The sequence below is a fragment of the Pan paniscus genome, chromosome 19, assembly GCF_029289425.2.
Source record: "Pan paniscus chromosome 19, NHGRI_mPanPan1-v2.0_pri, whole genome shotgun sequence".
NCBI classification, from domain to species: Eukaryota; Metazoa; Chordata; class Mammalia; order Primates; family Hominidae; genus Pan; species Pan paniscus.
This window is the reverse complement of record NC_073268.2, coordinates 92,894,513-93,036,422: the sequence shown is the minus strand read 5'-3', so window position 1 is coordinate 93,036,422 and position 141,910 is coordinate 92,894,513. Positions and strand designations below refer to the sequence as shown.

The window sequence follows — 141,910 nt, the reverse complement described above, 5'->3', positions numbered from 1 at the left end:
GGCAGTTAGGACTGACGGTACAAGGAGGGGCAGTTAGGTGAGCAGCTTTGTTGTTGGGAAAACAAAGTGCTGTCCCTGTTCCACCTCAGACATGCAAAAGCAGCCACTGGCAAAGGCCTCCACCCCCTGGGTGGGGTCATGTGAGGAAGGCGATGCCCCTTCCCCGGTAAGCTGGACAGCTCTTTTCATGGCAATGGGTTTGTCTGACTCCCCAAGGTTTTATGTCTGTCCCCAGGGAGCTGCTCATCTACCCACAAGTGTTCTCTGAGCAGAACCTCCCAGGATGCTTGGATGAGAACAGGTGGGGTTTAAACAAAGGAAACCCCCAAAAGCCAAGCCTGGGCACTCGTGGTGGGATTCTGGCTGTGAGAGTCCGGGTGGGTGGGTAGGGGGACTGCCACCTCCTCTCAGAGTCTGTGACTTTCCTGCATCTTGCCTCTGCACAAAACAAGCATGCTTCTGGGTCCCATGTCAGCCTGGAAATGGGCGGGTGGGGCTCTGTTTGTGGGTGCCTGTGACCTGCATTTGAAGACGGTTCTGCATTGCTTAAAATTGCAAACCCCTGTTTCTCTGATCACCAGTTTCCGGGGCTGCTGGTTTCTTTTTCCATAGCATCTTTCACACTACTTATCATGCATGCACTGTCTACTGTCCACTGTCTGCTTCCCCTGCCAGAATGTAGGCTCCTTGAAGGCAGGATCCTTCTCGGATGTGTCCACTTCTGCATCTCCAGAATAGCGCCTGGCAGAGGAGGAGCTGTTCGTGGATACTGATCCAAGGAGGGTGTGCACCTCGGCCTGGTGACCCCAGGGAGTCAGCCTAGGGCCTCTCCCTGCAGATGCAGGATCTCCCAGGACAGGGGACAGATGCTCAAATGACACCAAGCTGCCCTTCTCCATCCTCCCTCCCACCTTCGGCTGCCTCTCTGTCAAGCATGAGCCACAATTCCCCCAATTTGCTAGCAAATAGTGGATTATTCCCTCCAGTACCTCCCTACCGAGCCCAGGAGAGACTGTGAGGTCTAAAGCTGTTTCTATGGCAACGGGATCAGGGATCAGGGATTTGATGCTACAGGAGCTGGTTAGGAGGCGGCTGGCTGCCTCTTCGCTCCTGGCGAGGGTCTTGTCTGAACTGGGGTGTGGGTGGGGTAGTATTGTCATGGGACTGCGTCATGAGATGGAAAACATCCAGACACTGACAGACCTTTATCCCAAATTCATCACCTTCTTTACTTCTCTAAGCCTCAGTTTCCACATCCCTAAAATGGGGATTAAAAGGCTGTTTTAGGAGTCACTGAGAAAGCTGCTATAAGGTACCAAGCATGGCCTGGGCAGAGCAGGGCTCGTGGAGGTGAAACTGCCTGGCACCGAGAAGAACCTTGCCATGGCAGGGGCAGGGGTGGGCAACATGTGGGCAGGCTGTGGGCTGACGCCACTCAGGGCTGGGGGAGCCCAGGGCTGGTGGGAAAGCAGCCTTTGGTTGTAGGCAGTTTCCCCATTTCTCTTTCTGAATTCTCTCCCCAGTCTGCCAGCGGGCAAAAAAAAGCCCCTCTCCAGCTCCAGAATACTTTATTTTCCCAATCGCATCCCCGCAGCTAAATTTCAAGGCTACGCTTTACTCTCTTTCAAACGATAATCCCCCCTTCCCCCACCCCAGTCTCCCAAAGTGCTAGGATTACAGGCTTGAGCCACTGCACCTGGCCAGGGATCCACTCTTTTAGGGGCTGGCTCTCAGCTGGAGAAAATGTATGTGGGGCTAGTCAAGGCACCTCACTCCCTGCCAGTGTTTCCTAAATGGCATCTTGCCTTTCCCAGGAGACACGGCTTTAATCCATTCGAGGGGCACGAGTCCCCAGATGGCTCCAAAGAGTGACTCTTATGGCTGGGGTTCCAGGCTCCTGGACAGGCCCCAGCAGAGACCTCTACACAGCTGAAGTCTAGACCAGGGGCTCAGCTGGCCAGATTTACAAATGTGAATAAGATGAGCCTAATAGGGCTGTCTTCCCATCCCTCTCAAGTGCTGTGATTAGCCACAGAAAAGGTGAGTACTTGGCCAGGTGCAGTGGCTCATGCCTATAATCCCAGCACTTTGGGAGACCCAGGTGGGTAGATCACCTGAGGTCAGGAGTTAGAGAGCAGCCTGGCCAACATGGTGAAACCCCGTCTCTACTAAAAATACAAAAATTAGCCAGGCATGGTTGTGTGTGTGTAATCCCAGCTACTCGGGAGGCTGAGGCAGGAGAATTGCTTGAACCCAGGAGGCAGAGGTTGCAGTGCGCCAAGATGGTGCTACTGCACTCCAGCCTGGGCAATAGAGCAAAAACTCCATCTCAAAAAAAAAAAAGAAAGAAAGAAAGAAAGAAAGAAAAGGTGAGTGCTGGAAAGGCCTGGAGAAACCACTAAACTCTGGCTGCAGACACCCAGCTACAGGCCCATGTAGGTGATGGGAGTGGGTGGGGAGAACCATAGGGCATGGTGGAGCCTGTGGCAGACTGGAGAGCACGTGACCCTTCTCTAGGGGCAGCCACTACCCAGCTCCCGTGGGCTGTTACCACGTGGGCACGTGACCCTTGTGGATGGATGATCTGTAATCCCACCTACTGGCACCTGTAATCCCAGCTACTCGGGAGGCTGAGGCAGCAGAATTACTTGAACCCAGGAGGTGGAGGTTGCAGTGAGCCAAGATCATGCCACTGCACTCCAGCCTGGCAACAGAGCAAGACTCTGTCTCAAAAAAAAAACAGAAAAAAAGTTGAAGTCCAATTTTTTCACTTATGGTTTATGCTTTTTATACCTTATCTAAGAAATCTTTGCCTAACCTAAGGCCACTAAAATTTTCTCCTGTTTTCTTCTAGAAGTTTCATAGTTTTATGTTTTCCATGTAGGTCTATGATCCAGCTTCAGTTATTTTTGTATATGGCAGAAGATATGGCTCTAGGCTCATCCTTTGGCATATTAATGAGCAATTAATTGTCCAACCATTTGTTGATATAATTACTTTTTTTTTTTTTTAGAGACAGGGTCTTGCTCTGTTGCCCAGGCTGGAGTACAATGGTGCAATCATAGCTCACTCCATCCTTGACCTCTCAGGCTCAAGCACGCTGGCTCATGCCTGTAATCCCAGCACTTTGGGGGGCCGAGGTGGGTGGATCACCTGAGGTCAGGAGTTTGAGACCAGCTTGGCCAACGTGGTGAAACCCTGTCTCTACTAAAAATACAAAAAATTAGTGGGCTTGGTGGCAGGCACCTATAATCTCAGCTACTCAGGAGGCTGAGGCAGGAGGATCGCTTGAACCCAGGAGGCAGAGGTTGTGGCGAGCCAAGATCGCGCCACTGCACTCCAGCCTGGGTGACGGAGTGAGACTCCATCTCAAAAAAAAAAAAAATTGCAAAATAATCTCACAATGTGTCAGGTGTGGTGGCTCATGCCGGTAATCCTAGCACTTTGAGAGGCTGAGGAGGGAAGATCGCTTGATCCCTGGAGTTTGAGACCAGCCTGGGCACCATAGTGAGACCCTGTTTCTATTTTAAAATTTCATTTATTAAAAAGTATGTTTTAAAAAAAATCTCATGTTTTAAGAAAGTTTACAGATTTGTGTTGGGCTGTATTCAAACCATCCTGGGCCACATGTGTCCCATGGGCCACAGGTTGGACAAGCTTGTTCTATAGGTTTATTTTCACATTGCCCATCTTCCTTTGAGTGCAGGAGTCTGAGATGGAGATTAGCATGTAAGAGGCTTATAGGGAGCGCTCTTGGACCAATAGATTTGAGAGGGAAAGGAAAGAAGCAGAACTGAGCAAAAAGAGAAGTTGAGCTGGCACTGCAGTGTCAACAGAGGCCTCAGCCTACCCTATGGACATGCTGAAAAAATCAGACAACCCTTCTGAACTGCTTGGGTTGGGGTGAGAAGGCCAGGCCTCTGTACCCTGCATCAATCAGTCGGTCCAGTCTGAGCAGAGCCAATGACAGTGGCAAAGGACTAACAAAGTTCCAGGTTCTGCAGAGTGTGAGGGAGAAGCCCAGGAGAAGCCTCAGCCTTTTGCCAAGAGGATTCTCCTACTTGTGTTCAAGGTCACACAATCTATGGACTCCAGACAACTGGCAGGACGTATTTGCATCCTAGCAAAGCTGAAACCACAAATGTTTTCTCTCGTCTATGCTTACTTTCTGTCTCCTTCCTACAGGTGATATGGGTGGCAAGGCCTATGTGGGGATGCTGCTTTTCTTAGGATAAATTTTGGGGAGGGGTAACAGCTGTTTCAGGATGATGAGTTATCCTGAAAAACCTCCCTCTCAACCACACCTGAAACTGCAGGTAAAACATTTTAAACACTCTTTGGCATACAAAGGTGAACTCAGAAGAAAGTGAAGGAAGTCCTCAGAGGTCCCAAATGAAGCAGGAGCACAAATCCATGGGGCCATCTCAGGGACTCGTTAGAACTTCGGGGAAGTGTTACACTGGAGACATTTGAAATTGGTTTATCATGGAAACCAAATCTGATTCTAGTGAAAGGCAGCTTGGGCTCTAATGGCTAAAGAAGGAACACAGGTGTCTGGAACTTGTTGCTTTGGGAATTTAACTTCCATAAGGAGAGGATGATTTTGTTTGGCATTCTAATTCTTGGCGGAAACTTGGTCAGGGAAAGGTGTTTGTATCCACACTTTGGACACTGGATATCTGGGCTTTCTGATCTCATGCTATGCAGGGTAAATCCCTCCTTGATGACCTAGGTGTCTGTATTAGTCTGTTCTCATGCTGCTGATAAAGACATACCCAGACTGGGCAATTTACAAAAGAAAGAGGTTTGATGGACTTACAGTCCCACATGGCTGGGGAAGACTCACAATCATAGTGGAAGGCAAAGGAGGAGCAAAGGCACATCTTACATGGATGGCAGCAGGCAGAGAGCATTTGTGCAGGGAAACTCCCATTTTAAAAAACATCAGATCTCATGAGACTCATTTACTATCATGAGAACAGCATAGGAAAGACCCGCCCCCATGATTCAATCATCTCCCACTGGGTTGCTTCCACAACACATGGGAATTGTGGGAGCTACAAGATGAGGTTTGGGTGGGGACACAGAGCCAAACCATATCAGTTTCCAATGTAGCTCAACATAATTTGAGATGGAAATAACCTAGAGTACAGGAGTTACTCGATGCTTTGTCTATCACTGGATTGCAGGAGCTTCAAGAAGGCTTTTTATTTGTTTTTGTTTGTTTAAAATGAGAGTCTCACTATCTTGCCCAGGCTGGACTCAAACTCCTGGGCTCAAGTGATCCTCCCACTTCAGCCTCCCAAATAGCTGGGACTACAGGCATGAGCCACCACACCTAGTTCTAGAGGGCTTTGAAGGGTCCTAACAAGGACTGCAGGTGTGTCCTAACGCCTGCACTGGTCCTAACAAGACACGCAGGTGTGAGGACAATTACTGGGGAAACAGTCATATGGAAGTAAGTGCAGGGCTTTCTTAAGATTTGATTATTCTCTTCCCTGGAAGGAGTGGCTATAACTTGAAGCGGCCATAGGTTTTGCTGTTGATATGGTTTGGGTGTTTTGTTCCCTCCAAACCTCATGTCAAAATATGACCTCCAATATTGGAGGTGGGGCCTAGTGGGAGGTGTCTGGGTCATGGGGGCGATCCCTCATGAATGGCTTAGTGCCCTCCCCATGGTAATGAGTGGTAATGAGTTCACCAAGAGCTGGTTGTTTAAAGGAGCCTGACTTCTCCACCCCCTTCACTTCTGCTCTCTCCATGTGATGCATCTGATACCCCTTTGCCTTCCACCATGACTGGAAGCTTCCAGAGACCTCACCAGAAGCAGATGCTGGCACCATGCTTCCTGTATAGCTTGCATAACTGTGAGCCAACAAAACCTCTTTTCTTTATAAATCACTCGGTGTCAGGTATTCTTTTATAGCAACGAAAACAGACTAATACAGTTGTTAAACCCAATGGAATGAAAACAGACACTGGAGAGAAAATCTTCATCCCCTCCCCTCAACCTCTTAGTCAGCATTCAGGGCTGTTGTGGCCTCAACTGTGTTCCCCTAAAATTCATATGCTGAAGCCCGAACTCCCCTTCCCCTTCTATGTGACTATATCTGGAGATAGGGTCTTTAAGAGGCAGGTAAGTTTAAATGAGGTCGTAAAGGTGGGGCCCTCATGGAACTGGGGCTTTATAAGAAGAGGAGATTCTCTCTCTGTCTCTCTTTTTCTCTCTCTCTCCTTCTGCCATGGGAGGACACAGCAAGAAGGTGACCTTCTGTGAGCCAGGGAGGGAGCTCTCACCAGAACCCAAACATGCTGGCACCCTGACCCCTAATTTCTAGCCTCTAGAATAGCATGATAAAATGCATTTCTTTTGTGTAAGCCACCCCATCTATATTATTTGGTTATGACAGCCCAAGCAGACTAATACGAGGACATTGATGGAACACACTTACTACTCAGCATAAAGAACCTGGAGGAAAATGATACACTCTTCAAGCCTGTTTCTTCCCCCGTGACCTCCATGCCGTGGGATAGGAAGGTTGAACCAGGGCCTCCCAGGGCACCATCTTGCTTCTTCTTGTCCCTCAAAGCTTGCCTAAGTGCAGCCTTTATTACAGCCCAATTCTTTACAGGGAGCCAGCCAGAGGGTGGTAAATTCCCAAGATCTGTGTCTATTTTGATTTTGTTTGCTTTTATTTCAGCCTTTATGAACATAACATATGCCTGTTGAAAAAATCAAAAGGTACAGAGAGCTTATAATAAAAAACAACAGCCTCCTGTCTTATCCTTCCTTCCTTCCCTGGTTCATCCCCTGGAGGTATCCTGGAGGGTTAGACTGCAGTCTAACCACTTCTAATTGCTCTCTTTCTGGTGGTTATCTCTGAAAGTCTAGATAATGTACAAATATTACCATTTCTTGATTTTTCAACTTTAACCAAAAGCCATTGGATTCCCACTGTGAAACATGAAGATTCAGCTCACTTCCTTCTCTTCCCCCTCCGCCTCTCCTAGTTTGATGGTGGTGGTTGTTATTTGGGTTGCACTGTATACCTTTTAACTCTAGTAAATGAATCTCTATTTTATGTGGCATCAACTTTTGACAGTATCTCTTTGTAATTCATCTCTTTTCCCAGCAATTCTTTCCACTCCTGATGACCATTTTGATTTTTACATTGTCAAAGTTCTCCACACTTATCATCTGTCCCTGAACTTCAACCAGGTCTTCTCTGTGTTATCCATAGCTTGATTCTAAAAGTTGAAAAGAATAAGATGTTCGTATTTTTATGTCCACGCAAATATTTTTTGCTGTTGAATCAAGCAGTATACTAAAATATTCACTTTGGGTCCAATGTCCAACCTTGGATCACTCATAGATTATTTCTAACATCAAGGACCAATAGATTCTCTTTTCTCACACTGAATCAATAGCTTACAATCATGTCACATTTAATATTTTTTGAGTTGGGTCATCATTTTCTCATATAATTGTTTATTTTTCCTAGTGTTTCTAATTGCCTTTTTTGTATTATGTACTTTAATCATATCTCCATCATACTATAAATTCCATGGCATTCCTTTTTCCCTAGGCAACCTCCCTTTTAGAGTCTACTCTTCTTGCTACAATTTTCACTGGTTGGTCTCTAGGCCTAGGGTTACAGGATCCTTGGTGTGTCAACTTTTTTCCCAGAAAACTCTGTGGCCAGTGGCACCTTTGCCCGAGTTCTTGTCCTGTGTCCAGGAAGAATGAGGTACACAGACAAGTGAAGGGTGAGCAAGACGAAGAGGAGCTTTATTGAGTGTTACAACAGCTCAGTAAGACCCGCAATAGGTAGGTCATCTCTGTAGGCAGGTTGTCCCATCAAGTGTTCAGCAATCAGCAGAGAGGAGGCCTTGGAAAGTGTGGCTCCCCTCTGCAGGTAGGTCATTTGGATGTCTCTGCAGGGCTCTGAGGTTCTCAACAGAGAGGGTAGCTCCTCTCTGCAGCCGGCTGTCCTGTCATACATCTGCTCAGCTCTGGCTGATCCTGGGGCTTTTATGGGCCTCAGAGAGGAGGAAGTGTATGGGCAGCCATGGGTGGGCTCGGAAAAGGCACCAGTTCCCACTTCAGTCAGTGGGACTGGCAGCCTGGCCCCTAGCCTTCAGGACCTCCCTGGCCTGAAGGTGATGCTCACCAGGGACCTGCCCACTTCTGCTGGGAATCTGCCTCCTGCTGCTGTTCATGGCACCTGGGCTCAGCCTGACTTTTCTCCAAGATCAGAGCAGGCATTGACAGCAGAAAGAAGCCAGACAGTGGGGGCAGGCACTTCTGAGCCTGCAAGGGCAGGGGTGCCTTCCTTGGACCCTAGCAGTGCAGAGATGCCTGAGTCTGCTGCTGCAGTTTGGGTGGCTCCAGTGGCACCTGGGAGGGCAGGGCTCCTGCCTGCTCCTGGCCCCCCAAGAGCACAAGGAAGCTCAGATCTGCAGCCACAACTTGAGTGGCTGCCGCCCCACCAGGAGGGCAGGACTCCTGCCTGCTCTGTAGAGTGTACAGCCCCAGCCATGCCTCCCAGCATGATGGCAGCGCCAGGCCATCTGGAGCAGCTGCTGCCATCACTAGGGTCACCCATCACCTTGGTTTGCTCAGGACCGCAAGGTTCCCCAGGAGATGACTTTCAGTACTGAAACTAAAAAGTCCCAGCCAACTGGGATGAGTTGGTCACCCTGTCTAGGCCTGAGATCAAATCTCAGAACTTCCCTTGACTCTCTTCTAGGTTGGATTCAGTTTCCTGGATCTTCCTCTTTCTTCGTTTACTCCCTGATTTCTCTGGAGAACATTATCAGGCAACTTTTAAAGAAAGGCAGCCGGGTGCAGTGGCTCACACCTTCAATCCCAGCACTTTGGGAGGCTGAGGCGGGCGGATCACAAGTTCAGGAGATCGAGACCATCCTGGCTAACACGGTGAAACCCCATCTCTACTAAAAATACAAAAAATTAGCCAGGCGTGGTGGCGGGCGCCTGTAGTCCCAGCTACTCAGGAGGCTGAGGCAGGAGAATGGCATGAACCCGGGAGGTGGAGCTTGCAGTGAGCCGAGATGGCACCACTGCACTCCAGCCTGGGTGACAGAGTAAGACTCCGTCTCAAAAAATAAATAAATAAATAAAATAAAGAAAGGCTGTGTTTGTATATGTATATCAAATCATCACATTGTACACCTTAAATATATACAATTTCTATTTGTCAATGGTACTTCGATAAAGCTGGGGAAAAATGTTTAAGTGGGTGTGCTGAAGATAATCTGTGTCCTTACGTGTTTGAAATGTCTTTATTCTGCCATGAGGTTTCTGACAGATAATGTAGCTAGATATATAATTCCAGGTTGAAAATAATTTTCCCTTCTAACATGCAGCCATCCTGCACCCATTCCCTTCTAGCACCCAGTGTTACTGGTAGGCAATGGGGTCCTAGTCTGCCCTCCTTTCTTTCTGTACAGAGCCGGCTCCTCTTCTTTCTGGGTTCCCCAGCTCTGTTTCCTTTAGCTTTTGCATTTTGAGATTGTGTATGTTCCAGTCCTTCTATTGAACTTTTCATTTTAGCAAGCATATTTGTTCATCTCTGGAGCTCTTTGATGGTTCTCTGGGGTTTTCTTATTCCAAGAAAACTGAGCTCTCTTATAGATGGAATATATTCTGCAGTCTCCCTGAGTATATTCATTAGAGGGCTTAAATGCTATCTTCTGTTCCATGAATTATTTCTGCTTCCTCTGGGCCAGTGTTTTTATTGCTTTCCTGCTTTTTCTCCTTCGCATGGATGGTCTTCAAATGCCTGGGGATCCTTCATGGCTCATTCACGTGTAAGAGGGAAGGACACGTGTAAGAGGGTGGCAGGTTGGCATTTCCTCTGCTATGGAGTAAATTGGCCTCTCCATCCCCTCCTGTGTAGGCTGGGGTGGGGGCCTGTATGTGGGATGGGCAGGGATTTTCTCTGGAGCATCAACATCTTCACAGGTGCACACTCATAGTTGGCGGCCTTGCGATTCAGAGGCCTTAGCTTTCCCCAGCAGTTTTCTTCTTTAGGGAGGAGCCTTCCAGGATGTCGCTGAGTGAAATGCACAGAGGGCGGGAGAGGGTGAACCGCTACTTATGCAGTTATTTCATAAACAGACCGTCAGTGACTCCCCTATGCTCAGCAACCAAATGTTGCTCTACAGAATCTCTTGCCCCTGAGCCCCGAGTCTCGGAGGCTCTGTCTGGTCACTGCCCGGCTCTCTGCAATTCTATCCTGAGCTGCAGCACTCTCTACCTGTGTAGCAAGCAACGCCTCCCATCCACTGTCTCCCAGGGATTGGTGACCCCCCACCCCTGTCCTGGTGTTGTGGGTTTATTCCTTTTAGTCTATTACATTTGCATTTCAGGGCCAGGGGGCGGAGGGGAGCTTGGAAGATTCTCATATGCACAGCCTTCAAAACTGAAGCTTCGCCTCAAGATTGAATTGGGGCTTGCCATGAAATAGAGGCTCCCATGACACAAATAAAATTGGACATTTATGGACGCTTGTAACACGCGAGGCTCTGTATTTCACATGCTTTGTCTTTTTTAGTTCTCATTGTTTTTATCCCCATTTTACAATTTAAAACTGAGATGTATAAAAATTAAGGAATTTGCTCCAAATCACATGGCAGGTAAAAAGTGGAGGCAGAATTCTAACCCCCGCCCACTCAAAGTGAAATTAGCCAAGTACCTGCCAAGCAGCTGGGGAGATGTTTCTGTGGGGCTGCTTCCAAAATCCCCACCCACATTTGTGTTACAGGAAAACTGCACACACCAGGCTTCCTCCAGAAGCTTCCCCCAAGAGAGGCAGCCTTGGGAGCCATCTGACCCAGCCTGGGGCAGGTATGGGGCTGCATCCTGCCCCTTCCTCTCTTCCATGCCATTAATGGGCCTCAGCTAGAGCCTCCCCTGGGGCCACCTCCTGCTCTGACAGCTGTAGGGAGGAGGAGGGAGCTGAGGCTTCCTTCAAGCTGAGCCTAAGGCAGAGCTGTTCCACCGCATTCCCTCCCCCGGGCTGCAGGTAACACCACCCGAATGAGACAGGAATAAACACAGGGTGGGTTACAGGATAATTACAAAATTCCAGGCAGCAGTTTTGTCAGAAATGTTGGAACCAGAGCAACTCCATCTTGAATAGGGGCTGGGTAAAAACAGGCTGAGGCCTGCTGTGAGATAAGAGGTCAGCACAAGATACACGTCATAAAGACCTTGCTGATAAAACAGTTTGCAGTAAAGAAGCCCACCAAAGCCGAAACCAAACCAAGATGGCAACGAGAGTGACCTCTGGTCGTCCTCACTGCTACACTCCCACCAGCACCATGACAGTTTACAAACGCCACAGCAACATCAGGAAGTTACCCTGTATGGTCTAAAAAGGGGAGGCATGAATAATCCACCCCTTGTTTAACATACAATCAAGATATAACCATAAAAATGGGCAACCAGCAGCCTCGTCTGTAGAGTAGCCATTCTATTATTCCTTTGCTTTCGTAATAAACTTGCTTTCACTTTATTCTACAGACTTACCCTGAATTCTTTCTTGCACAAGATCCAAGAACCCTTTCTTGGGGTCTGGATTGGGACCCCTTTCCTATAACAGTTTCACACGACTAGAGGTTATGGGCCGGTAAAACCCTGAAAACCAGGGTGTGTGGACCAAGCTGGCTGAGACCAACGGGACCCAACAAGGTGCTGGATTTGAGCCGGGTTCCTCCTAGGACCTCGTTATATGCTCATTAACATCCTAAATCACACACCTGCCAGCGCCAGGACAGTTCCAAGACCACCCGTATTTGGTGTAAAAATGAGTGGCACCACAATGCTGAGAAACGTCCACCTTTTTTCCAGGAATTTTCATGAATATCCCATCCCTTGGCTAAAGAAACCCATAAGGATGAAACCCCAAACCCCACTGTGCGATCCTGTCTTGAGAACGCCGCACTCCCCTTTCTTGAGTGTGTACTTTTCGCTTTGCAATAAGTCTCCATACTTTCACTGTTTTCTGACTCATCCTTGAATTCCTTCTCGAAATGGTGTCAAGAGCTGGGGTTGAGGTCCCAATGGCATTCGGGGACCTCCCCAGGCCCATCGGTATCATGAAGAGTAAAGTGACAGCCACTGCGTACTGAAGGACTACCATGGTCAAATACATCAGCTCCAATTCTCCATAACCCTTAAAGATAGGGACTTGCATCCCCATTCTCCTGATAAGAAAACTGAGGCTCAGCAGTGAAGGAACTTGCCCAAACCACCCAGCTGGTCAGCGGCAGAGCCGGACTTGAACTGGGTCTGAAATGTGCTCATGCCAGCGTGCCCTATAGACAGCGACAGGACTTCTACCTCCTCCACAGCCTGGCATGGCCCTGTTTAAATTTCGGTGCTGCAGAAGGAATAGCACTCGAATATAAAATTTTCTTTTTTAATTCTTAGCAAGGCAAGTTACTTCTATAGAAGGGTGCGCCCTTACAGATGGAGCAATGGTGAGCGCACACTTGGACAAAGGAGGGGAAGGGGGCTCTTATCCCTGAGGCACGTGGCCCCTGCTGCTGTGTCATTCCCCTATTGGCTAGGGTTAGACCGCACAGGCCAAACTAATTCCGACTGGCTCATTTAAAGAGAATGATGGGGTGAGTGCTTTGGCAGGAGTCAGGGCAGAGCAGGTAGCAGGTAATCTGAATGAGTCAGGGTGGAGTAGGTGATCGGAATGAGTCAGGGTGGAGCAGGTGATCAGAATGAATCAGGGTGGAGTACATAATCAAAAAAGGTTGCTTTATGAGAAAGTTAAGTTTAAAAGTAGAAGGCAAAGAATTGAACATACTGACATATTAATTCTTTGAAAATAAATTTAGAACTCATATCTAATAGCCCTAAGGGGCAGCCAGGCCCCAAAGCCTGGGCTGAGGCTCAAGAGGCCCCTAGCCAAGGCGTTCCCAACGCCACTGGGTTTCGACCCTTGGGAGTTTTCAAAGGTGAACCTTGGGCACTGCCCCCTTCAGACCCATTGTCTGGGAAAAACAGCCACCCGATTGTTGGCCAAGATTCCGGATTAATCCTTCACCTGCCTGGCCCCAGCTGGCCACTTGACCCAGTGCTGTGCCCCAGCCAGGGATGTGTCCTTGCAGCCAGCAGGGCTTCCTTCAGCATTAATCACATTTACAGCTGGCTCACAGAGCTGCCAGCCTGGTAGATGCAGCTGCTGAGAATGTGGGTTGAGGGGTGGCGGTAAAAAAAAAAAAAAAAAAAAAACTCGCGGAGTCCAGGGAAGGGGGAGGGGGTGTGGATGGGAATGACAGGAAAGGAACAGGATGTAAGGTCTAACTTTTAAGGGTAATTGTCACAAAGACTGGAGATTGTAGAGAAAACATTTGCAAAAGCATCTAGCCCACTGCCTCCCCTCTCCCAGAGGAAGTCAGTGCCAGAGACCAAAGAGGTAGGGAGGGGGTCTTGGTGCAGAGGGGGCACCAGGAAGGGCTGGAACGGGGCACTAGGTTCTCCGGGCAGGAAGCGCTGGAGCCACTGGGCGGAGCGGCCGGAACTCCAGGGGAGCTCGCGCTGCCTGCCAGGCTCTTAGCAGGCTGAGCGCATGCAATTGCCCTGAAGACCCCGGATGGAGATCGCACAGTGCCCCCCTCACCGATGAGTCTCACTCCACTTTATGGCAGCCTTGCCTCAAGAAATTTCTATTTTCACCACCAAGGGTTGGTCTTGGGCTTCAGCCTTGGATCCTGCCCTCTGGGGACCCCTCTCCTCCTTCCCGACTTGGGAGGAGGAGAAGGCAGGGCTGGGGCGGGTGAGCAGCCGAGGGTCTCCAGGCAGAGCTCCTCATGCATAAAACAGGAGGGCTTTTCCTCCGCAGCTAATCAGAACCTCTGGGCCGAAAGATGCAAATGAAGGGCCTCGTCAAGTCATTTCCCTTGCAAATGAAGCTGCCTCTCCGGCGCTTTTTCCTCTTTAATACCTCATCAACACCGCAGGTGACCCGGAGCCCGCTGCTCCGGTCGGCCCCGCGCCGGGCAGCTATTTGGCACATTTCAATTAGCGTAACGGGTGCCTGGTAAACAGCCGAGGCCGGCTGCGGGCACCTGCAATCCCCGACCCCCGACGCCCTCCCCGAGACCCTGGAGACGCGGCTCCGCCCCCACCGGTAATTAGGAGATTTTCAAGGCCGATGTCCCCAAAGCCCAGCCCAGCTGGAAAGATCAGCCCTGCGGTCCTGCCGCGCACTCCACCGCCAGCCTCTCGGGAGTCAAGGGATCCGCCTTCGGGGTGTAAGTGGGGCTGGGGAGCCTCGGGAGAGGAAGGGTGGTGTTTGGGGAGTCCAGGCCAGTTCTTAAGGCAGACGGCTACGGGCCACGTCCGCTGGCAGAGCTCAGCTTCAGATAAACCCAGAGATGAAGAAAAACTCAAGCCGCTCACCCTCTGGGTGCCTCAAAGTCTTTCTATCTGTAACATAGGCTAATGAAATTACCTACCTTGTAGGGACTTAGGAAGGAGTAAATGAGATGATCTGGGTATAGCCTTTGCAACAGTATCTGGAACTTAGGAATTGCTCAATAGGGGCCAGGCGCGGTGGCTCACGCCTGTAATCCCAACACTTTGGGAGGCCAAGGCGGGCAGATCACCTGAGGTCAGGAGTTCGAGACCAGCCTGGCCAACATGGTGAACTCTTGTCTCTACTAAAAATACAAAAAAATTAGCCGGGCGTGGTGGCGCACGCCTGTAATCCCAGCTACTCAGGAGGCTGAGGCAGGAGAATCGCTTGAACCTGGGAGACGGAGATGGCAGTGAGCCGAGATGGCACCATTGCACTCTGGCCTGGGCGACGAGGGAAACTCCGTCTCAAAAAAAAGAGAAAGTGCTCAATAGATGCTAGCCACAATTTTTGTTAATATTCTATCAGCGCTTTCCCTGAGTGCAGATATCAAACCCACCACAGAGTGTACAGTGACCCTACTACAGAAATAGCCACTTACCGTGAGAGGGAGGATGAATTACTTAACTTCTGTGCTGCTGTTCTTGAGCATAAATAATGTACCTATTTTGCCTGGCGGGGTGGCTCATGCCTGTAGTCCCAGCACTTTGGGAGGCCGAGGCAGGAGGATCGCTTGAGGTCAGGAGTTCAAGGCCAGCCTGGGCACCATAGCAAGATCCCGACTCTACAAAAAGTAAAAAAATTAGTTGGGCCTAGTAGTGTGCACCTGTAGTCCCAGCTACTGAGGAGGCTGAAGTGGGAGGGCCACTTGAGCTCCTCAGCCTCCTGGTTGAAGCTGCAGTGAGCTGTGATTGGGCCACTGTACTCTAGCCAGGGCAACAGAGTGAGATCCTGTCTGTAAAAATAAAGTACCTATTTTGTGGGGTTACTTGGGGGACTGACAGATAACAGAGCTCAAGTGCTCTTTAAGGACTTTGAACCAGATTGCTGCATCCAAATCCTGGCCCCACCCCACCTAGCTGTGTAACCTTGGGCAAACTACTTAAAGTCGCTATGCCTCTGTTCCTCCTCGTAGCATGAGGGCATGTAGTAGTTCTCACTACTAGGATTATAAGGCATTGCTAGAGAATACTTTTTATAAAGGAATATCATGGCTTCATCAAATAGAACAAACACGTGTCCATGATTTTATTTAACTCATTAATTCACGAGGGATCCTGCAAGGTGCTACAACCAAGTTCAAAGGAGAATTCAAAGAGCATTCCTAAGTAGGCAGTCAGGAACGTGGAAATGAATTTACAAATAGATGCAAAACTGGCCACAAGGCAGGAATCAATTGCATTCCATCCAAAGCTTCCTTCTTGGCACTGAGCTTGGGTGTGAGGACCCCTTGCCAGGGCTTCTGAGGCCAGAGCTCCTGGGGTCATCATGGCCTGTCCAGCCATCCCTTTCCAGGACCTGTCACCTTGTAGGGAGCCTCCTAGGACTGGGACACATGTTCCCCCACCCTCCAAATCATCTGCCCTCAAAGCTCCAATCCTCTTCCTTTCTGGGGAACATTTAGTGACATTTAGTGAAACTGTCTCCCATTCTCCAAGCCTCAGAGCCGTCCCACCCTCAGAAGTTTATCTTCCACCCTCCTAGCCCTTAGGGGTGGATGAGAGAGGAGAGAGGGGAGAGAGGGGAGAGAGGGGAGAGAGGGGAGAGAGGCGAGAGAGGCGAGAGAGGCGAGAGAGGCGAGAGAGGCGAGAGAGGCGAGAGAGGCGAGAGAGGCGAGAGAGGGGAGAGAGGGGAGAGAGGGGAGAGAGAGAGGAGAGAGAGGGGAGAGAGGGGAGAGAGGGGAGAGAGGGGAGAGAGGGGAGAGAGGGGAGAGAGGAGAGAGAAGAGAGAGAGAGATCTGAATTCGGATTTTTTTAAAGTGAGGACAAATGACACATTACCATGCTGGGAAATTATCCTGCCCCAAATGGTCACCACTACTTTAAAATGTTGCCTTGCCTCTGTTCAGAGGGGGGCTTCTCAGTTCACCCAGGAGGGAGAGACCCTCAGAACTCTGCCAGTCATCTTCTCAGGGAAGCCTTTCCTGTCCTCACCTCCCACCTCGTCCCAGCAGCCCGGCTCTGCGTTGCCAGAACTCCAGGGCTTAGCTCAGGCCCTACAGGTGTGGTCTGTCTGCCTGCAATGACCCAGGAGCTCCCTGAGGGCAGGGCTGGGTCTTCATCTCTCCACTGTCTGGCATCATCCTAGCAGGGATGGAGCTCAACAGATAGCCCAGCCGAAGTCCCCCAAATGAATGAGCAAACCTGAGTCTTGGTTCGAGGCTTGGTTCATGCCACAGGCTCATGCCTTGGCCATGGGAAAGCTCCCAGATGAGTAGGGCTGGGCAGAGGTGCAGGGCCCTCAGCCTCTGGCTTACCCCACTCTCTTCCACTTTACTCCACTCCACTCTCACCTCCTCGATCCACCCCACCTCTGCTAGTTAGCAAAGCTCCTTGGAGATTCCTCTTGAATTTTCATTAATTTCTATTGAATAATTAAGACCAGGAAATTAATACTTTCATCCTAAACCTGAATTGCAGTGTGTGGTTTTTCATAATTATAATTCCACTGTAGCATTAAATGTTCAAGTGAGCCATCCCTCTCGAGGGGCAGAGGGGACAAAGAGCTATGTCCTGGGGGCTTAAACACAGTATTTGGCTCAGGATAGGCACGCAATAATTACTTTTTAATGGATGGATGGATGGATACATGGGTGGGTGGAAACAAAGACCTTTCCAGGACCCAGCAACTGATACCCCAAAACATGGCGCTTTGACATGAGGTGGCCTCAAGGTCTCTCTGACCGCCCCGCAGTCTTCTGTCTCTCTCAGAGCACAGGATGAAGCCGTTCTCTGAAGTTTCCTTATCTACCCGGAAACCAGACCTGCCAAAGAAGGATGCAATTGCCTTCCCTGAGGCTTTTCTTTTCTTTTCTTTTGAGTTTTTTTCTTTTTGTTTTTTTTGAGACAGAGTCTCACTCAGTTGCCCAGACTGGAGGGCAGTGACGTGATCTCAGCTCACTGCAACCTCCGCCCCCCAGGTTCAAGCAATTCTCCTGCCTCAGCCTCCCAAGTAGCTGGGACTACAGGCACACGCCACCACGCCTGGCTATTTTTGTATTTTTAGTAAAGACAGGGTTTCACCATGTTGGTCAGGCTGGTCTCAAACACCTGACCTCAAATGATCTGCCCGCCTTGGCCTCCCAAAGTGCTGGGATTATAGGGGTGAGCCACCACACCCAGCCACTTCCCTGAGTTTTCATTACTAACTCATATTGCAGGAAGAAAGACTGCTGTCTGTCAACACACCTAGGCAGACTTGACACACTGCTCTGTGGGCCCAACAGACTCTGTCCCAGGCCATTATATGTTCTCCAAGTCCACAGAATCCCCCTAAAAATCATTTACCCTCTTAAAACATCCTTCTTGAAATCATCCCCATTTTCCCACCTTCCCTTCCCCTATGACAAAAGGTACATAAGTATCTGTGCTGGACACGGTAGCTCACGCCTATAATCCCAGCACTTTGGGAGGCCAAGGTGGGTGGATCACCTGAGGTCAGGAGTTTGAGACCAGCCTGGCCAACATGGCAAAACCCTGTCTCTACTAAAAAGACAAAAAATTAGCTAGGCATGGTAGCAGGTGCCTGTAATCCCAGACACTTGGGAGGCTGAGGCAGGAGAATTGCTTGAACCCGGGAGGCAGAGGTTGCAGTGAGCCAAGATCACACCATTGCACTCCAGCCTGGGGGACAAGAGTGAACCTCTGTCTCAAAATTAAAAAAAAAAAAAAAAAAAAAAGGTATATAAGTATCTGTAAGCCACCAAGTTACTGGGTGATCATTCTACAATTCCCCTGTGCTATGCACATTACAATAAATTGTGAATGCCGTTTCTCCTATTAATCTGCCTTTAGTCAACTGATTTTCAGTGAAGCTTCACCCCTACATATCAACAGCCAAGAGAGCTGTTTGGAAGCTTCTGAAATTAGGGCTGACACCTCTACTTCCTGGGCTTTGTTTATTTCATCGAAATAAAATGGAAATTGCAGGATACCAAGAGGGAGGATACCTGGTCAAAGAGACTTTGCTTTTTCTGTCTTCCTTTTTTTTTTTTTTTTTTTGAGATGGAGTCTCACTCTGTCGCCCAGGCTGGAGTGCAGTGGTACAATCTTGGCTCACTATAACCTCTGCCTCCTGGGTTCAAGTGATTCTCCTGCCTCAGCCTCCCAAGCAGCTGGGATTACAGGCCTGTGCCACCACACCTGGCTAATGTTTATTTGCTTGTTTGTTTTTAGTAGAGATGGGATTTCACCATGTTGGCCAGGCTGGTTTCGAACTCCTGACCTCAGGTGATCCACCCGCCTTGGCCTCCCAAGTGTTGGGATTACAGGCGTGAGCCACCGTGCCTTTTCTTTGCTTTTCCTGTATTCCTACCCAGTGCCAGGCCACCTCACATCCAGGCGTTCCCTGCCCTGCATCCAGCCTTGCCCGAAAGGTGGGATTCCTCAAACATGGCATCTATTCCGGGCTCTGGAACAGGCTGACTGATGAGAGGGGGCAGAAAGGTTTGGTCGCAGCCCACAGCCTGGACCCTCAGGGACAGCCAGGAGATTGCTCTCACAGGTGTGGACACCCTTCTAATCCCGATTACTACCTCTCTCGCTCCTGGCAGGAATTGGGGTTCCACCATGTCACCCTCATGGAGCTTTCATTAGCCTTGTTTGGGATACAAAGGGGTAAGTGTCCCCTCATTTTAGAGAAAGATCAAGAGCCAGTGAACAGGATTTCCCAGCCAGGGACATGGAGCAGGGCACCTGCAGATGGTCCACGTGCTCTTGGCTGATGGCAGCCCACCTCCGGGAGGGGCCTGTGCACCTTTCTCCCAGGAGGAGGGAAGGACCCAATCATTATCCAGAGTCAACGGTGAGTCCCAGCCTCATGTTGTGGGTTGGGGGCAGCAGTGGTTTCTAAGGGGGTCTCAACAGGAAGAGGGTAAGGCTGACATAGCCAGGGAAGCAGGGAGAGAAGCCGGTGGGAGAGAGATGGGAAATGAATGGGATATAGCCTCTAAGGTGAAGCTGACTCCTAGGCCCACCTTGGGGGCTCCTGAGAGGTGGGAGATGCGGAGGGAGGGCTCTCCAGGTTCCACCTGCCCTTGTGTAAGTCAGGATGCCCAGGTTTTTTTTTGTTGTTTTTTTTTTGAGATGGAGTTTCACTCTTGTTGCCCAGGCTGGAGTGCAATGGCATGATTTCAGCACACCGCAACCTCCGCCTCCCGGGTCAAGTGATTCTCCTGCCTCAGCCTCTCAAGTAGCTGGGATTACAGGCATGTGCCACCAAACCGGCTAATTCTGTATTTTCAGTAGAGACAGGGTTTCTCCATGTTGGTCAGGCTGGTCTCGACCTCCTGACCTCAGGTGATCCACCCACCTCGGCCTCCCAAAGTGCTGGGATTATGGGTGTGAGTCACCACGCCTGGCCAAGCTTTTCAGGGCAGTGCTCCCACCTGGCCAATCAGAAGCCCCCAGGAGCCACATACCTCACCACCAGCCATCTAAGCGTCTCTCCATGGTGGGGCCCTCCCCATAGACACTGAGCTCTTTGAGAATGAGGATGGCTATGTTTACCACTGTATCTCAAGGTTCAAGTCCAGGGCCACCCACAGGACTGGAGTTCAGCAACTCTTAGAACGGGTCTGATCCTCACTCTCCCCTCCCTGCTCTGCTCCACCCATGCTAGCCTCTTTCCTCCATCTTGCACCTGCCTCAGGGCCTTTGCACAGGCTGTTCCTGCTGCCTGGATGCTCGTCCTTTTGGCTCACTCCCTCACTTCCTGCCCAAATGTCATCTCCATGAGATCGCCCTGGAAACCCAGGACTACCTTCCCACCTTCCACACTCCCTTGCCCTCTGGCTATACTTTTCTCTATGGCATGTATTAAATATTTGTTTATTGTCTGTCTTCTGCCAACTGCATTATAAGCTCCCCGAGAGCAGGCACCTTCTTTTGTACACAGCTGTATCTCCAGAGTGGTGCTTGCAGGCAGCAGGTTCTCAATAAACTCAATGAATGAATGAATGAATGACCATCCCTGGCCAGGGAAGGAGCACAGGGCATTGGGCCTAATAGGGGAAACCTGTTCCTTTAGACCCAGCTGGCATGCAGGGGCCAAGTGGCCTGAGTTTGGCACCAGGGATTCCATCCTCTCCCTCGGTAGCAAATGGTCACCTGCTTCCAGGCCATCCTGTTCCCTCTCTGCTGGTGGCCATGGCTGCAGCAGCCCTCTCAGACTGAAGGCCCACTCTGATCTTTGGGACCACACTCCTCCAGGTCCTCCCCATGCTTTCCGGCTGTACCCTCATCCTCGGGATGAACCTCCCCACCTCCTCCCATCATCTCAGGCTCCATCTGCAAAGCTGGGATCAGAGAGAGGCCCAGACTGTGCTGGGCAACCGAGCCAGTTTTCATTTCAAATCGAAGTTTAAAAGATGCCACTTTTAATTATGCTTGAGTGCAGTGTACCCTGAGGCCTTTTGTGGTAAATGGCTCTCAATAATCCCAGTTTATTCATTAATTATTATTATTTTCTTAAGTAGTGGCAAGGGGAGGCAGGGCCCCGCTCAGACCGCAAGTCGCACGTCAACTGTCAAATCCTCGATGAGCAGGCTCTGAAGAGTTGCCTGTGCCGGCTGCAATCTGGCTCGCCTGGGCCCGGGCTGGGGTGCCAGGAGCACTCTGGACTGAGGCGGGGCTTCCAGAGTGTGGGGCAGGGCTGGGGGAATGGAGGGCCTGGAGGAGCCACAGGCCACACTGGACAAAAAAACCTTCCACCAGGGTGGCACTTCACCTTCGGGAAGCTCCTTCACTGGATAATGAAGACTTTTGTCTTCAGCAAAGCGAGGAAGAAAAGAATTACCATTACCACCAGCCAAGGCACCTGACACATGTGGTCAGTGGTGAACTGGTAAACTCGCTCTCCAGAAACAAAACAATCATATAAATCATCTAACATTTCTTTCCTCTTTTTTTTTTTTTTTTTGATACAGGATCTTACTCTGTCACCCAGGCTGGAGTGCAGTGGCGCAATCTTGGCTCACTGCAGCCTCAACCTTCCAGGCTCAAGTGATCTTCCCACCTCAGCCTCTTAAGTACCTGGGACTACAGGCGTACACCACCATACCTGCCTCATTTTTGTATTTTTTGTAGAGATGGGGTTTCGCCATGTTGCCCAAGCTGGTCTCAAACTCCTGAGCTCAAGTGATCCTCCCACCTCGGTCTTGAGGCTTGAGCCACTGCACCTGGCCTACCATTTCATTATTTATGATTCTATAATATTCCACTGTAGGGGCATACAGGTCCCTTAACTTCTCGGTTCCTTACTACTGGGCCATTTCCCACTTTTCATTATTCTAAACAAATTTGATGAACAGGCTTTTGCAGAGATATCTATCCATACCCTCATTCACTTACCTAGGTGACATTTCTAAAGGTGAAATTAACTGATCAAAGGACGTGTGTTTTTAAGGCTTTGATGCACATTACTTAACTTTAACCTCGGGAAAAACAGTGATAAATTATACCCCAAGGCCAGCACTTGGGAAGCTGAGATGGGCGGATCACATGAGGTCAGGAGTTGGAGACCAGCCTGGCCAACATGGTAAAACCCCATCTCCACTAAAAATACAAAAATTAGTGGGTGTGGTGGCATGTGTCTGTAATCCCAGCTACTAGGGAGGCTGAGGCAAGGGAATCGCTTGAACCCAGAAGGCGGAGGCTGCAGTGAGCCAAGATCACAGCACTGCATTCCAGCCTGGGCAACAGAGTGAGACTCGCTCTCAAAAAAAAAAAAAAAAAAGAAAAAAAAAATATATATGTATATATATGTATATGTGTATATATGTATATGTATATGTGTATATATGTATGTGTATGTATATGTATGTGTGTGTGTATATATATATGTATATGTATATATATATACACACACACACACACACACCCTCCCAAGGACAGATATTTATAGGGGGTCACACTGATCTTTATATATGAGGTTTAGAACAAGGCAAAATGCAAATAAGAAAAAGTCCTGAATTCTAGTACTTGCCAGTTTCCATGGTGTAATACTTCCATCCTGGCCAGTCTGGAGATACTAACAATTTAACAACTGGCTTGCAAAATTCCTGAAAATCTAACAACCGTCTCTGGGAGCTCATGGGAGCTGATCCCGGCACCTTAGTGTGTGTGATGAGATTTCCTCCTTCTCTGAAAGGAGGTCATAGTGAGTAATTTCATCTGTCAACTTGACTGGGCCACGGGGTGCTAAGGTGCTGGTCAAACATTCTGGGTGTTTCTCTGAGAGTGTTTCTGGATGAGATTAACATTTGAAGGCTTGGTGCAGTGGCTCATGCCTGTAATCCCAGCACTTTGGGAGGCCAAGGCGGCCAGATCACTTGAGCTCAGGAGTTCGAGACCAGCCTGGGCAACACGACAAAACCCCATCTCTACTAAAAATACAACAATTAGCTGGGCGTGGAGGCGCACACCTGTAGTCCCAGCTACCTGGGAGGCTGAGGTGGGAGGATCACTTGAGCCTAGGAAGTTGAGGCTGCAGTAAGCCGTGCTCACACCAGTGCACTCCAGCCTGGGCAACAGAGTGAGACCCTGTCTCAAAAAAAAAAAAAAAAAGAAGTGAAAGAGGGAGGCAGGAGAGTCAGCATCAGAGGAATGACATACAGGAAGGAGTTGACTGGTCATTGCTGGCTCTAAAGATGCAGGAAGGGGTCGAGAACCAGGGAGTGTAGGCAGCCTCTAGAAAACAGAAGAGGAAGAAAATGGATTCTCCCACAGAGCCTCCAGGAGGGACGCAGGCAGCCCTGCCGACACATTGATTTTAGCCCAGTGAGGGCCGTTCCGGACTTCTGATGTTCAGGACTAAGATATATTGTGTTATTTTATGCCACTAAATTTGTGGCCATTTGTTTCCAAGACGGTGGTATTGTCCCCATTTAACCAGGTGATGGAACAAAATTTCAGAGACATAAACTCTGTGGGTCACAGCTAGTGATGGGGGCCCCAAACAGGGTTTGACCCCAGGGCTGTCTGACTCCATGGCCCACGTTCTTTGTTGTATCCCAGAAGAGAAGCCACTCTTTACATGAAAGCACCTCTGGGAAGGTTAACAACTTCGTCCTGTGTCAGGCACGGGAACTGCGTAGCCTTTCTTTATGAAACACCAGAAAATAAAAGAAACCGGCCGGACACGGTGGCTCTGTCACCCTAGGACTTTGGGAGGCCAAGGCGGGCAGATCAGTTGAGGTCAGGAGTGTGAGATCAGCCTGGACAATATGGCAAAACCCTGTCTCTACTAAAAATACAAAAAAAAAAAAATAGCCAGGAGTGGTGGTGGGCGCCTGTAACCCCAGCTACGCGACAGGCTGAGGGAGGAGAATTGCTTGAACCCAGGAGGTGGAGGTTGCAGTGATCCAGGATCGCACCACTGCCCTCCAGCCTGGGTGACAGAGCACAAGACTCAGTCAAGAGAAGAGAAGAAAAGCAGAGGGGAGGAGAGGGGGAGAAGAAGAGAAAGGAAAGGAAAGGAAAGAAGAGAAAGGAAGGAAAGGAAAGGAACCACCACAAGCATCCACATCCAGCTTAAGGCAGAGATGAGTTTGCAGGAAGGAGGGGAAGCCCAAGGGCCGAAGTGAACCAGGAGCTGAAAACCAGACGGTGGCCACGTGAGTGTGGCCAGCGCAGGCCGAGGCTTCCTGGTCCTGGGGTCCAGGGCTTGGACTCTGACTCCTCCATGGAGATGAGAGGTGTAGCCTGGGGGATGGACATGCAGAATCGAGACCCCTGCATAAAGCCAGGCCCCTTCAGGACTGCGGTCTCCGTGGAAGGACAGAGCAAAAACACCCATCCCCAGCACAGGGAGATTGGGAGAGGGGCCTGTCACTATGGGAGAAGGAAGATCAGAAATATTGGCAGGGTGGTCTCCAGAACTGATTAAAACCAGGCACCAGCAGATTCAGGAAGCCCACTTGAGTCCTCAGCAGGCCCCAGCCCTGGACACAGGGGCTCAGGACACAGCCACTAGACAGGAGACTGTACCCTCCGGGCCTAGTGCCTTACCAAGCACTGCTCCTGGGAGAATGTTTGCTCAACGGATGGTGATGGGGAGAGGGAAAAGAGAGGGGAAAGTGAGGGTGTCTAAGTCCAGCTTGAGACAAGGCCGGGGGATTCATAGTCTCCACCCACCCTCTGCCTTCAGAGGTCCAAGGATGGGGTGGGCACCAGCATGGGGCTGGGGGAGCCACGGGGGCCAGGGGTATCTGCTGTGGGCTCAAGGAGCCCTCCCAGGGCTCAGACCCCAGCCTGAAACTCTCCCAGCACTCCAAAAGCCAAATCCCACCCAGCTCTGGGCTGCTTCGTGGGGCCCCAGACTGGAGAAGACGCCCCACGAAGGGTCTCTAAGGAAGAGGCGGCTGGTGGTCAGGCCTGGGCAGCTGTGGGAGCTGAGAGTTTAATGGGGAGAACGTGCTGTGTTGGCTTCACGCTCCAACATCAGGGGGAACCAGCTGCACCGTTTCCCCAGAATCACGGTCTCTTGAGCCCAATGTTCAAATATATGCAGACGTCGGAGCCTGGACTATTTTTAGCTGAGACTCAGAGGGAGATGATCTCAGGCTGACTCGGAGAGTGGCCCAGTCCCAGAGGAGCGCAGAATCAACCTGAAAAGTCAGGCTTGGGGACCACCCCCTTCTCCTGCTGTAAGCGCCTGGATTCTGCACCCCAGGTGCCCTGAAGGTCTGTGTTGTGGGTGTTTATTTGGGGCAGAGGGACTGGTCTGCATCCCTGGGGAGCTGTGTTCTTTTTCCTTCGAGGCCTTTTTTCAGCAAACACTTTGCTTTTCTGCGAAAAGACAAAGCGGGCTGCATGCTGGAGCCAGCGGCCTGGCTAGGGGGCCGTTTACCTCCCAACTCGGGATGCGTGGCTCAGCCTCTTATTATCTTGAAAGGCAGCAGAAGTCTGACCCCTTCTGTGTGAGCTTCCCATGGCTGTTATAGTCACTTACCACCGGCTGTGGCTTAAAACCGCGGGAGCGTATTTCCTTACAGTTCTGGAGGCCAGAAGTCCAGCATCAGGGTGCCAGCAAGGCCGTGTTCCCTCTGAAGGCGCCAGAGAAGGGTCCATCTTTGCCCTCCCAGCTTCCGGCGGTCACCAGCAGGCCTTAGTGTTTGCTGGCGCAGCTGCATGGCTCTGATCTCTGCCTCTGTCTTCACAGGGATTTCTTCCCTGTGTGTACCTGGGCCCTCTTCTGATAAGGACACCAGTCATTGGACTTAAGGCCTACGCTAATCCAGTCTGGCCTCATCTCAAATTGACGAACATCTGCACACACCCTATTTCCAAGTAAGATCCTATTCACAGGCACCAGGGGTGCCTTCAATGCATCTTTTGGGGGGAACACAATTCAACCCACAGCATCTTCTGTGTTGTTCTGCCCAAGGACAGCCACCCCCCAGCAGCCGCGGTGAGAAGTTCCCCTAGGTTTGGGGTTTCCAATCTTGGGTGGTGGCAGGCTGGGAGCCAGGGACCGCTTGAGCCTTACTGTGCTCTCCTGCTAGGAGGGGCGGCAGCTCCTTGCCCCTGGAGACAGCGCGGCTCCCCAGAGCAGCTGAGTGTCTTGCAGTCATCAACAGCCACCTCATCTCAGAGGCAGCACCTGGAATCTTACCTGCCTTACCTCCTTTAGTCCTCAAAACACCTGTGTCCCAGGATTATGTCCCTTATTCTACAGAGGAGGAAGCTGAAGCGCAAACTAAGAGGAAGTTCCGAAGCAGCAGGTTGGGGTGCCGGGTGCCAGCCTGGCGAGGAGCTCGGGGCTCTCGCGAGGACCGTGACGGGGCTTTCACCCCATCTTCCCTTCTGAGTCGGGCTTGTCGGGATGGGGTGGTGGGGTCTGCACCTGCACAGCCAAGGAGGAGCAGGGCAGCCTCACCCTAGCACAGTCCTGAAGAGGGCCCCGCCGCCTTTAAGGGAATACGTCGATTCCCTTTTAGAGAGTGCTAGGCCGATACTTGGAGGAGCCAGTGTGGTCGGGCAGAAAGGGGTGGACAAACCTAAACCCTACGGGCCTCTTTTTTGAGACCCCAAACTGCCTGGGCTCTTGCCTCCCAGAAGTCAGATCTTCCCCAGGGGAGGGTGTGGGAAGGTGGGGTTAGGGAACATACGGGGTCTTTGGGAGCCTTCTAAGTCAGCCAAGGGAGTTGGGGCAGCTGCAGGGCCAGAGCACAGGGAAGGCAGGTCCACCAGGTCTAGCTGCTCGGCCTCCAGCCCCGCCAGGCCCAGCTAAGAGGGTGCTTTGGCTGCCAAGAGAAGAACCCGGGGTGGGGACTGCCTCCTGGGCCTCCACAGGCAGCTGGCCTCCTACAGTCCTGCTGGGACCTGGGGCCCCGTCCTCTCTGCTGCCCTCCAGCTTCCCCGGCTCTGAGGGACAGAACTTGTTACCAGCCTCCCACTCATGTTATTTCTCCTGCCCTTGAACTTCAGGACTGTCTTGGAGCCAGCCGAGGCCTGTTTGCATCCTTTGCCCACAGGTCCAAATGGATCCCCCACCTTTTCCTCCACTGGGTTCAGCCTAGTGGGCCCTGAGCTGCAAGAGAAGTTGCTTCAGCCCAGGGGCTGGGGCTGGAGGCCAAGGCTTCAAATGAGGCCTCCCCAAGTTGGTACTCAACCTCCTCTCCCTCCTTGGAGGGCAAAGCCACGAGGGCTGCAGAGAGGAGCTAGCCAGGTATGATGGGTAAGTGCAGTGGTTCACAGTAGAACCACACTAGACACATAGAGGAGTGCTTTATGAAATGCTGATGCCCAGCTGGGTGTGGTGGCTCACACCTGTAATCCCAGCACTTGGGGAGGCTGAGGTGGGAGGATCACTTGAGCCTAGGAGTTTGAGACAAGTCTGGGCAACATAGTGAGACCCCCCCTACCCCCATCTCTGTAAAAAAAAATTAGCCAGGTTTGGTGACGCATGCCTGTGGTCCCAGCTACTCAGGAGGCTGAGGTGGGAAGATTGCTTGAGCCCAGAAGTTTGAGGGCTCCAGCCTGTGTGACAGAGTGAGACCCTGACTCTAAAAATAGGATTTTTTTTTTTTTTTTGAGATGGAGTCTCAACCTCCACCTCCTGGGCTCAAGTGATTCTCCTGCCTCAGCCTGCCGAGTAGCTGGGATTACAGGCACGCACCACCATGCCCAGCTAATTTTTGTATTTTTAGTACAGACGGGGGTTTCACCATGTTGGCCAGGCTGGTCTCGAACTCCTGACTTCAAATGATCTGCCTACGTCGGCCTCCCAAAGTTCTGGGATTACAGACATGAGCCACCCTGCCTAGATATTTTGGTTTTTGGTTTAATTGGCTCCTCAGGTGAGTCCACGGGCTGAGGGGCTTCATCACACCTGTTTCCTCACCTGTGAGTGGGGAGGGGTGGTCACCTGGCAGGGTGGTGGTGAGGCCGGCCCGTGCCTGCCCTTCCCTCCACTGTTCAGAGTTGGGCCAGGGCTGAAGGAGGCGTGGCCAGCTTCAGAGGAAGGTGTGGGAGCCGCAGCTCTGCCTGGCACTGACATCTGGGCTGCAAATTCTTTCCAGTTCTCAACTTCTCCCCCACTACTGCCAGCCAGCCCCTCCAGCTTCATTTAAAAGTTCAGACAGGATTCAAACGTAGGCTGATATATAAAGACCTATTAAAACTCAACACTAAGAAAACAACTCAATTAAAAAATGGGCAAAAGACCTGAACAGACACCTCGCCAAAGACGATACACAGATGGCAAATATATATGTCACGTCATATGTCATCAGGGAAATGCAAATTAAAACAGCAATGAGATACCACTGCACATCTATCAGAATGGCCCAAATCCAAAACACTGACAACCCCAAATGCTGGTGAGGCTGTGGAGCAACAGGAATTCTCATTCAGGGCTGGTAATACAAAATGCTATAGCCACTTGGGAAGACAGCTTGGCAGTTTCTTACAAAGCTAAACATACTTTTACCATATGATCCAGCAATCGTGTACCTTGGCATTTACCCGAATTAGTTGGAAATTGTGTCCAGGAGCTTCTGGACAGCTGAACATGTGGAGGTTCCTGGGAGGTGACCGTCCAGGGAGGGCACGGAAGTTCCGTGTCCTCCGCCCCCTTCATACCTCACCCTACGCATCTCTTCATCTGTACCCTTTGTAAAATCCTTTACAATAAACCGGTAAACCTAAGTATGGCCATGTGACTAAGCTCTGGCCAATGGAGCACAATCAGAAGCAGCATGAGCTGACTCCCCCTCTCCTTTTTCTCTTTCATTGGATGGAATGAGGCCTTAGAAGGGAGCCATCTTGGACCGGATGAGGACAACAGTCCAGAAATGCTGGAAGACCAAGATGCATCCTTGGCAGATTATATTTTCCAAAGATAGAGGCAACACTATATCCCATTCCACGAGCACTTCTTCTGCTGTGACTTTGACACCCCTCCCATTGAGAGGTGGCATCTATGTCCCCTCCTCATGAGCTGCAGCAGGAGGAGCTTTGTGACTCTCTTGACCAATAGAGTATGCCAGCATTGACAGCGTGTGGCTTCCAAGGCTAGTTCGAAAAAATGCCTTTCACTTCCACCTTGTTCTCCTGGGATATTCACTCTTGGAACCCAGCCACCATGCTGCAAGGAAGCACAAGAGTCCTTGGAAAGGCCTACATGGATGGGAACCACGGCCCCCAGCCCAAATCCCCTGCTGAGCTCCCCAGCTGACAGCACCAACTTGCCAGCCACATGAGTGAGCTGTCCTGGAAGTGATTCTCCAGCCTTGGGGTGAGCCACCTCAGCTGATGCCATGTGAAGCAGAGACAAATTACCTCCACCAAGCCCTGCCCAAACTGCAGATCTGTGAGCAAAACAAATGACTGTGACTGTTATAAGCAGAAAAGAAAATAGAAAAGAAAATGGATTCCACTCAAAAACTTGGACGTGAACATTTCTAGCAGCTTTATTCAGAACTGCCAAAACTTGGAGGCAACCAAGATGTCCTTCAGTAGGTGAATTTGTAAACAAACTGTGATCCATCCAGACAATGGAATATTATTCAGTGCTAAATGGAAATGAGCACCGGGCCATGAGAAGATGCAGAGGAATGTTAGATGCATGTTACGAGGTACTAGGGGGAAAGGAGCCAATCTGAGAAGGCTACAACTACCTGATGATCTGGAAAAGATGAAACTACGGAGATGGTCGGAAGATCATGGTTTTCCAGGGTTAGGAGGAGGCAGAGATGTACAGGGGTAGCACACAGGATTTTTAGGGCAATGGAACCACTCTGTATGGTGCCATAATAGTGGATACATCTCATTAAAGATTTGTCAAAACACGTAGAATACACGGCACCAGGAGTGAGTCCTAATGTGAACTGTGTTTGGTTGACGATACGTCAGTGTAGGCTCATAGATTGGAACACATGGACCACTCTGGTAGGGGATGTGGATGGTGGGGGTGGCCTGTGTATGTGGGGGAGGTGGCATATGGGAAATCTACTTTCCACCCAACTTTGCTGTGAACATAAAACTGCTCAAAAAAATAGTCTTTTTTTTTTTTTTTTTTTTGGAGACAGGGCCTCACTCTCACTCAGGCTAGAGGGCGGTGGTGCGGCATGATCACAGCTCACTGTAGCCTGGACCTCCCGGGCTCAAGTGATCAAGCGATCCTCCCACCTCAGTCTCCCAAGTAGCTGAGACCACTGGCACTTGCCACCACATTAGCTAATTTTTAAATAATTTTTGTAGGCCGGGCGCCCTGGGTCATGCCTGTAATCCTAGCACTGGGAGGCCGAGGTGGGTGGATCACCCAAGGTCAGGAGTTTGAAACCAGTCTGGTTAACATGGCGAAACCCTGTCTCTACTAAAAATACAAAAATTAGCTGGGCGTGGTAGCAGGTGCCTGTAATCCCAGTAATCCCAGCTACTCGGGAGGCTGAGGCAGGAGAATTGCTTGAACCTGGGAGGCGGGGGTTGCAGTGAGCCAAGATCACACCACTGTACTCCAGCCTGGGTGACAGTGAGACTCCATCTCAAAAAAATAAAAATAATAACATTTTTTGTAGAGATGGGTTCTTGCCATGTTGCTTGAACTCCTGGGCTTAAGTGATGCTTCTACCTCAGATTCTTCCACCTTGGCCTCCAAAAACGCTGAGACAACAGGCGTGAACCACTGCACCTGGCCTTTTTTTTTTTCCCTAACTAGGCTCAGTTCCTAAAAGAAGGCCTTGGCCAGGTTTCTGAGCCCTACCCGCCCTCCTGCTGGACAAGATCATGGAAAATGCCTGGCTCAGCTATTCTTTTCTCAGCCTCTTTTAAGCAGCACAGCAGAGAGGGACAGAGGCAGAGACAGACAGGGACTGAGATCTGGGCTCTTCCTCCAGCTGTACGATATGGACCAGGCCCCTGTTCTCTTCGGGCCTCCATCTGTAAAATGAGGGGACAGAAGGAATTCTGATGGCCTGTGGCTTTGATCTCTGTGAGCAGATTTGGTTGTATGAGGTCTCTCCCCTGGCATTACATGCTAGAACAGAAGAAAATGGCCATAGTCACTGTTAATTAAAAACTGGTACCAAGTTATTGGTACTCTCACGTTTGAAATACCTACTAGTACCTGCTTGGTCTAGACCAGCTGTTCTCAAAGTATGGGCCCTGGCCCCCTGTAGTAGCAGCAGCACCCAGAGGTTTTTTCTGTTTTTGTTTTTGTTTAGAGAAATGAGGTCTGTGTTACCCAGGCTGGTCTCTAACTCAAGCATCGGCCTCCCAAGTGCTGGGATTACAGGTGTGAGCCACCATGCCTGGCCTTTTTCTTTCTTTCTTTCTTTCTTTTTTTTTTTTTTTTTTTTGAGACAAGGTCTTGCTCTGTTGCCCAAGCTACAGTGCAGTGGCACAATCATGGCTCACTGCAGCCTCAAACTCCTAGGCTCAAACCATCCTCCCACCTCAGCCTCCCGAGTAGCTGGGAACACAGGCGCATGCCACAAACCTTGGCCTTTTTTTTTTTTTTTTTGTAGAAACGAGGTCTCATTATGTTGCCCAAGCTGGTCTCAGACTCCTGGGCTCAAGCAATCCTCCCACCCACCTGGAGCTTATTAAAGACTCAAATCCCAGGGCCCAACCCCAGATCTGCTGAATCAGAAACTCCGCAGGTGGGGGCCAGCAACATGTGTTTCAGTAAGCTCAGGAATCAGGTGATTCTGATGCATGCCAAAATTTTAGAACCACTGGCCTGGAACAGGGTGTGTGAAGCTTGGCGCTGCTGATGCTCCAGGCCAGATCATCCTATGTGGTATGGCTGTCCTGTGCACTGGAGGATGCTGCCAGCATCCTTGGACTCTACCCCACTGGAGGCCAATAGCATGCCACCCCTGTCTCAAGTCACAACAATCCAAAACAGTGCCAGCTGTCCTCCAGGGAACAAAACTGCCCCAGTGGAGAACCCTTGGTGGGAAGGAAGGCCCTGATTGTGCAGTGACTCAAATACAGGATCACATAAAACCTGGAGCGAAGGCCTGGCACGGTGGCTCATGCCTGTAATCCCAGCACTTTTGGAGGCCGAGGCGAGTGGATCACCTGACGTCCGGAGTTTGAGACCAGCCTGGCTAACATGGTGAAACCCCGTCTCTACTAAAAATACAAAAATTAGCCGGGTGTGGTGGCACACGCCTGTAGTCCCAGCTACTCGGGAGCCTGAGGCAGGAGAATCGCTTGAACCCAGTAGGCAGAGGTTATAGTGAGCCGAGATTGTGCTACTGCACTCCAGCCTGGGTGACAAAGCGAGACTCCGTCTCAAAAAAAAAAAAAGCCTGGAGCGAAGACGTGCATGCAGAGTCACCATGCCAGGCTGTCACTCTATCCAGCCATTTGCTCCTCACCATGACTTGAAAATGATCCCCATTTTATAGCAAATCCCACCTCCCTGCTTACAAGCTGTGTGACCTTGGGCAAGTTACTTGAACTCTCTGTGCCTCTCGCTGTAAAATGGAAATATTAACATAATAGTACTTACCTGCTAGGGTAGCTGAGGGCTTGAAATGACAACTCAAGCATGGGACAAACTCTCAGCCCAGTGCCCGAGGCGGTAAACACCGGCTCATTTTCTCATTATGTGGCTCAGGCTCTTAGCAAAATGGATTTGTGTTCTCTGACCTCGTGCGGCCACTGTCACAGCCAGCTGGAGGTAGGCAGAGGCCAGCCTGAGGTGAACATGACTGAGTTCACCACTGCTTGTCAGGGTGCCTGCAGTCACGGCTCTGGGGCAGCCAGGAGATGACCCTCGGTCACTGCCACCAGCAGGGACTTCCTTTGGGTGGCTTGGAGCAGACAGCACCCAGCTCTGCAGACCTGAGCACCCCATGTGCCCCAAGTGACATGGAGCAGAAGCTGGGGACCCCGGCTATCTGCCCTCCACCCTGGGCGAGCTCCGGATGCCGCAGGAAAAGACGAGAATCCAGCACAGTTCCTCTTCCACATCTCACATCCCAATAAAATATTTATTATTTCAAGAAATAAATCTTTAAAAAAAGAGAGAAAAAGAGTGTCTCTATTGCTTTCCCCCACAGGTTAGTCCTTGGGAACCAATGAGATTTTTTGCCATCGTGGTTTCTGTGGCTGCAGGGGCCAGCCAGGTCTGGAGGGGACTCCCACGGGAAGCGTCCAGCCTGGCCCCTCCACCAACTCTCAGCATCCTGGGGCTGCCTCCCGGGAAGGGTGGAGGAGCAGGCCTAGGTTGGTGGGTGGGGTTGCCTGGAGAGGGAGCGGGATTATAAAACTGGGTGGGTGGCAGTGTTCTGAAGGCCTGACCCGCTGAGGCAGGCGGGGTTCTGGGCATGGGGGGAGGGAAAGGGGGCATCCTGGGGCAGGCGTGCCACTCGGAGAAAGACAGCTAGATCCAGAGGCGGTTTGAGGCTGGAGGAAGCTGGAGGTAGGGACAAGGACTTGGCACTGATGGGGTGGGGGGCTACCTAGGGTAAGTGGACAGGGCAACTGGAAACTGGGCAGGGCGTACCATGGGGCTGAGGGTCCATCCCAAGCCCTTGTCTGCAAAAATGCCAGGGAGTGGGGGAGTCAGCACCTGCGGAAGTGGCTGGTGCATGAAGGCCACCCCTGGGTGGGGGTCCCAGAGCCTGATCTCTGAGGCTGGAGTGGAAACCTGCCCCTTGGAGGGTGTAGGGATTGAGGCTTTGGAACAAATCCACCGTCTGGAGTCGCAGGTCATGCCAGGATGGGTTTTGGGAGAAGCCCAGAGTGAAAAGGGTTGGAACAAGCAGGAGAGAGAAACAATTCAACGAGGGTCTGGGTGGTCCCTACACCCCCAGCTGTGGTCCTCAAGTGTAGAGGGAGGGTGGGGGAATCGGGAAATCGGGAGGGAAGGGACTAAGGGGAGGCACAAGCAGGACCCCTCGGCTTAGCCTTCTCCCAGCCCCCTGCCCCTCTGTCCACATCCCAAACACCAATGGGCCCTGTGTGCCTGGCTCCCCTCACAGGAGAAGGGCGAGCCCCCAGTTTCCCTGCCTGGAGCAGGTACCACCCAGGCCCGCTCTCCAGGGCCATGGAGAGGGCCCTTCCTTGGACCCTTCAGGGACCGTGGGGCAGCCTGGTCCCTGCTCCTCTCAAGTCTAGAGGCCCCATCCTGGGCCCAAGAATGACTGGGCCCCTTTCGCCACCTGGCCCAGATCCGGCCTTGCACAAAGCCAGGGGCCTCCGACCTCCTGCTCCTGGGCCATGCGGACTCTGAGCAGTCCGACACCTGCTTGGCCATGATGCTGCCGTGAGTCCCCAGGAGAGAACCGGAGCCTGCCTGGGAGGTCCCAGGGGCTCGGCGTGCTGCCTCCTCCTATTCCCGGGCACGGCTCTCCTCTGCCAGCTTCCCGGCTAAGGAAGGAAGCTCCGGCCCGGAGGGGTTGCGAGGAGGACAAGCAGCCAGGGCTCAGAACCTGCTGGTGCTTTCTCCTGCGGCAGGAGAGAGCCAGCGTGGGTGCCAGGCAGGGCGGCAGAGGCGGACTCACAGACAGCCCTGGCACAAGGCCACCTGGCCCTTGCGGAAGTCGCGGCAGGGGCAGAGCCGGCGGTACTTGGTGTTGGAGCCGGCGCAGCTGAAGAGCAGAGGCTCCTTCTGCAGGTAGCACTCCTGGCCAGGCTGGGCGAAGGCCGGGTACAGGTGGTTCATCTCCGACTCGGTGCTGTCACAGGGCACCTGCAGCCTGGCAGGGACCGCACAGCACCGTCACTCAGCGTTGGTCACTTGGGCAGAAGGGCTGGGGCGGGGTAGGGGCTGCCCGCAGCCTAGTCCTGCCTGCTCCCCTTCTCTGGCCCATCCCATCCCAGCCTGGGTAAGGAGATGTGTTACGGCTCCTTTATCCCACCTGCTGTCCAAGGGACCCCTGGAGAAGAAAGGGGCCTGGCCTGGAGGGGCTGGGGACCCAGGCAGACCCAGTAGGAGGAGCACCTGGGACAGCTTTCATGGTCTGGGACAGGACGATGCCCACAGGCTGGGCAGGGGGCTGAGTGGGTGGAAGAAAGCAGGCAATGGAAGGAGCTTTCCCTGGTAGTTCAGGGCTTGGCCAAGAGTAGGGCAGCAATGACCTGGATAATGGCCTGGAGGATCCCTTCTGGATCCTTCCTGACTCATTGGAAAGCATTACATCCCCCCACACTGGCAGGGCTGAGGGCCGGTTCTGGGCATGAGAGCTCTCAGTGAACCCGGCTGGGCCAGCGATGATAGCGGCTGGGTGGGGAGGGTGGGGGAACACTCACTTGAGGAAGGCATCCTGGCTGTTCAGGAAGGGGAAGAAGGAGGGCTCACAGATCAGCCCGTGGTCCAGGCAGGTGTCGGTGCAGGCCCTCCCAGGCACGGCCAGCCAGGCCCGCAGGGCGTGCGCGGGGGGCCAGGCCCCAGGAGCCAAGCTGGTGTTCCGAGCCCACTCGAGGTGGGTGGCATTGGGGGCCAGGACAAAGGGGCTCTGCGGGGCGTGGGCCTCTGGTAGGGCAGGGCCTGGAGCTATGCAGAAGTCCTGCAAGGAGGAAAGCAGTGTTAGGGTGGGGAAGTGCGACCCAGGTGTGCCTGGGAGACACCTGAAGGTGTGGCCCTGCCGTGCCAGTACGAGCCACCACTACTGGGTGCTTACTGAATACCAGGTAGCTTTACCTGCATTATTTCATTTACTTCTCATGGACACTCGTATCTCCAGATCGCTTACAGGAATTATGGAGGCTCAGAGGTCACGGCATCCGCCCAGGGCCTTGGGGTTGGATGGCAGAACAGGACTTGGATTCAGGGCCCTCTGCATCCTGTGTGCCCTGGAGCTGCCTCGATGCTCAGGTCAGGCTGGGGTTCCTATCCTGGGGCCCACGAGCCCTGCCCTCCATGGGGACAGGGCCCCAGGCTGGCCGTGAGGCTCTCCCTGCAGGGTTCAACTCCAGGGGCCGGAGGGCCCCGCGAATGCTTTTCTGTGAGCTTCCAGTCTGGGTTCAGTCCTGGGTTCTGGCCACAGCCCTGACCCTCACCCCCTCACCTGAATATGCTCTCCCTTCTGGGGGTCTCAGTATTCCCATCTGTAAAGGGACAGGGGAGAACCAGACTCTCTCGGCCCCTAATATTGGTGGGGCCAACAAGATGGAAAGGGAGGTCACGTACTATCTGTGGAAATTTCTTACAGCCATACGGCCACCTGCCCCAGGGCCCTGAGCCCAAGGCCCACCCCAGGCATCACCCTGGACACCCAGAGCCTGCAGAGCCACGCTCCATCTGGGCCACCTGCAGCCCTCATGGTGGCTCAGATCCGCCAGGATGCAGTGGAGGGCCAGGACTCCCCAGGAATAGGGCACGCCCTCCTCCTCACCCACGACTTCCAGGCACTCTGAGCACCCATGGGAGGAGAAGGAGTGTACTCCTCGGACAGCTGCCTGCCAGGGCGCTCCCTCGGGGGCTGAGGTGGCCAAGCTTTTGAAACCGTGGGGCTGTCCCCTGGTTTCTCAGGGCAGAGATCCTAATCTCCCATTCCAGTCTCACTGCCATCCTTAGCAGGTGGGCGGAGAGTCTGGGGATCTTCACTTCCCATTCAGTTACCAAATCCCAATCAGTTAGCAGACTTTCGAACCACTGTTTTCTAAGAACGAAAGTCTTTGTGTTTCTGTTAGTGCCGTGGAGTTGGGCTCTAAGGCTGGGCCCAGACAGCAGGAGTGCCCGGAGTGTGCTGCTTTCCAGGCCCGCAGTCAGGCCTGCCTGTCTCCAGCCCTGAGGGAACTCTGGGAAAAGAGACTGGACAGGCTGGAGGAGGGAGCAGGGAGCTGGATGGTTTCACGGGTGCAGGGCCCTGGGCAGACAATGAAGCTGGCTCAGCCCCCTCCTCCGGTCTGACAGGATCTGGGGCAGGGACCAGAGGGCTCACCGACCTGGTGCTGGATGTAGGCGTGGATCCGCTCCAGCATCCCCTCGCAGGTGTACTCGTAGGGTAGGTAGGGGTCTACCTGTGGGAGGGATGGGCAGACACATGGGGCGGGAGAAGGCCCAGCCGTCGGGGGCCCTGCCATGCTTGGCATTGGGGGTGGAGGTCTGGTGGGCTCTCACATCCTGTGCCATGCCCAGGGAGCCGACCACCCCATCCACCTGGCCCTTCCACCCAGCTCAGAGTCCCCGTTCCCCGCACACCCTCCAGTAGCCCTCCGGGACTCAGGCTCAGGACCCAGGAGGCCCAGCCTCATCCCTCCCCACCCCCTCCCAGGTCCCTGTCCCAACTGCAATGAGGATAAAGCTCAGCGCTCTGTCCCCTCCTGGGCTTTGACACCTCCTCTTCCCACAGCCCACCCACCCTCTTAGGCATCACCTGCTCCAGGGAGCTTTCCCTGAGCCCCACCCCCACTCCTGTTACAGGAACACTTTCCTTGGTGACTCCCAGCACCCCAGACTTCCCCCAGCACAGAATGAGCCCCTGTGTTATTGTCTCCTGTGTATTCCTCATGTCTCTCATAAACTTATGGACCCCTTGAGGGTGGGGACTATGGCTTGTTCACACTGAATCTCCAGTGCCTGGCACAGTGCCTGGCATGCAGTGGGTGCTCAGGAAATAGTCATGGAATGAAAAGGCATCCCCAGCTCTGCCTGTATCCTGCCCAAGACATGGGACATTCATGCAGAGGAACACAGGGGCATCTCCCAGTCGGCGGGAATGAGATGAATGAGATGACGTTTGTGAAGTACCCTCTGCCCCCACAGGCACAAACCCCCAAACAGAGGCCACAGGTTGTCTGTCTAAATATCTAATAGTTGGCCCGGCACGGTGGCTCATGCCTGTAATCCCAGCACTTTGGGAGGCCGAGGTGGGCGGATCGCCTGAGGTCAGGAGTTCAAGACCAGCCTGGCCAACGTGGTGAAACCCGGCTCTACTAAAAACACACAAAAAATTAGCTGGGCGTGGTGGCAGGTGCCTGTAATCCCAGCTACTTGGGAGGCTGAGGCAGGAGAATCACTTGAACCTGGGAGGTGGAGGTTGCAGTGAGCTGAGACTGCACCATTGCACTCCAGCCTGGGCAACAGAGTGAGACTTTGTCTCAAAAATAAATAAATAAATAAATAAATAAATAAATAAATATCTAATAGTCACACAGCAACCTGTCCTGTGGGCAGATGCATGCAGTAGCTTGGGTAAAAGAAACCAGGGGAGTGGAGGGAAGAGTGACAGAGGAGTAAGGGGGTACTCCTGCCTCCCCCCCACTTCTTAACCAACCAACCCCTTCCTGTTCCATTAACCTTCTCAGGCCCAGTGCAGAGCCACCGTGGAGAAAATCACTGACCTGAAAGGGCAGGGGCAGCAGTCAGGACTCAGGAAGGAGCCATCCCGGACTCAGAGAAAGGCCTGTTTTAGGCTTCAACCTCCCCACCCCACCATGCCTGGTGGCACCTGACCTGGCCCAGCCCATCTCCTAATGAGGCCGCTTTCCCGTCTTTAGCCAGTGGGTGAAATCTAACTCTTTGACTCAAGCCTGCAAATACCTCCTTTCTTCCTCATCAGCGTTGGGTGGTGCTAGAAAGTCCAACTGCGCCAAGCTCGGTCCTGCTTTCTGTGTACCCCACTTCTTAGGAGACCCGTCCTGGGGCCTCTGGCCAAGGGGACATCCCTGACACTCAAGGGTCCCAGGGAAGTGGCAGTCACTGATGTCCTTGAAGCCGGACATTGCCCCAGCACTGACGTCCCCCTGCACTGTGCGTGGGTATTCTCAATGCTGGGGCAACTTCGAAGTCCCGGAGAATCTGCAGGTCCCATCCCCAGCCCAGCCTTGAAGCCCCGTGCTCTGCACAGCCCTGTCCCGACCTGCTCTCATTCCTGAGCCGATGGCCCAAGAAGACCCTGGCAGCCAGTTGCTGCCCCAGCTGGTTCCCTAAACACTCATGACGAAGTCCTGGGAGCCTCTGAGCCCCACACACTTCTGGGGGTCTTGCGGGGACAAGGCTTCACTCTCAGGTTATAAATAAAACTCCCCAGAGAAGAGCTTTCCCCTCCAAATGCCGCTCCCCGGCTCCGTGACAGCAAATCTCTGAGTTACTCTTGCTCCTGTGTCTGTAAGCCCTTGTCACAAGATAATTCAAAGGTCCCCGTGTGAAGCAAACACTCACAGCCAACGACGACGACGACGACGACATTCCGCCTGCCACGAATCTCCTGCCGGAGGAGCCAGCCTGCCTGGCCTGGAAATTACCCCCATTAGGTCTAATTACAGGTGTGTGCCCTAATCAGTCTTGACAGAGTGACAGGTGCTGATCCTGCCTGGGAACTGCTGGCCTGTGGGAATGACAGCAGGGAGGGGTGCAGCAGAGGCCAGTGTTGGCATCACCTTGAATGGCCTTGCTCTGGACACAGAGATGTCCACAGGCAAACCCGGGGAGGTGCAGAGACACAGAAGGGGTGCCGGGCCCTGGTTTTCCATGGCTGTGAGGCCCGGGGCCAGCTCGCTGTGTCTTAGACCTCCCTCTTCTCACCTCTTCTTCTCACCTCTTTCTCCCCATCCTGGCCGCTCGCCCTCCCTCTTCTCACCTCTTCTTCTCACCTCTTTCTCCCCATCCTGGCCGCTCGCCCTCCCTCTCCCTGTAAAAGGCCACATGACTTGCAGAACAAGCCACTCCCCATGATGGCAGCCCTTATTTGCTCTCAGCCTCCACCAGCTGTCCCTAAATCTGTTTTCTAAAATAGAATTATTAGGCCGGGCATGGTGGCTCATGCCTGTAATCCCAGCACTTTGGGAGGCCGAGGCGGGAGGATTGCTTGTGCCCAGGAGTTCGAGACTGGCCTGGGCAACAAAATGAAACCCCCACCCCCACCCCACCCCATCTCTATTCAAATAATATAAAAAGAAAATTTTAAAAAAATAATAAAATGGGAAGATTAGAATTACCCAGAGTTCTTGTTTAAAATGCAGATTCCCACGCGAAGCTGGGTCCTATTAAATGGGAAGGTGCGGGATAGGCTCGAGGATCTGCATTTAAGGCCCTCCCCCCGGGTGACTCTTGGGCACATAAATGTTTTTGAGCTGCTGTGAGCTGAGGGGGTGAGCTGTTATGCGGAGGGGTGGGGCCCACAGAAGGGAGGGGTCTGAAGGCAGAGGGGCCTCCGTTGGTTTGGGGCCCAGCACAAATCTCAGCTGGTCAGATTTGCAATACCTTGCTTCCTTAATCCTTTTGTAATTGTTATTTTTTAATTAACTAATTAACAAAATTAAACAGATGTTCATGTAAAAAAAAAATCAAACAGGAAAGCAATGAAAGGGAAGTTTCCTCTCACCGCAGACAGTCAGTCCTTCCCCCAGTTATCAATTTCTTGTGTGTCCCACCAGAAATACCCGCGACTATCCCAGCACCTTCACGCACACAGCCCTCCCCCGACCCCGCTTTCTGGGCCTCCCGGGGGGGGGCAAGTTATCCCCAAGGCGGAGTGTCTCGCTCTTTTAGCTTAACAATGTGTCTTGGAGGTTGGGCCAAACGCTGCTCCCCGCATTGGAAAAGTCTATGTAGTCCTCCTCCCCAGACTTGCCCGAGCCCCTCTGCAGGAGAAGTCTTGGAGGTTGGTTTGCAAGGGGAGGGGAGAGGGAGGAGAGCAGAGGGAGGTGGGTGGAGGAGAAGTGGGGAGAAGAAGCTGGAGGAGACTGTGGGGTGACAGGAGCCCCCTTGCCTACCTGTACGCCTTGTTGCCAGCTTCCCCGTGCAGGGGGGCTGGGGTTGGTCAGTTTCCAGCAGTGAAATTAATCAGTTAACCCCCTTCACTCTTCTTTCCTATGCACTGAGGTCCCTACCTAAGGCCTCCTTCCTGGCACTGGTACTTCCAGCTCCATTTAAGCCTATAAGCTGGTACCAGTCAAATACCTGGCCCTCTTCCTAGGGCGTGGCCAAGGGGCCAAGTTCCTATTTATCTTTTTAAAATTTTTTTGAGATGGAGTCTCGCTCTGTCACCCAGGCTGGAGTGCAGTGGCATGATCTTGGCTCACTGTAACCTCCACCTCCCAGGTTCAAGCGATTCTCCTGCCTCAGCCTCTTGGTGGATCACAGTCGTGTGCCACCACGCCTGTCTAAATTTCTTTTTGTATTTTTAGTAGAGATGGGGTTTCACCATGTTGGCCAGGCTGCTCTCAAACTCCTGGCCTCAAGTGATCCGCCCGCCTCAGCCTCCCAAAGTGCAGGTATTACAGGTGTGAGCCCCTGCACCTGGCCTCTAGTTGCTTTTGCTCTACAAGGCCTTGCCAGAACTTAAGCCACCAGCCCAGGACAGGGGACAACACTGCGTTGAGAGCTAGCAAGGGAGCTTTTTATCCCTCCCCACTCTGTCTAGGCCGGTGCTTTGCTAGGATCCAGCATTACAAGGTCACACAACCTCTCCCTGCAGCAGGGCCATCAGCGCCCCACCCTCCGTCACCGGTGACTCCACCTCAGGGCTGTCTCTGGCCTGCCGAGCCCATCCGTGTGCAGGCCAAAAGTGTCAGGAACTGGCATCCCAGGCACCACCCTCAGCCACAGATGGATGGGAAGAGGAGGATACCTACCCTAGCCTCTTTCTTCTTGGGCAGGACAGCTCTGGGATGTGACCTACCCCATCTTGCAGAGGCCCCCGTGGTGATGAGCTCCAGGTGCCACCTGCTGATATACACCCTGCCTCACCTGGCACCTCCGTGCCTGCTTCCTGGAGTTGCCTCCCAAATAAGCTACTGCTAAAATCCCTGTTTTCATGTTACTTCCTGGAGGAATCCAATCTCAGACAGTCCCTGACTTTGAGAAACCTGCCATGTTGGCCAGGCTGCTCTCAAACTCCTGGCCTCAAGTGAGCTGCCCGCCTCGGCCTCCCAAAGTGCTGGATTACAGGCGGGAGCCACCATTCCCGGCCTGGAGCAATTATTTTTGCTCAGCCTGTTATCTGAGCTATAGCAAGAAGGGGATCCAGGAGAACCATAGTGAGAGGAGGCTCTCTCGTTCACCGGGTCTGAGCCTCCCCAGAATGAAGGAACCAGCCAAGCACAAGGCACAATCAAAAGCCACAAACATGTCCACTGCGGAGATGAGCATCAGGCACAAGCCCCTCCTCACTCTCACCCAGCCCACACATGTGCACCTACACACACCAGCACCCACGTTCGCTGGAGACCCAGGGTGTTCTACCCCCTTGCTACTCAAAGCGTTGCCCTGCATTAACAGATGCTCTGTGCGCACATTATATTTTGAAATGTGCTGTGTAAAGGCTGCAAACCCACACCTGCAGCAGTTTAAAGAACCTCCACACATCCATCGTGAAAACATTCAGTTAGCACCTGGCCCTCAAAAGTGCTCCATAAACAATTTGAGATCCAAGGCTGCCATGTAAGGTTGTGCAGGTTGCTCACTGCACAAAGGCATTCCCCACACATCACACCTGAGTAGATGAATGGGGTCCCCCATTCCATTCTCCAATCCACATGCCCTGGCTCAGGGCTGTGTCTGACCAGGGGAGGGATGGACACCTTTGCCAACCCAGGCCTGCAAGTCTGAACTCACCCAGAGGGGGGCACCGTTTTCTAATCAGAGTGAAGATCAGCAGTGTGGACTAGTGGGGGGTCTCAACTGTATGTGGCTGCTCTCACCTGAGTTCTCATAATGGCCTTGATGGCTGCTTCAAACTCCTCTGAGTTGTTGTAGTCGACTGTCCACACGTGGGGCTTGCCGATGAAGTTCTCCGCGTAGGGATGCTGGGAGAACACCTGGCAAGGGTACAGAGATCGCAGATGCCCCCTGTGCCTGCCAGTGGGACAGGGACAAAGAAAGGTACCCCATACACTTGTCCTATCTCCTTTTGCCCCACATCTCAGTCTGCCTCTTCCAGGACCTGCAGGGGTCTCTGTCCCGGCCCCTCCTGATCGGGGACCAGGATGCTTTCCACTCACCTCTCTGGAGGTGGGCTTGCCTCGGAAGAACTCGTGGTTGAGGGAGCTGTGGGGCGGGCTGAAGCGGGACTGCAGGAAGATGCAACCATTGGCGATGGCCTCCAGCGGGGCGGGGCCCTCGTAGGGGAAGCCAAACCCGATGAAGAGCTGCAGAGTCAAGGGGCGCGGTGATCAGGAAGGGCTGGGCCGCCACAGCCCAGTAAGCACCAGGATGCCGGGGACAAGGTTAGGCTTTCGGGATATTCATAGGAGGCAGCTGGGCCTGGAGCGATTATTTTTGCTCAGCCTGTTATGTGAGCTATAACAGAGCTGGAAAAGCCAGCCCAGAACATCTTGTGCCACGGGCAAGCACTTCCCCTCTCTGGGCCTCAGTTTCCCCATTTGTGAAATAAGGGGGTCTAATTAGGTGTTATCAATGGTCTCTTCTTGCTCTATCAGGCTATTATTTATGATTCTGGAGGGAGGAAGAAAAGAACAAGGGTTTCAGGCCGAGAAAGCTGCAGGCCCACACCTGCAAGAGACCTGCAGGAACCTCACTCACTCATCCCAAAAACATTTATTCAGCATCTAACTTGTGCGAGGCTATTTACAATAGCAAAGACATGGAACCAACGCAGGTGCCCATTAACGGTGGCTTGGATAAAGAAAGTATGGTACATAGACACCATAAGATACTACGCAGACATAAAAAAAGAACAAAATCATGTCCTTTTCAGCAATATGGATACAGCAGGAGGCCAATATCCTAAGTGAATTAAAGCTGGAACAGAAACCAAATACCGCATATTCTCACTTATAAGTGGGAGCTAAACATTGGGTACTTATGGGCATAAAGATGGCAACAACAGACACTGGGGACTCCTGGAGTGGGGAGGAGGAAGGGGGTAAAGACGGAAGAATTAACTACTGGGTACTATCCTCACTACCTGGGTGACAAGATCCTTCATATCCCAAACCTCAGCATTATGCAATATACCCAGGTACCAAGCCTGCATATGTACCCATTAAACCTAAAATAAAAGTTGAAAAAAAATTTTTTTTGAGACGGAGTCTTGCTCTGTCACCAGGCTGGAGTGCGGTGGCACCATCTCATCTCACTGCAACCTCTGCCTCCCGGGTTCAAGCAATTCCCCTGTCTCACCCTCCTGAGTAGCCAGGACTACAGGCGCCCGCCACCACACCCAGCTAATTTTTTGTTTGTTTGTTTGTATTTTAGTAGAGACAGGGTTTCACCATGTTGGCCAGGATGGTCTCGATATCCTAACCTCGTGATCCGCCCACCTCGGCCTCCCAAAGTGTTGGGATTACAGGCGTGAGCCACCGCACCTGGCCAAAATTATTATTTTTTAAGTAACTTGTGCTAGGAGTGCACAGGGCTGGCCTCGAAGGCACTTAATAAATGATTCTGAATCCAGGGCTGTTCTGTGAGGTTGTTCAGGTTATTCACTGCATGCAAGCATCTCCACTGCCCCCAACACACACACACACACACACACACACACACACACACACACACACACATCCAAGATGCCTTGGGAAACAAGCTATGGTGAGATCAAGAGAGGGCCTGGGGCCAGGTGCAGTGGCTCACATCTGTAATCCCAGCACTTTGAGAGGCGGAGGTGGTAGGGTTGCTTAAGCCCAGGAGATTGACACCAGCCTGGGCAATGTAGGAAGACACCATCTCTACAAAAAATTTAAAAATTAGCCAGGTGTGGTGGTGTATGCCAGCTACTCGGGAGGCGGAGGTGAGGGGACTGCGTGAGCCTAGGAGTATAAGGTTGCAGTGAGCCCTGATTGCACCACTGCACTCCAGCGTGGGTGACAGAGCAAGACCCTGTCTCATAAAAAAGAGGGTGAGGGGGTGCCTAGAAGCTGGCTGGAGACTCTCCAGCCTCAGCTGATACTCCAGGGTCCAGTCAGGGTTTTGCCCACTGTGTCAACTGCTGCTCCAGGAGTACAGCTCAGGGACCCCTGAAGCAGTCACTCAGGACTAGTGGCTCAATGGCACTCTAACCAGGACCCTTCTGTCCACCCACCCAACCACCCCCCAGCTCAGTGTCTCCAAAAGCTAGGCCTGACCCAGGAGTCCGTTTGGCTGGACTGGTACTGCAAGGGGGCGGATGGGCAGTCCAACTCTACTTCCCCATCACTGAGCCACGGCTCTGCTGCTCTGCTGGCCCTGCCCAGGTCCCTTTCTCTATAGGACCTCTCCTGCCTGGTGGGCACCCACATCTCTGCCCCTGGGCTCTGGCCAGATGTGGGGCTCAGGGCAGCAGAGCATGCTGGGGTATGTCCATATGTGGAAGGGGCCTGAGTGGTGGTGGCAGGCATGGGTGGTGACCTCAGTGTCTGCAGCCGGCAAGTGTGAGAATGGTGCGGGGGATGGGAGCTCACTTTGGCCTTGCGCAGCAGCTGCTGAAACTCAGGCTGCGGTAAGAGGCCGTGGTTCTTCACAAAGGCTGGCACCTCGGGGGGCCGCTGGCTCTCATAGTACACGGTGCCATGGATCTCCATGTATTTGTTCAGGATGCCCAGGAACTTCTCCTTCCCCTGGAAAAAGAAGAGGAGGAGATGGGAACCACATGCAAACCACAGAAGGCAAAGTCCATGGAGGAGATCCCTTTGGTCTGGAAGTCAGAAGATGTGGACCCAGTCTCAGGTTGGCCATTAACTGGCTGTGGGACACTGGGAAAGGCCCCTCCCCTCTCTGGCCTTCAAAACCTATGAGTGGCAGAGATTGGACTAGAGCAGAGGCTTCAGGATTACTTTTAGCCATGAAACTGTTTCCTTTCCAAAGGAACCCTATGGGGACCAACATTTAAATGGATTCATGTGGTGCCACTTGGCCTCTGCTGAACCCCTAATGACCTCTAAGCTCCTCTGAGGAGCTGTGGAGCTCTCTGTAGTCCATTCATCCATCTCTCTCTCTCACCCATCCCATCCATCCTATCCATCCATCTACCCACCATCCATCCATGCACCCACCATCCATCCATCACCCATCCATCCATTTGTCCACCTGCCCATCACTCTATGCGTCCACCCACCCATCCATCCATTCACCCATCCATCCCTCTCAAACATCCACCCCTCCACTCATCCACCCACCCATTCATCCATCCATCCCTCTCACACATCCCTCCACTCACCCATCCACCCATCGACTCATCCATCTATCCATCCATCCTCTCATCCATCCATCTTATCTGCCCATCCCTTCTTTCATTGAAGGAGGTGGACCTCTGATGGAAGCTCCATATTTGGAATTAGAACTCAGAGGAATTCCACCCTAGAGAAAAGGATGAAACAGAGCTAGACCAGTCCTTGCAGGGGCTGAATCCATTTTGTCTTAATCACCATATTGATCAAGGTGATCCGAGATTGCTAGGGCCCCCAGCTACAAGCCAAGAGTAAAAGTAAATTCTCTCTGGAGTAAAATAGAGTCATTCTTGATCTTAAATTATCTCTACAATTTTTCATATTCATTTTCCAGAACTCAAAAAAAAAAAAAAACCATTGAAATCCCAATCAAACTCCCAGTACTTTTTTGTAGAAATTGACAAGCTGATTCTAAAACTCATTTGGAAATGCAAAGAACCTAGAATAGACAAAACAACTTCGAAAAAGAACACAGTTAGCAGGCTTATATTACCGATGTCAAGACTTATTATAAAGCTACAGTAATCCAGATAGTGTGGTATTGGCATCAAGATAGACAAACAGATCAATGGAACAGAATACAGACTCCAGAAATAGACCCACACACAGTGTGGTCCACTGATTTTCAACAAAGGTGCAAAACATTTCAGTGGAGGAAGGATGGTTTCATCAATAAATGGTCATGAAACATGATATCTATATGCAAAAAAGTAAAAGAACTTTTTACGCTTCCGTCAATAAGTATTGTTTAAGACATTCAGATATTCAGAGAAGGACTGTGTGGTAGATAGAGCTCCCTCTCCCCTCTCCCCTCTCCCCTCTCCCCTCTTTCCACGGTCTCCCTCTGATGCCGAGCCGAAGCTGGACGGTACTGCTGCCATCTCAGCTCACTGCAACCTCCCTGCCCGATTCTCCTGCCTCAGCCTGCCGAGTGCCTGCGATTGCAGGCGTGCGCCGCCACGCCTGACTGGTTTTCGTATTTTTTTGGTGGAGACGGGGTTTCGATGTGTCGGCTGGGCTGGTCTCCAGCTCCTAACCGCGAGTGATCCGCCAGCCTCGGCCTCCCGAGGTGCCGGGATTGCAGATGGAGTCTCGTTAACTCAGTGCTCAATGGCGCCCAGGCTGGAGTGCAGTGGCGTGATCTCGGCTCACTACAACCACCTCCCAGCCGCCTGCCTTGGCCTCCCTAAGTGCCGAGATTGCAGCCTCTGCCTGGCAGCCACCCCGTCTGGGAAGTGAGGAGCGTCTCCGCCTGACTGCCCATCGTCTGGGATGTGAGGAGCCCCTCTGCCTGGCTGCCCAGTCTGGAAAGTGAGGAGCGTCTCTGCCCGGCCGCCATCCCATCTAGGAAGTGAGGAGCGCCTCTTCCCAGCCGCCATCACATCTGGGAAGTGAGGAGCGTCTCTGCCCGGCCGCCCATCGTCTGAGATGTGGGGAGCACCTCTGCCCTGCCGCCCCGTCCGGGATGTGAGGAGTGTCTCTGCCCGGCCGCCCTGTCTGAGAAGTGAGGAGACCCTCTGCCTGGCAACCGCCCCGTCTGAGAAGTGAGGAGCCCCTCCGCCCGGCAGCCACCCCGTCTGAGAAGTGAGGAGCGTCCTCCCTCCTCGTCTGGGAGGGAGGTGGGGGGGTCAGCCCCCCGCCCGGCCAGCCGCCCCGTCTGGGAGGTGAGGGGCACCTCTGCCCAGCCGCCCCTACCGGGAAGTGAGGAGCCCCTCTGCCCGGCCAGCCGCCTCGTCCGGCAGGGAGGTGGGGGGGTCAGCCCCCCGCCTGGCCAGCCGCCCCGTCCGGGAGGCGAGGGGTGCCTCTGCCTGGCCGCCCCTACTGGGAAGTGAGGAGCCCCTCTGCCCGGCCAGCCGCCCCGTCCGGGAGGGAGGTGGGGGGGTCAGCCCCCCTCCCGGCCAGCCGCCCCATCCGGGAGGGAGGTGGGGGGGTCAGCCCCCCGCCCAGCCAGCCGCCCCGTCCGGGAGGGAGGTGGGGGGATCAGCCCCCCGCCTGGCCAGCCGCCCCGTCCGGGAGGGAGGTGGGGGGATCAGCCCCCTGCCCGGCCAGCCGCCCTGTCCAGGAGGTGGGAGGGGGGCGCCTCTGCCCAGCTGCCCCTACTGGGAAGTGAGGAGCCCCTCTGCCCGGCCAGCCGCTCTGTCTGGGAGGGAGGTGGGGGGGTCAGCCCCCGGCCCGGCCAGCCGCCCCGTCCGGGAGGGAGGTGGGGGGGTTAGCCCCCCGCCTGGCCAGCCGCCCCATCCGGGAGGTGAGGGGCGCCTCTGCCCGGCCGCCCCTTCTGGGAAGTGAGGAGCCCCTCTGCCCGGCCAGCCGCCCCGTCCGGGAGGGAGGTGGGGGGGTCAGCCCCCCGCCCGGCCAGCCGCCCCGTCCGGGAGGGAGGTGGGGGGGTCAGCCCCCCGCCCAGCCAGCCGCCCCGTCCGGGAGGGAGGTGGGGGGTCAGCCCCCCGCCCAGCCAGCCGCCCCGTCCGGGAGGGAGGTGGGGGGGTCAGCCCCCCGCCCGGCCAGCCGCCCCGTCTGGGAGGGAGGTGGGGGGTCAGCCCCCCGCCCGGCCAGCCGCCCCGTCCGGGAGGGAGGTGGGGGGGTCAGCCCCCCGCCCGGCCAGCCGCCCCGTCCGGGAGGGAGGTGGGGGTCAGCCCCCTGCCCGGCCAGCCGCCCCGTCCGGGAGGGAGGTGGGGGGGTCAGCCCCCCCCCCGGCCAGCCACCCCGTCCGGGAGGGAGGTGGGGGGATCAGCCCCCCGCCCGGCCAGCCACCCTGTCCGGGAGGTGAGGGGCGCCTCTGCCCGGCCGCCCCTACCGGGAAGTGAGGAGCCCCTCTGCCCGGCCAGCCGCCCCCTCCGGGTGGGAGGTGGGGGGGTCAGCCCCCCGCCCGGCCAGCCGCCCCGTCCGGGAGGGAGGTGGGGGGGGTCAGCCCCCCGCCCGGCCAGCCGCCCCGTCCGGGAGGTGAGGGGCGCTTCTGCCCGGCCGCCCCTACTGGGAAGTGAGGAGCTCCTCTGCCCGGCCACCGCCCCATCTGGGAGGTGTACTCAACAGCTCATTGAGAACGGGCCATGAAGACAATGGCGGTTTTGTGGAATAGAAAGGGGGGAAAGGTGGGGAAAAGATTGAGAAATCGGATGGTTGCTGTGTCTGTGTAGAAAGAGGTAGACATGGGAGACTTTTCATTTTGTTCTGTACTAAGAAAAATTCTTCTGCCTTGGGATCCTGTTGATCTGTGACCTTACCCCCAACCCTGTGCTCTCTGAAACATGTGCTGTATCCACTCAGGGTTGAATGGATTAAGGGCGGTGCAAGATGTGCTTTGTTAAACAGCTGCTTGAAGGCAGCATGTTCGTTAAGAGTCATCACCACTCCTTAATCTCAAGTACCCAGGGACACAAACACTGCGGAAGGCCGCAGGGTCCTCTGCCTAGGAAAACCAGAGAACTTTGTTCACTTGTTTATCTGCTGACCTTCCCTCCACTATTGTCCTGTGACCCTGCCAAATCCCCCTCTGCGAGAAACACCCAAGAATGATCAATAAAAAAGAAAAAAAAAAAAAAAAAAAGAACTTTTTACTTATTATATGTAAAAGTTCATGCAAAATGGATCACAGACTTAAATGCAAATCTAAAACTATAAAACTTATACAAAAAAAACAGGAAAAAAATCTTTGTAACCTTGGGTTAGACAAAGATTTCTTAAATACAGCACCAAAACCACAATCCCTAAAAGAAAACACTGGACTTCATTAAAATTAAGAACTTTTCTCTTTGAAAGACATTGTTTTGTTTGTTTGTTTTTGGGACAGAGTCCCCCTCTGTCGCCCAGGCTGGAGTGCAGTGGTACGATCTCGACTCACTGCAACCTCCGCCTCCCGGGTTCAAATGATTCTCCTGCCTCAGCCTCCTGAGTAGCTGGGATTACAGGTGCAAGCCACCACACATGGCTAATTTTTTGTAGTTTTAGTAGAGATGGGATTTCACCTTGTTAGTCAAGCTGATCTCAATCTCCTGACCTCGGGATCCACCCCGCCATGGCCTCCCAAAGTGCTGAGATTACAGGCATGAGCCACTGTTCCCGGCTGAAAGACACTGTTAAGAGAAAGACAAGGCCAGGCGCAGTGGCTCATGCCTGTAACCCAGCACTTTGAGAGGCTGAGGCGGGAGGATCGCTTGAGCCCAGGAGTTTGCAACCAGAATGGGCAACGTAATGAGACCCCGTCTCTCTGTCTCTCTCTATCTACATATATATATATATTTTATATATAATGTATATAATATATATAATATATATAATTATATAATATATATATGTTTAAAAAGAGAGAGACAAGCCACAGACTGGAAGAAAATATTTATAAAGCGTATATTTGATACGAGACTTGGATCGAGGATATATAAAGAACTCTAACAACTCCATAGTAAGAAAATAAACAACCTAATACAAACAACCTAATATTTTCAATGGGCAAAAGTTTTTAAAAAGACACATCACCAAAAAAAAAAAAAAGATATGGAAGACAAATAAACACACAAAAATATCTTCATCATTAGTCATTAGGAAAATGCCAGTTTAAACCACAAGAAGACACCATTCCATGCCTGTTAGAACGGCTGAAATTTACAAGACTGACCATCCCAAGCATTGATGAATTTGTTAAAGAATTGAAAGCCTCGTACATTGCTGGTAGGACTATAAAATGGCATGACCACCTTTTTAAAAAAAGTTAAACACACTTCTACAGTATTAACCAGCCATTATATTCTTGGGCATTTACCCAGGAGAAATGAAAGCATATGTTTCTACAAAAAATTGTACACGAACCAAAAAGGCTAGTCAAGACTCCCTGAGTTGGCTTCACAATTTATCCATGGGTTGCCACCTACGGATTGAAAAGTTCCACCCAAGCTCACCCAGATGACTGTCTGAGGGCCTGGAATGTTTCCTCCACGGATGAGGGTGGGTTTGCCCCGGGCCTGAACCAGCTGCCTTTGCCTCCTTCCTGCTTCATTCCCTTGATCCCTCACCCCTCGCTTCCTGGGACTACACTCTACTAAAATAGCACCTAAGTCTTAGCCTCAGGCTCCACTTTCTGGGGAATGCAGAATAAGACAGACCCGCTTAGCACAAAAATCACCCAACGCCTTGCCCTGGGTCCCCAGCTCCTGCTCCCTGGAAGGATGATAAAAGACCTGACCTTCCATCTCCCCTCCTTCCTCCTCTGCTTCTCGGCCACCTGATCCCCTGTACTCTGGAAGGCATCTCTCCCAAGATGCTGCTTTCATTTTTCTCTCCATCCAGTCACCTCTGACTTCCTTTGGTTACAAACACCAGAGCAAAGATGTCTTTTTTTGGAAGCAGTTTCTTTGAGGTCTCTAGCTGAACAGGATTGCCTCAGGCTATCACAGAAGTTCCAGCACTAGAGATAAAACCTTTCTCTTTCCAGACTTCATAACCTCTCATTCTCTTGGGCCAGTTTCTTAATAGCATTTTCTGATAAAAGTAGACCCTGTGTGTTCCACGACCCTCCGACTCTGCCCTCTTCTCCAGCGCCCAGTGCCCACGGCTTCCCGGGCTTCCCTGCAGCTGTGGCAATCGGCATGGGGAGCCTCATCTCCCAGCTCCCCGCTCCACACCCCACAGTGACCTCTGACACCTCAGCAGAGGTCTTGGACCTTGATTCCTGCTTTCAAGCCTTCTCTCTGCCATTCTCCAAGGCTTCATAATGCTGAACAGGCTGTGGGGTCAGGGCCAAGCACCCCTGGCTCTGGACTTAGATTGATGTAGGCTGGAACATCAGCTCGGCGCTTACTAGCTATGGGTCACCTTCTAACCCACTGTGCCCTGGTGTCCTCATTTGTAGAGTGGGCAGGATCACAGGCAGCACCTACCTCATGGTGTGAAGGTTAAATAAGCGATGCACGTGAGCCCTTAGCACAATGCCTGGCACATAGCAAGCTCTCAGTGAACAGCAGCGTCCTGGGTGGACACAACCCAGACGGTGAGATCCCCCTGAGTCCTCCTTCTCTCCTCCTTCCTCAGTCATAGAACCCAGAACAGGGCTGGGCACACTGAGCTGAGCTGCCTGGAAATAATGCCACCCAGCATCCCCCGGAAGTGGGCATGACCCTGTGGCCAAGATGGAGCTGATGAGCAGTGTGGGAAACGTGGTGTCCCGCTCTGCTCCTTCCTTCTCCTTGTTGGCTGGGATGCAGATATAATGACTTGAATACCTGTAGCCACCTTGAACCATGAGGCAAGACCAAGGTGGAAACTAAACACGACGGGTCAAGGTAAGAAGACCCCGGGGAACGCCACACCAGCCCTCCCGACCTCCGAAATTTGCAAGCAGGAAAGAAAATATTCTTCCATCTTGTTTAAATCACGATTATTTTGGGGTTTCCCTGTGACAGCCGGATCTAATCCTAACCAGTACAGCTGGGAGAGTGATTAAATCCAATGATGATGTAACAGGCCTGATGTAGGATACAGGGGCTTCCCCTGATCAGTAGCTTCATTATTAACCTTGACCTCATGCCACCTGCTTGATGTAATAACCCATCCAACGCTGGTCCCTCTCACACCCAGGGGCTGCCCTGTGGCCGTGCCAAGCAGGACCTTGACCTCCCGGGGCTTGCCTCCCTGTGACAGAGGAACCAGGAAAGACGGCTCCTAGGACCCTGCTGTCCCCATCACCCTCTTCCCCACCTTGGTCCATCCACAGGAGCCACAAGCCCCAGAGAGCCTGAGTCAGGAGAACATCACAAGGAGAGACCCCTGGAGCGGCTGCTGGAGAGGGGAAGGGAGCAGAGGGTAGAGGGGGCAGGCGGCAAGCGGTTTCCATACCTGGAGCTGCCTCGTGGCCAGGGGGAGCACAAGGAAGAGAGAGAGAGACAGCAGGTTAGTGATGATTCGCAGACAACACCCCATGCAGGCAGCTCCTCTCTGGGGACCCCCAACCCTGAAGATGGGGTTCTAATCTCTAAGCCTCTCCTGCTTCTCTCTGCCTCTCATCTCACAGAACTCCCAAGTCTAGCCTGACCACCCCCCCATCCACCGAAGACGCCCTTGCTGGGCTTACATTGTCTATTGATCTGTTTCTTGGGAGGGTGGAAGATTTAGTCACAGTCCTCAATTAAGGAATCATTTATTACGAGAGTCCGGGGGACAAGCTGTCAGCTCCTAGGCTGGGTGACTTTAAATAGCAGTTAGGAACTTTTTGTCCTGAACTGGTTCATGGGAGACATTTCCAGCATGCAGGGCTGGGGCGGGAAGAGGGCACCGCATCCTGGAAGGAGGAGATGCGGGACCCAGGCGGGGGCCTGTGCCGAGCAGGCTGGTGCTTCCCGCGCGCAGGGGCCGCGCTCACCTTCCAGATGCTCGCCTCCTTGCCGTACACCACGGCCATGTTGCTGGCCTTGCCGCCTTTGATGAGCCGCTTCTCCGTCTCGTTGAGCTCCTCGGACACGAAGCCCATGAAGGAGTTGTCGGGGGTATGAGCTGCAGCCCGAGCACGCAGAAGGAATGGGGTCACCAAACAACCAATGGCAGCCCCAGGCCTCCCTGGACTGCCCCGCCCAAGAGGTCCTCTTTTGGCAGGGGTGGGAAAGGGGGCGGGGCATAGGAGTGCGGTGGGGAGGGTGTAATCAGTGCCCTGGCCTGCGAACCCCCTTCCCAGAGACTGCTACAAAGATCAGAGCGGAAGGAAACCTAGGCCTGGCATGGTGACTCACGCCTATAATCCCAACACTTTGGGAGGCCGAGGCGGGAGGATCCCTTGAGCCCAGGAGTTTGAGACCACCCTGGGCAACATAGTGAGACCCTGTCTCTATTTAAAAATTAAAAAATCAGCCAGGCATGGTGGCACGCGCCTATAGTCCCAGACACTCGAGAGGCTGAGGTGGGAGAATCGCTTGAGCCCACTAGTTCAAGGCTGCAGTGAGCTGAGCTATGATCGCACTGCTGCACTCCAGCCCAGGCAACAGAGCGAGACCCTGTGTAAGAAGAAGAAAGAAGGAGAAGAAGGAGAAGACAAAGAAGACGAAGACAAAGACGAAGAAGGAGGAGGAGAAAGAGGAGGAGGAGGAACAGGAGGAGGAGGAAGAAGAAGGAAGAAGCACCAGCAGCAGTAGCAGCAGCAGCCTAAGAGGTCATCACGTCCCCCTGTTTGAGGCTGAGGCCCCCGGGTGACCAGCAGGGACTCTGCCCTCCTCACAGTCCCTGGAGCCCCAAGCTTCTGACCCATCTTTTCGCCCTCCACCTGTGCCCATAGGCAGCATCTGTCATGCCAGGTAGAACTTTCTTCACCTTCTCCGTGACTGCACCCCGGCCTAGGCCATATCAGCTCTCAATGGGACCACCCTGACAGCTGCCTCCTCATTCCTGTGGCTCTCTTGGTAGAGTCTTTTCTCTGAAATGACACTTTTGAATCTAGGCCATATCAGGTTCCTCCTCTGCACAAAACCCCATATGCCAAAGTCCGCCCGACAATCACCAGGCTCTGCCTCCATCTCCTCCCACCGCACCTTTGACCATCCAGCCCACCCAGAGCCCTGCTGGACACAACCCCTCTCCATACAGAACTGTGCTCATGGGCCAGTGAGAGGTCTCTCCTGACCCCAGTCACTCATTGTCCCCTAACAGCTTTATTTTTCATCACAGCACTTACTGACCAGACATTAGACTATACATTTATTTGTTCATGTATCATTGTCAGAATAGGCCAGGTGTGGTGGCTCATGCCTGTCATCCCAGCACTTTGGTAGGCCAAGGCAGGTGGATCACCTGAAGTCAGGAGTTCAAGACCGGCCTGGCCAACATGGCAAAACCCCATCTCTACTAAAAATACAAACATTAACTGGGTGTGGTGGCGCACACCTGTTATCCCAGCTACTCAGGAGACTGAGGCACGAGAATCACTTGAACTTGGGAGGCGGAGGTTTCAGTGAGCTGAGATCACGCCACTACACTCCAGCCTGGGCAACAGAGCAAGACTCCATCTCCAAAAACAATAATAATAATTGTTAAAATAAAAGCCCCTTGTGGACAATGGTTCTGTTTTGTTCACTTCTGTGCCACCGGCACCTGAAACAGAGCCTGGGCTGGCTTTATGAATGCTGGACAAAGATGGATGAGACGGGGAGAAGCCTCCCATTCCCACCTCCAAGCGTTGCCCCTGCTGCTGTCCCCTCGGCCTGCACTGCCCTCCTCCCTTGTCTCGGATGAGGAAATTCTACTCAGCCTTCGGGGCCCCTCTCACACGACACCTCCTCCTGGAAGCCTTCTCTGGGGTGGACTGTGCCTCCCTTTGTGGCCCCATCTGCGGCAGTTAGGTCTCTGTTACAGCAGGGATTGCCCCGGGATTTCCTTGCCATTTGACTTATTTGTCCATAAGGACACACACCCTCCTGCACACCAAGGCCAGGGAACATGTTTGATCTCACGCTCCAATTCCATGGCCGTGTGTGGAGTGCAGTGACTGCTAAAGCTCTGTCCGCCACCGAGGGGTTAAGAGGAACATGAGACCTACGAATCTGCAGGCACACGAGCCCTGCCTTCTGCGCACTAGGATCCCGAATAAACCATTTATTGAATCCAATGATATTTAATCTACCTTCCTGCACGGAAGGGGCTATGGTGAGTGAGGAGGCTGGGAGCAGCTGCCCAGCCTTGATTTCCCACAACGGCCTTGATTCTAAATACCCTATTTCTTCATTTCAAATGCACATCCCCCACATTTTAACGTTTCTCCAATTGGGATGCATGCTTTAATCAAATGTGTAAATCTACTGTAGTATTTCCACCCACCCCTCAAGGCCCACAAGACGTAATAATCAACATCTGGTACAGCTTAGAAGAGACGATCGTTTCCTGTATAAGTGCTCCCAAAGCTCACAGATTCTTGGGCCTGAAAATTCAACTACAGAACCAAACGATCTCTCCTCTAGAGCTTTGGGAGGGTCAGGAGGAGCCCTGGAGGCCTGGAGTTCTTTCTGTGGGTGGTCAGGGTCAGGACAGCTCTCCCGTCTCAGGAGGCTCTGTCCATGCCAGGCAAAGCAGCCCCTGCCCGACCCTGTTTACCTGTCCGGCACCATCTTCCCCTCCCCTCTGGCTTCTCCAAGGCTGCCACCCAGCCCTCTCCCCTGTTTCCACCACTCTCTGAAGCTCAAGAATCTTTCACTAAACTGCCTTCATTCCACCAACTCCACCAGAAGAGGCAGATTTAGAACACAATTAGCTAAGCCAGTCAGAGGGGGACAGGGAAGTATTGCAACCAATTAAAATAACAGGGACCATTAAGCCAAGAGCTCCTGGGGGCAGAGCGAGGGTAAGGCCAGGAGAGGCAGCAGCCCCCCAGTTAGCTCCCTGGGGAAATCAGCCAGCTAGATGGGAACAGGCCTGCTCATGACTTCCTTCCTGGACTCTGTGCCATTAAAACTGGCCAGCCTCCCTCTTCCTTTTTGTCCCTACTTTCTTTGATTTATCCAATCAATTAATGTTCTCTGAGGACCTAGGTTGGCTCCAGAGAGATTAAGATAAACCAATTAGTGGCCCCTTTTTGAGTGGCTCATGATCTATCAGGGAAAAGAAATGTATAAGCAAATAACTAGCATACTTCAACATATGCTTTAACGGAGTTAAGTTTAAGAATTATAAAAATAGAGGTAAAGAGGCAATACATTCTGCCAGGAGTAGGAGATGAGGGGATCAGTGAAAGTGATGGTAAAAAGAGGAGACATTTCACTTGAGGTTTTGAAGGATGAGTAGGAGTTTGCCAGGTCTGGAAATCCACATCCAGCGGGCTCCACCCTGGGACAAGTCCTCATTTTCTCAGTGCAGGATATTGCAGAAGCCTCTTAATCCATCTCTGCTTCCCCCTCCTCCCTGCTTCATCGTCTTTGGCCACCTGCAGTCCGACAGGATAATACACCTCAATAAAAATGTTGCCCTGGCTGGGCACAGTGGCTCACGCCTGGAATCCCAGCACTTTGGGAGACCGAGGCAGGTGGATCACCTGAGCTCAGGAGTTCGAGACCAGCCTGGGCAACAAGGTAAAACCCTCTCTCTACTAAAAATACAAAAATTAGCCAGGCTAGGTGACGTGTGCCTGTGGTCCCAGCTACTCCAAAAGCTAATGCACAAGAATCGCTTGAACCCAGGAGGTGGAGGTTGCAGTGAGCCGAGATCGCGCCACTGCACTCCAGCCTGAGTGACAGTCTCAAAAAAAAAAAAAAAATTATCCAGTGGTCCTCCGACGTGAATTCAGGAACCTTGGCTAAAACACCCCACTCCTCCGTGCCCTGATCCTCCATGCTCCTCTTACCAGCCTCCAATCTGACTGCTTCCCTTCCTTTTTTTCTTTTTTCTCTATTTTGTTTTTCCCCCAAGACAGAATCTTGCTCTGCTGCCCAGGCTGGAGTGCAGTGGCACGATCTCAGCTCACTGCAACATCCACCTCCTGGGTTCAAGTGATTCTCCTGCCTCAGCCTCCTGAGTAGCTGGGATTACAGGCACCCACAACCACACCCGGCTAATTTTTGTATTTTTAGTAGAGACGGGGTTTCACCATGTTGGCCAGGCTGGTCTCAAGTCTCTGACCTCATGATCCGCCTGCCTCAGCCTCCCAAAGTGCTGGGATTATAGGTGTGAGCCACCATGCCTGGCCTGACTGCTTCCTTTCTAAGTGATCTAAATACCCAAGCCTCTCACCTCCGTAGCTTTTCCTCTTCCACAGCCCGGAGCACCATCATTTCCTCCCTGCCTCTATTTCCACTCCCCATTTCCTTTCCCTCCAGAAATCTGCTCCCTGTGCTTGCTCTACCCCAAGCACTCTTCTGCTGGGAGGACAGTGAGAAGTCTCATGCAACCTTGAAACGGGCCCTGCAGAAGGAGTCTGGTCCCAACTGAGCTGTGTGACCTCAGGCTGTATGCTCTACCTCTCTGGGCCTCAGTTTTCTCAACTGGACTGCATGAGCCCCAGGAACCTTCCCACTTTCCCAACCTTCTGGGATTCAATGATGCCATTACTTATTTATTCAAAAATCACATCTGCCCCTAATATAGCCTAGAGTCTAGAGAATCAGAAAAAAAAGAATAGTCCAAGCACCCACAAGAGATGCCATGAATTTGACAGGCCAAATACAAATCACATACTTTACTCACAAGCAAGTCCGTCAGGACTCCGCTCAGAGTCTACGTTGCTCTTAGTTTAATAGATGCAATCCTAACAAGGCTGCTTATCTAGCTTTCTGGCCTGGAGCCTTCAAAGAGCCACACGCAAGATGCTGCTGGAGGCAGATGTACTGACAACAATTAAAAGTGACAGCTGAGAGCCTCCCAACAAGGTGGAAGAGCGCAGCGTGAACCAGACACAAGGAAGGGACGCAGTTCCGCACACCTCTGCCGTCCAGAAGGGCAGGCCCATGAGCCCGGGAGGCAGAGAACTGACCCTGAGTTGTCAAGAAAAGGTGAAATTGTTTTCAGTGAGCTGCGTTTAACAGGATAGGTCAGTGTGTGTATACATTTTAGAGTATCATTAAAAACAGCTGAAACCCGGGCACGGTGGCTTGCACCTGTAATCCCAGCACTTTGGGAGGCCTATGTGGGCGGATCGCTTGAGCCCAGGAATTCAAGACCAGCCTGGGCAACCTGGTGAAACCCTTTCTCTACAAAAAATATAAAAATTAGCCGGGCATGGGAGCAGATGCCTGTAAAGCCAGCTACTCGGGAGGCTGAGGCAGGAGGATCACTTGAGCCCAGGAGGTCGAGGCTGCAGTGAGCCGAGGAGATCACACCACTGCACTCCAACCTGAGCAATAGAGCGAGATCCTGTCTCAAAAAACAAACAAACAGCTGAAGCCCAGCTCCACTCACGTTCCTTGCCTGGAGCCCTGGAAGCCAAGCCCACTCCTGCATTTCCAGAACCTTCCAGTTCTTCCCACATCCCTCTTTACTGCATCTGTTCCCACTGCCTGCCGGCTCCTTTCCACCCAGGGAAGTTCTCCAGCCTACTCTGGAAAGCCTCTCTTTCTGGAAGGCCACGGAGTCCCCTGTGTTCTGGAACTGTGTGCCCAACCTCCCTCCTGGAGGGTGAAGGCTACATCTGCTGGAGTTGGGGAGGTCACCCCGCCCTGGACACCCCCTCCATGCTTCCTGCTCCCCAAATAGCACCAGAGGCTTCCTTCCTGGTTCACACACTTATGGAGCAGGAGAAGGCGATGCTTGCTGGGTCCCACCAACCCCACTGGCTGGAGAAGGAAAGAGAGGGAGGAGTGAGACCCTGGCCGCCTCTTGTGTCACCTCTGAGAACCATGAGGAGGACCCCCGACCCCACCCCTGCCCTGTGGGGCACTCACGAAACATGGTCATGAACTGCTTGGGGTTGAGGTTCCAGTAGCCCCAGTTGGTCCGGTAGCCGTGCAGCGTGGCGTACTCCTCGTGGTTGTACGCAGGTTCCGTCCCGAAGGTGTCGATGACCCTGATTCGGCACCTGCCCCCCCAGGGGACCGGGAACCAGGGTCAGCAACCTCCCTGCATGTCCCTGGGCTGAAGTTGCCCCGGCCACGAGCACTGTCACCAGCCAGTGGTGGGGTCAGAGTAGCACAGTGTGTGTTAGCACTTGGACTAGGACACTGCCCTGCTGTGTGACCACAGGCAAGTGCCTTCACCTCTCTGTGCTGCCTCATCTGTCCAGTGGGAAAAACAACAGCCCAGTTGTCTCAGGGTTGTAGGGAAGCTCCTGGCCCATGGTCCTTGGTTAGCACTCAGGAACTGTAGCCATTACTGCCATCCAGAAGGGAGGCACTGCTTGGAGAGGGGGTCCCTCTCTGGTGTCCCCTGGGTCCTCTATACAATTTGCATCTGCCTGGGTAGGGAGTCATAGCCCCTCTGCTCAGGAGCCTGACACCCCTGGATGTGCCCAGTCTATAGGGCCAGGATGCAAGAGGCAGGGTCCCAGGCACTGCCCCATGGGCTGTCTTTGGGAGGGCAGCGCTTCTGAGCCTCCTCTGCAAGGCTGGTCCCAGCAGGGCTGGACCCTGCAGCTGGGCAGAGGCTCTGCTCCACAGGGCCCTTCTCCCTCTGCTGTCTCCAGGGGTGGAGGCCCAAGTTCAAAACCCAGAGGGGTCTTGTCCCTATAGATAAGCCAACCACGGGGCCAGACGAACTCCGAGGCCATTCTCAATGGGCCACAGCCCCAGAACCACCCCCTCTGCCCACCCTACTCCCTGGAAGGGGCACCTGAAAAAAAGTGCCAAGACTCAGGGGCCCTGCAAGGAGCTCCTCACCCCAGTGTCCTTCCTGGTGACCCAGAATTGTCTGCAGAGTGCTGAGGTTGGCACTTTTCCCCCAGGGAAGAGGCCCGGGGTGGGAGGAGAGAGCCGAGTGCATAGAGAACTCGCATTAATAATAAAAGCAATAACACTGCCTGTCACTTTTTTCCCTAATAAAATCATGTGGGATCGTCAATGGGACTGGAGCACACGTAATAAATAGCAGGGCTCTCTGTGCTAAATTAAGCCCCACATCCCACTGGCTGCAGTGAGACAGGGAGCGATGGCCTTGGCCTTCCTCCAGATGGAGAGAGGGTGGGGTGGAGGAAGAGAGGGGTGTGCTGAGCAACTCTCCCCACCCCAAGGTCCCCACAGCAGGGTCACAGCCCTGGTTAATGTCCTGTTCCCTTATACCCCTCTCTCCAATTCCTCAGCCCCGCTCCATGTAGATGACCCCGGCCCCCTGCCCCCAGCCTCAAAGCAGCAGAGGGGCGATGGAGCAACTCCCTGGGTGGTTTATTAATTATCATTGAGTTAGCCAGGAGGCAGACATGGAAGTGGCAGGGGAGGGGAGGGGAGGGGTGGGGAGGGGAGGGGGAGGGGAGAGGAGGAGTGGGGACAGGAGAGGGAAAAGAGGGGAGGGGGGGAGGGGAGGGGTGGGGAGGGGAGAGGAGAGGGGAGAGAAGGGGCAAGCGGAGGGGGAGGGGAGGGGGGAGGGGAGGGGAAGGGAGGGGGAGGGGGGAGGGGAAGGGAGGGGGAGGGAAGGGGAGGGGAAGGGAGGGGGAGGGAAGGGGAGGTGAGGGGAGGGGAAGGGAGGGGAAGGGAGGGGAGGGGAGGGGAGGGGAGGGGAAGGGAGGGCAGAGGGGAGGGGAGGCGAAGGGGGAGGGGAGGGAGGAGGGGAGGGGTAGGAAGGGGAAGGGGGATGGAATGGGAGGGGAGGGGGAAGGGGGAGGGGAAGGGGGAGGGGAAGGGAGAGGGGAGGGGGAAGGGGAGGGGAGGGGAGGGGAAGGGAGGGTGGAGGGGAGGGGAAGGGGGGAGGGGAGGGAGGAGGGGAGGGGGAGGGGGGAGGGGAGGGAGGAGGGGAGGGGGAGGGAGGGGGAGGGGAGGGGAGGGAGGAGGGGAGGGGGGAGGGGAGGGGAGGGCGGAGGGCAGGATGCAGGACAGTATGTTCTCCCACCTGGGCCCAGCTGGCTGAGTGGGGACGTGGGGGCAGGGCGTGAAGGAGGAGCTTTCTCCCCTGGCATGTGGGCCACGTGCCCACCCTCTGGCCGCCCTCTCACCGGTACTTCTTGAAGGAGAGTCCCATGTGCTGCTTCATCTGCTGCAGGCCGTGGTAGTCAGTGTAGATGAGGTCGAAGGGCAGGGGCATGGTGAGCGGGCAGCTTCCCCGGCCTGGCGGTACCCCTAAGTTACTGAGAGAAGAGCCCTTCAGATTCTGGGCCCCAAGAAACCCACCTGCCCAACCAGCCACCCCAGTTCCTTAGAGCCCAGAAAGAACTGTAAAAGTGCAGAGAGCTTAGCACAGACTCTCAGAAAGGAAGTGAGCAGGATGGCCCTGTACGGTAACGTAGGTTTTTCACTGCACAAGGCAATCCAGCAAGGGGCAGGTGGGACTGAGGTCAGCGTGGGCTCCCGTGCACCCAGCCTGGGCTACCTGCCAGGAAGAAGGGGCACCTTTTGTCATTGACACAAATGTGCTCCCGCAGGGCTGTGGCTACCCAGAGAGGGAGCCTTTCTCTAACTTTCACAAATCCCATGGATGCTGGCTGCAGTCCTCAGCGCAGCTACGTGTTTGTCTGGATGAGGGCCCCAAACCTCCTGCCTCAGAAAAGTGCAGTCTTGCAGTGCTGACTGAGCTCCTGGCGCCCAGGGCTGGCTGAGGCCGCGAGCTGCTGCAGGCCACTGGTTACCTGTTTCCCACCCCAGGCACCGCACAGGACCTGCCTGCCTTCACCTGCCGGGTTATTTACACACAGGTTTTCATCTGGGACAAGGTTGCCTCTGGTGACCTGGAAGACGCAGCTTGGCCAGAGGAGGGGTGGTGCCCCTCTGCCATCTGGCATCCCATCCGGCTGGAGCTGCTGGGTCATCTCCTCCTGCTGGACCCCCCAGGCCCCCAGCTCCAGGGGTATGGACAGGAGGACATGGAAGGACATGACCACACCCCATGGCTTCCTTTAGAATCCCCACATCTGCTCAGTCCACCTCCCTGGAGAAGGGTTCAAAGCCCCCTGTCCCAGCAGCCACAGCTGCCAATTTAAACTCCTCTGCCCACAACCCCCCTGCCAGCATCCGTACAAACCAGCTCCTCCCGCCAGAAGCCCCTGCTTATTCCAACTCCACAGCCTCAGTTTCTCCCCCGCAGGGGATGACGAGGCATCCGGTCACTTATTCATTCAGTTAAGTCTATGCTGAGCCCCTGAGTCAGGTGGGATGTACTGTCCTCCGCAGAGACGGCCCTTCCACGTTCCCATCCCCACTCCACCAGAGGAGGACGCCCGGGAGCTCAGAATGCATGCAGAACCCGGTCAGGCACCCGCTTCCCCAAACACCCCCTCCCCACTGGGTCCTCAGGATAATTCTCTTTAACAAATGTTTCTTGAGTGCACGTCGGGTGCCAGGCCCTGTGCCCATATCACAAACTCAGAGACACGTGGGATGTGTCCCCAGCCCCAGGAGCACAAGCCGTGTGAGGTGTGTACACCTGGGGGTGCTGGAGCGGAGACCTGATCAGCGTGTGCTGAGGCACGGTGGAGGCGTCCTGAGGAGAGGCCCATTGGTGGAGGGATGGGCAGGGGGGATGCCCAAGCAGAGAAGGCCACGTGCCCTGTCTTCATCTTCCTCTCTCAACAGCTCTTGGTGGGTGCATCACCTCATGGGGCTGGATGTCACCATCCTTTGCTCCCAACCCAGACTGGGAAGCAGCCAGGCCATCGGGCCCCATCTCCCGGGGATGCCCACCTCCCCAGGATTCAGGGTTCAGGTGCCAGCTCTGCAGGAGGCCCAGGACACCTCCTACTAGGGAGGCCCTTCGGGGACCCACATCATAAGCAGAGTCAGGCTGGGGAGGTGATGAGCTTTGACAAGGTCACCTCCTCATTAACGGCAAGTGGCCAGGATTGATCAGTTTCCTGGGCTGTGCCTGGGCTCCTTGAAACCATTCAGGCCAGGTGGAAAAGTACCGGCCCGAAAGGTGCATGCTCGCTTTGCGCATGCTCAGAAGCTCGGGGAGGGGACTGTGCACACCATCCCGTTAGCACACCGTCCAAAGTGGTGCCGTGTCAATGATGTTTCTGGTCACCTGCTGACAGCACTGTGATGGAAAGAGGTGGGGAGAAGCTGCCAGCACAGGGACTAAGCCATCAGAGGTCAGCCTTGCCCTGCAGAGAAGGGCAGCAAGAGGGGAGGCGCTTTCTCTGGGCCTTGCCCCCCACCTCCAGCTAGTACCACCACCAGCCTCCTGAGCTGTCCCCACACTGGCTTCCCCACCATGTCAGAACCTTTGCTGCTAAGTGTGAGAGGGGAATGTGAAAACCTAATAACCATTTCCTCCTCATTTCTTGTCTATAAACTTAAAATGGCCAAGGGCTCCTCCATCCCTCCAACCTTCCTGTCTTCCCCTCATTCCAACACAGACCACCTGCCACATGGGATTCTCTGATCCAGGGCTTCTAAGGCAGTGCCTGCCTCTTCAGCTTTTTGGTTGAAATATCCAGAAAGCAAAGGAGAAGAAACACAGACCCCAGGGGTCTGGAGCCATCACAGGGAACAACTCCCACAACCTGGAGACTTCATGAAATATTTGGTGGTAGGTTTAAGTGTTGAACAAATTCTGCATTCACTCTGCAAGACATCCCTGTTGTTTCCTGTGAAGCATGGACTTTCTCACTCCCAAAACTCCTCCAGTAAAACTGATGGCCCAGAAAGAAGCTTCATTTGTTTGCCCTGGGGCTCCAGAAGTCCCCTCTTCCTCACCTCTCCAACCCAATTGAGAACCACACACAAAAGAACACAAAGACGCTCCCTCTGTATCCTTCCTTGCAGAAACCAGGAAGGGGGTGGCTGCTCCTCCCACATGGAATCTGGGTCTAGTAAAATTAAGACAATCCTGAAAATACAAACCGTAGGTGGGTCTAGGAGCTGCTACCTGCACCAGGAACATGACTGGCTTCCCTACAGATCGCTGGTTGGTTTCCAGGCAACATGTTATCTCTCTGTCCTGGGAGCTTCCTTTTGCTGCCCCATCACTGAGCACACCCCTGACCCTAGTCCCAGACACCAGGGCCACTGAGAGGACAGAGGGGTTGCAGCACGTCACAGCCCTCTCCTGGGAGACCACCACGCTGCGGTTCTAAGGTGAGTCCATCATCCTCGCCATCTTCAAGGCTAACATTTTGGACACAGGCATCATTCTATGTGCTTTCAACTTACTGATTCATCAGCTCCTTTCATCTTAGCAACTACCCTACCAGATCAGACCCATTCTCATCCTGTTCCCATCTTTACAGATTAGGAAACAGAGAGGCTGAGTAACTTACCCAAGGTTACACAGCCAGGAAGGAGCAGAGCTGGGATCAGAGTCTTTATACAATGGAAACTTGATCACATCTCCCCGGGGTTCTGACCCTTTCTGAGGCTTCCCACTGCCTCTGAGCCAGGACTTCGAGGATGCTTCCCCACCTAACCCCTGTGGAAGCAACAGCTGCAGCCCCTGCACCACACCCTGTGCCCCCTAGGGTCTGCAGCAGCCTCTCCAGCACAGGCCCACTGGGTGTGCATGGAGGGAGCAGGGAAGTGGGTGGAAGGTGGACCCCCGCTGAGCCCCACCTGATGCAGGACCTGCTTGGGCAGTCAGGCCTCACCCCACGAAGCATCAGCCCTAAACCTTGGCACCCAGATCCAGAGCCGGGCAGGAAAAGGGGCCCCCTGCTGAGCAATCGCTTCCCCCATGCACACCCTGCTCAGTGTGAAGTCAAAGTCTTGACTAAACCAGAAGAAAGGGAGGAATATTAACGGATGGGGGAGAAGGAATCTACAATAAGACAGCAGCTGTCACCAGCATGCAACTAAGATAAGTGAGACCAGACACTTCCTGTACCTGTCACACGTGAGGCCAGGTGCCACAGAAATTTCAAGGTGGTCCCGGCCAAACCCTCCCCTCTGATCCTACCAAGGTTCTCCTGCGACAGTGCCCTGTTTTCACAGAAACTGTTCCCTGGGTCTAGAAGACTCTTCTCACCTCCACGTGCTTAACTCAAATATCGCCTCCTCCTCCAGGAAGCCTTACCTGAGACACCCCTCCCGCTATGCTCCCTCCATACCTGGGACACACCTGGTCAATGTCCCAAGTCACCTCTTCCCACCTGGAGGCCCCCTTTGAGGAGGGCAGGGTCAGGTCATCTTTAACATTCAGGACCAGGGACAGGACCTGACCCACTAAACATCTGCTGTATTTATGAAGCGATACACAAAGCGGTAGATGAGAACTGGTTTCAATGTTTAATAGTTGGCCAAGAAAAGCCTCTCTGGAGAGAGAGTATGGGTGAGTGAGGGGCCCAGGGGTGAAGGTGCCTTGGTCACTCACTGGCCTTTGGGTCTGGACCTGAGCCCAGTGGCCTTCCACGTGCTCAAAGGACATCACAGGAGAGGAGGGAGACAAATCGGCCCAGAGACAGCAGCATCCCCTTCCCAGGAGGAGTTAAGGAGAAGCCCACATGTCCCCAGCCCTGGAAAACAAGGATTTTCAATGGAAGGGCAGGATGTCCCTGGAGGTGTCTGCAGCAGCCTCATTGCTCTTATCAGAAGAAATCTGAGCCTCACCCCCTGGAGAGCAGAGAGGTCAGCTGCTGGGAGAGGAGGCTATAGCTTTATCACTTGTAATTTAAGTTTACTTTTATGGGCATTTTTACGCTAAGTGATTGGCTGGAGCAGTGACATGAATTGAAAACGCCGTCCCCCGACAACCTTCAACCAAAGGTGCCCGGGAGGCTCGGCTGTGCATTTCCACCAATCCTGCTGAAAACTCAAAACGCTCCCATCCAGACCTTTCTGCACCTCCAAGGCCAAGTCCTCATTTCTCTTGTACTCTCAGTCGAGGGCTGGGTCAAGAGGACGGTTCAGCAGCCCCCACAGATAGGAGGGTGGCGGGGGGAGGACCTCAGGGGCAGAAGGAACTTGAAATGCATCTGCTGCATACCCCTCCATCTGCCCACTGCCAACAGCCAGTGCTTGGGAAGGACGGGGAAGTTTGCGTGGAATTGCCAAACTGGCTGGTTAGAATATATTTCTGAGTGTCCCCAGGCCAGATGAATAGGAGTCTAAATCCCAAGAGGAAAGGGGTAGGGGTAGGGTGGTCCAGGGGAATGGAGCATTTCCGCAGGTCACCTGGTTAGAGTTGGCCCCTGCACTGTGCCCAAATTAATCCACCCGGAAAAGCTACCCTCTCGGGGGAGGAAGGAATAGGAAATTATTGTTTAATGGGTATGGAGTTTCAGTTTGGCAAGAAGAAATCTGGAGATGGATGGTGGCGATGGTTGCACCACAATGCGAGTGTGCTTTGCCACTGAACTGTGCACTTCAATGTGGTTACAGCAGCACATTTTATGTTATGTGCATCTTACTACAAGTTTTTAAAAAGCCAGCCCGGCACAGCGGCTCACGCCTATAATCCCAGCACTTTAGGTGGCCTAGGTGGGAGGATCGCTTGAGTCCAGCAGTTTGAGACCAGCCTGGATGACATGGCGAAACCCCATCTCTACCAAAAATACAAAACATTAGCCGGGCATGGTGGCATGCACCTGTCATTCCAGCTACTCAGGAGGCTGAGGTGGGAGAATCGTTTGAACCCGGGATGTTAAGGCTGCAATGAGCTGTGATCACACCGTTGCACTCTAGCCTGGGCAACAGAGTGAGACCCGGTCTTAAAAATAGGAATAATTTAAAAATAATTTTTAAGTCAACCCATTCACATTCCTGGCTCCCGTGCCAAGCACTCTGCCTCCCAGAGGGGCTGAGGTCCCATCTTCTCCAGCTGTCACGTTCCCCACCTGCCTGGGACTCCCAGCTGGCCATAAACAATATAGGGGCTCTGTAAATATCCAGGGAGGGACTGGCTCAGGCACTCTTTGCTAAAATATCAAAGAGGAGGATGGGGAGATGGGATGAGGAGAAAAATAAACCTTCACTTAATAGAAGAAACCCTCGGCTAGGAATTCAAATGCTGAATTCTGGCAATGAAAAATATCCCTGGGCAGGAGCTCCAGCAGGCATTTGCTGGGTAGCCTTCCACGAGCCACCACATCGCTCTGGTGTCCGCCTCCACATGTGGGACACGTGCTCAGGCAAATCTCCACGGTCTCTTCTAAGCTAAAAATTCCCTGGTTTTATTTCTCTCTGTGCCTTTAGTCTGTGGCTAGAAATAATCTCTCCAGGTAGTGCTCAAATTGTGGAACACACTATTCTCTCTCTCTTTCTCTTGTGTGGGAGGGACCTAATTAAAAAGAATCCTTGCAAAGTAGTCAGAGATCTTTGACTCCAGGGGCTGAAGTGCAGGCAGGATCCGCAACTTCACTGGGTGACTCTCAAGGGGAACACACAGCTGGGGCAGCCTGGGACGTTCTGTCTCCCCAGGGCCCTGAAATCCTCCAAACCTGACCAGTGCCCGTTTCCCAAGCATCATGGGCAGCCCCCAACCCTGCCATGGCCCATTACCACAACAGGCCACTGTCTGGTCCCTGACAGACCAGATGGGGGCAGAAAGAAGAAACTCAGAGGTTGAACTGGACATCTAATGAGCTGCTTTAGGAAGCAGGGGTTAGGATCACTAACGAGGAAAGAATTACACCGTCCTGCAGCATTTTCTTCCTGCCCAGGATGGACTGACCTCCCTGTACCCAACAGAAGCAGCCCAGAGTTGCTTTATGCAGCCACTGGGATGGCCCTGCCCTCAGCTCCCATCTCCTGAAAAGGCGATGCCCTTGAGCATCCCCAGCATGTACCCTGTGCCCTCGAGGGTTCAGGGCTACAGCTGAGAACTGCCAGGCCCCCTCAGGGTCCCTGGCTCAGAGGAAAAGGGAGTCCAAAGGCAGATGGAGGCACAGTCTGGGTGCTCTTTAGCCGAAGCTACCACAAAGCATGGGTGCGGGGGTGGGGGTGCGGTGCAAGGCGTGCAGTTGTTGGGGGGGAGCCTCCGAAAGGGAAACTGAGGGAGCAGCGTATCCTCAACACTGCAGACCCAAAGTGGGGCTGGCGTCCAAAGCTGACACTTTCTTCCCCAGCGTTCTTTCCTAGTAAGCAAACTCAGGGCTAAGAATAGGGTCATGCTCCCAGGAGAGCTGGAGGAAACCGCACACTCACCCCGCTGGCTGCCAGCACGGCTGCAGGAAGAGGAACGGGAACTCAGCCCGCCGGTCGTTCCCAGTCCTCTTCCTTACAGACAGGCCTCAATTTCTAGAATAAATGCCTGTAAATGCTGAGCCCGAACCCAGGTTTTCTCATCCAGGCTTTAGCTCCTGGTGCTCAGGCCACCCCAAGGGTCCCTCTATTTGCTCCGGGCTGGGGCCTGGGCGTCGGGGATTATTTTCAGTTCCTTGGGTGATTCCTGTGTGCCAGAGGCTCTTGCTATTCTATCCGGTTCCACCAACCTTTGCTGAGAACCAACCTGTGCAGGGACCTTGGGGTAAGACTCTGCTGTCAATCCCACTCGAGCAGTCTCAGTGGGAGATGAGGGCCAAAAGCTAAGACGCAGCCCCTGCATCCTGGATTCGGATATTGAGGGCCGCTGGTTCACGCTAGAGATGCCGAGGAAAAAGCAGTCGGGCTCCCAGGAAAATGCATTCCTTTTACCAAAGCTACTCTGACTTGAGGGGCAGGTGGTGATATAGGATAGTGTTTTGTGATCCTAAATAATCTCAAAATGGAGTCACTTATGACAAGTGACAGCCCACGGTCAAACTGCTGATCCTTCAAAGTGATAAATGTATGCTGGACTGGGGTGACGAGATACCTGCTGTGGGAAGGCACCCCCGAGACCCAACAAGAAAGTGAAGCCAGGGGCAGCTGAGAAATGACTATGGACGGCCCTGCAGAGGCCGGAGACACAGCAAAGAAACTGACTTCGAGGGACATTCGGACCTGCCTGGCTCATCAGTCAGCGCACTCGTATCCCGAGCCACTGGCCTGTGTGTGCTGAATATATTTGCAGTGATGGTTGGTGTGCAAAATCCTTACACTAAACCCGGACTTGAAAGCATGTAATTGGCCACTGAGTCATAGTGAAACCTCCCACCTGGCATTGGACTTAGCACAACTAGGCTGACTCAAACCTGACAGCGTAGTCAGGAAGAGTGCTAGAATATTCGTACCACCCTGTGCTTCTGCCGGCTTCACCCAGAATAAAAAGCCCCAGACCAGCCCTGGCCCCAGTTTCTAAGAGGAGGGAACCCCTGAGTTTGACCCTTCCCGTGGGTGGCTCCTTCCAGTCTCCCTGACAGATGGTTCCTGAAGCTCGTCCACTGCCACCTTCCTCCTCTCCAGCCACCATCTGACAAGACGCTCTCTTGGTCTGTCCTTGGCAGAGGAAGAACACTGGTCCCCTCATCCCTTCTCGAGAACCCACGACCCCTGAGATTCAGAGGCCCTGATGCCTCCTCCCCAGGGATGAATCCTGCCTCCGTCAGGAGCATCCAGAAGCCAGCCCTTCTCCTCATTTCTTTCTGAGTTTTTTCTTGTAGAGATGAGGTTTCACTTGCTCAGGTTGGTCTTGAACTCCTAGACTCAAAGGATCTGCCTGTAATCCCAGCCTCCCAAAGTGCTGGGGTTACGGGTATGAGCCGAGGGCCTGGTCTGTCCTCATTTCTTATCTGATCTCCCCAAGTTCTCCCCACTCCACCTGGGGTGCATGGATCTCTCATGAGGGCCAGCGATGTCATTTCCATGAGTCTTCCCTTGCAGCCCTCCCCAACACAGGCCAGGCCAGAGCTGGGAAAGGCGACACGGCACGGCCTCCATCGGTCTTGCTTATTGGTCAATGTTCAGACTTGGCCGGGGGGCCTTGACTTGCAAGAAACAGACTCCCTGTGACGCCAGTGCAGCGCGTGGAGCATGAGGGGAGGCGAGGCCCTTGCAAGGAAGGGTCTCTCCTGGATCCCGAGGAAGGATGAAGGGCAGGGGCCAGGGCAGCCCCGGGCCCCAGCAGCAGAGGCCCACGACATTTGGCGGCACTCAACGTGACCCCGCCACGCTCGGCATGCCGGCGCCTGCTCCCTCTCTGTCCCCTTACCCGCAGTCTAGGTAGGTCTTCTGCCTACCCAAGTCTGAATTTCCTGGGGAGGGTTCTGACCGCCAGCCAACTTGGGTCAGGTGTCTGGCTGCCAGGCCTCTCCGCTGGGATGTGTGCTCCTGCGCTCGCTCCCCGCTCAGCCAGGAGGTTAAAATGCCTCCTTGAAACTGAAGGAAGGGGAAGGAAAAAGGAGACAGGAGAGGGGCCGGGGATTTTTAGTGAATTGTAATCGTCGGCCTCTTGTGCCTCCTCTTGGAACGGGGAGGGTGATGCAGGAGAGCTGCCATTCACAAGTCTAGGTGCCAAGATGCGGTTCTTCCCCACCTTTTCCTAATCTGTGTGCTTATAAGTTTCAAAATATTCCAAGCATCCAGAAAATTATAGAAAATCATATAATGCTCCAATGCTCCCGCTTCCCAGCCTTGTCAAGCCTTAACATTTTGCCATATTTGGTTCGAATCCTGTTTGTTTCGAGGGATAGCATATTACAAACCCTGGTAGAGCCCGAGGGTTGTTTTTCGGTCTTGTCCACTTCCTCGCATCTCCCGCTGCCTCCACCTGGCTTGTGGGAAATGCTCTCCCCTCCGGCATCGAAGATAAAATAGAAACCGTCAGAGAGGAGTGCCCGATCCCCGGCCCCCAGCCCAGGCCCCCCACCCTGCTGCATTTACAGTATACCCTGGTCTCTTCTCCTTCTCTCCTCTCAGGGCAGAAGAGCTGTCCCTGTCCCTCCTCCTGGGACCCTCCCCTGAAGCCACTGCCAGCGATACTCTTTCCCTCCTATGTCCACAACCTCCCAGCTGTTCTGGCTCCTTTGCAGCCACATTTAAACATGAGTGCACTCTCTTATCTCGAAAAATAAACAAGCACACCTTTGATCATGGGCTGAACTGTGGCCGCTGAAGGAGGGTGAAGTCCTAATCCCCGTACCTGTGAATGTGACTTTGTTTGGAAAAAGGGTCTTTGCAGAGGTAATCAAGTTAAGATGAAGGCATTAGGGTAGACCCTAATCCAAGTTGACTGGTGTCCTTATAAAAAGAAGAAACGTGGCCGGGGGCAGTGGCTCACGCCTGTAATCCCAGCACTTTGGGAGGCCGAGGTGGGTGGAACACCTGAGGTCAGGAGTTTGAGACCAGCCTGGCCCACATGGTGAAACCCTGTCTCTACTAAAAATACAAAAATTAGCTGGGCATGGTGGCACATTCCTGTAGTCCCAGCTACTCGGGAGGCTGAGGCAGGAGAATCACTTGAACCCGGAGGTGGAGGATGCAGTGAGCCGAGACTGCGCCACTGCACTCCAGCTGGGGGACAGGGCAAGACTCTGTCTCAAAAAAAAAAAAAAAAAGAGGAAGAAGAAATGTGGACACAGGGTCATGAATGGAGGGAGGAAGAGATGTGGACGTAGGGAGAACACCGTCTACCCCTCTAAGAACACCTGCGGCTACCAGAAGACAGGGGAGAGGCTGGGACTGACGCTTCCCTCGTGCCTTCAGAGGAAGTCTTGATTTCAGACTTCCAGCCTTCAGGAGGCAGACACACCTGCCTGCGACTCTGTAACCCCTGCTCCTGCGCTCTTTCTCCTCCCGGCTCCTGGCCAAGCTCCTTGGAGGAGTGCAGACACTCACGACCGCTGTGTCCTCCCCATCCCGCCTTCCACACTCCCACAGCCCACTGGGTTTAGGACCTTTGTCCCCACGACTGCACCACAATGCTCTTTCCAAAGTCAGCAATGACATCTTTGTGGCCAAATTCTCTTTCTTTCTCTCTCTCCTTCCTTCCTTCTTTCCTTCTTTCTTTCTTCTTCTTCTTCTCTTTTTTTTTTTTTGAGACAGAGTCTTGCTTTGTCACCCAAGCTAGAGTGCAGTAGCATGATCACGGCTGACTGTAGCCTCGACTTCCCAGGCTCAAGTGATCCTCCTTCCTCAGTCGCCTGAGTAGCTGGGACCACAGGCGCACTTGGCTAATTTTTTTGTTTTTGGTAAAGACCAGGTCTCACTATCTTGCCCAGGCTGGTCTCCAACTCCTGGAATCAAGTAATCCTCCCGCCGTGACCTCCCAAAGTGCTGGGATTACAGGAGAGAGCCGCCCCACCCAGCCCCATGTGACCAAATTCTTTGGACATTTTTCAGTCTCCTTCTTACTTGGCTTTTCAATGAGCAATGTGTTGCTGGCCACATCTCCTTCTAGAAGCATCTTCTCACAGGCACCCATGACTCCACATCTGGCTTGCTCTTGGCTACTCCTCAGTCTCCTTTGCCTGTAAGAGGCCTTTCTGTGTTGATATTTCCCAAGTCTGTGCCCCTCAAGCCTGTTTTCCCATCCTTTGACAATTTCGACCACACTGTGTTCAACCACTGTCAACAGCCGAGACCCCGTCTCTATGCCACACCTCCCCTGGGCCCATCACCCAGTGGCCTCCATGGGGCACCTCTGTTTCAACATGTGTGCCCCAAACCCAGTGCTTTTCTCCTCTCCCCTCAGAGAAGAGCAGCATCCTCCGCCCTGGAGCTGGTTTGAGCTGCCCAGGTCAGCCTGGTTCTGGTCAGCTCAAGCTGGTTTCCAGCAGCTGGGCCCAGTTTGCATTGGTTCAGATCAGTCTGTGCCAGTCATATCCAGAACTGATCTCTGGGTTCCAAACCTAAGACCTGCCTCAGCTGGTCACAGCGGACTGTGCGGGAGGAAGCAGAGGGAGTCCCCACCTTCGTCATTCTCTGGGGATCCTCCCCAGCCTTTCCTTTGGGCACCTGGCCCCAGGCAGCAGGCGGATTTCCAGCCTGGCTGCATGCTTGACAGCCAGGAGTTGTCCCTCCTAGTCCTCCTTATTTAAACATTCTCCTCTCAAGCTTTCATCATTTGCCAGTTAAGTCAACTAATTTTCTACTAAACCCAATTTCACTCATGGATGGAGGAAGAGCTCAGTAATGTTTCCTCGTGCCATGTACTATTAATGATGCTTGAAATTATGCAAATAAAATTGATGAGCACAGCTGATTCTGGGAAAGCAGGAAGGGAAAGGCTTAACTTTAAAACGCCCACCCTGGACCTGCACATGCACGAGGCCGTCTCAGGATGCAGCGGCTGGGCAGGCACTAGGGTTTGACTTCTTCCCTCCGCGCACGGCGGGGCGCGGGCGGCGACTGGCTGACATCACCTTGCTGCAGTCTCATCACAGAGCGCACGGCTCCCTCGTGCCACCTCCCTCACCCCGGAAGCATCTTGCAGCAGCAAAGCCAGATGTAGATCCTGCACATTGCCCCAGATGTCACTCCAGTGAGCCAGTTAATTGAAACACCGAAACCCAAGGAGCAGAGCGGGACCGGCTCATCCGTCCAGGCTTGTTGCTCCATCAGTGGCCAGGACATCTGCCGTGAACATCTGCGAATAAACTACAACAAATGTACAAGCCGCGTCTTTGTCCCACCGCCTCCCACGCAGGTCATTTCGCCAGCCAAGGGAGACATTTCTGTCGCAGAAACCAAGCTGAGACACTCGGAATTCAGATTACCTTCACATCCCATTGACCTGTTTTCAAATTAACCTGGTGCTGCTCCCACAGAACGGCTCCCAGGGCTGAGAGGTGAGGCCCTGGGTGCTTCTGCCTCTCCCTGAAGGGCTCGCGGTTGCTCGGTGGGAACTCTGCCCAGGGCCCCCCAGTGGCTGCCAACTTATTATGGGTTTACATTGTGTCCTCCACCCCCTACATTGACATACTGAAGTCCTAACTCCCAGTTCTTCAGGCTATGACCTTATTTGGAGTTGGGGTCCTTACAGAGGTAATGGAGTTAACATGAGGGCATTAAGGTGGGCCCTAATGCAATAGGTCCTTATAGGGAGGGGAAATCTGGACACAGACACGCTCACAGGGAGGCCACCAGGCAAAGGCAGAGATGATTGTAGAGATGTAGCTGCAGGACAAGGGTCACCAAGTTCCTCACTAGGAAACCACCAGGAACCCAGAGAGAGGCCTGAGGCAGAGACTCCCTTGCAGCCTCAGGAGGCCCCAGCCCTGCCCTGCCAAAACCTGGCTCTTGGACTTGCAGCATGCTCCAGCGCCAGGATTCAGTTCATGCATTCCTGCTGTTCATTCATTCCTGCTGTGTAAGCCCTGCAGTGTGCACTCCATTGTTATGGCAGCTCTAGGAGGCTCATCCACATCTCAAACTGTATTGACATCTCCACTGTAAGGAAAGGCCTGCATTTATGTATCAGAGAGGCCCCAGCAGGGAATGTGCCTGGGAGCTCACAGTTCTGCCTCCACCCTGGCCTCACATCTGTCACTGACCCCGCCAACTATGGGGACCAATGCAATGCCCCCACTTTAGAAAGGAAGAAGGAAGAAAGTACATCCAAGAAAGTGTGTGGCACAAGGTGCATTCCAGGCCAGCAGGTTCCCACCTGATGCCCTGGGCAGGATGCCAGACGCCCCACCATCTGGGCCACCTCCACAGGGTGCCTCTGTGGCCCAACCCCCCCACTAAGCCACACTCTAGCAACCAAGGGTATCCTGGGTGCTCTCAGGATGAATCCTCCCATTCTTTCTACATCTTTTCTAGGGCCCTGAGCCTGGGGCCTCAATCCCATCCCCCAGGACTGCACTGGGGACACAGACAAGGCCTTCTGAAGAAGCCATGCATTCTACAATGTCCCAACCCCACCGCCAGACTGTGTACTGGGCTGAGGGGCTTAGAAAAACCACAGCCTCAAGCTTTTCCAATTCCCAACCTTTGGTGCCCATTAGAATCACTGGGAGCTTCAATTTGTTACCTGGGCCCCCACCCCAGATGGAAGAAGTCAGAGATGCCTAGACAGGGGCCCAAACACTGGTAAGTTTCTAAAGTGCTTCAGGTGGTTTTGCTGCAGCCAGGGTTAAGAACCCCCACCCTGAATGTATTCCAACCATAGCTGATGCTGTTACTTTTGTAGGCATAACTGGGGAATTCTCCTGGGGAGGGTGGTTTTGCTTTTATTTTTATTCTTTTAGTTGTTTTTAAATTCTATTTGGTAGCAGATTTAGAAATCACCTTCCTAAGATCCCCTGAGGTAGCTGAGCTGTTTACACCATTCTGCCCTGTCTGAGCAAGATCGTTCATTCACACATACACCCCACAGGGGACCAAGGGCCAGGGCATCTGAGCACAGCCCTGGGCCTGCCCATTTAACAAACTGCAAACCAGAGATGGGGCAACCTCTCCCTGGAGCACCTTCAGATCTGCAAGAGCTTGAGAGGAAGTGGAGCCTTGCTTGGTAGAAAACACTGATTCTCTGTGGGGTGTGGACATGCATGTGTGTGCAAGAGAGTGTGCATGTGTGTCTGTATAGATGCATCATGTCTGCACATGTAGGAGCATGCATTTTCACATGTGTATGTGGATTGTGTGCATATTCAAGTGTGTGAGTGGGTGTGCATGTGTGGGTGCAGAGGCTATGAGTATGTGTCCACGAGTGTGCATGTGAGTGGGTGAGTATGCATGTATGTGCACACATGTGGTGGATATGCACGTGTGTATGCATGGGTGCATGCAGAGGCTGCATGAGTGTATACACCTCTTTTCATAATCTGCAAATGTTAACTGCCTCTGCAGCGTTCTGCTCCACAGACAGCATCGATGCATATTCCAGGCTCTCTGTTCAGAGGGAGCCGGGGGCAGACAGTCTAGTGTGCAGCAGTGGGTGCAGGCGGGCGAGTGGGCCCCACACCTTGGCTCTGAAGTGGCCTGCACAGTGCGAACAGCTGGATCTGACAACAAGATGTCACCAGGGTGAGAGCCAGAGTGAGGGACGTGCTGTTTCCCTCTCCCAGCATTGGGAGTATCTGTGGGTTCAGCACTAGCACTCGGGGACAGCTCCCAGCCGGGTTCCTTGCAGCTCCTGGACCTGCTATTTCAAGGTGAGAATTTCCTCCCCCAGAGCCCGCCCCCGACTTGGACAGTGCTTCTCAACACAGCCACAGGCGTGCAGCTGCCTCTTTAGTCTCTGGCACCAACCTGCCTCTGCCCCATAGCCTCACTTACATGTGCTGTTCCTCTCTGGAGACACTTTTTCTTTACTAAGCCTAATCATCGAATGCATTCACTTAAAAGGATGACTCCAGTGCTGTGAATTTCAGGCCACGGGGATGAAAACCTTCAAAGCCCTGGGTCATTTAGTGGCCTCCTAAGCAACACAATCCAGACCCAGCCTCCTTCTCCCACTACTCAATACAACTGGCCCAGACTCCTCCCTCTGATCGGAGTCACAGACGTTCTACCTGAGTTACTGGCAGACTCTGAGTTGCAGCGAAGAAAGGCAGAAACTGAGTAGCTGCCCAAGACTGGTGCTTGCTGGGCCCTAGTGACCTAAGATTGCCATGGCTCTGTCCTCATCAGCATCCTCTGCTCTCCAACACTCCTGTGCTACAGAGCATTAGCATTAGTGGAGAGAAGGCCAATCAGACCAGCAAGAGAGTAGGCAGGCTCTGGTGGGGACTCACAAGGAAACCACCTGTGTAGAAGTTAATGAAGAAAAGCTGATTCACATGCAAACAGTTCTGGGGCCCTGAAGGAAGGCCCTGAGGAATAATCTCATCAAATGTGGTGGGGAGGAGGGATAAAGACAGGTTGGTTTGGTTAATGGGTACAAACATATAGATAGATAGAAGGAATAAGTTCTACGTTAGATAGCAGAGTAGGCCGGGCACATGGCTCATGCCTGTAATCCCAGCACTCTGGGAGGCTGAGGCAGGCAGATGACTTGAGCCCACGAGTTTGAGACCAGCCTGGGCAACATGGCGGAAACCCATCTCTATTTTAAAATAAATAAGATTTAAAATATATATATAGCAGAGGCTGGGCGCAGTGGCTCATGCCTATAATTCCAGCACTTTGGGAGGCCAAAGCAGGTGGATCACCTGAGGTCAGGAGTTCGAGACCAGCATGACCAATATGGTGAAATCCTGTCTCTACTAAAAATACAAAAATTAGCTGGGCGCGGTGGCACCCGCCTGTAATCCCAGCTACTCGGGAGGCTGAGGCAGGAGAATTGCTTGAACCCGGGAGGCAGAGGTTGCAGTGACCCGAGATCGCACCACTGCACTCCAGCCTGGGTGACAGAGTGAGACTCCATCTCAAAAAAAAAAAAAAAAAAAAAAAGATAGCAGAGTAGGGTGACTATAGTTAACAACAATGTATTGTAGATTTCAAAATAGCTTGAAGAGTGGACTTAAAATGTTCCCAACACATAAAAATAATAAATACTCAGGATGATAGATCCCCAATACCCTGACTTGATCATTACATATTGGATGCATGTAGCAAAATATCACCCATCCCCATAAATATGTACACATATTATGTATGTATCAATAGAAACATTTTTAAGTCAATGAAAAGGAGGAATAAAGCCAAGCACGGTGGCTCATGCCTGTAATCCCAGCACTTTGGGAGGCTGAGGTAGGTGAATTTCTTGAGCCTAGGAGTTCAAGACCAGCCTAGGCAACACAGTGAAATCCTGTCTCCACTAAAAATACAGAAATTAGCCAGGGGTGGTAGCATACACCTGTAATCCCAGCTACTCAGGAGGCTGAGGTGGGAGGGTTGCTTGAGGGGAAGGCTGCTGTGAGCCATGATTGTGCCACTGCACTCCAGCCTGGGCAACAGAGCAAGGCCCTATCTGAACAAAAAAAAAAAAAAGAAAGAAAGAAAGGAAAGAAAGAAAGAAAAGAGAGAACAGAGAACTCCATCAAACACAAAATCGCTAACTATAAAGAAAAAGATGGATAACTTTTATTACATTAAAATTAAGAATTTCTGTTCCTCCCCCAAAAAACCATAAAGAAATTAAAAAGGCAAGCCACAAATTAGAAGATTTTTTAACATGTGTAACTTCCACAGAATTTATATCCTTAATATATAAAGAGCTCTTACAACTCAATATGAAAATGATAACCCTTATCATATGATGCCCATATCAATGGGCATCTCATCAAGACGAAAGAACCACAGGACAGGATGCTCAGCCCATTATCTTTCAGGAAATGCAAGTTGCAGCCATAATAAGACATCATCATGCCTCAATCAGAATGTCTGACAACCCTAAGTGTAGGTGAGAATGTGAACCAGCGGAAACTCATGCACTGGTGAGTCTCTGAATTGGAGCAATCACTTTGGAAGACAATTCGGCATTATCTTGTAAAGCTGAATTTTCACCATGCCAAGATCTAACAATTCTGCATCTAAGTCTATACCCAGAAAAACTTACACAGGTACATCAGGTGACATGTCCAAGAATGTCCACCAGGGCAACGTTCAAAACCATTTCAAAAACAGGAAAAAATATCCACAGACAGGAAAAACTGATACATAATTATGGCACATTCACACAATGGAATATTATATAGCAGTGAAAATGAATGAAATAAAGCTACATGCAAGAACATGGATGGATGAGTCTTTGAAACAGAGTGAGTTTGAAGAAAGCAAGTTAGAAGACCACATAGAGTAGATGCCATTTTCTCAAAGCTTGAAACCAGAACAAAACAAAAGCAAACCATAAACTGTTTATGGATACACTGTTAAGAAAAAACAAAAAACTTTTTTTAAAAAAGCAGGCTGGGTGCGGTGGCTCACGCCTGTAATCCCAACACTTTGGGAGGCCGAGGCGGGTGGATCACCAGAGGTTGGGAGCTCAAGACCAGCCTGGGCAACATGGTGAAACCCCATCTCTACTAAAAACACAAAAATTAGCCTGGCGTGGCGGCGTGCGCCTGTAATCCCAGCTACTCAGGAGCTGAGGCAGGAGAATCGCTTGAACCCGGGAGGCGGAGGCTGCAGTGAGCCAAGATTGAGCCACCACACTCCAGCCTGGGCAACAAGAGAGAAACTCCATTTAAAAAAAAAAAAAAGCAAAGGAATAATATACACAAAGTTCAAGTTAAGGTTTCATCTGGGGAGGAGGCAGAGAGATCGGCAGACACTCTCAGGCAAACCCAGAGTCCTTGGTGACAGCATGATCTTAAATGGATGGTCACACATGAGAGGTGATTTGACTGTTGTGTTTCACAACATACTTTACATAGACTTTGTATGCATCATATATCTTACAATAAATGTTAATAAAGAGAAAAATCTCCTGTATTCCTACATCCCACAGAAACAGTGATTAAAAATAAACCCAATCACACACTCTTACCCCCTTGACATCCCCACACTCTCAGCCTCACCCCCATCCTACCCTCAAACACTCAGGGGAGCCTCTAATCACTGCCCTTCCACCTCCCACAGCATCCAAGGGACTGTGAAAAGCCCAGCACTGGGTAAGAGACAGGCACTACCCACCCACCCACGCCCCTTCATCCTCCACGTCTTACTGGTCTCCAGACCCTAAAGTAGACCCAAGAAGGAGCCCAGGTTCAGAAGAGAAACCAAGCCTTCCAGGACGGCAGGCAGAGGGGACCCCACGTGCAGACGTGGCTCAATTCCACAAGCCAACACGTGTCAGCCCCTGAGCAGAAACACCAGAGAAGGAGCCAGGCCCTGGCCAGACAGCGCTATGCAAATACACTTCCCTGCCACATCCCCCAAGACCGGGCAGGAGGAGGGGGATTAGGAGTGGTGATGTCCTGCGGAACACCAGGATGTCTCCCAGGGTCTCAGGGCCGTGGGACCTGCAGGCAGAGCAGGTGCTCCCATAGCCCCTGGGAGGGAGGGGAGGGGTTCCCCTTCATCCCCTCCCTGCCCCACTTGATGCCAGTGGCTTTCCCCAGCACTCACCTCTGCAGCTCCTTCAGGGAGACTGTGACCCGCAGGCCATGGCCCAGGACATAGAGTGCAGTCAGAATGTCCGCCCACTGCACCATCTCCCCTAGGGGTCCGCCCTTCAGGACCCGAGGGCTGAACACGTCCCCGGACTCCTCTGTCAGGAAGCCGATGTGGACCAGGATCTGGGTCGGCGGAACACAGAGGGTCAGCAGGGAGGAGCAGCAGCTCTGAGCCCCGCCCCCCCGGGGCACCGGCCAGGAGACCAGCCGGCAGCAGACCCTGTCTCCAGGCTGGGCCCCAGCAGGTGCTTTCTGGCACCAGAGTGACCAGATCGGGCACTGGGGACATGGGCGAACGAGATAGTCACGTGCTTGCCCTCATGGAGCTAATGTTCCAGATGGAAGAGGTAGACAACAGTGAACACAGACAAGAGATAATTTCATGAAATGATAAGGGCTCTGAAAGAAATAAAAGGGCAATGTGAGAGCCACGTAAATATCTACTGGATGGAGGGAGGGAGGGAGGGAAGGAAGGAGGGAAGGAAGAATGGAGGCGTGAGCTAACGAAGCTCCCCAGAACATTCCCAACTTTCCAGGCCAATACCATGACTTTTCTGCCTGACATGAACCAGATGTACACAGAATGCAGGACCTCTTGGGGGCTTGTCATTTGGTCCCAACCTTGAAAAGGGCCAGGGGCCACCACCACAGACATCTATCCCGACTCTGCCATCCCTACCCCTCTCTCCCTCTGATCAAATTCAGAAGTCCACTACAGCTTGTTTGAAGACCTATTCCATGCCCACTCAGAAGTGGGGGCCCTGAGCTTTCTCAGCTCCTGCACATGAGGGGGCAGGGGCCACGCACCTGCTTCTGGTCCCTCTGGGTGGCCCCCAGCTTCTGTGCCAGGCGCCGGGCAGCCAGCGCCCACTGGGCTGTGAGCCTCTTGGTCCGCTTCTTCATGAAGATCAGGGACTCCTTCCCGCTGCCCATCAGGTCCAGAAGGTGGGACAGGTTGCTTCGGAAAACTGCCTGGAGGGGTCCAGACCTCAGCTCTCTGCCCCTCAACCTGCGGCCACCATCATTCCCCGCTGGCCTGGGGACAGGGGCTGGCACCCTCCCATGAGGCTGGGGCCTGCTCTAGCTTCTCCTGCACTTTCTAAGGGGCTCATTAGCCCCCAAAACCAGGGAGCCCTGCCCGCCCTGTCAACACACCCTCCCCAGCCCAGCTCTAACCACGGGCCCCTAGCCCTTCCACAGAGGTGGCCAACCATAGCAGTTTCCAGGTTCCCAGCCATGACAGGGAGGCAGTGAGGGTGGTGGTCATAGCCAGGACTCCGATGGCAGGGGACAGACGTGGCCACCACAGCAACTATGCGCCTCGAACCCATTAATTCAATTGTAAACCTCAGATGCATCGTCTGTCAAATACGATCATACGAGGATGGCTGGGAACTTTAAGTGCAAATAAAGCATCTGGACACAGAAAACCCTCAATAAGTGACAGCTGCTATTACTACTATTCTAGTCCACTAAGGGGGCATCTCCAGGCCCCCCACCTGCCCTGCAAACAGGCCCAGCTTGGTGGCATCTCAAAGAAGGCAGACAGGCCTTGGCAGGCTGGCCTCCCGTCTGCCCGGTAGGGTGGGCTCGGACCTGCCCACACACCTGGCAAGCAGCTCAGTCTCATTCCCTCAGGACAGAGGTTTCTGTCCACTGTCCTTGAGAATGTCCAGCCACACCAGCCCCTCACCAGCCCACCCACCTCCCAGGCCCACCTGGACTTTGGGGAGGGGCTTGGGTGCCCTCTGGGCAGCCGTCTGGTTCCTCCAGGGCAGCGGGGGGCAGAACCACTCGACCTCACTGAGGTAGATGAGGAAGGAGCACTCGGTGCCGTCCACCCCAAAGAAGGCGTAGCAGGGGTCAGAGGTCCAGCGGGCACGCATCCACTGCAGAGAGGGCCAGGCTGGGCAGGGGGCTGCGCCAGCCCCACTGACCCTCGGGGACTCCCCCGCATGTGCACCCCCAGGGTGCATCCTGAGGTCAAGGATGGGGCCCATGTGGCCCACCCTACTGATGCAACAGGGGACAGGGCAGAGAAGAGATTGAACCAGGACCTGCCTGAAGGGCCCCAGAGATGGCAGGGGCAGGACCACCAGCCCTCATGTCTGGGAAGAGGAGAGACTGGGAGAGAACACTGGCTCAAAGGTCTGGGGCAAAGAGCCAGGAGGCCTGGCTGTCTCCCTCTCCCTTTGGTCCCCGTCTCCCTGCTACCAGAGCAGGATTGGGCTAGAGGCCAAGGTCAGGGAGCAGCCTCCAAGGCGGCCAGGGCTGGAGCCAGGGCGGGATCCACCTGCAGTGATCCCAGATGGTCACCAAGGAAGGGGTCTGCGGCACCACCGCCCACCCCTTAGGGCGTTCAGAACCAGTGGGGAGCTGACTTCACGGCTGTGGACGACTCCTACAAGGGCAGACTTCATGCAGCCAGTGGTGGCCCCAGAAATGGGGCAGGAAGCCTCTCCGTCCAGCTGTTGGCTGGGCCAGGAGGAGCAGGGACAGGGCAGCCAGGGCCACTCCTCTGAGTCTCTGGGGGAATCTGGCTGCTGGCGGTGACACTTGGAGATTTAATCATTTGCTGTGAGAAAGCACCGACACCTGAGGGCGACTCTTCCTGGGGGATTTGGATTGATGGGTGGGGTGGATGCACTGAGCAGAGAAGCTGTTTCCCTGAGGTTGGCCTCTGCCAGCTTGTGCCTGGGTGAGGGGCCAGGGCCAGACAGAGAGGCCCTAGCTGTAGACATCCCCACCCCTCAGCCCCAGGCCTCACCTCCACCTTCCCTGAGCAGTCAGGGAACTTGGGGTCACTGGGTGCCTCACACTGGTCCCGCCGGCCTTCTGACACTGTAGGGAGAGGTCACCTTGCTGAAGTCCCTGGTCCAAGGAGGAGCCCAGGGAGGGAGGCCTGGGTGCGGGAGGCAGCTTCCCACACAATCCGCTGCCAGACTTTCCCACCTTAAAGCTCATCAGCCGCACAACCCACCCACAAGGTCATCCCGGGCCGAGGTTGCCCCCGGCCTCCTCAGGGGGTTCAGATGCAGTGAGGAGCTGGTGCGAACAGCCACTCAGCAGCTGCCTGGATGGGCAGACCTCATGCACCCACCCGAAAGCATCCCCAGCGTTTTCTGAAGAGGCAGAAATGAGGTTTGCAGCCCCCAGCTCGCTGCTCCCCACATCACAGGGACTGGAGGGGCCGCCGAGGGACCCTTCCCCAGGTGGCCTCACTCCTGGAACTGTGGACCCCAGAAGCTGAGACTCCAGGGACCTCTTCTGTCCTCAGCGCCCTCCTGCCGGGTCGGGGGGAGTGAACCCCCAGTTGTCCTGCCGAAAGCCTAAACTGGGGCCCCGAAGAGCCAGCAGAGCTGCTGTCAGGAGAAGTCGGCCACGCCCCAAGTGTCCCACCCTCCCAGGGCCCACCCGGCACCCAGTTCATTGGCCCCCTAGGGGTAGAGGGTACCCCCGCCCCCTGGCACCCACCCTTGCTGTGCAGGAGCAGACTGTGGCGCAGGATCTGGTCCACCTTCACAGCGATGTCGGAGACGTTCTGGGCAATAGCCTGGATCCGCTCCATGAGGCCGGCCCCAGGGGGCATCCTAAGTGGGAGAAGCCAGAGGTGAGCCACAGAACCGGCCGGGGTGACCTTCCCATGAGGGTCCTGCCAGTAAGGCCCACGGGCAAAGGCGGCAGGCTCTGCAATGCCCCAGGCTCCCAAACCCTGACCCCAAGCAAACCAAATGGTGGGGAGTGAATCGGGTGAGAAGATGAAGCTGGCAGCCCACCCCATCCAGTACACACATTACAGACATACGGGAAAGCCCCTATCTGCACATGTTGGTCACAACTGCACGTGTGCCCACAACTGCATGTGTGATCATATCTGCAGAGAGCCCTTTAGTGGACACCCCCACCCTTCGGCCCCAGGCCTCACGTCCACCTTCCCTGAGCAGTCAGGGAACATGTCTTCATGTGGCCACAACTGCACGTGTGCCCACAACTGTACAGGTGCCCACATCTGCACATGCCCCCACATATGCACACGTGCCCACAACTGCATGTGCGCCCACAACTGCACACATACCCATAACTGCACATGTAATCATATTTACATGTGTGGCCACAACTGTACATGTGCCCACATCTGCACGTGTGCCCACAATGGCACGTGTGCCCATATCTGCACATGTGACCCTATCTGCACGTGTCAGGCATGTCCGTGCATTACTGCATGTGTGCTGAAGGGCAGTGCATGGGGCTGAAACAGGCAGAGGAATTCCATTCAAGAGCCTGGCTAGGTTCTGTCCAGGGATCACACAGGTGACAGAGGCCTTTTCCTAGGCACAGCCGGGCCTCTCCGAGTCTGTCTCTATTTCCTCCCAAGACGCCATATTGTGCCAAAATAAATTCTACCCGCAGAAGCCTGGGAACTTGCCAGGTATTAAAACTCCGGTAAATTATCACTGGCTTCCTGAGAACAAATCCTTCCCAGGATCTTAAAGGAGGTGACTGCCACCACCACAGCCCTCCACCTCACCATCGATACCAGTGTTGCTTTTATTTTTGGAGGATTTATTTCCTGTGTTGATTACTACTCAGCTCTCAGGGACATTTATTAGCCGTCATATGCAGTATTTATCTCATTGCAAACTTCTATTGAGATGGATTCCCCTCAGCTGGCAGATCTTCTCACACAAAGATAGCCCTGGGGGTCTTTCTCCAGGGAGCTGCTTGCCTTTTTTTTTTTTTAACACACTAATTCGGTTTCCTTTGATTCTTACCTCACCCCGTGGCTTTGCAGGCCCAGTTTAAGCTCCGTTTATCCCTATACAAGGTACTGGTCTTTATGGCTGCACATAATGGGAATTCGATGAAGGATTTTTCCAACCTGGGCTCCGTTCGGGTCTGCAAACCCCACCTCTCCTCCTCTTCTGAGCCTAGTGAGCTGCCCACTAGAGAAGGCATAGCAGGAACCCTCAATGGCCACCCGCCCTCTACAGCCATCACACTCTCCCACCTCCACCTTTCCTAAGGAAAGAAAGGGCAGTGGCCCCATATACATCGGGGGACTAGTCAGGGTGACAGGTGGGGGCAAAGCAGACACCAAAGTGGAGGGGACAAAAGGCAGATGACAGGAATGGGGAACAAGCCCCCCCATGTACACACATGCACACACACATGCACACACGCGTGCACACGCACACACTCACACACAAGCAAACACACACGCACACATGTACACATGCACACACACGCACACACACACATGCACACACACGCACACATGCACACACAATCCAGTCTGTCCTCTCACTCTAGTTCAGTGCCCAAGGCAAACTTTGACAAAAACAAACAAACATAAAACTCTTAAAATAAAAAATGCCACCATTTTTGTGTTAGTTTCCTGGGGCGACTGAAATAATTTCCACAAACCAGGTGGCTTAAAACCACACCCATTTCTCCTCTGGCAGCTCTGGAGGCTGGAAATCAGACAGCGAGGCGGCAGCAGGGCCGGCGCCTTTAGACTCTAGGGGAGCCTCCCCCAGGCCTCCCTCCCAGCTTCCAGAGGTAGCAGCAGCCCTCAGTGTTCCCCAGCCCGTGGCTGCTCCACCCTGACCTCTGCCTCCGCCTTCACACGGCCTTCTCCCCTGTGTGTGTCTGTGTCCACTTTCCTCTCTTTATAAGAACACGAACCATGGAACCAGGGCCCATCCAAATCCAGTAGCACCTCCTAATTTGATTACATCTGCAAAGAGCTTATATCCAAATAAGGTCATAGTCACAGGTCCTGGGGCTAGGACTTGGACATGGCTTTTTGGAGCACAAAGTTGAATGCACGACAGCCTTCTGTGAGATTACAAAGAAAGAGAAGAGACGTAAAAGCTACCTGCTTCGTTTGCTCAAAAAGTCCTCAGGCAGAAGGAAGTAGGAGTATTTTTCATCTGTCCAAAACTCATCAAGGTTCATTACCAGTATGATACAAGGAGATGAGAGGAAGCTCAGACCCCTATGAGCTATGTGACCCTGGGCAGGTCACCGAGCCTCTCTGTGCTCACCAGTCTCATCTTTTAAGACATAAGGGCAGCTACCATGGTGAGGACTGAATGAAGAGAGCTGTAAGGTGTGTGGCCAGCGGCACCTGTGTGACATCAGCACTGTTTGCATTCGTGATCAGCACTGATATTGATGTGGTTGAAGCAGCAGCCACAGGGACTTGGGTTACACCAGGGCACATCAACCTTTTCTCATTATTGCCCATCTAGGAGGTTTCTTACAGCTAAGATTGTTTCAAGAACCAGTGTTCTCCCTTTTGGCAGTGATGTGCTCCCACCGAGAATGCCTGGGTTCACTCCAAGAAGAAACATGCCGATTTGATGTCTGCCAGGCTCTGACATCAGTCCAGATGAAGCCCATGGAGCTGCTTTCCATGCTGACCTACAGGGGCAAGATGGACACTCCTTTGACAGGAATGAATATTTTTTTATATACACAGAGAGAGAGAGAGGGAGAGAGAGAAGGGTTCTCACTCTGCCACCCTGGACAGAGGCTGGAGTGCAGTGGCGCAATCATGGCTCACTGCAGTCTCAACCTCCTGGGCTCAAGTCATCATCCCACCTCAGTTTCCCAAGTAGCTGGGACAATAGGCATGAGCCACCACGTCCGGCTAATTTTTTTTTAATTTTCTGTAGAAAATATATTGCCCAGGCTGGTCTCCAACTCCTGGGCTCAAGTGATCCTCCCGCCTCAGTCTCTGAAAGTGCTGGGATTACAGGTGTGAGCCACCATACCCAGCCTGGAGTGAATATTTCAAGGACAGAGTGCAGAGGCAGGGAAACCTCCACTGCTGCAGGCTCAGAGCTGGAGACGAGCCGGGCTCTAAGGCTCCCATCATGACAGGAGGCACGCAAAATGGAGAAAAACTGGGCGCCTGTCCTACCTTCTAACCAGAGACCCCAGGGCACAAACAACCTATGTCAAGACAAGCCAAGCCAGGGGTCCTGCCAGGTCAACTAGAGACTTTGGAACGGACCTCAACCCGTTTCAGCCCTTCCTGGAGGCACCTCTCCCTGGAGCGAGGCTCCTCTCCATCCGTCTTGCAAGAGCCAGGTCACTTTCTGAACCCCCCGACCCACCGTGGGTGTGGTTGTGAGTGGCCAGCCTGAAACCCCGAACGGAGTCCTGAGTCCTCCAGGACAGGGACTTGGCTTTCCTGTGTGGAACCAGGTGCTGGCCAGCGTGGGCCCTGTGCCCGGGGCTCCATCACTTAGGCTGAAGAGTGTCTCCAAAATTCATATCCAGCTGGAACTTCAGAATGTGGCCTTATGTGAGGGATAAAAGACTACACATAGATAGGGTGCAGTGTATACTGCTCAGGTGATGCGTGCACCAAAATCTCACAGATCACCACTAAAGAACTTACTCTTGTAACCAAATACCACCTGTACCCCAATAACCTATGGACATAAAAAAAATACTAAGCTACTGCTATGTGCAATGACATAGACGAATCTCAGAGTCAGAATGTTGAGCATGATAAGCCAAATAAAAAAGATTATGGGCCGGGCACAGTGGCTCACGCCTGTAATCCCAGCACTTTGGGAGGCCAAGGAGGGTGGATCACCTGAGGTCAGGAGTTTGAGACCAGCCTGGCCAAAAAAAAAAAAATTAGCCGGGTGTGGTGGCAGGCGCCTGTAATCCCAGCTACTCAGGAGGCTGAGGCAGGAGAATCGCTTGAACCCGGGAGGCAGAGGTTGCAGTGAGCCGAGATCGCGTCACTGCACTCCAGCCTGGTGACAGAGCAAGACTCTGTCTCAAAAAAAAAAAAAAAAAAAAAAAAAGGATTATGTACTCTGTGACTCCATTTATATGATGTTCAAGAACAGGCAAAAGTAATGCTGATAGAAGTCAGGGTGGAAGTTAGGTTTAGGGGCTAAGAATGACTTCCGCTGAGGGAACACAGGAAATCTTGTGTACTAGAAATATCCTATGTAACCTAATCTTGGTAGGCGAATCTGTCCATATGTAAAACTCCATCAAAACTCCATCAAGTTCTAACTTTAATATTAGTGTACTTTATGAAAAATATACCTCAATAAACTTTTTTTTTTGAGACAGAGTTTCACTCTCATTGCCCAGGCTGGAGTGCAATGGCACAATCCCGGCTCACTGCAGCCTCTGCCTCCTGGGTTCAAGTGATTCTCCTACCTCAGCCTCCCAAGTAGCTGGGATTACAGGCATGTGCCACCATGCCTGGCTAATTTTTGTATTTTTAGTAGAGACAGGGTTTCACCATGTTGGCCAGGCTGGTCTCAAACTCCTGACCTCACGTGATCCACCCACCTCGGCCTCCCAAAGTGCTGGGATAACAGGCGTGAGCCACCATGCCCGGCCAATAAACTTATTTTTTAATAAACCAAAAAAAAAAAAGAAAAAGAAAGAAAGAAAGAAAGAAAGAAAGAAAGAAAGAAAGAAAGATGCCTTACTTGGGAATAGGGTCTTTGCAGATGTAATTAGTTCAGGTGAGGTCATATTGGATCAGGCTGACCCTAAGTCCAATGACTGGGGTCCTTCTAAGAAGGCCACATGCAGACACCCAGGGGAGAAGACCATGTGACGAAGCAGGCAGAGAGTGGAGTGATGCATCTGTGGGACAAAGAAGGCCAGGCACTGCCAGCACCCACCCGGAGCAGCCAGGAAGGGGCAGGGAGGAGTCTCCCCTCGAGCTTTGGAAGGAACACGGCCCTGCTGACACCCTAATTTCAGACTTCTGTCTCCAGAACTGGGAAAGAGTACATTTCTGTTGGTTTAAGACATCTGGTTTGTGGTCATTTTTTATGGCAACTCTACGAAACTAAGATAATCACCATCTGCAGAATTGAGGGGAAATGGTTTTTAATCCACCACAAAAGAGAGTCCAGGCCCAGGCCCAGAGGCTCACGCCTGTAGTCCCAGTACTTCGGGAGGGCAAGGCAGGAGGATCACTTGAACCCAGGAGTTCGAGACCAGCCTGAGCAACAGAGTGATACCCTATCTCTATAAATAATTTTAAAAATTAGCTGGGCATGGTGGTGTGCGCCTGTGGTCCCAGCTACTCAGATTGAGGCAGGAGGATCGTTTGCGCCCGTGAGGTCCAGGCTGCAGTGAGCCGTGATCACACTGCTGCACTCCAGCCTGGGTGACAGAACAAGACTTTGTTTAAAAAAAAAAGAGAGAGAGAGAAAATCTAGGTTCTCCCGGATGCTGCTGCTGTCAAGAAGTTCTTTTCAGCAACCATGTTCCTCTTGCTGAAGGCCAAGCTTTAATTCTCCTGCCGCTCTCACAGGAAAGAAAGAAATCAAGGGATGTCCTTGAATTTCAAGCCCTGGGTCAGTGACTCTCCACATTAGCCAGAGATGTATTAGAAAGAGTGAAACCCTGGAAGTCAGAGGTCCTGGGTTCAAATCCTGGCTGCACTTCACATTTGTGTGACCTTAGGCAAGTTACCTAACCTCTCTGAACACAGGCTTTAACTCCTGTGAAATCTGAGTAATGGAGTTATTGGTGAGGATAAGCTGTGAGGCCAAATGCAAAGTACTCAGCATACAGGAGGTGCTCAATACATGCTTGATATGCTTTTGCTCCCCAGGGACAGCAGTCGTCCCATTCCTGAGAGGAAGCATCATACGCCCGACTACAAAGCAAAGCACTTTACTTTTTGGGGGATTCAGCAATTTTCCTGCAACAAGCATGTCTGTGTAAAACCCATCGCCAGCACAGGCTTTAAATAGTGCAGATGGCATCTGTCTGATTTAACAAGTTCAACTTGTTCAAAACACAATTATTTGGCATCACTATTATTATACTGGACTTAGCATTTGCACAGCCCTTTCTATTTTCAAATCATATACAATTAGGCTTCTCTCCCTGAGAGGTTTTTCTAAAAGTGACAACAAAAGTAGATGTCGTAAAGCCTCAAACCTCAACAGATCTATGACCTGGGAAATGCTTGGTTGGAAAAGAAAAAGAGGGGCTGGACTGGGGGGATGGTGGCCAATGGCCTTCAGCCAATGTGGTCTGGGGAACACAGGGCCTTGGTGTTGTCACCATGTGGGGAACCCAGGGCCTTGGTGTTGTCACCGTGGGGTAGGCAGCACCAGCGCTGACTTCTCCACCAGGGCCAGGAGGTGCAGGCCAGGGCCCACGCTGATTTTAGGGGCCCTCGAAAATGTCTGAATTTCTTTAAAAATCGGGGGACAAAAAAACCCCTTGTAGATCAAAGAAAATGTTTTAATGTGATTTTCATATATTATAAAATATAATTTTTGCCATGGGTTAAATGATGCCCCCCCTTCAAATTCGTATGTTGCAGCCCTATCCCCCAATAGCTAAGCATGTGACTTTACTTGAAAACAGGGTCACTGCAGATGTAATGAGTGATTATATGAGGTCATACTGGAGTGAAGTGGGTCTCTCATCCAATATGACTGGTGTTTTTATCAAAAGGGGAAATTTGGTCTGAAACTCACATACAGAGAGGACACCATGTGAAGACTCAAATTGTGCTCCCATCAGTCAAGGAACTACCAGAAGCCAGGAGCAGGGCCTGGAACAGATCCTTCCCTAGCACTGCCTGCTGACGCCTTGATCTCAGACTTCTGGCCTCCAGAACTGTGAAACGATCAATTTCTCTTGTTTAATCCAGTGGTTCCCAACCTTTTTAGCACCCAGGACTGGTTTCGTGGAAGACAATTTTTCCATGGACCCAGGGAGAGGGGCCGTGGGGATGGTTTCAGGATGATTCAAGTATATTACATTGACTGTACATTTTATTTCATTATTATGAAATAATTATACAACTCACCACCACGTAGAATCAGTGGGAGCCCTGCAACTCATTTTCCTGCAACTAGATGGTCCCATTTGGGGGTGATGGGAGACAGTGACAGATCATCAGGCATTAGATTTTCATCAGAAGAAGGCAACCTTGATCCCTCACATGTGCAGTTCACAATAGGGTTTTCACGCCTATAAGAATCTAATGCCGCTGCTGATCTGACAGGAGGCGGAGCTCAAGTGGTAACGCGAGCGATGAGGAGCAGCCGTAAATACAGACGAAGCCTCACTTGCTTGCCTGCCGCCCACTTCCTGCTGTGCAGCCAGGTTCCTAACAGACCATGGAGCGGTACCGGTCCATGCCAGGGGGTTGGGGACAGCTGGTTTAACACAATCAGTTTGTGCTGCCCTAGGAAACCAATGCCATTTAAAATCTGTTCTTTTTTTTGCCTTTTTTTTTTCTTTTCTTTTTTTTTTTTTTGAGACAGAGTCTCACTCCGTCGCCCAGGCTGGAGTGCACTGGTGCAATCTCAGCTCGCTGTAATCTCCACCTCCTGGGTTCAATGAATTCTTTGCCTCAGCCTCCTGAGTAGCTGGGATTTACAGGTGCACCACCACACCCAGCTAATTTTTGTATTTTTAGTAGAGATGGAAGTTTCACCATCTTGGCCAGGCTGGTCTTGAACTCCTGATCTTGTGATCCACCTGCCTCGGCCTCCCAAAGTGCTGGGATTACAGGCATGAGCCACTGCGCACGGCCTAAAATCTTTTCTATGGAGGAAGGTACCTGACATCATAAGGCCACCCAGGGAGGCAGGACTTTTCCTAGACTTTTAGGAGGACACGAGAAAACCATGCCACTAACGAAAATGACAGTTACACAGCCAACAGGCATTGAGCACTCGCTTGCCAAGCTCTTTCTATACTCTGATCTCATTTAATGTCCATGGCAACATCCTGGTCCCTCTTAATGCTCCCATTGGACAGATCAGGAAGGAAACGAAGGCACAGCAAGGCTGAGTGACTTGCTCAGGATCACACAGTTATTAAATGAGAGAATCAGTCCAACCAGGCAGCCTAGCCCCAAAGTTCACCCCGCCCAGCCCAGAAGGCTGCTGAACAGGCAACATGGCTGGAGACGGACAGCTGGAGAGGATGTTCCTGGCGGGGGAACAGGGAGCCGGGTGGCCCTAATGAATGCCTGGACACAAGTGCAGTGCCCACAAGCTTACGAGGGGCCTCCAGGCCTTGGTCTTCAGCAAAGGAAGCAGGCTGGAGCCACGAGTGGAACACTGGCTTCAATCAATCAGAAAAAGCTGCCCTGAGACACGCTGGGTTGCAGGAAGAAAATCCATTTTCCACCTCTTACACCCCGGGAAGGTGGTGCCAACAGGTAGGCTCTGAGACAGGCAGGAGTGCACCATTTCACCTGGAAGGGGTCCATGCACAGGGTGGGGGCAGGACATCAGGACCAAGGCCAAGACCGAGCAAAAGGCCGGCACCCCCCGCCCCCAGTCTAGAAAGTGACATCCTGGGGGATGGGACTTTCAGGGCTATTTCCACTGGGATAACAGCCAACACTCCCCGCAGGAGGCAAGGCCGAAACTGCTCTGGCAGAAGGAGTTTCCCAGGCAACACCCACCCTAACCCTGAAGAATCCATTACCAGGGTACAAACCTTGAATTCAATCTACCCCGGCACGGGGGACAGGGGACAATCCCCTGGGCCTTACTGCCATCACCAAGTGCACCCAGTCTTTCTCCAGCTGGTGCAGATGCCCCTGAGCCCTTTGGTCCTGCTTATAGTACATTTTCCTTTCTTTTCTTTTATGTCTTTGTTACATGCATTTTAAGAGAGGAAGGCTGTGAACCCAGGTGAGCTTGAACCAGCGGCTTCTGGCAGAGCAGCGTGAACATGAACAGTGAAGATCTGGCCCATGACAGTCAGGGAGAGGGGAGGCTGGAGAGCTCAGGAGGGGTGTCCCCAGAGGAGGCCCCATCATCCACGTGCATACACACGTATTTACCATGTGCCTGCTCGGTGCTGGGCTCTGGGCACAGAGGAACCAAACACAGATGAACCAAACGCAGGCCCAGCCTCAAGGACACCCTGAGGGGGGTTATCAGGGAGAGGGGGCAGAGGAGAGAGCAATCTGGGGTGTGTCTGTGTGGGTTGACCCTGGGGTACATCAAAGGGTATCACTGAGCCACTCAAGGGCCACAGGGAAGAACACGTAGGTACCAAGAGCCTGTACTGTGCGTGCAGTAACAGGTGAGCTGGGCAGCTCCGGGATGTCCACACCCACACATTAGAAAGAAAGGCCTGCCCTGGACCTGCTCCCGGGAGCTCACCCCTCAGCCCTTGGAGTGTCCCCTGATAAGAGTGTCCTTTTCTACCTGGGGCCTTGGGCCACCCCCGAGAGTCTGTGCTTCCCTGTGATTGATGGTGGGACATGCCACCTCAGCTTGATCTCTGGAAGGGCCAGAGACTGAGGTCAGCCCCTGAGTGGTCAGTCATGTCTCTGAGACTGAGCCCCCATAACATCACTGGGCACCAAGGCTGGCAACACCCATGTGTGTTGTCCCATATCGTTGCTGGGAGAGCAGGCGCTGTCACAGCTTCACTGGGACAGGAACACCAGTGCTCCATGCGGGTCTCCAGGGCTCTGCCCCGCCCGTGCGCCGCTCCCCTTGGCTGATTTTCATCCATATCCTTTCACAGGAACAAGCTGTCACCGTGAGGATCATGGCTGTGCTGAGTTCTGAGTCCTCCTAGCAAATCACTGGACCTCAGGGTGGCCTTGGGGATCCCAAATGTTCTGTGCCAGTGCCCTGCATCTGGAGCCCCAGGACCAGCCTGAGGTCACCTTCTCCTCTCCACACAGGCTCTGCCAGTTTCCTTCTTGCCTGGCACTTGGGGCTTCATTGCGGGGCAGAGGTCACTGGCCCAGCACAGTCCTGGAGCTTCCTTCTAAAGGCTTCCTACCTGGCCGAGCGTGGTGGCTCACGCCCGTAATCCCAGCACTTTGGGAGGCCGGGGCGGGCAGATCACCTGAGGTCAGGTGTTCGAGACCAGCCTGGCCAACATGGTGAAACCCCATCTCCCCTAAAAATACAGAAATTAGCCAGGTGTGGTGGCACATGCCTGTGGTCCCAGCTACTCTGGAGGCTGAGGTGGGAGGATTGCTTGAGCCCAGAAGGTTAAGATCTTCAGTGAGCCGTGATCGAGCCACTGCACTCCAGGCTGGGCAACAGAGTGAGACCCTGTCTCAAAAAGAGACTTCCTACCTCCTGGCCCTGATACCACACCAGCCTCACTGTGCTGGCTTTTTCTTATTCAGTGGGGTCAGGGGACACACTCCAGGAAGCCCCCTGCCCTCCTCAAGGCCTGTTAGGGTCACGGAGGGCTTGGAAGAGGAACAACCCTGTGTTCGAAGCACCGAGAACTTTGGAGCCACCAAGCCACCAGGCTGGCCCCGTGCTGCATGTCCGAGACCCACGAGCCTCTCTGAGCCTCAGCTCCCTTGTCTGTCAAAGGAGGCAACCCTTGGAGGGCTGCGTGAAGGAGTAAGCAATAGAAGGCACTTGTCTTGCCTGCTGCTATGAACCATGTCTGTGTCCCCACAAAATTTGTATATTGAAATCCTAACCCCCAGGGCCAGGCGCAGTGGCTCACGCCTGTAATCCCAGCACTTTGGGAGGCCGAGGCGGGCAGATCGCCTGAGCTCAGGAGTTTGAGACCACCCTGGGCAACATGGTGAAACCCTGACTCTACTAAAATACAAAATATTAGCTGGGTGTGGTGGCAGATGCCTGTAGTCCCAGCTACTCAGGAGGCTCAGGCAGGAGAATCGCTTGAACCCAGAAGGCGGAGGTTGTAGTGAGCCGAGATTGTACCACTACACTCCAGACTGGTTGACAGAGGGAGACCCCATCTCCAGAAACAAAAAAGAAAGAAAGAAATCCTAACCCGCAATGTGATGGTATTAGGAGGTGAGGCCTTTGAAGGGGGATTAGGTCATGAGGGTGGAGCCCTCATGAATGGCATTAGTGCCCTTATAAGAGGCCCCTGACTGGGCACAGTGGTGCACACCTGTAATCCCAGCAGTGTGAGAGGCCAAGGCAGGTGGATCACCTGAGGTCAGGAGTTTGAGACCAGCCTGTCCAACATGGTGAAACCCCATCTCTACCAAAAATACAAAAATTAGCTGGGTGTGGTGTTGTGCACCTGTAATCCCAGCTACTCAGGAGGCTGAGGCAGGAGAATTGCTTGAACCTGAGAGGCAGAGGTTGCAGTGAGCCGAGATTGTGCCACTGCACTCCAGCCTGGGTGACGGTGGGAGAATCAGTCTCCAAAAAAAAAAAAAAAAAGGCCCCCAGAGAGCTCTCTCAGCCTCTTCCCACCGTGTGAAGACACAGCAAGAAGCTGATCATCTATAACCCAAAAGAGGATCCTCCCCTAAAGCTGACCATGCTGGCACCCTGGTCTCAGACCTCCAGCCTCCAAAACTGTGAGAAATGAATGCTTGAGGCCGGGCACGGTGACTCACACCTGTAATCCAAGTACTCTGGGAGGCTGAGGTGGCCCAATTGCTTGAGCTCAGGAGTTCAAGACCAGCCTGGGCAACATAGTGAAACCCTATCTCTACAAAAATATAAAAATTAGCCAGAGATGGTGGCATGCACCTGCAGGCTGAGCTACTCAGGAGGCTAGGGCAGGAGGACTGTTTGAGCCTGAGAGGCAGAGGCTGCAGGGAGCTGTGATTGTGCCACTGCACTCCAGTCTGGGCAACAGAGGGAGACCCTGTCTCAAAAAAAGAAAGAAACAAAGAAATGTCTGTTGTCTATGAGCCCCCGAGGCTATGGAACTTTGCTATTGCAGCCTGAACTCCTAAGAGACCTATAGGTAGTTACAGGTATACCTATACTTAGATGTACCTAGCGCTCATACCTAGTTTTAATGATTATTATTATTATCACTACTCGTAATGGACATTCAGTCAAAGTGAGGTCTCACCCCCTTCTGGATGAAGTCCCAGTTAGACCTGCCCAACAGCAGAATGGACCACATCAGAAAGCAGTGAGTCTCCCGACCCTGAAATTGCTCCACCCGAGGTTTCAATGGCTCAGAGGGACCGAGGACAGGACTGCAGCCCCTTCTGAGGGGGTGACCCTGAGATCCACCACTCACTGTCCCTCTTCAGACCCAGGACTCTGTGGGGCCTGGGTTCTTGGTGGCGGTGAGTCTGGCCCAGGCCATGGCACATGATCCTGTAGTGACAGGTTATTCCCAAGCCAGGCCAGGAGACCACCCACGGCATGGCCAACAGTAGGGGAGTGAAGGTCTCTGGTCCCGCCCTGCCTTCAACAGAAAAGCTGGGGACATTCGTCATGATCAGGAAGCCCTCAGGGCCAACAGGACATACTTGCAGCCTGAAGGGTCCCACCTCCCTCCCAGCCCGGCAGGGACTGCACTGGGAACTTGGGACTTTTTCACACCCCATCCCCAATAAACGTGGCTGTCATGTGGTTGGTCCGGCTCTCGGCACCGTGGGGCTGTGACAACAGTGCAGGCCTGGCTCAGACCTGGACGGGATCCTCCTCACCAAGCTCTAGTGAGCTTGGTGCCCAATAGAGGGTGGCTGTTATTATTATTTACTATTGTCATTGATTATTATCATCATTAATTATTATGATGATTAATAATTATTACTTCAGCAAGCTCTGCAGCAAAGTCCGTTGGAATCCAGAACATGCCCCTGGGGGCCAATGGCTGCCCTTGGGTGGCACTGGCTGAAAGAGGCCCCTGACCTGCCAACCACACGCCTCTCTCCCAGTGAAGGTACCCACGGTGGCCCGAGACAGCTTCTGAGACCAGCGGGCTTTGCAGACAGCTCTGGGCAGGGATGGGGAGAGGGGACAGTGACTTCCCAGGTTATCAGGTGTGTTCCCTGAGAGCTCTTCCCTCCCTGCCTGCTGGAGCCACCCCTTGGTGGGCCCAAACCCATCACAGTGACCTCCCGTGGGCTCAGACACCTCCCATGGGCACTGTGACCTCAAGAGCCTGCCTGGGTCCCAAGGTCCCAGGACGTCTGGCAGATATAGTGGCTTTCCCAAGGTCACACGGCGAGCTCCCAGGACTGACACTGCCCCCGTGCCAGCCCTGCATCTTCTCACTGCATCTGCAAAACAGCTCGGTGTACCTGGCATGGGAGACCTGGGCCTGAGTATATTTTCTGCACACATACTAAGCCCCAGGCATTCTACCAAAACCGTCGTTTCTTACTCGGAAAGTAAAAGAATGCCAAGCGAGGCCTCTGATCACCGCCCACCCCTCTTCCCAAGGCCGACCCTCGTGCAGCCAGCCTCCGGGCACTGTCCCAAGGGAACAAAGAGCAGCCAACACTGCAGGCCACAGGCCGGACCCAGATGCTCTGTTCCCTCCACCACCTGAGGCCTAGGGTGATGGGCCGGGGCCAGCAGGGAACTCTGGAAGGCAGCTATGCTCACCACTATACCACCAACGCGGCCCTCCAGCGGGGAACTCTGGCTCTGCAGGTGGCCAGTGGCAGGTCACTACTTCCTCGCAGGCCCCAATCCTCAACTCCCTTCAGGCTGGTCCCTCAAAGAGGCCCCTGAGGCTCAGCCCCTTCCTCCCTGCCCCATGAGGTAATCACTGATTCTGGTCCAGTCTGCTTCCCCTGAGAACGAGCTCTCCAGGCCACCTCAGGAAAGAGATTTAATTCTGACTCCCTCTCCTGATTTACGAGAGTTGCATTCAATTAACGGGGATATTGATCTCCCCGCCGCTGGCTAGGGTGCTTGCTGGGGCTGTTATTTCGTTATGAAACTGATCACTTTTCTTTTAAAACACAGAGACTCATGTACACAGGTGCCTACAGACACGCATACCAGGAGACCTGAGTGCACACGGCTGGAAACATGAGCGCCGGAGCAGGGGAGACGGATCCTCTCTGTCGCCGTGTCTCTGCGTCCGCCTCTGTCTCTTTCACACACACCACACAGGACATGGAGCCCCCACCCCAGCATCCAGCCTGGCTTGCATTCGCACTGCTCTCTTCTGCTTCAGCTCCTCCTTGGCCCATCCAGAGCTCCCCACCCCGATGCTGGGGAGGCCCCCTCCCCAAGTGAGAGCAGAGAGGACTCCTCTCTTCCAAACAAAAAAATAAATACATAAATACACCCGTCCACACATGCACTCCCCCTGTTAAAAGGAGCAGAGCTGGGGTTGGGCTGTGTGTGGTGTCATTACCACCTGCCCGGGGAAGCAAAGTCTGAGATCACTGTGCTCCAGGGACAGTGGCAGAACCAGCAGGAGGAGCCAGAGGGACATGGGGCCAGGCATGGTGGGGCCAAGGGAAGGACCTGGGCTCTTACTCGAGTGAGCTGGGGGGCCATGAGGGAGCGGGGAGTAGAGGAGGGACCTAGACACTTATTAATGACTTAGAAAGACCCCACTGGGCCAGACACGGTGGCTAACACCTGCAATCCCAGCACTTTGGGAGGCCAAGGCAGGCAGATCACATGAGGTCAGGAGTTCGAGACCGGCCTGGGCAATACGGCGAAACCCCGTCTCTACTAAAAATACAAAAAAAATTAGCCGGGCATGGTGGTGCACGCCTGTAATCCCAGCTACTTGGGAGGCTGAGGAGGGAGAATTGCTTGAACCCTGGAGGCAGAGGGTGCAGTGAGTCTAGATCATACCACTGCACTCCAGCCTGGGCGACAGAGCAAGATTCTGTTAAAAAAAAAAAAAAAGAAAAGAAAAGAAAAAAGAAAGGAAGGAAGGGAGGGAGGGAGGGAGCGAGGAAGGAAGGAAGGGAGGGAGGGAGGGAGGGAGGAAGGAAGGAAGGGAGGGAGGGAGGGAGGGAAAGACCCCAGCGGCTGCTGAGTTGGAATAGCTGGTTGGGGTCCATCGGTGGGGTGAGAAGAGGTGGGCTTCTAGGGCGTATTCTTAAGGTGGGAGAATTTGCTGAGGGACGGGGCAAGTGTATGAGAGAGAAGAGCCAGGGGTGACTGCAAGGTTGGGGTCCGAGCCATGGCAATAATGGCACTGATACAGCCTGAGATGGGGGCTGGGAGAGAAGGGGATCCTGAGTGCAACCAGGAGACCCCACGTCTGAGTGTTCCCAGGACACCCAGGTGGGTCAGCAGGTGCCTATTCTGAGAGCAGCAGCATCCAGGGCTACAGCCCCAGCTTAAGACATAAAATGGGGAGTCTAGAAGACAACGGTGTTTTTTTGTTTTTGTTTTTTGTTTTGTGAGACAGACTCTCACTCTGTCACCCAGGCTGGAGTGCAATGGTGCGATCTCAGCTCAGTGCAGCCTCCGCCTCTCAGCTTCAAGCGATTCTCCTGCCTTAGCCTCCCAAGTAGCTGAGACTACAGGCATGTGCCACCACGCCTGGCTAATTTTTGTACTTTTAGTAGAGACGGGGTTTCATCATGTTGGCCAGGTTGGTCTCGAACTCCTGACCTCAAGTGATCCGACCACCTCGGCCTCTCAAAGTGCTGGGATTACAGGTGTGAGCCACCACACCCAGCCTGAAGGTGGTTTTTAGAGCCATCAAAGTTCAGGGTTCAAGCCCACCACTGCCCCTCACTCACCAGGTCCTCCGGCCACAGTGCTCCCAGGTGGCCCCTCCTCCCTGGTCCACCTCCCTCGGGCTCAGCCACCTCAGCCATCTGCTCCTTCCCGCTGTCCAGAGTGCTGGCTGTCTCCCCAGTCAAAATGTCTCTCCTTCAAGGCTATCCCAAACTCCCCTGTGCCATGGGGACTTGGTGATTCTAAGCCTCCCAAAGAGTGGTTGGGTCACCCCCTTCTCTGGACCCTCACGGTACAAGGAAAGGAAAGGAGACAAACTATTCTTCTGAGCGCCAGGCACAGGGCCCAGGCCTCCCATCAGCATCACGTCTAACACACACGTGAAGAACCTGAGGCTCGCAGAGCCCAAGGCCGCCCAGGTCTGCCCCACTCCCAGGGGCCACCGGCCAGGCTGGGCACCGGGCATGCAGTGGAATTCCATCTTTTTTGTGTCCCCTCCACCTGCTCTCAAACCTCCAGCCCAGACTCTGCACACACTAGGCATTCAACAAATACGGACTGACCTCTTCAATCCAGACAGCCTCAAATTTCGGTGGTTTTATGGCCTTATGGAAAATTCAAAGATCATTACTATTTGGCTTGAGGATACATAATACGATGCCATTTGAAGCAAATCTGCCTCTCTAATTATGTTTTCCTAGGCTAAAATTGCAAATTTACTTTCCCTGAGGAAACACCAGCCATGAGTGGAAGGCGGCAGCCCAGAAGCTTCCAAAAGGGCTGAGGAAGAACAGGGGATGTGTTTTTTTAAGCCACAGGAAATTTCTAAGTGGGGAATCCAAGTGCAGGCACCTGAGAGTTTTCTGGAAATGCAGCAGCAGGCACTCCTGCAGGATTCTTGCCGGTCTAGCTGCAGGTTGGTTAACCTGGAGTCAGGTTCAGGGTGCGGAGGGGGCAGCAGTGTTTGTGCACGGGAGCGTGTGAGCAGGCGGCTTTCACCGGCCCGGGACACACCCACCATTTCTCTCCCTGAAACCAGCAACCACAGTGTCCCTGAAATTGATGGCTCCGCCTGTGGGTGTGATGGGCTCTGCCGGTCGTGATGGATGGTTGCTATTTCCCAGGAGGGAGCTGGGAGGTGGCGCATGTTCCCCCTCCCCCTACAAGTTCCCTCCTTCCCCAGGAGGAGACAAAGGGCAGGGCAGGGGAGGGAGGCACAGGCCAGGACCGGAAAAAAATCAGAGAAACACTGGATGCGCCAGCAGTACCACCCCCAGCCCAAGAAGGCAGACCTGGAGTCCAGGGGTCCACTGGACCCTCAGCTCTGCTGCCTGCAGCAATATCCTCAACAGAGACCAAAAAGGCCTGCTCCTGACCTGGGGAACAGGCCTGCGGACAGAGGCTGCATCAGAGGCACCGCTGGAGGCAGACAGGAAAGCAGAAAGAATGAAAGAGGGGCAAAGGACTGGATCTGAGGGAGAAAGATGGAGCTGGGGGGCAGGGGCTGGATCCGAGGGCACACAGACAGTGTCAGAGAAGAAGGATCCATGCACACAGAGAGGAAAATGGCCTCATGCCTCAGGGGGATTTCCAAGGAAGCTCAGATCCCTTTGCAGGCACTCCCCATCTCCACCACGGCCTCGCTGCTTCCCCTCCTGCCACCCTGTTAATCCAGTTTTCACATAGCAGTCAGAATGATCTTTTTAAAAAATAAATCCAGTAGGCCAGGCACAGTGGCTCACACCTATAATCCCAGCACTTTGGGAGGCTGAGATGGGCGGATCACCTGAGGTCAGGAGTTCGAGACCAACCTAGGCAACAGGGCAAAACCCAGTCTCTACTAAAAATACAAAACTTAGGCCGGGCGCAGTGGCTCACACCTATAATCCCAGCACTTTGGGAAGCCGAGGCAGGTGGATCACGAGGTCAAGAGATCAAGACCATCCTGGCCAACATGGTGAAACCCCGTCTCTACTAAAGATACAAAAATTAGCTGGGCATGGTGGCATGTGCCTGTAATCCCAGCTACTCAGGAGACTGAGGCAGGAGAATTGCTTGAACCCGGGAGGCAGAGCTTGCAGTGAGCCGAGATCATGCCACTGCACTCCAGCCTGGGCAACAGTGCGAGACTTTGTCTCAAAAAAAAAAAAAAAAAATTAGCTGGGCATGGTGGCACACACACCTGTAATCCCAGCTACTCAGGAGGCTGAGGCAGAAGAATTGCTTGAACCCAGGAGGCGGAGGTTGCAGTGACCCGAGACCGTGCCACTGCTGGTCTCCAGCCTGGGCAACAGAGCAAGCCTCCATCTCAAAAAAATAAATAAATAAATAAACAAAACCTCTTAGAAAGGGACAAAAACCAAACCACATATAAGCACATATTTAATCAATCATCAAGAGCACAGTGCTTAGAAATGTGGGCTGTGGAGCCAGTCAGCCTGAACCCAAAGCCAAGTCCAGCCTCTTGCAGCTGTGCAACTTTGGGTGAGTTTCTGAACTTCTCTGTGCCTCAGTTTCTTCCTCTGGGAGATTAAAGCTTCTTCCTCTGGGACAGTAAAGATTTAATTAAATCTTTAAAGATTAAACCATAAGATGGTTGTGAGGTAGGTAAGATCTATCTTATCTTACCTATCTTAAGCTTATGCAGTAAGAACCATGCCAGGTGCTTAGTGTGTTTCGAGTAAATGTCAGCTAATATGAGGGTAATGATGCTCACACCAGGCTGGCCTACCAGGCACCCAGGACGTTCACTCAATCGGCAAGGCCAGTTAGAGGTTGGCCCCATGGCCAGCAGCCCAGCACCAGCAGGCTACATGGCAAAGGATCCCACACCAGTCCACATGGGTGCACTGTGTTTCAGGCCTGACTCAGGCAGGCATCCCTCCAACCCTCCCACGGGCACAGTGACCTCCTGTGGGTCATCATTTTCTTCTGTTTCACCCAACTCCGTACTTCAGAAATGCCTAGAGCTTTGGCTTTTCCATCACACACGCTGGCTGAGAAATAGCTTTTCTGCAAATTGTCTAAAAGTGCGTTTCAAGCTTAATTTTTAGCAGCTAGAATACATTTAGCAAATCAATTTCACAAAGAACCCCAATATATAAAAGAGGGAAAGTGGAGCTCGTCTCCCTGGAATAGGGTGGGGTCAAAGCCCCTCCTTCCACATCCACCTCTAGGGGCCAGCTGGGACAGCCTGACCTCCCGCACTCCTGTTCTCTGAGGTCCAGGAGATGCCTTATATATCTAGGACACATGATTTGGATGTCACACCTCATGTGTCCCTGGGGCTTGTAGGATAGCAGCACAGACTCTGGGCTCTCAGACATCCTGGCCGAAGCAGGAGAATATTTAGAAGAAATAAACCAGAAAGTTCTACTTGGCAAAAATGGCCAGGGGTACATAGTATCCACACATGCCCCTCAACACAGAGTTCAAAATCATCATGAAAAAAATTTTTTTTAAAAAGGCCAGGTGGCTCATGCCTGTAATCCCAGCACTTTGGGTGGCTGAGACGGTTGGATCACCTGAGGTCAGGAGTTCGAGACCAGCCTGGCCAACATGGTGAAACCCCATCTCTACTAAAAAGAACAGAAAAATTAACTGGCGTGGTGGTGCACTCCTGTAATCCCAGCTACTCAGGAGGCTGAGGCACGAGAATCACTTGAACCTGGGAGGCAGAGGTTGCAGTGAGCCAAGATCGTGCCACTTCACTCCAGCCCAGAGTAAGAGTGTCTCAAAAAAAAATTTTTTTTTTAATTTAAAAGGCAAAGATGTAATCCCAGCACTTTGGAACGCCAAACGGGCGGATCACGAGGTCAGCAGTTTGAGACTAGCCTGGCCAACATAGTAAAACCCTGTCTCTTCTAAAAACACAAAAATTACCGAGGTGTGGTGGTGGGCGCCTGTAGTCCCAGCTACTCAGGAGGCTGGGGTGGGAGGATCGCTTGAACCCGGGAGACAGAGGTTGCAGTGAGCTGAGACTGTGCCATTGCACTCCAGCCTGGGTGACAGAGTCAACCAGACTCTGTGTCAAAAAAAAAAAAAAAGGGCAGTGGAATATGTACTGTGAGATGCCACTTACATGGAATTCGGTAAAATCACACACTATGCATTTATAATGTGTGTGTGTGTTAAACATATGTGCAAATGTGCTTGGAATGGACTGGAAAAACTTACAGCAAATTCAGGGAGGCACTTGTCTCTAGGGAGAAGTCATTAAAGGGCCCTTTAGTTTTCATCTGTGACGTTTTATTTAAAGAGGAAAACAGGCCACAAATGTGACCAAATGTTAACGGTTGTTAAATTTGGGTGGTAGAAACGCACTCTGGGCTGTATTACGGTGTGGTCCAAATCTTCTCCAGATTCACAAAAGGAGATGACGGACAGCACCCCGGGGGCAGTGGCAGGTGCCACCGCTCCCCTGCTCCGTGTGCCTCCTCCCCACGTCCCCTCACCTGTCTGCAGGAAAGTGCAGGTCGCCGCCGGCCCGGTGCAGCTCACTGCCATTCTCCAGCCTGGCCAGTGCGTCCATGCGCTTCACCATCAGCTCCAGCAGGTCGCTCATCTTGCGCAGGACGCCGCGGGACTCAGGGCCCCCCATCACTGTGGGCAGAGTGCGGGTATGGTTAGGGGAGGCCCGAGCAGCCTGGAGGCCACCCAGTGTCTGAGCTGGGGCAGCTCAGACAAAGCTGGCCCCAAAGTCCCCCAGCACCAACCAACACCAGAACCCAGCCTCAGCTCCATCTTCCCAGGCACTGCTGACCCCTTTGCTGCATTGCTTTGCGGTGCAGAGAACAGCATCGTGGTGGAGTGCAGAGCCCTGGGCAGCCCTGTTCCCCACTAGCCATGTGACACTGGGATCATTTCCTAAGCCCTCTGGGCCTCAATTTTGTCAACCGTAAAATGGAGCTTTAGATGTAACCTTTGAGGTGCTCTGGGGCCCAACAACCCTCATGTCCATGAGATGGCAGAAAAGGCCCAGCACTGGGACAGAAGCCCCAGAGCCCCCAAACGGTAAGCTCCAGGCAGGACTTCTAGATCAGGGTTCCTGGAAGTGTGGCCAATCACCCAGCAGCATCTGAATCTTCTGGCCGGGCTGTTAAAATTCAGATTTCTGGGCCTTGGTCTAGATTTGCCCATTCAACTCTCTAGGGCCTGGGGCCCGGGAATCTGCACTTTCCTTGCTCCCCATGGATCCGGACATGCAGGGAAGTTGGGAGCCTGTGTTCAGGGCCCCAGGGCCCTGTTGCTTCCCCAGCCCTCCTTCTGCCCAGCCTCTGGGCCCTAACTCCATCTCTTCCCCATCCCTCTTCCCTGGACCCTCCTGTTGGAAACCATAATGCATGTGTTCTGAATCTCAAGCTGGTCTTTGGATTTCCAAAGATCAACTGACAAGGGCAGGTTCCCTGGGGCTGAGGCAGCTGCTCTTCCCTCTGCTCCCAGCCTGGGGAGGGGAGACCTTATGAAGAAGAAAATTAAACGAAAATGAGGCACTTCGACCAAGATCCCATCAGCCAGCCTGCAATCCTCCATGGCTTCCTTTCTAATCATTCCCGATCATTAGCGCTGCACGTGCCAGTGTGCGGGAGCGAGTTCTCGCCTTCCTTTTTAATTAAATCTGAAGGCTTCACATTGCCCCTCCACACAGTCCATAGGGTGCTGGGCTCCAGGCACTAAAATCCGCAACTCAGCTCCTCCCAAACCCCTATGGATCAGGCTTGAAATCACTCCCCCAAAACGAGCCAAGTCACCTGGGAACATGAACCTTCGATGCTCCCAGGCTGCCAGTCCAGGGGCCCAATGGAGGATGCCGTGGGTTGGGCTCCCCAGAAGCAGAGCCTGGGACAAGGGTTTGAGGGTGAGTAGTTTAACTGGAAGCTAATGGAAACCCCAGCAGGAGAGTGAGGAAGAGAGACGGGGAAGCTGTGGAAAGCTGCATTGCCGAGAATGTTACCACCCGGGCGCCCAAGCTTAGCCCTGCTGGGGAGCCCTGAGACCGTGTAGAACACACTGCAGTCTCCCCACCTGGGGAGGGGCAAGGGGACTGGGGCCTCTGCCCGCTGACCCCTGTGTGACCAGGGCAGTCATTGCATGGCTCTGAGCTTCAGCATCCCCGTCTCAAGGCAAGAATAACAGGCCCCGTCTGCAGACCACAGGACCAGGAAGGTGACGAGAGAGACCACTGAGAAGAGGCAGAACAGGGAGAGGAGAGAGGGAGCTAGAGGCGGTGGGCGGAGCAGGGGCAGCCGGTGGCTTCTGCATCACCGGGGCTGCTCTCACACCTCTGCTTTGCTTCTGCCCTTCTTCCCTGGCTCCGGCTGGCCCAGCCACTGCTGCCACGTTCCCACCCTGATATAAGTCACCCCCTGGCTGGGCTCCCCTGCCAGGTGAACCCGCCTGAGGTCAGAAGGGAGGCCACAGGAGCTGGGGCGGGACCACTCACACACCTTGGAAATGCCGGCCAGGCTAGGGCTGCAAAACAGGAGAAGCTGCGATTTCCTTAAAGACACAGGGCTCCTGGCTCTGAAGAACAGGCATGAATGGGAGCAGGGGGGATGTGGCGGGCAGAAGAAAAGGAGGAGAGAGAGGCAGAGATGCCCAGGAAGGCTCACGGATGGGGTCGGGTATTGGAGAAAATGGGCATATTTCCTCCCCACCCCAAGAGCTGAAGCAGCAAAGGACCTCCCCACAAGTCCCTCTACGGAAAACAGAGTGGATTTTCAAAAACTCAGCTGGGACCGGGAAATTTCATACTAGCGTTAAATGACACTAACTCAGGTCTCTCCAGCCTCTCAGGCCCTCCCTACGCACTCACACACTCAATCGGTTAATCTGGGCAGCCCTGGTGAGCCATCGCTCATAACTTGGGCTGGAGTAGTCCTTCTCCAAAGGAGTGGGAGAAAACAGGATATAGATAGCTCCCTCTCTCTTTCAGCTTCCCAGAGGCGGGGGCAACGGTTTACTTTTTCAGATCACTCTCATTTCAGAGATGTCTGCCCAAGCCCATCATCCAAATTCAATACCGAGCTTGCAACCAGTGCTTGTAGCACAGAATAGATGAAGAGATTTCCATCATTTCAGCTAAAAAAACTGGAGGACATCAGATGACCTGCCTGGCCACTGCTTTCTGCAACTCCACAGGACACCACTGGTATTGTGGCCGCCTAAAGGGTGTCTGTCGTAGAGTCGTGCAGTGCACAGCCAGCCTGGCCTCACTGGGCAGCCCTGGTGGGCTGTCGCTCACAGCTCGGGCTGGAGTAGTCCCTTCCCCAAAGGACTGAGATGAAAAAAGGAATGTTTCATCCCATAAGGTGTCTCACAGCTGGGACACCGTAGCGGTGCCGTGGCCAGAGCACTCAGGCCTGACTGACCACAGAGCCTGGTCAGCAGCTCGTTCCTGCGGACGCAGCACCCCAGTGGTGCTGAGCCCACAGCGTGGCTTTTGGGGTGACGCTGTGTTCCCTGGAGCGCCTCAGGCCTGGCACCCTGCCTGCTGCACTACCGGTCCCACTCTCCAAGCCCACCCAAGCTTCCTCTGCCCCTGCCTATCGCCTGAGCCCCCTCCCAGAAACCTCACGGTCACAGCTCCCTACCCACACCCCACGCTCCCAGTCCCATTGCGCAGGCTGAAAAACAGATGATGGGCCAAAAACTATGAGGTCTGGCCTAGAGCTGCAGAGGCCCCTGAAAGTCAACAAAGTGGAGGCTGCAGCAGCAGCATGGTGGCATGGGCCCGGTCAAGGGGGATGGGGCAGAAGCTTGGACTCCAGGCCCGCTCTGCTGCGGACCAGACAGGTGAGCAGGTCACCGTCCTTCTCTTGGCCTCAATTTACCCTCATGTAAAATGAGGGGGCTGGGCTCATTGAGCTCTGAGTCTCTATCGCCCTGACTTCTGTTTCTGTGTCTTCCCCTAATTGCCTCCAGAGATTAGAGAAATGGGAAAAGAAAGAAACGCTCCTATAAAAACTGGCAGCAGGCCAGGTGCAGTGGCTCATGCCCATAATCTCAGCACTTGGGGAGGCCAAGGTGGATGGATTGGTTGAGCTCGGGAGCTCAAGACCAGCCTGGGCAACATGGCAAAACCCCTTTTCAATAAAAAATACAAAAATTAGCTGGGCATGGTGGCATGTGCCTGTAATCCCAGCTACTTTCAGGGCTGAGGTGGGAGGATTGCTGGAGCCCATGAGATTGAGGCTGCAGTGAGCCATGATTGCACCACTGCACTCCAGCCTGGGCAACAGAGCGAGACCCTCTCTCAAACAAACAAACAAAAACCCTGAGGACATACAGAGGCATGGGTCATTGCAGCCTGGGTTTCACGATGACCATGCCTGCGGAACCAGATGCCCCTTCTGTAGTTCTTCAAGCCCCACCCCATCAGACTGGACCAAGTCCCCCCGTGCCAGGGGCTCAGGAGCTGCTCCCATCTTCTGCAGATGGCATGGAACTCCAGAAACCCCTGAGACCTGGGGAGACAGCCCCTACCCCTTCCCAATGAGCCCTCGGGGTACCAGGCACATTTTGTGCTCTGGAAATGCCCAAAGACTAGGCAGGGGGTGGGTACCCAGGAGGGAAGCAGGTCAGGCCGACTCTCCCCCAGTGACCCACTCCCCTAAAAGCCACCACTGGCCCCGGGACTGTCAGCAGAGCAAGCTGACATCGCTTCCCCAGAGTCACTTCACCACTCTTGGCATCAACTAAATTGAAATATATCTAATGTAAGGCCCCAGTGATACAACTCAGAACAGGCACATGTTCCCTCCATATTTCCATATAAATAAGGAAAGCTGGGACGCTGGGAGATACAAATAGATCCTCTCATTTACAGACGGGATGTGTTTATTACCCACAGAGGCCCCGTCTCCTCCCCAGACGCTCTTCGTCTCTCTCTGTCTCTCTCATCCTCCTTCGTCCCCCTTTTCTTGTCCCCATCCCCACCCTTTACCATTGGAAATTGAATGAGCCCCCATCTCTCCAGAAAGCAGAGACCTCCCTGGCACTGAGAAGGGAACTGTGACTGGGTATTCGTGCAGCTGGAGAAATGCGCACATTTATCTCTCTGTACTCGCTCACCGCAGAAACCAGCTGAGGCCACGGGAGCTCTGGGCTCCGGGCAGCAGAGAAGACAAGGACAGGCCGTGGGAGGCCACACCAGGCTCTTCCTCAGACCTCCGGGCCCCGGTCCCCCATCCATCAAGCCTGAGAGAAGAGCCCCAGGGCCCCTTAGTACCAAAGCCAGAGCCAGAGCCAGAGCCATCCACAGAGCCAGGGAGCCTTCCCCAGGTTCAATCCCTGGTGGAGGCCCGGGAGGTCTGGCAGGGCCCAGTAGACACATGCAGCTGTGCCATGGACCTTCAGCCTACAGACCCCTCCCAAAAGACAGCCTCCTACCACTACTTTTTTTTTTTTTTTTAAAGCCGAGACAGAGTCTTGCTCTGTCACCCAGGCTGGAGTGCAGTGGCGCAATCTCAGCTCACTGCAACCTCCTCCTCCCCGGTTCAAGCAATTCTCCTGCCTCAGCCTCCCGAGGAGCTGAGATGACAGCACGTGCCACCACACCCCGGTAATTTTTGTATTTTTAGTAGAGATGGGGTTTCACCATGCTGGCCAGGCTGGTCTCGAACTCCTGACCTCAGGTGATCCACCTGCCTCGGCCTCCCAAAGTGTTGGGATTACAGGCGTGAGCCACCACACCCAGCCTCCTACCACTGCTTCTTCAAGACAAGTCAGAGGGCAGGAAAGAGCCTCACAGCCCTATCTGCAGCCACATGGGGAAGGAGGCCTAGGCGAGAAGGGCTGGAAGGGCAGGAAACAAACAGGAGGAGGACCTGGGGTGGGAAGTGGGGCAGAGCTGCCTGGGAGGGGGCAATGCCGGAAAGCCCTCCCCAGAGCCCAGGCCCAGCCCAAATGCAGCAAGAGGGAAAGAAGTCAGATCTCCTCCGGGTCATGATTCCCCATGCAGCCTCCTCTCTTGAATCTTTCAGATGAGTGTGCAGAATACAGAATGAGATGTCAGTCACATTTCATCCCCAAAGTACGCAGTTTATCATGAAGTATAAACAGGCACAGAGGAGAATTTGGAGGCCCCGCACATAGACCACAGTCCACAAGAGGCTGAATGACACCCTCCTCTTCTTTTCCAGAAAAGCCTTCTCCTCCCTCTCCCTTCGCAGCCACAGTCCATGTGGGACCCCACTTCTGTCACCGGTTTGACAGGGGAGGAGAGATTGTTTTTCCCATTTGTACACAGATTGTTTTGTTGACCAATGCAATTTTTTTTTTTTTTTTTTCCTAAATAGCAGGGCCTTGGAGGGTTTCCTTCTCCTGATTCTTCTCTGGGGTTGTCTAGACTCCGCAGATTTCTTTTGGGTAACAAAACGTGCATTATCCAACAATCCAACCTTGGCCCAGGACTTCCAAGATCCCTCCCCAGGCCTGATTCAGCCAAGCAATTTGCCAAGCACCTCCCGTGAAGCCCTAATCCTTCCCTCAGGCATCTCCTAAGTGGAAATGCTGGCACCTCCTAGGTTTTCTGCAGGGCTGCCCCAGGCACTGCATGGGGATGTAGTTTGAGGGGCTTCTCTTGCAGGATCAGGATGTTAAACCCACATTGCACACTGCTTTCCCGGCCTGAGTCCCTGCCTTGGGTCTGCCCAAGCAGATTAGCTTGATCCAAGGGTATGAAAGAAATCATGGAGGACAATGCGAGTCGGGATCTAAAGTGAATCAGGGTCAGCTCTCCTGGGTTCTCAGCGGCCCTTTTCTTGTCTGTCTCCTCCTTCTCCCGGACTTCAGTTCTGTATTCCAGGCACTCAGCTTCTGAGGCCTGGGAAATGTGAAAAGACTGGCTTGGATAAACTTGGTCTGAGAACTAATGTTACAACACGTAGAATCTCCACTCCTAGGTATACCCAACAGAAATGCCTACGTATGTTTACCAAAAGACGTGCACTAAAATATTCATAGCAGCACTGTTCACAAAAGCCCAAAACTGGAAACGACCAAATGCCCACCAATGGTTGGATGGGTAAAAATATGGTGGTGTACTCACACAATGGAAGGCTACACAGCAAAAAAAAAAAAAGTGCAAGTGACTACAACCACATACAAGATAGTGAGTCTCACACATGTACTATTGAGAGAAAAGACACACACAAAAGACTATTCCTGTATTAGTTCATTCTCAACGTTGCTACTAAAGACATACCTGAGACTGGGTAATTTATAGATGAAAAAGGTTGAATTGACTCAGAGTCCAGCATGGCTGGGGAGGCCTCAGGAAACTTAAAATCATGGTGGAAGGGGAAGCAAACATGTCCTTCTTCACATAGCAGCAGGAAGGGGAAGTACCGAGCAAAAGGGAAAAAGCCCCTTATAAAACCATCAGATCTTGTGGGAACTCACTGACCATCACAAGAACAGCACCAAGGTAAACCACCCCCATGAATCAATTAACTCCCACAGGGTCTATCCCACAAGAGGTGGAGATTATGGGAACTACGATTCAAGATGAGATTTGGGTGGGGATACAGCCAAACCATATCAACTCCTGAAACGATTCCATGCTCATAAAGTCCAAAAATCAGGCAGAACTCTTCTGTGTGATCAGAAGTCAAGTCGTGACTATCCTTGGGTGAGTAATGACTGTGAAGTGGCATGGGGACACTTGGGGACTGATCACGTTCTGGTCCTTGCTCTGGGTTGTTAGTTGCATGGATTGTTCATTTGTGTATATGATACCCCATTAAAAAGTTTAAGACCACGTACACGCATACACACATGCACACACATGCACATGTACACACGAATGCACACACACCTCTAGTCCAATTGTATGACCTTGGGCAAGTGCTCTCCTATGTGGTTCCATCCATCTTTAGACCCAGACCTGCAGCTGGGGTCGGACCCCCACCCCCATACCCAGGCAAAACTGCATAGCACGGAGCACAGCAGGGCTCCTACACCCCTTGCACTCTGGGGCACTGAGTCTGATCCTGCCCAGATGGGGCAAGAGCCATGGGGTAGGTGAGTTACCTTGACTCTCTAACCCCCTTAGGGAGATAGGCATAAAAACCAGAGCCCGGCCAAAAACCCCTCCTCTCCCCCATCCCTAATTCCCACCTCTTAGACCCCTGACCTTTCTGGAGGTTCAACTTCCTCAAGGCCTCTGTAGCAGCCCACCCAGATAGGCACACCTCCTTTCCAGGGGTGGCAGCCAGGTACTTTATGAATCTCTTGTCTACACCCCATCTTCCCATGCACCACTTTTCCCACCAGCCCTCCCCCAAGCCACCCTTCCGGTTCACCTTCACGACTGCTCCCTCCCACCCCCACCCACCTCAATCCTCAGCCTCTCCCACATAGACACTCCAGCACCTCCTTGGTCCTCTTTCATAAACACGCTTTGCTGCAGTGCCCCCATTTCAGACTCGACACATCCATTAAGTATTGATGGAGTGCTCGCCGTTTGACAGATGCTGCTGAGGCCCCTTCCCATGCTTTATCTTTGCACAGCCTCGCAACGAGCCTGGGAAGTGGGTATTACCATCCCCATTTACCAGAGGAAAATTTGGAGGCTCAGAGATTGAGGAATCTCTGCGAGTCAGAGACAGGATAAATTAACTTACACTCAGGCTTGAATGACTAATAAGCGTGAGATTCCTTCTGAGAGCTTTTGCAAGTTTAAAGAAGTGCATGTGAAACCAGAGGAATGAATCTAATGATGAGATGACAGATGGCATAATAAGAGCCCCTCAGCACCCACCCAGATGACAACCTATTTAACTTGGGATGTCTACAATATTCATCGCTCAGAACAGGGGAGCCAGACAGCCAAGCCCTGCAAGTTCAAGAAGGTGGACTTCAAGGAGAGACTTCCCCAGAGGGGCAGGGGAATCTCACAGAGCCAGCCCTCGAACAGTTCCGGAAACCTACTTGCCTCAGTTTCCCCACTACCCCATGTCCCTCCTTTTGACCAGTGACCAAAAGAACCCCCATGATACAGTGAGCAGGACTCAGTTCTGACCCCCACCCCTCCTTAGGTGAGATGAGGTGGGGCTGGGCCCAGCTTCAGGAGGAGGGCTCCCAGCTGGTCACTCTTGTGCCATGTGGCACCAACCATGCTGGGTAATGTCCACGTGTGAGCCCCTTCAATCCAACCTCTGCAGAAGGTCACTGCTGTCCTTCTCTGTAGGGAAGCCAGGTGACTCACCCAAAGGCACACAGCTGGTAGGTGATGACAAGGATGCAAGCCCAGACCCAGCAGACCCCCAAAGCCCATGCTCTGATCTCCATTCCACTGCCTTGCAAATATCGTGTGGGCAAGGAGTGATGGGGCCTGGGAGGGAGCTGTGTCCCAAGAGCTCAGAGATAAGACATTTAAGCCCATGGCCAGGCCCGTTCCCACATGGCCACCGCCTGGGCCAAAGGCAAGGAAATGTGTGCCTCAAGGAGACAGGTGTCATATCCAGAGACCTCTCACCCCTGACACCCAACTAAAGAAGCAACACTGGCAGCCTCTTCTGAGGCCTGGAAGACCCTGGCTTAAAGGCCCTAGCCTGGCCCGAGAATCCAGGCCAGAGGAAACCTGATGACCGCAGCCAGACCAGAGCCAAAGTGCATGGAGGGTCATACGGCCCAAGCCCGGGCCCCCTCCACTCACATCCACCTACAGGGCGGCCAGAAAGCCAGGTACAGGGCTAGGCTCAGAGGCACTTCCTCTTTGACCCACAGACGCCCTCACTCATCTCACACTCCCCTTGCCCCACCAAGGTACCTTCTGTGCGGATGGTGAATGGCGAGTCCCCCAGGCGCCGGGCCGAGAACTGGCCTCCCAGAGACGTCATCAGGAAGCAGAGAGTGAAGAAGCCGATGCCCAGGACAAAAAGCCTGCGGAGAGGAAGGAGGCGGGTCAGGAGGGCAGGAAGGGCCATCGTGCCCTGACGCTCCACCACGTACCGGCTGCACAAATGCTTTACGAATGAGTGCATGAGTGAAGGAAGCAAGGGAGAATGAAAGGATGGGGGCTGAGCTCCAGACCCAGGAGGGCCCCCCCACTATAGGATAAAGAGAGCTCAACTACAAGATGCTGGCCTCGAGCCACACGAAAAACCACAAGGCAGAATGACGCACACTTAGGCATGAGGCGGGCGGGCTCTAGCCTCCAGGCAGAGCTGGTTCATTAACAGCTGCAGTCCTGAAAGTGCAGTCCCCAGACGAGCAGTCAGCATCACCTGAGACTCCTTAGAAATGCCAATGCCGGGCCCAGACCCCAAATTACTGAATCAGATACTCTGGGGTGGAGCAAGCAAGCTGTTTTAGCAAAGTCTCCTGAAGATTCCACTGCATGCTAAAGTTTGAGAACCAGTGATGGACACAGCAGGGCCTGAGGCCAGCCAGACCCCATCAATCACTCAGGCCAGCCTTGGTGCAGTGTGCAGAGGCCTTGCTGCAGCAGTCATGAGCTTGTTTGAACACCCCCCTCCACTTCCACCACTAGATGGTAAGATGTCCAGGGCAGGGCCACACGGCCCATGCCCAGGCTCCCCCCAACACACATCTCCCCTAGGCAGGCATGCCCAGGGTCATCAGCCTGCACCACGGACTGGCCAGGGTGTCCTCATACCTGTGCAAGGGGTGTCATATAGGTGTGTGTGCTGTCACACTGGGTGGGAGGGAGGGCTGGTCAGAACAGGACTCCTGTTCCTGCCTTCAACACGTAGTTATTGATTATCCAGCAGGAGCCAGGCTCTGGGGTAACCCCAGAGGGACAGCAGGGAACAAGGCACAGAACCCTTCCTTCCTCAAGTCCAGACCCAGGGTCCTGCTGCTTCCCTCATCAATCCTAGGCCCCAAACAGGCAAGCTGAGCTCACCAGCACAGCCTTGGGGCTCTTCTGGGACCTTGAACCTATCAGAGGACTTGATGAACTGGTAGAGCTGAGAGGGGCGCCCTCCCACCAACCCCAGATCAGGGTGAGGAACCCCATCTTGTGTGGAGTCAGGCTCCCTGGAGAGAGCCCCACGTCATGCCAGAGACCTCCGGGCCTTGCCCCTCCACTCCCCGCCCTCAAGTTCCATGCTTGTTTGTGTCTTTATGCAAGACTTGCTTTATGCATTTTAATCTTCATTATTTGAAACTGGCAGAGCAGTATTTAATTAAAATTTGGTCCATTAAAGAAAACATATAATTGCAGAAGAAAATAAAAAGCACAACAAAATTCCCAGCCCATATTTAAAGGAAGCTGTTAGAGATTTGGGCAGAGAAGAGGAGAACCCCAAAGCAGAGAGGGGCTTGGGAGCCCCAAGGAGAGACTCGAAGACCACACCCCCAGCAGGAAGGACAGGAGACATGATTCAGTAGGCGAGACCGCGCAAGGGACACTTCCCTTAGTGCAGAGGGACGCCTCATGGAATTCCACCAAGCCTGGGGGTGGGGCTCAGATCTTGGGGTCCCTCGGAGGAAGTCAGGTGGCTCTGGAGACAACAGCCACGGCCATGGCACAGGAGAGGTGCTGTCCCATGCTCAGGGAGATCCCAGGGGAAATCAGCTATTTGTCCTCCCAGTCTGAGGACAAGGACGGACTTCCCCCACTCATGTCGCTAGTCCCTGGAGAAGAAGAGGCCAGGGGAGTGAAGGAGTTGTATTTAGAGCTGGGGACCTGGGCTGCCTGCCAGGATCCAACAACCCTGCTATGAGAAAGGTGTCTACCCCCTTCAGCCCAGAACCTGAAGCCCCCTAACACACCTCATCTGCATGTCCCTCTGCCAGAACCCCATCCTGGGGTTCAATGTCCCCCAAGGCAGCTGGGGGCCATTTGGAGTGGATTCAAGTTAAAATGGTTTCAGCCATCCATGTATCCACTCAAGCAACATTCCAGGGGCACCTATGGAATAAAGACCCTGCCAGCAGCCCTGGGAAAACCACAGGGAACAGGACCCCAGCCTGCCTTTGAGGATGAACAAGCTGGGGTGCTGTGATTGCAGCCTGCCCCCCACCTCAACTGAAGGGACTCACTGATGGCTGCGGGTCTCCGGGCAGCCCAGGGAGACCCTGGGGTGAAGTTACACAACTTTGGGGACCCATGCACCTCCACCCCCAATCCTGCCTTCAGATAAGGGCCTGAAAGAAAACCAGGGCAGGACCAGACAGGGAAGCAGCCCTGGGTCGCGAGCACTGTCCGTGGTGCTGGGGTCTCGCGGCTGCTTCCAATAGCGCCAGGAAACACCCAGCGGCCCGGAGGGCGGGACCGGGATGGGGTCGGAAGAGAAGGGGCGAGGACCCTCCAGCGTTCCCAGTCAGGCCAGGGATTCAAGGGCTTCCCTGGAGGAACAAGGCCCTTTCCAGAGACGCCTGCTTCCCGCCCTGCTTCCCATGGGCTCCCGACGCCCCCATCACCGCCCACGGCCTGCACCAGCTCTCCGGGCCTCCCGGACCGCAGCGGTCCAGCCTGACCCCTGCCGTCCCCTGGGGTTGCCTCCTCGGCCCAGCAGACAGGCCCGGTGTGCTGGGAGGCGGGCTCCAGGTGAGCCACCGTCTCCCCGCCCCCATCCCCGTCTGGAGCCGGCAGGGGGACCACAGTGGGGCTGGGCGGGACCGGGGCTCCGGCCGAGACCTGGAGGACAAGAGTTCAGGGCCCCTGCAAGCTCCGCCTTCTCGGGCTCCTTCCCGCGCCCGGAGCCCACCTGTGGCCACGTCCCGAGTCCGGCCCCCGCGCCGGGGCGGTCACTCCCCCAGCTTCCTCGCTGCCCAGCTACCCACGGGGTGACACTCGGGCCCCGCCGGGCGTCCAGTGGGCAGCGCCCCCTCCCCACCCCGCTGCGGGCCGGCTCCGCGGATGCCTGGGAGGAGAGGGGGCTGCCCCGGCACCGCTGGGCCCTGGGGGCCCCTGGCTGGGTCCAGTGAGTCCCGCGCGGCCCCAGCCCTGCCTGGCCTGGGCCCCCAGGTGTTGGCCGCCCGAAGCATGTCGCCTTCGCCACCGCCCGCCCGCCACGCTCCGCCGCAGCCTCGGCTCCAGCCGCCCCGTAGCCCCGCAGCGCCGCCCCTGCCCCCGCCTCTCCGACGCCTGCGATCGGGGGCGAATCCTGGGATGAGCGAGTCCTCGCTCTAATCTCGGGACCCTCTCGTCGGAGCCAGGCCCAAGCCCCGCGGGGAGGAGAGCAGTGCCACCAAAGGCTGGGGAGAGGGTGGCACAGGCGGAGGGGTTGGGGGGTAGCCGACCTAGGGGCAGACGGGCGGGACGGGAGGGACCGGAGGGGGAGCTCCCAGGCGCCGCACACTAACTTTGCCACCCGGATGGGACGGTCCGCGGGGTGAGGAAGGACCCTGAGGGGCTGGGAAGGGGCGCGCAGGCTGGGGCAACTTTCTGGGCCCAGGACCACGACCTGGGGGTTTTCTGCCCCCATTCTTACCTCTGCACCCCGCGTCCTCTCCAACCCTGCCCAACTCGGGACAGGTCCCCGAATAACACAACCCTCCCCATCCGCACCCCGAACCCCAACGCCATCCGTTTCCCCAGCCCAGCCCCACTGGTCATCACCAGGGATTGAAGTGTGAACCGCCCCCTCTGCCACCGGGACTTGAACGTTCGCAGGAACCGACCTCGCCCACCTCCACCCGGTGACCCCCTGGGGAAAAAACCAACCAGGAGGGAACTTTACCGAAAGGGTCTTAGGGTGACCAGGCATCTTCTGACCATTATCTTCCCATCGGGGTTGACGGTGATCATTGTTCAAACTTGTTGGTGCGAGCAGCCGCGGGCGAGGCCGGACGCACCGTCCTGGGCCCAGCTCTCGCCGCGTCCGGGCCACGAACCCTCTGCGGGCCGAAGCCGCGTCCGAGCGAAGCTGGGAGCGCGCGGCCCGGTGGCCTCGCTGCTCAGGCCTGGGCGGGCAGCGGAGGGAGCGGCGCGGCTGCCGGAGGGCGGCGAGGGCGCCCGGCCGGGCCGTCTCTGCGTCTCCGCCCTCCCCGCTTCACATTTTGGGGACCGGGAGGCGGCGCGCCCCCAGACCGCCGGCCGCGCGTCTGCCTGCTCGGGCTCGCTCGCTGGGCGGGAAGGTGCCGCGGCGCGCAGACGGGCTCCCCGCGGCGGGCGCCCTCATCCCCGGCCCCGCGCCCTCGGTGCCGGCTAAAGGCGGCCCCGGGCCCGCGCCCCGGTCCCCAGCGCCTCCGGGCCGCGCCGATCCTCAGCCCCGCGCCGCGCCGCGCCCATGGCTCTCGACGAGGGCAACCCGCGCCCGCCGCGCGCTCTCTCGCCCGCTGGCTCCGCCGCCCGCGCTCTGGTGTCCGGCGTCCGGCCCCGCGCAACGCTACGCCCGGAGGCGCCGCATTGTTCCTCGGAGGAGGCGGCCGAGCGGCGCTGGGGCGGCCCGGGAGCTGCAGCTGCGCTTCCAAGGCGCGCCAGCGCCACCTCGTGGCCGCAGCCCCGCTGTGCGCCCTGCCCGGGGCCGTGCGGGGCTGGGACGCCGAGGACCAGCTTCGAGGACGGGCGGGCGGGGGTCCCTGCTCCTTCCCCTGAGCCAAGCAGCTTCCCAGGGCGCCACCAGCCCCGAGGGCCGAAAGCTGCTTTGGCTCCCGCAGAGCACAGAAGAGATGCGCACCCAGCGGAGACCCTTCTCTTCTGCCAGGTGCCTCCATGGGCTTCCTCATCAGCCGCTTCCCACGATTTCGCTTGGCAACACATGCCTATCTTCTGCCCCTCCCTGGTCAGAAACTCCCGTGGCTCCTCTTTGCTTACTGATCTGAGTATAAACTCGGCCTGTGGTGCTGGGGCCCGCTCACAGAGCCAGGCGCAGGGGCGTACTGAGTTCTAGCCCCAGATCCTCCACTAGCCAGTGGGCGATCACGTGTGCACGTCTCAGAGTCTCCATTATGAAATGATAGTGACCAGAAGCTCGCCAAGGTCCCTTGCAACCCTAAAGCATGTAGGATCTCATGTCGTCTCTTAGCATCTAGGCGTCCTCCCCTCCCCCTCCTCGTACTTCCTGGCTCTGGGGATGTGTTTGCAGTTGCAGAGACAGAGACTCCTGGGAGCTCGCAGAGCCAGCCTGAAGAAAGCTCTCCGGCTTCAAAAGCACTTCCCGAGGTCATATCTGACCACCCCACCCTGGGAAGTGCCCAAAGCCTCAGTCATGTGTCAAATGACTCTGAGGGTCTTCCCAGCTCAGGCCACGATGCTGCAGCCTGGCTTATGCGAGGAGGAGACTTTATTTTCCTCCAGCTGGGCCTGGTCCCCTCCAACCCCCCATACCCAGGCCCCTTGCTGCCTGCCCTGCCCACCTCCCGGCCCCCTTCCTGGGCCATTACTCACTGGCCGTGACTCACGCTCTCTGCTTTGCTGCTCCTTCTTCATCAAAATTTACCGGTGCTGAGTTCCATTATCTCACTGCCTTGCTCTCTGCTAATGTGAAAATGGGTGATAAATTGGTGTTAGCAGATATAATGTGTTACACAGGCTAGGTAACAAATTTGCATTGAACAAGGACATGCTGACCGTGCCTTTGTGCAGAAGAGTGATGAATGGTGGCAGGAAATTTGGGCATCGTGGCAGGCTGGCTAAGGAGATGTTGGAGGGCAGAGGTCTCTGCCAGGCCTGTAAATCACATCTCATGCCTGGGTGCCTAAATCTGCCACAAACCCTGGCAATAAGCCATATCTACACTAAGGAATGAAATGGTCCTTCTGATTAGGTGTCTCTCTTCTGATTGGGGGTTCTTCTGATTGGGTAGGCTTAGGGGGTGGCATTTATATCTGGTTGCCATTTTAGGCCAAAGGGGAAGCCTCTTCCTCAGTGGTGGAGATGGGGTTCCCTAGAAGGCATGGCCACCTCTGGTGTGGGTCATCTGGGGAGGTGGCCTACCCTCCACAGAAGCCAGAATTTAGAAGGTAGGGGAAGGTACTCCCCTCTTCCCCTGGGCCACACTCCCTTAGATCTGGACTTTGAAGTTGGAGCGGGAAAGCCTCTCTGCCATTTGACGGCTGGCTTGGGCCAGGGAGGGAAGCAAGCAGAGGACGGCCAGTGACTTTTTTTTTTTTTTTTTTTTTTTGAGATGGAGTCTCGCTCTGTTTCCCAGGCTGGAGTACAGTGGCGCAATCTCGGCTCACTGCAAACTCCGCCTTCTGGGTTCAAGAGATTCTTCTGCCTCAGCCTCTTGAGTAGCTGGGATTACAGGCACGTGCCACGATACCTGTAATAAATGCCTATAAAAATGCAAAATTTTTGTATTTTTAGTAGAGACCGGTTTCGCCATGTTGGCCAGGCTGCTCTCAAACTCCTGACCTCAAGTGACCCGCTTGCCTCGGCCTCCCAAAGTGCTGGTATTACAGGCATGAGCCACTATGCTGGGCCAGCCAGTGGCATTTTGCAAGCCAGATTGTCCAGCTGCCTGTCCCTTTTGAAGTCTGTCCCCTTTTTTTTGGCCTCTTGTCTGCAGTAAAGTTCAGTGTAAGCAGTCCTGCTTGCTCTCCACTGTGCTGTAGGCATTAGGAGAAAAACTGTGAATCCCACATCATGCAGTCTTGGGTATAACCTCTTCATGCCTCAGTTTCCTCAACTATAAGTGGGGCTCCTTATAACCTGCTTCATAGAGCTGTTCTGAGGATTGAGCCGCTTAATGCAGGTAAGTAGCCCGTTGCCAGGACCTCCTGAGCCTTTCAAGCATGGTGGTTCTGATGGTTGTTACTGTCCGTCAGGAACAGATGCTGTTTGTGCCCAGTCCTGGTTCCCACTGCAGTCACCTCTGCAAGCTAAGAGGCAGATGACTGAGAACACCTTCAACTCTCTGCCTGAGGACGTTTTTTAATGGCTGTGGGAATATGCTAGAATACAAAAGGGCAAGAAAAAAGGACCCTGGACAAAGGATCAACACCCTGGAAGCAGCCCTCAAGCAGCGGATAGACACCCCCACTCCCTCTTCCTAAGGGGGATACTCCGCGGCGTGTTACCCCGTGGCTCCCCAGGTTCCCAGCAAGTTTGAGCTCCAGTCACCCGTGGTGTAGCCAGGCTGTGATGCCCCTGTGTTCACTCCCTTCCCTCCTGTCTCATTCCACTCCCCGGTCAATGTTCCTGGGGTCACCATCCAAATAAACCACTTGCAGAATCCTATTCTGAGCATCTGTTTCTGGGGGACCCACACCAAGATCCCAAGATCCTGCCTCATCGACTGGTGGTTCTCAGCCCAGATTCCAGCAGAATCACCTGCAGAATTTAGCAAAATTGTCCTTATTCTGATCCAGTACCTGAGGTGCGGCCTGGGCACACTGGTGCATTGATGCCACAGGTTATGCTGACACAGGCAAGGTGGGGAAGCACTGTTCTGGACAAATACTTGTGGCCTCCTGAGGAGGAAGGAAAGTCTCTGGAAGCAAGCCAGAGAACAGGGGAGTAGGAACGGCGGCAACTGCTGCAGGGCCCGGCCAAGGACTGACGGTGGGCCAGGCGCCGTGACTCACGCCCGTAATCCCGGCACTTTGGGAGTCTAAGGCAGAAGGAATGCCTAAGCCAAGAGCTTGAGACAACCAGCCTGAGCAACATAGTGAGACCCCATCTCTACCAAAAACTTTAAAACTTATCCAGGTGTGGTGTCATGCACCTGTAGTCCCAGCTACTCAGGAAGCTGAGGCAGGAGGATCACTTGAGCCCAGGAGATCGAGGCCGCAGTGAGCTATGAGCGCAGCACAGCACTCCAGCCTGTGTGACAGTGCAACACCCTCTTATAAAATAATAAATAAATAAGGACTGACATCAGGTGTACCCATTTCCAAACCCCATCCCTCTTCACTGTTTCTCTCCTGAAGCTATCAACAGACCCACAACCAGCCAAATGCACAGCAGGATGCACATTCACCCGGGTGCCCTAAATATAGCAGTTCCTGGCAGGGCACGGTGGCTCATGCCTGTAATCTCAGCACTTTGGGAGGCCAAGGCGAGTGGATCACAAGGTCAGGCATTCGAGACCAGCCTGGCTAACATAGTGAAACCCCGTCTCTACTAAAAATACAAAAAATTAGTTGGGTCTGGTGGTGGGTGACTGTAATCCCAGCTACTCAGGAAACTGAGGCAGGAGAATCGCTTGAACCTGGGAGGTGGAGGCTGCAGTGAGCTGAGATCACACCACTGCACTCTAGCCTGGGCCACAGTGCAAGACTCCGTCTCAAAAAAAAAAAAAAAAGCCAGGTGCGGTGGCTCACACCTATAATCCCAGCACTTTAGGAGGCCGAGGTGGGCAGATCATGAGGTCAGGAGTTCAAGACTAGCCTGACCAACATGGTGAAACCCCGTCTCTACTAATACAATAATCCCAGCTACTCAGGAGGCTGAGGCAGGAGAATCGCTTGAACCTGGGAGGCAGAGGTTGCAGTGAGCCGAGATTGTGCCACTGCACTCCAGCCCAGGCAACGGTGCAAGACTCCGTCTCAAAAAACAACAACAACAACAACAACAAAAAAAAGCATTTCCAGCCCCTCCCCCTGCCCTTGGGTCCTGCTGGCCTGGCTGGAGGGGTCAGAAGAAGCCCACAGTCGACAGAATTCCCTGGCCAGGCAGTGGAGGCCTGTGTCCAAACAGGCAGAGGACTCCGGGGAAGGGTGCAGTGAGGTAAGTCCTGCCATTCAGAGGTCCAAACTCAAAATACTGACAGGGTGGGCCAGGAAACAAGGGAAGGGGAGTGGGGTGTTTCCCAGGCAATCACAACAAACCACAACAACCTGCGTGGTTTAAGGCAACTGGAATTTATTTCTTCACATTCACCCTGCTCAAGGGGAGGGGCTGGAAGTGCTGTATTTAGGGCACCTGGGCGAATGTGCCTCCTGCTCTGCATTTGGCTGGTTGTGGGTCTGTTGATAGCCTCAAGAAACAGTGAAAAGGGAAGGGGTTTGGAAACAGGGACACCTGATGCCAGTCCTTGTTTATCTATTTGTTATTTTATAAGAAAGGGCATCGCACTGTCACCAGGCTGGAGTGCGGTGGTGCGCTCATAGCTCACTGCGGCCTCGATCTCCTGGGCTTAAGCGATCCTCCTGCCTCAGCTTCCTGAAGGCCAGAAGTCTGAAATCAAGGTGTTGATAGGGTCCGTTTCTTCCAGGCTCTGAGAGATAAACCACCCCAGGCTTTTCTCCCAGCTCCTAGTAGCCCCAGGCAGCCCTTGGCGTGTAGCTACCTCACTCCAGTCTCTGCCTTATCTCCGTCTGGCCTTATCTGGGCGTATCTCTGTGTGCCTGAAAATCCCTCCTCTGGGAAGGACACTACTCATTGATTCAGGGCCCACCCTAATCCTACAGGGCCTCACCTTAACTAGTTAAATCTGCAAAGACTCTATCTCCCAATAAGGTCAGAGTCTGAGGTTCTGGGAAGACATGGATTGGGGAAGACACTGTTTAACCCACTACGGGGACCTAGTTCAAATGACCAGCGTGGCTAAAGACCGTCAAGGGCTGCAGCCCCCGAAGGGGACACGTCACCATTGCATTGTGTGACTGTGGGCCCAGTGATTTCAAGAGAAGCCAGAAATCTGGGCTTCTCCTGTGAAGTCGCATAATTTTAAAATGTAGGCTCAGTATTTTTAGAACATTGTGCAAGACCAATAAAATCCACCGGAAGGCCTACCATCTGGGCCCCCTGCGCGTGTCACTGGAGGGCAGAGCAGTGAGCCCACCAGCCCACCCACCAGGCAAGTCCAGCTTCCCTGAACTACCCCACCACCCTCAAGCCTCAGGCCAAGCTGCCCAGACACCTGCCTGCCCCAGCGAGGAAAGTCAACAGTCCTAGGTGCACTCTGGGGGTGGGAAGGCTGGGCTGCTTCCTAGGGACCCCTGGACCCCCTCACTGGTCCCGCTGGAGCCTCACTGGGCATCAGAGGCTCGACTGCCACTCCTACCTTCTGAAGGCTTCAAGGTTGTTTTTAGAGCTCACAGACGGGGCCTGGGGTGTGTAGAGGGAGAAGAGAAACAAGCCATTTACCATGTTTGAAATCCCCATTTAATGTGCTCCGACTGCAGCAGCACACAGCACATTACGAGGCAATAGGCCATTGTCCTTTGCCGTAGTGTGCAGCATTAATAATGTCACAACAGCATTTACTGACACCGCGTACAAATCAGCAACAGTGGCACTGCGCGGGGACAACTGGCCCTCACACACCAGCCACCTCGAGTGCAGAGGCCACGAGGTGGGGAGAGCTGCTTCTCCAATGCATATTTTATGCTTTCTGTTTCACAACATTTAGGCTAATCCTCTGATTGAAAGGCAGCGTCTAGGATTTATTTTTATTTATGACAGAAGGCCATTCTACCGCACAGCTTGTGGGAGCTGCGAGCAGAGCTATTGTACTTGCCCTGTTCTGCAGGAAAGGTAACCACTGTGTCTGGGGTGTGTGTGGCCAGCCAAGCAGGCACCAACCAGACAGGCAGCCCTCCTCCTCCACATAGGCCCCATCCCAGTGCTGGAAACACAGGTGAACACTTTATCATGATCAGGAGATTCCATTTATTGAGCATCTACTATATGCCAGTGATACGGTTTGACTCTGTGTCCCTACCCAAATCTCATCTGGAATTGTAATCCCCATAATCCTCATGTGTTGAGGGAGGAACCCCGTGGGAGGTGATTGGATCATGGAGGTGATTTCCCTCATGCTGTTTTCGAGATAGCGAGTGCGTTCTCATGAGATCGAGATAGCGAGTGCGTTCTCATGAGATGTGATGGTTTTATAAGAGGCTCTTCCCCCTCATTCCTCATTCTTCTCTCTCTCCTGCCACCTTGTGAAGAAGATGGCTGCTTCCCCTTCCGCCCTAATTGTAAGTTTCCTGAGGCCTCCCCAGCCACATGGAACTGTGAATGAATTAAACTTCTTTCCTTCCTGAATTACCCAGTCTCAGGTAGTATCTTTATACCAGTGTGAAAACAGACTAATACAGCCAGGAAATGAACCAGGGACTCTAAATGTGTTATGTTCACATCATTATTTTATTTAGAGTTACAGGGGATTAAAAAAGTTAGCAGGGCAACTATTTTTTTAATGACACTGATAGGGTTTGGATTTGTGTCCCCACTCAAATCTCATGTCGAATTGTAATCCCCACTGTTGGAGGAGGAGCCTGGTGGGAGGTGACTGGATCAGGGCGCAGAATTCCCCCTTGCTGTTCTCGTGATAGTGAGTTCTCACAAGATCCAGTTGTTTAAAAGTATGTAGCACCTCCCCACCGCCTTCCTCCTGCTCCTGCCACGAAGCCGCTGCCTGCTTCCTCTTTGCCTTCCGCTGTGATTGTAAGTTTCCTGAGGCCTCCCCAGCCATCCTTCCTGTACAGTCTGTGGAATAGTGAGCCAATTAAACCTCTTTTCTTTATAAATTACTCAGTCTCCAGTGTTTCTTTATAGCAACGTGAGAAAGGACTAATACAGACCCCCTTTCTTTCTGAACAGTTTCTCTGGTTAGATCACAGATCACTGCAGAAATATGGGATCAGCAGAATCAGTCCCCAAAGATGTCCACCTCTTAATCCCCAGAACCTGTGAGAATTAGGTTGCTAATCAACTGAGTTTAAAATGCAGAGATTAGGTCAGGAGTGGTGGCTCACGCTTGTCATCCCAACACTTTGGGAGGCTTAGGTGGGCGGATCACCTGAGGTCAGGAGTTCGAGACCAGCCTGACCAACATGGAGAAACCCCGTCTCTACTAAAAATACAAAAATTAGCCAGGCATGGTGGCGCATACCTGTAATCCCAGCTACTCAGGAGACTGAGGCAGGAGAATCGGTTGAACCCAGGAGGCGGAGGTTGCAGTGAGCCGAGATCATGCCATTGCACTCCAGCCTGGGCAAGAGCAAAACTCTGTCTCAAAAAAAAAAAAAAAAAAATGCAGAGGTTATCCTAGATTATCTGGGTGGGCCTTCAACCGAACCCAGGTTCAGCTGCTTGCCACCCAAAAGCCAGACATGAGCAGTAAGGTTGGACAGAGGAAAAGCAGGTTTATTCAGGAAGCCAGCAAAACCAGGAAGATGCTGAACTAGTGTTCAAAAGTAACAACTCCAATTTTTTAGGCTAGCCAGAGGGTTTTTGTGGGAAGGGGATATGGGGAAGAGGAGGGCGTTGGGATCTAGAGGTGATGAAGGACCACAGACATCTGGACATCAGTGAGGGTCAGAAGAGGTTGAGAACTTATTTGTCCTTGGTCCGGTCACAGTGTGCCTGTAAACTGTCAACAAAACATAGCTAGTTGTTTACAGACTTCGCCTTTAATCCCACAGTTTCAAAAACTACATGATTGCTGTTTTGCATTTTGTCTCAGTGCTCTAAAATTATCCTAGCAGACGTGCAGGAATGAGTAAAGGCCTCTTAAACACAAATGGAGGGAGTGATGTTTGTTCTTTGCTTCTTCACTGTTGCAGGCCTAATGTAACCTCAAGTGCTGGAAGTCAGAAAATGACACCCCAAAATATGGCACTTTGACATGCTAAGTACAGTCATCCCTCAGTATCCATGCAGGATTGGTTCCAGCACCCCTGCAGGTACCAAAATCTAAGGATGCTCAATTTCCTTATATCATATTTGCATGTTATCTGTACATATCCTCCCATATACCTTACAGCATCTCTAGATTACTTATAATACCTAACACAACATAAATGCTATATAAATAGTTATATTTTTTAATGTGTATTTTTTTTTTTTGGAGACCGAGTCTCGCTCTGTCGCCCAGCTCACTGCAACCTCTGCCTTCCGAGTTCAAGCGATGCTCCTGCCTCAGCTTCCCAAGTAGATGGGATTACAGCCAGGCACCACCAGGCCTGGCTAATTTTTGTATTTTTAGTAGAGACGAGGTTTCACCATGTTGGCCAGGCTGATCTCAAACTCCTGACCTCGACTGATCCACTCGCCTCAGCCTCCCAAAATGCTGGGATTACAGGCATGAGCTGCCATGCCTAGCCAGTATTATTTGTAAATGTTGTATTGTTATGATTGTTTTTTAATGTTTTCCATTAGCAATTGGTTGAATCTGCAGATGTGGAATGCACCGATGCAGAGGGCTGTATTTTGAACTGAAGCAGCAGCCTCAGAACGAAGGTCTCTCTGCCCTTCTCCAGTCTCCATCCTATGTCTCCATCCTTTCTTTCCCAAAGCACAGGGAGGGGCTTTCCTGAAGCTTCTCTTATCTAAGGGAAGTTCCTCCAGAAGGAATGCAATTGTCTTGGCCCCGGAACCCACACTAACCAGAGGAGAGACTAATGCCTTTGTTCCCAGTGCAGCTCCTGCCCTCGCCCTCCGTTGCTGGTCGCCACCACCCTCCAGGAGCCTGTAAGCCCCTAATTCTTTCTGTAGCTCAAAATGCTATTTAAGCTTCAACCATCCGGTCCTTCTTGGAGGCGCCTACCCTGTGTGACCCCTGTGCACATGCACCTCGTAAATGTGTGTCTTTCCTCCTGCTCATCTGTCTCCTGCTGAGTGCATTTTTCAGGCTCGAATATTGAACCTCCAGGAGAGACAGAGAAGGTTCTGTCACTCCTACACAAGGATCCTTATATACAGAAGAGGGAGACAAAACAAGAGTGTCAGAGTGAGACAGCACCAGAAAGACTCCACCAGCCATTTCGCTGGCTTTGAAGGCGGAGGAAGAGGCCGCAAGCCGGGGGATCCAGGCAGCCTCCAAAAGCTGGAAAAGGAAAGGAGGTAGGTTCTCCCCTAGAGCCTCTGGAAGGAACGCAGCCTGGCCAACACATTGACTTTAGCCTCTGCGAGCCCAGAAGGATCCAAGACAGGTCTCAATCCATTTAGAAAGTTCATTTTGCCAAGGTTAAGAATGTGCTCATCACACAGCCTCAGGAAGTCCTGACGACATGTGCCCAAGGAGGTCAGGGCACAGCGTGGTTTTATACATTTTAGGGAGACATGAGACATCAATCAGATACACTTAAAATATACATTGGATCAGTTCAGAAGGCGGGATGACTTGAAGCAGTGGGAGGGGAGGGCTTCCAGGATATAGGTAGATTTAAATTGTTTCTCGGCCCAGCGTGGTGGCTCATGCCTGTAATCCCAGCACTTTGGGAGGCCGAGGTGGGAGGATCACCTGAAGTCAGGAGTTCGAGACCAACCTGGCCAATATGGTGAAACCCCATCCCTACTAAAAATACAAAAAATTAGCCAGGTGTGGTGGCGCATGCCTGTAATCCCGGTTACTCGGGAGGCCGAGGGAGGAGAATCGCTTGAACCCAGGAGGCAGAGGGTGCAGTGAGCCGAGATCACACCATTGCACTCCAGCCTAGACAACAGAGCGAGACTCCCTCTCAGAAAAAAATAATAATAGTAAAATAATAAATTAAATAAAATGTTTCTGATTGGCAATTGGTTGAAAGAGTTATTATCCGTAGAAAGGAGTGTCTGGGTTATGGTAAGAAGTTGTAGAGACCAGAGTTTTATCATGCAGATGATACCTCCAGGTAGCAGGCTTCATAGAGAGTAGATCATGAATGTTTCTTATCAGATGAAGTCTAAGTTGATGTTCAATGTTAGTCAGCTTTTCCTGAATTCCAACAGGGAGGAGGTCATAATGAGGAGTGCCCTGGCCAAGAGCAGGGAGTCCATTCAGATGGTTGGGGGGAACTTCGAATTTTATTTTATTTATTAATTTTTGTTTTTGTTTTTGTTTTTTTGAGATAGAGTCTCGCTGTGTCACCCAGGCTGGAGTGCAGTGGTGCCATCTCAGCTCACTGCAAGCTCCGCCTCTTGGGTTCGTGCCATTTGCCTGCCTCAGCTCCCAAGTAGCGCCACTACCATGCCTGGCTACTTTTTTCTATTTTTAGTAGAGACAGGGTTTCACCGTGTTGGCCACGATGGTCTCGATCTCCTGACCTCGTGATCTGCCCGCCTCGGCCTCCCAAAGTGCTGAGATTATAGGTGTGAGCCACCGTGCCCAGCCAGAATTTTATTTTTGATTTACACCTTCAAGAGACCATTTTGGACCTCCAACCTCCAGAACTGTAAGATGATAAATCTGTGTTGTGTTAAGCCGTGAAGTGTGTGGTGACAGCAGGCGTAGGAAACTGACACATGCAATCCTGTTAGAGCTGCTGTGTCCAGGCACTGTGACGCCCAGTGCTCCCCATGTGTGAGCTCATATCCCCATTAACAGATGAGGGAAACTGAGGCTCGGAGCAGTGAAACATCTTGTCCAAGGGCTCACCACTGATCCAAATGCAAACACAGGCCCAGTAGACCTCAGAGCCCACGAACTTACCTTCTGTCCCTTGCTGGACACAAAACCCTGGGCCAGGAGTCCCAGGGGCAGGCATGAGCAGGCATGGCCCTGGGAAGTTCAGGCCCCAGGAAAAGGGCTCCCTCCCAGAGCTGCAGGTGCCACATGAGGAGGGGCTGACACAGCAGGCCACCAGGCACAGAGGTGCTTCTCCACCCAGCTGCCTCGGTTTCCTCCTCCTGCTCCCTGAACGCCCCCGGATTGTCTCAAAAGAGCGGCTGCCCAAAGACACCTCCTGCTCTGGTTGTGATCTGGGCGAGGGTGCTGCAGGATCTCAGGCCGTGGCGGAGCTGCCTCCCAAGACCACCTTGAAATCCGTCCCTGTTTAGCAAGATTTTATGGTGTCCAGTTCCAAGTGGGAGCTTGCCACACTGAGACAGCCATGACTTTCCCATCTTCAACAGAAGGGAAGTAGATGGGGGGTGTGGCAGATGGACCCCTTTGTTGGTCCATCTCTGTTCCAGCCTCCGTGGCTGTACAGAGGATGCCGTGGGAGAGCCGTGGCCCCTGCTTTGTCCTCTGAGAGGTTTGAGGAGAAGGTGGGGATGGACACATGCACCCCCTCAAGCTAGGAGGAGGAGTTTAATCTATTGCCCACTGAGGCCTCCCAAGTGTCCCAAACAGCATCTAACATGAGCCGCATGTGACATGAGCCGCATTTGACAGAGGGGTTTTCAGTGAAAGGATGAATGAGTGTGGGGATGAGGCAGGAGAAGGTGGGGATTCAAAGGACCCCAGTCCCTAAGCCCAGCCCGACATGGTGGTCAGCCAAGGCTGTTTCCTTCCACCTTGCCCTCTGTGCCCACTGCACTGTGCATGCCCCCTCTTCTCGTGAACCATTCACCCCACACCTCCAGCCCATGCCAGGCAAAGAGTGTCTGCCTCACACCGCCTCCTACTCTCCATGTTCCTCCACCGGCTCCTCTGTGGAGCTCCCTGACACTGGACATCACCGTAGGGGCAGCTTCCCGAAACTTCCCGATTCATCTCAGACTCTTCTCAGCCTGCATTTCATCATCCACTAGGTATTCATCCACACAGCCACCCCCAGGGCCGGCCCAGCCCCTTTCCCTGCCTGTCAGGGACAGGTAGCACATGGGGTGAGGGTCTCGCCTGGGCAACCCTGGAAGCACAGCGGTGCCTGCAGGATGGGCCAGGCTCTTCTCAGCTTCCTCACTCACTGTGAGACCCCGGAGCCCAATGGGCCTTGAGTCCTGCCTCCCCTTCCCGACCCAGACCTTGGCAAATCACCCTCCAAGCCTCAGTTTCCTCACCTCTAAATTGAAGATCGCACCTGCGGACTTCTCATGGGGCCTGACACAGAGCTGGCTTCTGTTTGTGGCTTATGTGTCTACTAAATTATAAGCTCCTGAGGACGAGAATCAGGCACAGAGAAACAAAATCATTTTATCATTAGCTTCCATTTCTTTAACACCCACTTTGTACCAGGCAAACATCTCATCAGTTCATACAAATAACCATGTGAGAGCCTGATCCTGTCTTATAGGCAAACACTGAGGCCCAAAAAATGAAGTAACTTCATGGCTAAGTGCATCTCCAAGAGAAATGAAAACACATATCCACATAGGAGCTTGTATATGCATGTTCATAGCAGCATGACTCTCTCTTTTTTTCTTTTTTTTTAGATGGAGTTTTGCTCTTGTTGCCCAGGCTGGAGTGCAATGGCATGATCTCTGCTCACTGCAACCTCTGCCTCCCGGGTTCAAGTGATTCTCCTGCCTCAGCCTCCCAAGTAGCTGGGATTACAGGCATGTGCCACCATGCCCGGCTAATTTTGTATTTCTAGTAGAAACGGGGTTTCTCCATGTTGGTCAGGTGGTCTTGAAGTCCTGACCTCAGGTGATCCGCCTGCCTCAGCCTCCCAAAGTGCTGGGATTACAGGCATGAGCCACCGCGCTGGGCCAGCATCACGACTCTTAACCAAAAAGTGGAAGTAATTCAAGTTTTTCATCAATGGATGCATGAATAAACAAAACGTGATTTATCCATGTGATGAAATATTATTCAGCCTTAAAAAGGAATTATTCTCAAAAAAACTAGAATAGAATTACCATATGATTCAGCAATTCTACTTCTAGGTATAAACCCAAAAGAGTTGCAACTAGAGTCTCAAAGAGGTATCTCTTCACCCATGTTCATACAGCGTTACTCACAACAGCCAAAGGGGGAAACAACCCAAGTGTCCATCAGCAAATGAAGAAATAAACAAACTGTGGTATGTCCCTACAGTGGAATATTATTCAGCCTTAAAAAGGGAGGAATTTGGCCGGGCATGGTGGCTCACGCCTGTAATCCCAACACTTTGGGAGACCAAGGCAGGTGGATCCCAAGGTCAGGAGATCAAGAACATCCTGGCTAACATGGTGAAACCCTGTCTCTACTAAAAATACAAAAAATTAGCTGGGCATGGTGGCACACGCCTGTAATCCCAGCTACTCGGGAGGCTGAGGCAGGAGAATTGCTTGAAACCAGAAGGTAGAGGTTGCAATAAGCCAAGATCACACCACTGCATTCCAGCCTGGGCAACAGAGTGAGACTCCATCTCAAAAAAAAAAAAAAAAAAAAGGAAGGAATTTATGTCTGGGTGTGGTGGCTCATGCCTGTAATTCCAGCACTTTAGCACTGTAGGAGGCCAAGGCAGGCAGATCACCTGAGGTCAGTAGTTCGAGACCAGCCTGACCAATATGGTGAAACCCTGTCTGTACTAAAAATACAAAAATTAGCCAGGCGTGCTGGAGTGCACCTGTAGTCCCAGCTACACAGGAGGCTGAGACAGGAGAATTGCTTGAACCAGGGAGGCGGAGGTTGCAGTTGAGTCCAGATTGTGCCACTGCACTCAAGCCTGGGCGACAGAGCGAGACTGTGTCTCTGCCTCAAAAAAAAAAAAAAAAAAAGGAATTTCTGACACATGCTGCAACATAGACAAACCTTGAAGACATTATGTTGAGTGAAATAAGTCATGCACAAAAAGACAAATACTATGGGATTCCACTTACATGAGGTTCCAAAATAGTCAAACTCAGGGAGACAGAAAGTAGAACGAGGGTTCCCAAGGGCTAGAGGGAGGAGAGAATGCAGAGTGGTTTGTTGGGTATAGAGTTTTGTGGGGTTTTTTCATTTTGTTTTGTTTTGAGACAGGGTCTCTCTCTCTCTCTCTGTTGCCCAGGTTGGAGTGCAAATGGCATGATCACAGCTCACTGTAGCCCTGACCTTCTGGGCTCAAGCTATCCTCCTTCCTTAGCCTCTCAAGTAGCTGGGGCTACAGGCATGCACCATCATGCTCAGCTAATGTTTTTAAAAAATTTTTTAGAGGGGTCTCTTTATATTGCCCAGGCTGCTCTCCAACTCCTGGACTCAAGTGATCCTCCCACTTCAGCTTCCCAAAATGCTGGCATTACAAGCATGAGCCATGGTGCCCAGCCCGGTTTTACGAGATGAAAGAGTTATGAAGATGGATGGTGGTGATGATCACATAGTAATATTTAGTACTTAACACTACTAAACTGTACACATAAAAATGATTAAGATGAGGCCAGGCACAGTGGCTCACACCTGTAATCCCAGCACTTTGGGAGGCTGAGGTGAGTGGATCACCTGAGGTCAGAAGTTTGAGACCAGCCTGACCAGCATGGTAAAACCCCATCTCTACTAAAAATGCAAAAATTAGCCAGGCATGGTGGCACATGCCTATAATCCCAGCTACTCAGGAGGCTGAGGCAAGAGAATCGCTTGCACCAGGGAGGCGGGGGTTGCAGTGAGCCAAGACCACTTCATTGCACCCCAGCCTGGGAGACAAGAGCAAAACTCCAACTTAAAAAAAAAAAAAAAAAAAAGATTAAGATGGCTGGGCACAGTGGCTCATGCCTATAATCCCAGCACTTTGAGAGGCTCAGGCAGGAGATCAGCCTGGACAGCAGAGGGAGACCCCATCTCTACAAAAAAATTTTAAAAATTAGCCAGGCATGGTGGCTGTTGTCCCAGCTACTCGGGAGGTGGAGGTGGGAGGATGGCTTGAGCCCAGGAGTTTGAGGCTGCAGTGAGCCATGATGGCACCACTGCACTCCAGCCTGGGTGACAGAGCAAGACCACATCTTAAAACAAAACAAAACAAAACAAAAATTAAGATGGTAATTTTATGTTATGTGTATTTTGCCACATTTAAATTTTTAAAGGAATGAAATACTAATATGTGCTACAATGTGAATGAATCTTGAAAACATTACGTGGGGTGAAAGAAGCCAAACACAAAAGGGCAAATATTGCAGATTCCATCTACATGAAATGTCCAGATAGGCAAAGCCATAGAACCTGAAAGCAGATTCATGGTTCCAGGGCCTAGGGGCAGGGGGAATGGAGGATAACCACTAAAGGGTACGGGGTTTCTCTTGGGGATTCATATGGTTTGGCTGTGTCCCACCCAGATTTCATCTTGAATTGTAACTCCCACAATTCCCACGTGTCGTGGGACGAATCCAGTAGGAGGTGATTGAATCACGGGGGCGGGTCTTTCCCGTGCTGTTCTCGTGATAGTGAATGAGTCTCACAAGATCTGATGGTTTTATTTTTTATTTTTAATTATTTTGAGATGGAATTTTGCTCTTTTTGCCCAGGCTGGAATGCAGTGGCATGATCTCAGCTCAGTGTAACCTCTTCCTCCCAGGTTCAAGTGATTCTCCTGCTTCAGCCTCCTGAGTAGCTGGGATTACAGACATACACCATCACAATGGGCTAATTTTTTTGTATTTTTAGTAGAGACTGGGTTTCACCATGTTGGCCAGACTGGTCTCAAACTCCTGACCTCAGGTGATCCGCTCACCTCAGCCTCCCAAAGTGCTGGGATTATAGGCATACGCCACCACGCCAGGCCGATCTGTTGGTTTTAAAAAGAGGAGTTTCCTTGCACAAGCTCTCTCTTTGCCTGCTGCCATCCACGTAAGATGTGGCTTGCTCCTCCTAGTCTTCCACCGTGGCTGTGAGGCCTCCCCAGCCACGTAGAACTGTAAGTCCAATAAACCTCTTTCTTTTGTAAATTGCCCAGTCTCAGGTATGTCTTTATCAGCAGGGTGAAAACGGATTAATGCAGGGGTGATGGAAATGTTTTAACTGGAAAGTGACGTTTGCACAATGGTGAATATACTAAGAATTTATAAATATACTAAAAACTACTGAATTGTACACTCTAAAGGGGTGAATTTTATGTGAATTATATCCCAGTTTTTTTTTTTTTAATGAAGTAACTTGCCCATGATTACACAATTAGTAAGGAGAGTCGGGATTTGAACCCAGACTCCCTGGCTGCCCTGTGCTCTGATATCTTACAGACATGGTGTGTTTGTTAACATGGAGGACCAGCACTGAATAAATGTCACATCTCTGATGAGAGCTTAATAAAGAGAAAACACTTAAGGAAGAAAGACTCGAACCCATCCTCGGATTCCCACGGTGAAGACAGCCCTCATTACTGCCAGCCACCAAACCCTCCCAAGGGCCTCTGACATATTATTTTGGGCACTTAAACCTTTCCTTCTAGAATATGGGTCATAAGCCCTTTCTCTCCCCCATCTTCTCTCCTCTGACTGATGACAAAGAATCTTAATTAAGTGTCCCTTGGCTGCTGGTTTAATTTGATAAATATAAAATTGAAGCATGTTAATAAAGCCATCCATCATCCCAGATCTCAGCAGTTCTTTGAGCTGAAGGCTCTACTTTTTTTTCCCTAAGTCAATTTTTAGGATGATAATGAATTGGGTCTTGTTCAGGAATATCAGAGAACACAGGGACTCAGTGAGATGTCAGTGGGGGCTGCTGGAGACCCAGGAAAAGGGAACATCTCCAGGGACCTCTGCTCCCGTTCTCCCGAACTCTCTCTCTCTCTTTTTAAATTTTTTTCTTGAGACAGAGTTTCGCTCTGTCGCCCAGGCTGAAGTGCAATGGCGCGATCTCAGCTCACTGCAACCTCCACCTCCTGGGTTCAATTGATTCTCCTGCCTCAGCCTCCTGAGTAGCTGGGATTACAGGCACCCGCCACCACACCCGACTAATTTTTGTTTTTGTTTGTTTGTTTTTTGTTGTTGTTTTTGAGACAGAGTCTCACGCTGTCGCCCAGGCTGGAGTGCAGTGGCGTGATCTCGGCTCACTGCAACCTCTGCCTCCCAGGTTCAAGTAATTCTCCTGTCTCAGCCTCCCGAGTAGCTGGGACTACAGGCACCCGCCACCACGCCTAGCTAATTTTTGTATTTTTAGTAGAGACGGGGTTTCACCATAGTGGTCAGGCTGGTCTCGAACTCCTGACCTCAGGTGACCCACCCACCTCAGCCTCCCAAAGTGCTGGGATTACAGGCATGAGCCACCGCACCCAGCCTAATTTTTGTATTTTTAATAGAGATGGGATTTCACCATGTTGGCCAGGTTGGTCTTGAACTCCCGACCTCAGGTGATCTGCCCGCCTCAGCCTCCCAAAGTGCTGGGATTACAGGTGTGAGCCACTGCGCCTGGCCCCTGCCCCCGGACTCTTACAGAACCCCATAATGGCCACCCCGCCCCTCCTCTCTGCACCTTCCCCCCACCTACCCCACCTTGTGGCCCATCCCCCGCCTCCGCACCTGGCCCCAACCCCTCTGCCTGTTCCTCTAACTGCCAAGCCCAAGCCCTTATCAGGTGCCTCTCCCACCTCCTCACCCAGCTTCTAAAACTGCCCCCCTCTTAGTTCCACTCTCTCACTCCATGGAGTAGAAGGCATTTTGTGTGACTTGCAAGTCTCAGAGAAGCCAGGCCCAGCTCCTGGGCTGTGCTCAGCCCCACCGGGGGCACCTGAGCCCCAGGCATAGCTCGTCCAGCCCTAGACTTACCCTTGGCCGGCCGAGCTCAACAGCCTTGGGCGGTAGGATGTCCTGACTGTCCTTAGCGGCTCTTGCCTTGAAGGAAGAGTTGAGTCAACACAGGTAGGGACCACTCAGACATGTAGGGGCTGCCCTCCAAGCTCCCTGTCCTGAGTTGTCCAAACTTCTGTCTGCCTCAGGGCTGCTGGCTGTCCGGGGACCCGGATGCTCAGCATCATTCTCTTCCAAAAGGCCCCTCCTTGGTTTCCTGACAATCCGGCCTGTGATATTTGAAGCACGCAGAAATACCACTTGCGCATGGTTGAGAAAAAGGTCATCGCCTCACACTGAGTGCGTGGTCAGCTCGCGCTGCGGTAACAGATCAAAGACCAGGGGCTTAAACAACGGGCATCGCTTTCTCACAGGTCTGGCAGCCGGAAGCCCAGGATCAAGGTGTTGGCGGATCTGAAGGCTACTGAAGGATTGTCTTCCTGGCTTGTAGGCGGCCTCTCCTTGTTGTATCCTTACTGGTGGAGAGCGGAGCGGAAGCAAGCTCTCTCTTGTCTTTTTATAGGGGCTTTCATCCATCTACACGGGCTCCACCCTTTTGACCTAATTACCTCCCCAAGGCCCCATATTCAAATACCGTCACACCAGTTGAGGTTTCAACATATGAACTTGGCGGGGGCAGAAGGCAAACATTTCAGCCATAGCCCTGAGCTAACCCTAAGACTCCCCAGCATAGGGGGGAGGTTGCAGTGAGCTGAGATCACGCCACTGCACTCCAGCCTGGGCAACAGAGCAAGACTCTGTCTCAAAAAAAAAAAAAATGACTCCCCAGCGTATTATCTTATGTAAAAGCACAGACTTTGGATCAGACAGCCCTGGGTGCACATCTCAGCACTGCCGCTTACAGGTTGCCTGGGCTGGAGCACCTCTCCTGCCTGGCTGGGCTTGGCCTCCTCAACCATATAAATGACGTACAGCATAAGGCTGGGCTCAGCTGCTCACACTTGGAATCTCAGCACTTTGGAAGGCCAAGGTGGGAAGATCGCTGGAATCCAGGCATTCGAGACCACCCTGGGCAACATGGCAAAATAAAAAATACAAAAATTAGCCAGGTGTGGTGGCGTGCACCTGTGGTCCCAGTTCCTAGGGAGGCTGAGGTGGGAGGATCACTTGAGACTCACTGCAGGACTTCGAGACTGCAGTGAGCCATGATTGTGCCATTGAACTCCAGCCTGGGTGATGGAGCAAGACTCTGTCTCTAAATAAGTAAATGAATGATGTCATAAGATCACATCCTCCAGCCGGGCGCAGTGGCTCACACCTATAATCCCAGCACTTTAAGAGGCCGAGGTGGGCAGATCACCTGAGGTCAGGAGTTCAAGACCAGGCTGACCAACATGGAGAAACTCAATCTCTACTAAAAATACAAAAATTAGCTGGGCGTGGTGGCGGATGCCTGTAAGCCTGGCTGAGGCAGGAGAATTTCTTGAACCTGGGAGGCAGAGGTTGCAGTGAGCCGAGATCGCGCCATTGCACTCCAGTTTGGGTGACAGAGCAAAACTCCATCTCAAAAAAAAAAAAAGTATCTCCCCCCTCGGGCCATGGTGAGGACTGTGGGGCACTCAGCGGGGCCTGCACATATAGCTTTCAGGATTAATATCTCACAGGGGAGCCCCAAGGCTCTGGCGCCTTCTCTCTTCCTCCTCAGCTAAAACCAAAGGCTTGACAGCCACCAAGATCTGTCCTCCGGGTGCTGAGGCCGTGCTTCTCCTTCTAATTTGGTTGTTTTATCAACCAAGTCCAGAGTCGTCCTCAGGCCTAATGGGTAGAGATAAGAATATTCTTCATTCCTGTTTCTTAGAGAAAGCAGACACTGCCTGGAGGGACCCGAAGTAGATGGGCTTGCAGTTGGCTCCCCGGGTGACACTGATGCTTCCCTCAGTGCAATCCATCTGTGAGCAGCGCAGTCTGGAGATGCTGCAGGCCTGAGGTTAATGGCAGACTCTGTCATTTCCTTGTACATTCTGCAACTGCAGTTATTTGTAAGACACGGCTGGGAGTTTGCCCCTAAGTGCTATTTTGGTTGATTGCTGGTTAGGCGTATATATGGTGCATCACGGCATTTAATTGGCATGATGGTGCGCACTGTTGACGTACCCCCTTTGATGTCTGGAACCTGGGAAAGCCAGGGACCAACCAGGTCAATGAGTGGAGACATGGAGCACCAGTGTGCGCTTGGCCAGGGCACCTAGAACTCCAGTCCCTCTAGAGCTCACGGTAATTATGGACAGGGAACTTCCCCCTGAGCTGAACCTTACCAGAGCATACTCTATTTCTTGTTTGAAAAAAAAAAAACCAAGGAGAAATTCACATAACATAAAATTAACCATTTAAAAATATACAATTCTGCCAGGGGCAGTGGCTCACACCTGTAATCCCAGCACTTTGGGAGGCCGAGGCGGGTGGATCACCTCAGGTCAGGAGTTCGAGACCAGCCTGGCCAACATGGTGAAACCCTGTCTCTACTAAAAATACAAAAATTAGCCAGGCGTGGTGACATGCACCTGTATCCCAGCTATTCAGGAGGCTGAGGCGGGAGAATCACTTGAACCCCGGGGTGGAGGTTACAGCGAATCGAGATCGCGCCTACTTCACTCCAGCCTGGGAGAAAGAGCGAAAGTCCGTCTTGAAAAAAATAAATAAAATAAAATATACAATTCAGTAGCATTTAGTACATTCACTTTTTTTGTGCAACCACCACTTCTATCTCCAAAATATTTCATCACCCCAGAGGAAGACTCCATTCCCACTAAGCAGCCACCCCTCATTCTCCCCTCCCCCCAGCCCCTGGGGACCACTAACCTGCTTTCTGTCTCTATGATTTACCAATTTGGGATATCTCACATACATGAGATTATAAAATATGCGCTCTTTTATGCAGTTTTCTTCTTTTTTTCTTTGAGACAGGGTCTTGCTCTGTCACCCATGCTGGAGTACAATGGCATGATCACGGCTCACTGCAGCCTCCACCTCCTGGGTGCAAATGATCCTCCTACCCCAGCCTCCCAAGTAGTTGGGACCACAGGCATCCACCATCCAGCCTGGCTAATTTTTTTTTTTTTTTTTTTGGAAAGACGAGGTTTTCCTATGTTGCCCAGGCTGGTCTCAAACTCTTGAGCTCAAGCAGTCCTTCCTTGGCCTTCCAATATGATGGGATTACAGACATGAGCCACCCATGCCCGGCCTTTTGTGTAATGTTTTAAAGGTTCATCTACATCATAACAGATATTAGAACTTCATTCCTTTTTATGACTAAATATTTCATGGTATGGCTACACCACATTTTGTTTATCCATTCATCAGATGATGGACATTTGGGTTGTTTCCACCTTTTGACTACTGTGAATAATGATGCCCTGATTCTCCACCACCACCTACTCCTTCTCTTCCCCCTCCTCCCCTTTTCCCCCTCTCCTCCTCTTCATTTTTCTCCTTCTCCTTCTTATGATTATTCTTATTTCTCTCCCTCGTCCTCATCTCCTTCCTTTTCCTCCTCCTCTTCTTCTTTTAGTTAAAAATTTTGGCTGGGTTAAATAGCTCATTTGTAATCCCAGCACTTCAGGAGGCAGAGGTGGGAAGATTGCTTGAGCCCAGGAGCTCAAGACCAGCCTGGGCAACGTAGTGAGACTCCCATCTCTACAAAAACTCTAAAACTTAGCCAGGCATAGTAGCATGTGACTGTAGTCACGGCTACTGAGGAGGCTGAGGTGGGAGGATCACTTGAGCCTGGGAGGTTGAGGCTGCAGTGAGCTTCGATCACACCATTGCACTCCAGCCTGAGCGACAGAGTGAGACCCTGTCTTAAAAAATAATAGAAAAATAAAATAATTTTGTTTGAAAAAGTAATACTTGTACACAGTACAAAATTTAAAGGGCTCTCACAGAGCATATGGTGAATTGTCTCTTTTCCACACCTGCCCCTCACAGCCATCCAGTTCCCCTCCATGGAGTCAACCTACGGCACCAGTTTCTTGTACCTTCCTGTATCCTTAGTACTGTTTGTAATGTGCGGCAACAGACACTAACACAGGCACTTCCTGCTCTGTGGGTTGAATGTTTGTGGAAAGCATCTGGAAGAGCTGTTCAGTTAGAAAGAGTTCATTCTCTCCCTGGCTAGAACCCCCCCTCAAGAAACAATCCAAGCCTCAAGTTAAGACCCATTATGGAGGTGTTAGGAAAATTTATCCAGAGTGGTAGAAATGGTATGAACACAGCAATAAATTAAGAGTCAGTTGTGGCCAGGCTCAGTGGCTCATGCCTGTAATCCCAGCACTTTGGGAGGCGGAGGTAGGTGGATCATCTGAGGTCGGAGTTCAAGACCAGCCTGGCCAACATGATGAAACCCTGTCTCTACTAAAAATACAAAAATTAGCCAGGCATTGTGGTGGGTGCCTATAATCCCAGCTACTTGGGAGGCTGAGACAGGAGAATCACTTAAACCCAGGAGGCAGAGGTTGCAGTGAGCCGAGATTGTGCCACTGCACTCCAGCCTGGGCAACAAAGAGCGAAACCCCGTCTCAAAAAAATAAAAATAAAATAAAATAAGTCAGTTGTAAAGATGCAAAGACTAATTAGCAGAGGGAGAGGCTCTTCAAAACAGGCACGGAGAGCCCCATTCAACAGCTGTGCCTTAAGTACGATGGGAGGTCCCCACGGGAGGGAGGGAGGAAGCCAAGGGTCGCAGCTGGAAGAAAAGTGAGCTAAGAGGAAAGCAACCCCATAGCTGATCATTTATTTGGGAGAGCCGGGCCAGGTCCTGACTGAGAAAAGACCTCATGGACTTGAGGCCCAGTGCTGCTATCTTTAAAACAGTCCACCCGTGAGGTCAGCTCTGAGCTGGCTTCTGGGAACTTGGCACTTGAACCACTCCTCCATTCCCTGGCTGATAAGGGTGACTCACTGTGCCTAGCCTGTGTATGCAAACAATATGGGTTAGGATAAATAACTGCTTTTTTTCTTTTCTTCATTTATTTATTTATTTTTGAGACAGGGTCTTGCTCTGTTGCCCAGGCTGGAGTGCAGTGGTGTAATCTTGGCTCACTGCAACCTCCACCTCCCAGGCTCAAGTGATCCTCCACCTCCTGAGTAGCTGGGACCACAGGTGCATGCCCCCATGCTGGGCTAATTTTTTTATTTTATTTTTGTACAGATTGGGTCTTGTTATGTTACCCAGGCTGGTCTAGAACTCCTGAGCTTAAGCAAGCCTCCTGCCTCAACCTCCCAAAGTGCTAGGATTACAGGCATGAGCCATTGAACCTGGCCCAACACCTGCTTTTCTTATGGGAGAGTTTTTTTTTTTTTAAAGTTGCTCAGTAGGGATTGCCTATGTGACCAGCCCTCAGTAAAAACCTTGGGTTCTGAGTCTCTAAGGGGTATCCCTGGGCAGACATATTGCACATGTGTTTCTCTCGGCTGGGGAAGGAGCATGCTCTGTGAGCGCCCTCGAGGGAAGGAGGAAGCCCCTGATGGCTGTAACAGAATGCTGCAGACTCCACTGGGTCCCATGAGCCCTTCTGGCAAATCACCAAGTGTGTGGGCCGTCCCAGGGACCGCCACAACCAGGACCAAAAGGAAAGATGGAAACTGAGTAGCAATCTACAAAAACTGTCTCAGGAATCAAGAATCGGTTTGTGCTATATTTATGGGTTGCCTTGGTTACGAATAGTCAAAAAATTTAGAACCCCTGTGGGCTTAGCAGAGCAGTCATGAAAGACTGGCCTGGGTGAGGTTCGTGATGAGAGAATGCAGAACAGGACCTAGGAGAGGCATTGCAGGGAGTCGAGCCCTCACAGAACTGCCCAGCATCCCAGGTCACAGGTCCGGCAGGGCTGTACTGTCTGCTGTTTGGGGACCACCAGCCATTCTTCACTGTTAAGACATGAGCACCCCACAGCAGCCTGACCACATCCCCCACTCCAGGCCATCCCTGCTCATGTCATGGCCCT

The 141,910-nt window shown here is 53.0% G+C and overlaps 1 protein-coding gene and 1 long non-coding RNA gene across 4 annotated transcripts; both read right to left on the bottom strand.

Moving 5' to 3' along the window:
• Positions 1 to 33,032: 33,032 nt before the first annotated feature.
• On the bottom strand, positions 33,033 to 118,166 carry MGAT5B (alpha-1,6-mannosylglycoprotein 6-beta-N-acetylglucosaminyltransferase B). Of its 3 annotated transcripts, none has more exons than XM_055101150.3 (17): positions 117,472 to 118,166; positions 113,589 to 113,701; positions 104,269 to 104,416; positions 83,922 to 84,037; positions 83,215 to 83,288; positions 82,166 to 82,336; positions 81,255 to 81,419; positions 80,401 to 80,570; positions 61,656 to 61,787; positions 59,461 to 59,594; positions 53,475 to 53,605; positions 45,365 to 45,520; positions 42,968 to 43,114; positions 42,668 to 42,784; positions 36,968 to 37,042; positions 35,330 to 35,586; positions 33,033 to 34,776 (listed from the first exon to the last, which is right to left on the bottom strand). In XM_055101150.3, exons 1-17 carry the CDS (start codon positions 117,537 to 117,539, stop codon positions 34,578 to 34,580), a joined length of 2,373 nt encoding a protein of 790 aa, XP_054957125.1. In that variant the 5' UTR covers positions 117,540 to 118,166; the 3' UTR covers positions 33,033 to 34,577. The 3 variants fall into 3 exon arrangements, with proteins under 3 accessions (XP_054957125.1, XP_063455501.1, XP_054957124.2); XM_063599431.1 differs by lacking the exon at positions 117,472 to 118,166 and adding an exon at positions 113,945 to 114,881; XM_055101149.2 differs by lacking the exon at positions 117,472 to 118,166 and having other exon boundaries at positions 113,589 to 113,890.
• A 6,585-nt stretch (positions 118,167 to 124,751) lies between these two features.
• LOC103786060 (uncharacterized) lies at positions 124,752 to 139,782 on the bottom strand. Its single transcript, XR_004667379.4, has 4 exons — positions 135,927 to 139,782; positions 132,075 to 132,134; positions 130,332 to 130,426; positions 124,752 to 125,114 (listed from the first exon to the last, which is right to left on the bottom strand). It is a non-coding gene; the product is annotated as an uncharacterized LOC103786060 (long non-coding RNA).
• Between the last annotated feature and the right edge of the window lie 2,128 nt (positions 139,783 to 141,910).

Bases quoted from the DNA above. Each gene is read 5' to 3' on its own strand.
- MGAT5B (XM_055101149.2), bottom strand. From the start codon at position 113,802: ATGCACTCATTCGTAAAGCATTTGTGCAGCCGGTACGTGGTGGAGCGT. The intron at 82,337-83,214 runs GTGAGGCCTGGG...CCCTCTCTGCAG, and splicing joins ACTGCTCAGGGAAGGTGGAG to TGGATGCGTGCCCGCTGGAC. The intron at 59,595-61,655 runs GTGAGAGGGCGG...CTGGGGGGGCAG, and splicing joins CTCTCCTTCAAGAAGTACCG to GTGCCGAATCAGGGTCATCG.